This window comes from Leptinotarsa decemlineata, unplaced genomic scaffold (genome assembly GCF_025532065.1).
Source record: "Leptinotarsa decemlineata unplaced genomic scaffold, Ldec_3_MD MMD2_tig00001393_RagTag_RagTag, whole genome shotgun sequence".
Classification (NCBI taxonomy): Eukaryota; Metazoa; Arthropoda; class Insecta; order Coleoptera; family Chrysomelidae; genus Leptinotarsa; species Leptinotarsa decemlineata.
The window spans coordinates 9225327-9369505 of NW_027412562.1; the positions used below are offsets into that span (position 1 = coordinate 9225327).

A 144179-nucleotide genomic window follows, 5' to 3' on the forward strand; every position below is an offset into this window, starting at 1 on the left:
TGCAATCACTACAATTAGTGTGATGTCTGTCATCCATCTAAATGAAACACCTTCAAGGTTCATTCAATAACTATATTTTCCAATTTTAAAACACCAAATCACAGAGTCCTGTCCAAGGACGTCACAGATAACTTTTTATACAAGTATTATAGTCCAGGCACATTCCTACTGACATTACAATTAGCACTTAGTAAATTAGTGTCAGGTTGAAGACAATACCAAAGATGAATCATCTGCATAGGCAAAGTGATAACAACTTTTTAAAATGCAATCAGTCTGATTAATGTATAAAATAAACAACACGGGTCTCGAAACGGAACCTTGTGGGACATCCATATCAACATTCAGACATTCAGATTTTCTATTATATTTTGTATTATTAGAGTTTATTCGTATAGATACATATTGTTTCCTGTCCAATCCATTTTAGTGGGAGACCTCTTAAACTAACTAACGATTCTAATAGTTTTCCGTGGTTTACACAGACAAACGCTTAGTTTAAATCGCAGAAGATTACTGCTGGACATCCATCAGTAGCAATATGTTCGATTATTTGGTTGAAAAAGATAATATAGCGGTTAATGTTGATTTTCCGTCGTGGAATCCATGTTGTTTATCAGATAAAATCTTATGCTTCTCAATGAAACTCCAAAGACGGTCGAAAAAGGCATATTCAAATAATTTTGAAAATATAGATGGAATGGTTATCGGTCTGTAATTTTCTAATGATTTAAAATCATTTTTCTTGTGAATCGCTGTTCTTCAAGCAAGTGTTTTAGTGCATTGTTTTCCATAAGAATGATATTAAAATCAATTAATAATTAACTTAAAAGTATTATATGCTATGAAAATTGTATAAATTTGAATCTACCAAGAGACTAGATTTAACATTTACTGACCCTTAAGACAGACCAAATACAGGGTGTTTATTAAACATGCGACAAAAATTTGAGGGAGTATTTCTTGGACTATTCTAAGAATATTTTGTACTTTGATGATTTTTAATAGGGCGCTGTGTTTCGAAGATACGGAGCGAAAAACAATACAGTGGGAAGAGAATCGCACAGTCGGTTGCGCATGGCGGTGTCACGCCAGCAATCGGTTTTACGTGCGGCTTTACATGTTTCGCATCAAAATGGACATTTATCTGGGAAAATTTTCAAGTCGAGTGGTATTCGTGGTATTTTCCTGAAATATTTTAGCTGAGTTTATCGATATAATAATAATGAGTCGACTTTTATTGAAGATAAGTAACAAATAGTAAATAAATAAGTGATGAGACTGATAGCGAAGTCTATATTAACCATCAGAGGGGTTTACACCCCAAAAGAGATGTATTATAGTGAATCAATTAGTTAAATTATGGTTGACTGCATCATTATCAGAGAGATTTCATAGATATGAAAAGTTATAGGATTTGATGCATAAAATTGTTTTGTTAATTATGAGTGCATATTTATAAGAAGAAAAAGTAAATTTTATAATAAGTATTCTGTAAAATGGTTATAAGAGTTTGTCCTGTTGAGTTTTACTGTTAGAAAAGTAAGGTTTTTCGCATTTTGTATTTGAATTTATTAATATTATACATTTTGAACATATGGTAACATATTCTACATACGAATTGTATTAAAGACAAATGACCTTTTTGAAAAATTGCTGTTCTGTGCTGAGGTATGGTGAAGGTAGACATTCTTTAAATGGATTTGAGATCGAGGATAGAAACAACCTATAAGGCTTGGTGCATCAGAACGAAAGTACTGAAGTGAAGTATTCTATTCTCCATGTTGAGCCACTTTCATTCAATAAGTTTATGAGAGATGGTTTCATGTTTCCTTATCTCCAAAATGAGACTACAACGACTTTTTTTACCTTCTGAACTCGCATTTTGTCAACGAACCTTAAGCATAGACCGTAAATGAAGTCACAGTAATCGAAGTGGCTCAGGACAAGTGACTCACATATTGTACGTTTCAATTCGAAGTTGTGATTATGCCGATTACTCCAAACGAGTTTGAGTGATCAAAAGTTCTGCCTACCTGACTTTTGATGTACTGGGAGAAACACATCAGAATATATGGTGAGTCCCAAATTTCTAGGTGAGTCATTTACATGTAAGGGGTTATTATTTATGTGAATAAACATATTATTTTCATTACCAAAGAAAACTATTTTAGACTCATCCGAATTCAGCTCCAGACGTTGTTCTTCAGCTGCTTTTTTCACCTTTTTGAGTTCATCGTTAATGATTTTCATAGCTGCATCGGTAGCAAACTTATAATTCTCGAATCTCAAAATTCTTTGTCATTATTTTTTTTGGAATTGATATACCAACAGAGTTTTTCCATAGTATTGGAAAGTACGATCTTTCAATGCAACTATTGATGTGAGCTATATATTTGTCAATAAACTGGCTACAGAATAGTAACATTCTTAAGTTTATATTATCTCCTCCAGATAGAAGAAAAAATGTACATTTTCAAATCAAATCAATTTTATTACCTGACTAAGAAAATTCATTCATTAGTACAGTTATTAAAGATATTATATTCGAATATATGAAAAGAGTTCATAAATGAGAAAAGTCGTATTTTTCGACAATAGGATTGTTGAAACCTATTGTGTTTTGACATTAGACCGCAGAGCCACAGAATATATATGAAAATGGATGTTTGTTGGTTGGTTGGTAAATGATAAACTTCTACATCGCTCAACCGAACTTGACATGTATAAGTAATTTTTCATAGAGAAGGTTTTTAGGCTATCAATTTTTCTGTAATTCGCCACTAGATGGCGCTGCAGAACATTTTTTTTAAAACACTGTTCTATAACGCTGCGCACGCCTAAGTTCGTTGATTCTGCAGCGATACAGCAACATAGTACTAGTCTTGTATATAAATTGTTGCTATTCAAGGTGGAGTTTGAATTGAAGAATTGTTGTCTTGTTTTAGTGAGGTTATGTGAATCAGTGGAGTCTCTCAATTCGTTTTTATTTCGGTCTCTTGTATTGGTGAGATTTATTTGATTCACGTATTCATTTCAGTTGTATCATTGGGGGTAGGGCCAAGTCACTGTCATAAGCATAATATCAAATTGAACCTGTGAATTTCTGTAGAAGCATACACGCAAACTTTTAATACCCAGTCACAATAATAATTGAATACTTGATTCTATTGGTTCAATTTTATTGAGACAGTGACGTCGATTTAAATTGTGAGAATCATGCATAACTAGGCCCGAGACGTTCATTTTTGAGATACATGGTGTTGAAAATTTATTTTTAGTTTGGGTTTTTCACGATTAAATTTTAAAATAATGTCGATATTTGAATAAAAATTGGTATTTGGGGACTTTTTGAAATAATAAATTCAAATTTGGTTTCAGTTCGGCACTTAATTATAAGAGGCGCCACTTACAGGTATTGCTCTCTTTTAGGGAGTCACGACTTCGTTGTGCATGTATGCATCACATTTTCTTGAAAAAAAAACTATTCGTCTATTATTTTTACGTGAAAAAGATATGCTTGTCAAAAGTCGCTACCAGCAGCCGTTTTCGATATATTTAAATTCAAATTAATCGATGCATCCAATCGTCTTTTCATCGAAAATGACAGTATCAAGTAGTTTATTAAGTTTATTCCAATGTTTGTTTTTATGCTGTCATGTCAAAAATGATATCTTGATACATAATTGAATAGTTTTATTTATTATTAATGTGATTATTTGTTTTAAAATGGTAAACTTTACCAATGTAGAATATGCACAACTCCTACTTCAAAAACCTTTTCGAAAATTCACACTCGGTTAAAGGAAACAGGAAGTTTTGAGAAAGCTATTCATCTGTCAGGTGCTGACGTTAAACATTTCTCATGTTCTGGCATGGAAAATTTCAATTCATAATTTGTTATCTCCCTACTATATTCAAAGGGTTCAGGCACTACTCCCTCGTGACTCACCGTTATGTATCAACTTCTGACGTTGGTTCTCCAACGCCTTATTCAAAATTCTTTATTTGAAAATCAAATTCTGTTTACCGACGAAGCAAATTTCTCATGCAATAGTATACGCAATTCTCACAACAATCATTTGTGATCAGAGAAAAACCCCCATGCGATACAGGAATCACATTTCCAAGAACAATTCTCTCTCAACGTGTGGGCAGGAATCCTTGGAGATTATTCTATAGGCCCATTCTTCATTCCGGGAAGATTAAACGGAGAGAGATGTGCCACTCAGACCACGGAATGAAATGTGGTTTATGCATGATGGTGCCCCGGCACATTTTACCATACAAGTGCGAGAATTTTCAGATCAAACTTTCGGCAACCACTGGATAGGTCGGGAAGGGACTCAACCATAACCCCCTAGGTTACGAGACCTTAACACTTTGGATTTTTTCCAAGAGGGACATCTGAAATCTTCAATTTACCAGATACCAATCCAAAGAAGAAAAATTAAGGAATCGAATAATCAACTCTTGCAGATTGACTCAAGGTACTTCAGGAAGTTCCCAAAGAGTGCGCAAATCAATGAGAAGAAGATTGGATGCGTGCATACAGGCGGGAGGTAGTGTATTCATATTTAGTGTTTCGTTATTGTTGATTATAAATTAGCTTTTGAAGTGTTTTTAGGTTGAATAATTTTTTTTACCTTTAGACAAACACATGCATTAATTAATTTCAAATAAAATATCTCGTAAACAGCTACTTGTAGCAACTTTAGACAAGCAGACCTTTTTCACGAACAAATGTTAGAGAAATCGATTTTTCTTCTAGAATATGTGATACATACATGCACGATAAAGTTGCGACTTTCCAAAAGAGACCAAGACTTCCTACATTTAAATCTAATATTGAACTCTCACCTACAGAGTAGAGCAAAAAGAGCATATATGGCTTATGAGCAATGTCGGAAGACAGTGGAACGCACATAGGGTCATTCACCCCGTGTGGTCACCTGAATCTTCAACTTCTGAGAGTTGTTGTTCGTATGAGGGCGACAGCTGATTAACGTAAAAACAGATTTTAAACAGATCTACACTGCAATAATAAAACCTATGTTAACGTACAGAGCCATTACTGGTCTGACCCCTCTGAACCTGTACGTTAAGGAGGTTACGTTGATGGCCATGTTACGATTGCGCACGGCTGGTGTAAACTTCTGAGTAGAAATGGGTCAATTGAGGCTAAGTCTATGGCGAGAAACGTTTACTGCGCAACCTTTGCTGCAGGCAGCCAGAAATGAAATTGAACCCAGGTTTGTGTTTAATAAACCCTACAAAATACAAATAAAACAAAAAACAGAGTCAGATGCTAAAAGTGCAATACGCATATATACAGTCGGCTCAAAAACCAAAGAAGGCTCAGGATGTGGAATTTACTCCAGATCACTAAGCCTAAGGATTAAGTGGGAATAGAAAAAATATCAGCATAGTTCAAACAGAACTGGCTGGTATCTCAATCGCCACAAAAGAAATAACCAGGAAAGGAATGTCTGGCAAAAACATAACAATCTGTACTTATAGTAGACAAGTCCTATTAGCCTTTAACAAACAACGTGTTATCTCGGGGCTAGTACCTACTAGAGTGCCACCAAGATTTAGCCAAAGCCTCGGTAGATACCAACATTATCCTGAGGTGGGTTAAAGGGCACGACAAGGGTGACGGTAATTGCATTGCCGACTCTTTAGCCAAGGAAGCGGCTGAACTAAGAATTTCAGGAGCCAGTGGCACCTACGACCTGATGACTTCGACAATTGCGGAACTAGCCAAACGTCACACCCATGCTTAATCCCTAAAGTTATGGGACGGAATAAAAGGATCACTCTGCGCAACCCTGGGAAGCTGGCGCCGAAGAAATATCTGGCGATGTCTAGGAAAAACCTATGCTTAACAGTAGGATTTCTGACTAGCCACTGTCAACTAAAGAAACCCCTCCATATCATGGGGCTAGTGGACACACCTCTATGCAGGATGTGTGAACAGGAAGATGAAACTGTCAGGCATGACTTATGCGAGTGTTCGGAGTTACTGTCAATGAAAGAGTGTGTTCGGCGAGTCTTGGCCTACACCTGCCGATATAAAGAAGATGTCTCCTAGTGACCTGTCCACCTTCCTGGAAAAGACAGGATAGACGATGACCTAGGAGGATGTACAATGAATCACATGTGGCCTAAATGTTGTGGGCCTACACTCACCCTCCCTACTCTACAGATACAGATTGTCACATTGAAGTTTCCTAATACCAAAAAATTTTCAACACCCTGTATCTCAAAAATGAAGACCTTGCGGACCCATGCTTGTATTAACTTTTTGCCTTATAGATAACTGAGGACTCGTCCTGTAAAATATCGGACACGTATTACATTACACACTGTATGTTAATTTCATGGCTGTCAGTTTTATCGCTATTCGGAAGAAAGTTTCATTGGATGTTTATTTGCAAGACTTTTTTCTACAGATCATCACTTTTTGATTAAACCTTACAATAATTATATCAATAATTAACCCTCGTAATTATAATCTTGTGATTAAAAAGTTCATTTAATGAATATGAAATAATTTAATAAAGAATCATTTGAGAGACATTAAAATTATCATGACTGCTTTCAGTACAATGAAGAAAGCGAAATTTTTATTTCAGTGACTGGGTTATTTAAAATCATCGCTCTAATGAATGGTGCTATCGCTTGAGGTGAACCCTTCAAATGCCAACAACCTGGAATTTTCTTTCATCTATTATTTCCCTCAACACAACACTACATAATACCTTCGATATTAAAGTAGGCTCTAAAGAAGACGCAGAATATACAATATACTAATCATTACCACCTACATCAAGTTTCCTATTAAGTATAAGTTAGTCACTCTCCGATTTCCTTAGAGGTCACGCATTATGAAGTTTGAAAGAACACTATTGTAGGTAAATCGTCGTTTGTTAAAATGGTACTTGCGTTTGTAATCTGGCTGTACACGATATTCAAGGCAATGTTTTTCCGAATACCAGCGTTTTTTCATTTGACGAATCCAAATCATGGTAAGGTTAAACATTTTGACAGTCTAACATAAAATCTGGTAATTTCGGTACTTTAAATTCACCTTTGTTTTTTTACGGAACTAACACAAATTCGAAATGAGGTTTCATCAAAGCACTGAATGAGTTGGTTTTTTGGATTTATTCATGGAAATAGGTAAAGTTTGATTTTACGAAATAGTGACACCACCTCAATGTGACAAATTTTGACAGGAGGAAAAATGTTCCCAATTCACATCAACGAGCGAGACACTAAGAAAACATCGAATAGCGATTCTTCAAGAAGAAACTCAACAGAAAACAATGGAGACTATGCAAGTACAAAACATAGTAATGAGTCATTTTCGCCCAGATATCAAAGTGAGTTGTTTTTTCGATTCATTTTTCTAACTGAACCAAAGAGTTTGCCTGGATTGCATATGTAATACACATCTTCTCTCGATCAGTTTAGTGACAGACTCCACAAAAAATATCTATTGACATTAGTTAAGATTAGATTAATATTCGTCCAACTTAAATCACTCACTTGAATCTGCAATATCTTCAGAAATTAAATTATTTCTCAGTGTCAAAATGTAACAAAGTATTATTCGCTGTTATTTGAATAATGTCATACCGTATGTTCCTAATTTTTTTAATAAATCCATTGTGTTTCCGTGTGCTAAAATATTTCATTCAAATGATTCGTTTTTTGCCGCGGACTTTTACGAAAAACTTACAATAGTTTAGAATCATTCAATCAAAAACCCAGAATTTCACAATAAACATTCAGACAATTTCAGATTCCATGTCACCAATTCCAAGTCCTCCAGTTTCTCCAAATGCTAGAAGAGGATACAAATCGAAAAGAGAATCATTTTTCGATTATAAGTCTGAAGCTGCCAAAAAGGTAAGTCATTGTATAAAACTTTTTCTGTCAAATATTCATCTCATTGGATTTCTCTCCATCATAATATCATTCAGGGGTTTAACAAATGAGGAGTACACCAATGCCAATTTCTCGATTATGAATAATTGATGATATAAACCAGGGGTCTCCAAACTACGGCCCGCGGGCCAAATCCGGCCCGCCAGTGTCATCAATCCGGCCCGCGACAGCCAATGATTTACTGTCATCAATCTGGCCCACGACAGCCAATGATTACCTAATTGTTGTTACTATTGCTGTGATAAGTTGAAGAAGAAAACACCGAATGATAATTACTCGGTTTTATTTACTTGCAAGGTAAAACTTAACGACAGAAATGATGACAAAGAAAACTTAACTTAAGGATCTAAGTTCAAGCATATTAATAACTAACATATAATTGAAATGAATCACAGTAAAACAAAAACACTAATGGGATTTATGTAATTGTGATTTTCCACCGACAATACTTTGTAGTTGTGGATCAATTTTACTTGTACCAATTATCAAAAGAGATTTAAGATGCTCATCGGTTAATTGAGATCTGTAAACATTCTTTGCGTACCTACTTCATCTTGAAAAACGTTTTCTCACACAAGTAAGTAGTACCAAAAACAGAAAACAACCCACGGGCAAATTTATGCAAAGTATCAAGTTGTTCCAGTGGAAGACACTTATAAAATTCCAACAAAGATGAATTTTGATATTTGTTCTTAAGCATATCACTGCACCGTAAATCAATAGTTTCCATTTGGACTTCCGGAGCCAGGGTTTCAATGTCAGAATCAAAAGGATTTTGAAAAAGCTTAATTTCATTCGCAATGACATCAAAATCTGAAAAACGAGTATCAAAATTTATTTTCAAAGTTTCGATTGCAAAATTGACGGGAAATTCAGTCTCTGTAGTGTGGCTGAATATTTCACGTTTCAAAATGTGTGAAACATTTTTTACGTAATTGCGATTGAAATAGTATCATTTTCTGCTTGAAGGATTTGATATTGGTGTATAAATCAGGGAGAAGCTGATTTTCTCCTTGCAATCTCAAATTCAGTTCGTTCATATGATTTGTAAAATCGACATAGAAGGCTAACTTCCACATCCATCCATTCACTATTTTCTAAATCGGCAAAAGGGCGCTGCTTCTCATTAAAAAAAAATTTCATCTCTGCTCGAAGTTCAAAAAAGCGCTTAAGGACTTTTCCGCAGCTAAGCCAGCGTATGGCAGTATGATACGGTAAATCATTTTCTCCAATCTGTTGAATAAACTCGCGGAATTGTCGGTGATTCAGCCCAGTGGATCTGATGAAGTTAACAACTGATATGACTGGTTTTAGAACTTCAGACATATCCAAACATTTTCCGCACAAGGACTGTTGATGAATGATACAATGTAAGACTAATGGTTTTGAACCACCATCATTTTCTACAGCCTTTGACACCACTCCACACATATTTTTGCCTCTATCAGTTGTTATAGATTTCAAATTTCTCCATCGAAGGTTCTTTTTATTAATGGCATTTTCAACTCCCTTAAAAATATCTGCACCAGTTGTCGTGCCGTGAATACTATCAATATCAAGAAGTTCTTCATACACTTCATAGCTTTTATCTACTCCGCGAATAAAAATCAACACCTGAGCAATATCTGACACATCCGTTGACTCATCCATTGCTAGAGAAAACCACTCATGATGTCCATTTTTGTCAGACAGTTGAGATGATATATTTTCTGCGATGTCTTGCACCCTCCGAGCCACGGTGTTTGCTGACAAACTGACACTTAAATAAATTTACCTTTTCGGGGCATATTTCTTCGGCTACTGCAATCAAGCACTCTTTTATCATTTCTTCATTGGTGAGTGGTTTGCCACGTTTTCCGATTTCAAGAGCCACACGAAAGCTGGCGCGAATTGCAGACTCTTGTTCAGTATTCGCTTTGGTAAACAAAGATTGCTGCGGTTTGAGTCCGCGTTTCAAAGCTTCAAATTTCTCCTTCCGCAAACTTCCTGTATACTTGGAGTAACTTGGAAGATGTTTCGATTCATAGTGTCGTTTAATGTTATAGTCTTTGAGAACAGCTATGGTTTGTTTCATTACAAATTAAACATAGCGCCCTATTACTGGACTCAATCACAAAATACTGAAAGTTCCATTTTTCTTGAAACGTTCTGCGTTCACTGTCGATTTTTCGCTTCTTTTCCATACTAACAAATCACACATAAAAACAATAAGTCAAATCAAAATACTTTTATTGACGGGTGTTACTTTATTTCACAATAAACAGTTCCGCTTCCTTCGCCTTTCCTACGCAGTTGTGCCGCTAGCCTTTTTATATGCAATTATTACTGCCATCTCGAGGTGATCGGAATACACTAGCTAGAACCAGAACTTTCTCGAACCAGCGAGGTAATTCCAAATATTTAATTACGCCTACAAAACTGATCTTCAAGTGTCTCATGAAGCTACTACCTTACTCGATCAGTTGAAAGATTTCAGTCTCATAGTTTCACTAATTGTTTGGTATGAGATACTTTTTCAAATTAATGTCGTTAGTAAATCCTCACAATCAACAGACATAGGTCTCAGTAAACGCACAGGCATGTTAAAAAATTGAGGTGCTTTCTTAAAAGAATACAGAAACACAGGCTTTACAAGCGTCATGAAAAATTAGATATTGAACTTATATTTAGAACCACAACCAAATAGTTTATTGTATTCCATCTTTCAATACAAAAAGATTGGATTTTCATATGAGCAGAGATAGGTACTTCCAGGCAAAAAATGAGCTGTCAAATAATTTCAAAGAATGTTCACCTAATTCGTGCTTCATTACATAAAGCACAAATTAAGAATAATTTAGTCAGCCAACCAATCTCATTTAACGAACGAGAAGATGCTTCTTGTCCGTCCAGTACCGGACCTGCGAGAATTTTTTCTGTGAATAAATTTGCATAAATATATGTCGGATATAATTCAATGTGAAGGAACGTTGAGAGGAGTGATTGTTTCGAATTTATATCTTGTACTATTCCAAAAGTAAAAATATAGAAACATTAATGTGAAAACAAGAAAGTGTCATTCATTTCATTTTGTAGATTAGGTATACCGAAGGTCATCAATTTGTTTAATCTCCTGATTTTCAAATCATTAGATAATAATTCTGCTATTCCGGGCGGAGAGAAATCCAACTTGTCAAAAATCATAAAAGTCGGTGCTGTCATTTTTGAGTTAAGAATGATATAACAAACATGATTTTGCAACTTTGTTTCATATATTAGATTCAGTTTCTTAATACAGCTTATTATACTTATACTTCGATAACCTTCACGAGTACAGTTATTTCACTTCTTCACCATCACTTGCTAACCCTGTGGTACGATACTGAACTAAATGAATTTCGAAGTCGGTCTAAGGAATCGGTGTTAGGATTCACACGTTAAAAGGTAAAACCTCATTATTCCTTCGCTCGCACAAGTTTCGACATTTGAGAGTTGTCGACCGTAGGAGAGCGGCAGCTGGTTAACGGAGAAACAGATTTTTTTAACAGAATGTATACAATAATTAACTATTCACGAACAATTTTCCAAACGTTCAGTATCTATCACGTCGTCTCTTGGTCGCCCAACTCACTCGTTTCTGGATGTTTTGTCTGTTAATATCTTAACGCTGAAGTCCTCGGGTCTCGGATGGCGGACGTATTCTGTTGAACCATCATAAAAGTACCTTATTTGACCCTAAGTGAATTTTTAATTCATGTTCAATTGTTAAATCTCATATTACTGCATATATTGTTATCAGACAGTTTAATAAAGCACTTATTTTACTGCCTTTTCCATCAATTTGCATTGAATGTTAGATAATGTATCATCTCTAAATGTTGTGAACATTTTTCAGTAACTGAAGTTTTATTTTTTTTCCGTAAAGGTAGAACTGATAGCGAAAAATAGAGACGAGCGGCGACAGCGACAAGCAGACGAGAAAGCCATGAAGGAACAAATTTTACACCTGGAACAAAACAATCCTTATTGGGAGTTCGCCCAAATGATAGCCGAATGCAGAAAATCAATGGAATTCCGACCTCTGCGAGAAAGCGACCCAATCGTCGAAAACCAAATCACGGTGTGCGTAAGAAAAAGACCACTAAATGAAAAAGAAATCAACAGGAGAGAGGTCGACGTTATGTCCGTTCCGACGAAAAACCAACTAGTCGTGCACGAACCTAAGCAAAAAGTTGATTTGACGAAGTATGTTGAGAGCCAGCATTTTCGGTTCGACTACGTTTTTGACGAAACCTGCACTAATGACCTGGTGTATAAATTTACTGCCAAGCCTTTGGTGAAGACTATTTTCGAGGGCGGAATGGCGACATGTTTTGCTTATGGTCAAACTGGTTCTGGAAAAACTCATACCATGGGAGGTGAATTCAGAGGTAAGTCAATCAGGCATACTAAAAAGTTGGTCTCTTCAACCTCGATATCGCTTTATTCATTAACCATTGAAGTGAGGAATCTTGAACAAACGGTTGTTTGAATTATTTCAATATCTTTCATACTTTTAGCCAGAAAAGTAGTTTCATCAGTTCGGACTTCCATTGTCTAATATAAATTAAAAAGTGAAAGTACTCGAATGACCCATAAATAGTCATCTCTCGGAGGAATAAGTCCAGTCATCACCCGAAGACGATTGTGGATACTAACAATCGAAACGTCGTGAAGTAACTTGGCTTGGAATCTCTTTTATTTTTTGTTCAATTGTCCTATTTTTCACTTGTATTTTATTTCACCGTTATTTCATCACCGCTGGCAATCTTCCAACAAGAAAGAAAAATCCCTTTTTTGTAAGAGAGGTTGAAAAGTCTACAAAATACTGGTGCGAGTTCATTTTCACCCTCAAAGGGTTAATATAAATGTTATTTTCAGCCATTCTTTTTAATATTTATTTGTATTGGTTCTTTTAGAGATTTCAAATCGTTTTATATAATATTAGACAATGGAAGTCCGAACTGATGAAATTCATCATGAAGCATTGTCAATCACCTTCAAACAAAGAAAAGTAGTTCAAGAATTTGCCAAAGCATACTGCTTCAAATCCCATTCAAAATGTTAGTTTTCTTAGTGCAATTTTGGTCTCCTCCGCACTGCTTAGAATAATGATCGAACCAGAAAACTGTTCTTCCTCTTATGTCTAGCATATAGAAGTGAAACTACCCCAATGTAGTGAAATGAGAGAGTATCGTTGGAGTCCCACGTGACAACAGAGGCAGGCTATAAATTTTTGAGTTTGGAGTCTCTACATAACAGAATTATACTGCATGTAGCCTGTGAAGTATTCAATTTTCTACGTGCCCATGACCACGAAATAAAAATAAAGAAATTAAAGCATTTCTTCTTGAGGCAGCTGCCCAAGCAGCCCTTTCACTGAACGAGGTGACCAGAACCAAAACTGTGTCGCCGAGTTGGAACCTGTTCACGAATAGGTCCCTCGTCAAAGCCACTGTTGGGGCCACTTTACTTTTGCGACTTCATGGGGATGAGTAAATACATTAAATCAATTTTTTATTAATGAAAGGTGTTCTATCATTCATGATGTGATGATGAATTGGGTAATTTCAAGGATGAAATTGATATTCATTCAACTTCAAATCCCAAACCGTTCGTGCAGTCAAGTTCCTATTCCACTACTTAGTAAATTAAGAAATTAACTAGACAAACTTATTAAATTAGGTATCATTGAGGAAGTAGAAGAACACACAGCCTGGGTTTCACCTATAGTGGTGGTTCCGAAGGGTGACTAGGTGAGAATTTGTGGTGATTATACAAAACTCAACAAGAATGTTCTTCGTTCACATTTTACAATTATAAAAGTTGAAACTTCTCTTGCCCGATTACAAGGCTCCAAATTTTTTTCAAAACTCGATGCAAATTCTGGATTTTATCAAATTAGACTTTCAAAGAAATCTCAGCCTCTTACTACTTTCATAACTCCATTTGGGCGTTTTATGTTTCGCAGACTTCCGTTTGGAATTTCCTGCGCCCCTGAATATTTCAGTATGAAATTTTCGAAAATTCTCCATAACATTAACAATGTCATTATTCATATAGATGACATATTGATACATGCACCAACCATGGAACAACATGATGATATTCTGCGTGAAGTTCTTTCTCGTCTTGTAACTGCGGGCATAACTCTAAATGAATCCAAATGCATCATTGACGTACAGAAATTAAATTTTTTAGGACATGTTATTTCGAAAGAGGGTATTGCTATTGATCCATCACGAGTAGAAGGAATTTCAAATTTTCCTATTCCTACTAATTAAACAGAAGTGTCGCACTAGGAATGATCAATTTTGCAGCTCGTTTTATGCCAAATAAATCATCATCACTTGAACCTCTTACCATGTTGTTGAAATATGATGTTGTATTCTCATTATCATTAGATAAAAAAAAAGATAAAAAAGCAGGTCATTATTAGTGCAGATGCCTCCTCTTATGGATTGGGTACTGCACTGATGCAACTAAATGAGAAGAATGAAAGAGAATTAGTTGCCTATGGCTCTTGTACTCTCACATCCACTGAAAGCTGTTATGCGCAAATTGAACGAGAAGCTCTGGCGCTAACCTGGGCTTGTCAGAAGTTTAAAGAGTATCTGATCGGTTTAGATTTTGTGCTGGAAACAGATCATAAACCATTGATACAAATTTTGCAATCAAAAAACGTAGATGATCTAACACCTCGTCCACAAAGGTTTCATATCAGGTTAATGATATATCAATACTCAGTTTTATATACTCCAGGAAAAAACTTGGTTGTGGCTGACACACTGTCGAGGAACCCTCTGAAAACTTTACCTGAAACTGAAGAATTAGCTTCTGAAATAGAAGCACATGTTCAATTGATAGTGACAGTTAAAGACCATTTTCTCTCAAAAATTATACAAATTATACAGGGTGGCCAGAAAAACAAGATGTTTCTTTCGAATTACTCCCATATTTTCAGAACAGACATGATATAAGGTTCTAGAATAATTATACCTGTAAATTTACAGTTACAAGTTTTGAACTTCATTCATTCTGGACACCAGGGCATAGTCAAGTGTCGAGAACGTTCAAAAATATCTGTATGGTGGCTTGGTTTGTCTACTCAAATAGAAACACTTGTTAGAAATTGTCCCAGTTGTGTTGAGGAACGCACCAATATTAAGGAAACTTTCATGAAAGATACAATTCCAACTATAGACCTTGGCAGAGAATTGCAATAGATCTCTTCAAGTGCAAAGATATTGGTTTCTTATAATTACAGATTGTCACTCAAGATTTTTTGAGATTTTTCAGTTGTCGAGTATGACAGGAAAGATTATTATTTTAAAAGTGAAGGAAGTATTTTCAAGGTATGGCATACCAGAAACAGTAAGGACTGATAATGGTCCTCAGTTTCAAGGAGAATTTGGAAAGTTTTCACGTGACTATAATTTTAAACACATTACTAGTAGCCCTCACTATGCTCAGTCCAATGGTTGTGTGGATGCTGCAGTTAAAGTAGCAAAGAACTTGATTAAAAAGAATGATGACATTCATTTAGCCCTTATGTCTTACCGATCCACCCTTCTTGATTGTGTTTTCAGTTCAGCTGAATTATCGATGAATAGAAAAATAAGAAATCTTTTACCGGTCTTACCAAGTCTGCTAGAAAATGTTGTTGATCCAAGAGCAATTTTTAGAGAAAAAGAGATAATTAAGAAAGAGTATTATAATAATAGACATGAGACTAAGGATCTATCAGGTTTAGGAATTGGTGAAACTGTTTGGGTTACTGATTTAAAAACGTATGGCAAAATTATTGAAAAGTGTGAAGAACTTCGATATTATCTTATAGAAACACAATATGGTACCTATCGTCGTAATCGATGGTTTCTGATTCAAGCTCCTTATGCTAGTCAATTCAATACAAGAAAATTTAATGGAAATCCTGATGTACCCCAAGCAGCTACCAAATCTAATGATTCTTGTAGTATCGTAGAACCTGAGTTAGATGAAGGTGTAGATGCTCAACTCATGGATAAAACTGATTTAAGTTTAAGTGGATCTAGTGATAGTGGGAGAAATTGAATTATAGAATTAGAAGGTTCTAGTAATCCAGAATGTAGTAATAATGATAAAACGCTTAAGACTCCAGGGAGATTCAAACGAGTATGTAAGAAACCATCCTGGATTATGTATGCTAATTTAAGGATTAGTTGTTGTACAATTTATTATGTGAAAAAGAAGGATGTTCTATCATTCATGATGTGATACCTTTGGTGGGTTCAGAGACACGGCGAAGGGGAGCTGTCATAATAGGACCTTTGCCAACTTGGCACCTCGCTCTCTCTCTGGGCTCGACCGTCGCGTCGGTACAACTAGCTGATACAGTCTTGAAATAAATACTAACAGTTATTGTTGATACTAGTTACTAGTTATTAATGCCTAAAACCCCATCGATAACATAACAAAAGGCAAGTGTCTTCGATATAATTTGTAAAAATTTAAATTATGGATGTCAGATATTCTGGAAAAATTATGTTTATTTTATACAATGTTCACAGTACTAAAATGTGTAGTGCAGGTAAAGTTAAAATATTCAATCCCTTGAATAGATCTCTAGAACCCGGTCGTTTTTAAAGACAGAATGCTTTGTGATCTTTTTTGAACTGGAAAAAATTATCGTTTGTAAAAAACGACATACCATACTTTTTTGATAAGTGTGATATCTTAAGAAAAAATGTTTTCGTTGTGGAGTAACAAGGTATCTGTAGAGTAGGGAGGGAGAGTGTAGGCCCACAGCACTTAGGCCATATGTGACCTATTGTACATCTTCCCGAGGAGTTGTCCTCCTAGGTCATCGTCCATCCTGTCTTTTCCAGGAAGGTGGAGAGGTCACTAGGAGACATCTTCTTTATATCGGCAGGTGTAGGCCAAGACTCATCGAACACAAACTCTCTTATGGATGATAACTCCGGGCAGTCGCATAGGACATGCCTGACAGTTCCTGCATAGAGGTACGTCAGTATTATGGAGGTGTTTCCTTAGTTGACAGTGGCCAGTCAGAAGTCCTACTGTTAAGCTTATGTTTTTCCGGGTCATCGCCAGATATTTCTTCGGTGTCAGCTTCCCAGGGTCACCCAGGGTGTTTGGTGTTTGGCTAGTTCCGCAATTGTCGAAGTCATCAGGCCGTAGGTGTCACTGGGTTCGAGTAACGAGGTAATAATAATAGTAATAATCAGTCCTTGAGGGTGGTGAAAGAGGAGTACACGCGTGCTATCGGTATGAAATTCGGGTCAGAAAAATGTGCAACGGTCCATCTCAAAGGAAAACGATGCGGGGATTATGGAGAGGAAGTACAGCTCGTAGATTCTGCACCATCTGGATACCGTATACGTATACGTATACGTTCTGCACCATCTGGATACGTATATTTACTTCGGGGTGGCACACCGCCACTAGCAAGAGGTAACAGCAGTGAAAAACTCTCCCCGCGTCAGCAGAAACTAAAGCATATCTGGTTATCTGAACTGTCGGGAAGAACAAAATTGATGCTTCGAATATGCTTGCTGTTCCAGTCTCACTCTACTCGTTTGGAATAGTGAAGTGTACTCAGAAGGAGCTGTATCAATTCAAAATGCTGCGTCTCCATAGGAGTTTGCATCCCAAATAATACGTTCCATGGTTGTACATTCCCCGACAATAAGGAGACCGTGGACTCTTGAGTTTTTACTTTCTACATGACAGAATGGTATTGGATGAAGCCTGTAAAGTCATCAAAAGTTTCCTTCCCTTATCTACATGATCCGCGGCCATAGGAAAGCAGGAATTGGAACTTTTCTCGGTTTAATTTTCGACACTGAACGATATGATCACAACTCTGTCACCGAGTTCATCAAAAGGCCCATATAAAAATCGCGGAGATCCCTTTACTCCTGCGATAACACAAGGTTAAGCCAATGCGTGGGGTATTTTTCAACAAAATAGATAACCTCGCCTAATCACAGCACTGACCTTCGCTTTCCTCAGGTCGAGTGGGCTGAAGTCGAAAACTGAAGGGTTCATCATAACCTGCCAGAATGGTATCTGTAACAATTTAGTGAACTACAGTGGCGTACAATACGAGTTGCAGGGCCTGCCACAAGGCGCCTGAGGCCCTAATGCACTTGCTGTCAGCATATCCAGCATATGCGATCTCAGCCTACATCCATGAGCATTACGCGACCTTAAGGAGGCTTTATGACTACTTATGGTACTTTTACGGTATTTACGAGACCCGGTGTTACCCTACGCTCCAGGAGATATTGAATCCGTTGTGGGTGATAGGAAGTGCCCAGTTTATTGAAACTATTCATTCCCCATCGTCAAGCTCATGCAAGGTATTAGGCCAGAGGTAGTGCTTCTCGACAATAAGAAGAAGACGATATTCGAAGTGGAGTTTTCAGCTCCCGGTGAGACAAATATCGTCCGTGAAGTGAAGAAAAAACGAAAGAAATATCGAGCTCCTTTGAACTCTTCAGACTCTATCCAAACCACTCTGTCAAGATGGTCAATCTGATTATTGGAGTCATTGGTGGAATGATTCCCTTTCTACTCCCGAATTTCAAGATCATGCCAGCTTGCTCCACAAAGGCAGAAATTGTGGCAAGGCAAATGCAGGAGGCTGCCATTTTTGGCTCATTGTATCTAATCATGCATCTAATAATACTGGCGTGTCCTACCGACTGTGCGGGGCCAGAGCCCGACCAGCTTACACTTGGATAGAAAATAATAAAATTAATAATGAATGTTTTGGTTGTTGGAGTCCTTGGTTGAATGATATCATCACTACTCCCAGATCTCGAAGTCATGCCGGTTTGCCATACTAAAGCAGAAATCATGGCCGAATAAATGAAGAAGACTGATATTCTTGGTTCTTTACGTCTACTTAGGGCACTCGATTATGTGACCCAATGATCACTCACCTCACGGTTTGGTTATTTTTCATTTATCCTGAAGAACAAAAATGTTTTCATGAAAAGTATCATTGTTATGAAATTCATTTCAAGAAGTCGTACATTATTCAACCCGATAATTTATATATAAATCAACAATATATATCCATCCCAACACAGTTCCCTGTTGTTCTGAGAAATATTAATTGCTTTCAATTCGTTTTCCGTTCTGTAGAAACTACCTATTTCATGTTCATATTTTACATAATATGATATGGTTTTAAGGCAAAGCTATTACTAACAGTCAAAGAAAAATGATTTATCAACCCAAGGTGTAGTATTTTCCTATAATTTGAGATTGATATATCACTTTTATTCAGATATACTTCAAAAATTATTAAAATAATAAAAGTTTGCATGTGTGATGAAGTTTACTGAGAAATACAACATAGAGTGTTCCAAAAACTTCAATTGAGACTGCTTTTTCTATACATTATGTAAGAGTATGAATTATATCTATTATTTGCAATGAAGCAACACTAATTCACTATCAAGACTTGATTGAAAATGTATTCAGTATATTGATTATAACCATCTCGTGGTGAGCAGAATAGCTGGAACAGCTGATTTTGAATGAATTTTGTAGGTAAACAGCAGAATTTCAGAAGCGGGATTTACGGCTTAGTCGCACAAGACGTCTTCGACCAACTTAAACTGCCAAAGTATGCCAGAATGAACTACATAGTATCTGCCAGTTTTTTTGAAATATATGGAAAATTAGTTTTCGATTTGTTGGCGAAGAAACAGAGACTTAGAGTTTTGGAAGACGGGAAACAACAAGTTCAGGTGGTGGGTCTTACCGAAAAAGTTGTTACCAAGGTAAAATTCCTACTTCAACTTTATATTGTATTTTTGCTACACATAGTCATTTCATGCTGGTTGAAAATCATACCAATGATAGTTTTTTTCCGAACGTCAGCTGCTCCAGAGCTGCTAAAAAAGACAATGAATGAAAGTTGTTGAAAGAAAATGATGCTTCAAGTATTTTCATACCGTGCCAAAATTTATGGTATGGTTTATCTGATCATTCTCAATAAAAAAAGTATATGAATAAAAAAAAATATATCACATCTACGAAAAACACAAAAATTAGGTATTAGGTCATTTTATACGTTTGCAGGCTGTTTTCATTTCAAAAAAGGGGCTACGAGATCCACGAGTAACACCAAAAGTCGAAAATTCTAGAATCCTGCAGACCCTTGTTCGAATTATTCAGAATTTTGTCAGTCTTTAAGAATTTTGTTTCAGAAATTGTCAGTTTGATAAACAAACAAAAAATGATTATTTTTAATAAAAACGCCTTTGATTTTCGCAAAGCCGTTGACATTAATGTTATTTCTTTACAATATTATAAATGATGAAATCAAGTCACCAGAGATATTATCTTGGATACAATTTCATGTGCCTTCTCTTCGTACTCGTTCGTCTGCTATGTTCAATGTACCATTGGTATTACGTATGAGGAGTCCCTTTGTAGCCATGCTTCGACTAGCCAACGAAATCAATTCACTTTAATATGATCTACCCGATCATATTAAAATTATGAAGGATAACTGTAATTTCTGAAAGACTTATTATGTGATAGGCCCTATTATAATTCAGAAGACTTGATTTGACTTTTTTCATGAGTTTTAGAAAAATATTTTGACCAAGTAAGTTATATTGTATTTTAATATTTTCAACGCGACACGTAATGGCTTACTACGTTGCGTCAAGTTAATTTTTTCGTGATAACTTATAAACGATTCGTCCAAATTACTTAGCGTAAGAGACAGAGTTTATCTATATTAAATACTTGAATCGACAATTGTATCAATTTTCATAAGAATTTGACAGATATTTTAAAATATGCATTGTGAAAAAAGTATCCAATTCCATTGTATTTATGGCTTAGTATTTTGCATATAGTGGCTACTCCAATCGCGGACTTAGTAGCAGATATGTTATTCTGATATATAAGCTGAATTTATGTAAAGTTTCATCTAAATTCGTTCAGTCGTTTAAGCGTGAAAGAGTCACAAACATACATACATACAAACATCCTCACACACTTTTACATTTATATTAGTGTAGATATAAATTTCTGCATAATTCTGCCTTTTAGGTATATATAAACTATTTTGTTGTCATATTCCATACTTTATGTTACTGTTTGGACAACCATATTAGCCATTAGTAGTATAGTGTATATGAACTACATTTACAGCTTCGTCAATGAAACCTATTGTTGATTGGGCAATAAAGCATTATGAAAATAATGCAGCTGAATTGTATTTTCAAAATAAAGGATAGCATCAGTATGTGGAATAAGCCTCAGTTAGCGTAATAAACTTGCTTCACTCTAAGTGACTGTCAAAGTCACTTAGAGTGAAACAAGTCACTTTGGCAAAAGAACTGACAATCTGTATACCCTCAAATATTCAACTGACGACGAGTTTTGTTTGTATCGATGTTCATTAACACCCTAGCTATAACAATTTCGATTAGTATTATAAAGATGTTACAAATATAGTGTCACTTTCATCTCATTCGTTAAAATTAATTCTATTTTATTTCCCTTATGTCAACTCTAACCATCCACATCTACAAGTACATCTCTTTTTCATCACAATGTATTCAAATAGATTAATATACTGTAATGAATTAAAGAATTACTGTCTTAATTAAATTTATTTTTAACAATATTACACTATCACAACTAATTTATATACAACACTTAGCAACCAAAGCTCAATTTATCTTCACTGTTCGAATTTTTTGTTCAAACGCACGATTCGCTTTCTGAATACAGACTGTCGCTCTGAACTAGAAGCGGCCTTTTTATATCGGCAACGATCGCTCTAGATCTCTCTAGGGGCTTTAGCACTCATCTATACCTTTCGCGGTGGTTCGCGATGAGTCATCCGTTTGCTGGCTGAGACATCGATCAGGGCCGGCTTCAGATTCGTTACAATACTTAATGGAAAAAATGTTTATCTGTCTATGCAATATTTTCGTGTTAACATTTTGCATCCAATAACATTTGGATTCAAAATATAATACAAACACTTCAGTGTCTGGGTATTACATTAAAATGTTTGAGGGGATATGTATACCTATCAACTCCAAAATTTTGAGTAAACTTGAAACTCTTATGGTACTCTTATCAGTGACGGCTCGTGCATTGGAGAACACAGGAGGCTAAAGTCATAAAGACTATATACGCACAGAAAAGCCCACCGGAAGCGCGAAAATTTTTTGAGTTACCACACCTATTTAAAGCAAAATACGTAATATTTGCATAATTGCAAACAAAAACTGTGTATTGCCGAAAATTATACCTAAAAAAACTGACCATTAAAAAAACAAAAACAAGGAAAAAGAGTTGTCTTTGAGTTATTTAATATAAATGAACTCTTCTCAGTCAATAAATAATACTTTTCTCTTCTAATATAACAGTTTTGTTAAAAATTGCTACAAATATTTTATAAGCACAAGTACTCAATTATGCTTATAAAGACAGGTCTAAAAGTAAATTTTATTGTCCAGCAAGAACCAACGGGGAGGTGAGAGTCGTGTTTTGCCAGGAAAGGAAAGGAAGGATGGGGTAGGAAGGAAGGTTAAATCTGGTTTGTTTAAGTGAATTCACAAGATTATAAGATAAATACTTAAAATTATTTGTCAGCAACCAATCGACTATATCGTCAGATTTTTTAATTTCGTCCAACTTATCCATAATAAATGGAAAAAAAAACTTACCGAAAAGTGAAAACCTGAAAACACCTTGAAATTGAAAAAAAACACTTTAAAAACACATTAAAAATATTACCAAAAAGCACTGATATAATTCAATACTGCCTGTTTTATACACAAATAACCAATAATATCAAGAAACACTAAAACGATTTACTGAAATATTTTTCAGTCCCGGTCCGTCACGGCATCCCGTCCGAATAATTAAACAAAAAAAAACGCAGTTGTACAGTAACGAAGACCAACTGGAGGCTAGCCTCCTCTAACGCTATAATTTTTGCAACTAAAATTACAAATCGGGACTTATGTCGCTGGCTAGATCAGTCTCGCGGAGCTTGTGTTTTTTAAAGCGGTCGGAGGCTTCACTCCCTTGCAACGTATCAACGTATGGCATTTATTATTTCGGGTTGATGGTTTCTTCGTTATTTATTCGTGGGCGGTGCGTTTGAGGTTTGTTGATGCAGGATACAGTGTGGTACATACTACGTAGTGAGTGATAGTGTTTTTTCGGACATATTATGTATTTATATTAAAAATTAATGGTAAAGTAATGATACCCAAGCATTTTTAGAAAAAATTATCATAATTATTTGTCAATATCTTTTAATTTATTGCGATGAATAGCCTCAAATTTTATGGGGAGGCTAAGCCTCCCTTGCCTCCTCTGAGGAGCCGCCGCTGACTCTTATTCATTTTACAATGAACTAATACTAAAATATGGTATATTTTTATTATCAACAATAGTAGAGAATATCTAACCCTAATTATACATAGTTTTTGAAGTTAAAGTACCGATCGTTATTGCAGCATTACTGGATGAATGTTAACTGGTTACGATGATTTTATATCGTGAGCTTTTTCAGGTTGAGCACGTGTTAGACCTCATTCAAAAAGGGAGTGTGGAAAGAACTTCTGGGCAAACTTCAGCCAACTCTAATTCATCGCGATCTCACGCAGTTTTCCAAATCATTCTAAGAAGAAGCGGATTCAAACAAGCTGACGGAAAATTCTCTCTCATCGATTTAGCTGGAAATGAAAGAGGAGCAGATAACAGCAAATCAAATCGACAGACTAGGATAGAAGGTTACTTAACCTAACTTTTCTAGTTATGAAACACTGAAACACGTTTTTCACAGGTGCCGATATCAATAAAAGTCTACTAGCACTCAAAGAATGTATACGAGCCTTAGGAAGAAAAGGAGCCCATCTTCCATTCAGAGGGAGCAAGCTAACGCAAGTCCTGAGGGATTCATTCATAGGAGAAAAATCGAAAACATGTATGATTGCGCTGATATCACCGGGAAACTTTTCTGTTGATCACTCTTTGAATACTTTAAGATACGCAGACAGGGTAAGAAGAGTTTTGTATAGGCTACATGCATTATAGTTTATGTATAGTCAGCTGTATTATTTAATCTTCGTCTCAAAAATTATTACCATCGCCCGGTATCTCTAATCCAATGTTGAACAAAAAATATCTTCGACTTTTTTAATTTTCCAGCAGAGTTCATTTGGACCTTTGAACTTCACTTCAATGTTATTTTGTTCCGTCTCTCATCCTTACCAAAGTTCTTCTCCACATTGCTTCTTCAATCAATCCGCTGACAGTAATTATACTTAACTTTTCTTACCTGGAAATGAACTGATTCAATAACGGCGAATTATTTAGTTCAGTTTGATCGTTCACAAAATGTCATTTCTTACAAATATATTATAAATATCTCACTTTGGAATATCTACACCATCATACCATCAACGCTGGTATTCCTCGGTATCCATATATCGTCACCAATATGTTTTCGATTGCACATCAACTACCTTTGAATGAGGCTAAATATCAATTGTATTTAGTCGCTGGCAATATCTTTAACACAAAGACCAAAATGAACTTTGATAATCTACAACAATTTGAATCCAACATCAGTAGTCAATATTTTTTCTGCAGTACCTATTTGTACATGTACATATCAACTGAAACATTTTTTGAAGACTTGATCATTTCTTCCTGTCTCAGTCCCAATATCAATTTTTTCGGTTCATTTCAAGTTGGTTAAAGTTTCTTAGCACATGTCTTCATTAGTATCATTATTTCTGCTCCATAAGTTCGAATGGTGAGAAGGCTTCATTGTACGTCTTATGTTTCAGGTTCTTTGAAAGTTTGAATATATACCTCTGAAAAGCTTAAGGCGATTTTTCTAAATGATTCCATATCAAACTTATAATACGTGAAATATAGCAGTCTCGCGAAGCGCATTTTGCTTACCAAGATTTCGCTTATCAAGTTAGCATAATCTGCTATTGACATAATGGTTAAATCTTTCACGGTCAAGGTTTCCGGGTTTGGAGGCCGTGGATTTTTGCAATTTCTACCTGACGTTTCGCTGGCGCAAGTGGCTAGCTTCTCCTAAGATAATCTCCGATGATTGGATATTACAGCTGCGTAACGAGTATTTATGTTGACTCAGTTTGCTGTGATAATACATTTACCTGGATTAGGTGAATTGTCAATAATATTCGTCGACCATTTTCTACCTGCCGTCATATGCTGTTTGCTATTTTTTAAGTTCTTAGAATGGGATTCTATGGGATTCCCGTACCAGTCGGCTATGGTATCCCTGGGTAGGGGCAATGAGTTCCGTGTTTTCCAACAGAATCCTGTAGTTTTCCTCCACTGAGTGCGTGTTCTTCCACAGCCGACTTGTCCATTTGGCCTAGTCTGCAGTTTCATGCTCCTTCAGCCTGGTTCTCATGGATCTTTTGATGGTTCCGATGTATATACCTTCCCATAAACCCCTGCTGCTGATAGTGTGTCTCTTTTGTCTTTAGCCGACCTGAGGCTTTGTCGTATCTCCTTTTGATGGGTTTCAACACCGTTTTAATGTTGTGTTTCCCCAAGAGTTTCATAATTCTGTCTGTGACCCTAGGGATATATGGTACATACGCACGTGCAACTATCTGAGCCATCTTCCCCCTTCGAGTCATAGAACTCTTCAGTTTCATGGTTTTGTTGATCTCGGATATATTGTGTCTATTCGATCTCAAGGTCACTTGAAGTTGTACCAGTTTTTTCTCTTGATGCTCTTGTTCGCATATTCTTCGAGTCCGTTAAGTTAAAGTGAAGATGACTCCTTTTTTTTACTACGATGGTGGTTCGATAGTGGGTGCAGGTACCTATCCGTGTGCATGGATTTTCAGTACACTTTGTGAGTTATTCTTGCACCACTTGTTCGATTAGTACATCTGTTGAGCATTCAAGTGCTCTAGGAAAAGATTCAGAGCGTCCCTTCCATGTTTCCAGATGACAAAGGTGTCATCCACGTAACGTAGCCACAAGGTCAGTTTCGATTGCTTTCTCTTCAAAACGTTCCATGAAGTAATTGGCTATCACTGGGATACGTGGACTTCCTCTCGCCAAGCTATCTAGTTGTTCATAGAAGTTTCCCCTCCGTTGATTGTAACTACCCGTGAAATGTTTTCAAAGAGTCTGACTATATAACTCGGAAACAAGTAGGCTAGCCCCATCAGAAAGTCTTCCAGTGGGATATTGGTAAACAAGGACACAACATCGAAGCTGACTTCGTACTCTCGGACGAGCATAGAGCCTCAGTTCTCAGAATGGTTCTCTGTAAGGTTTTTGACAGTGAGGAAGATTTATTGATTTTGTTAACGTTCCTGAACCTTGGGGTTGCGTCCCGTTTAAGTTTGCGGTAGTTTGCAGGGCATAGTAGTTCCTCAGTTTTGCTGTTATATTCTTCCGTTTTCAGAATCACTGTGATATTTCTCTTGTCTGGTGGAAGAATTGTGAAACCCTCATCAGAGTTCAAGCTTTATGAGGCTGCAATCTTTTTGGGATATTGCAGTTTGGAGCAACATCCCAAAAAAATCCAAAAATCCACGGCCTTCAAACCCGGAAAATAGTCGCACTGTATCTCCGATTATGAGGCAAACTTTTACATCAAAGGTGTAAAAACAAGAACTCAGTTGTGAAAATCTTGAATAGCAAAATTCATCAAAGTAACCATGAGAAAAGTCCTGTATAACTGATCTGTGATGAGAGTATGTTTCACTTCTTTGGTGATCTAAGGATGTTATTGTGAAATGGCACAACAGGCAAACAGAGCCATTCACTTTGCTCTTTAACCAAGCATTGTAGAGAAGACAGAGATACTATGATCTCTTCACTCTTCCTAAGTTCTCATTTCCGCCCTTTATTATTTCGAATGAAAGCTTAGAAAAAACAGCAATAATTAATAATTTTGTGTTTTTAAAAAATCTCTCCTCTAGCTTTTTGCAAATTTTAGTTTTGTTTTGAGTGTGTAGCGATCTTTTGTCATGTTCTGCTTGTTTGGGTCCTCAAGCTCTGTTGTGATACCACTCGAAACCCATCATTGTACAAGTCAGTACGGTTCACCCTTGAAACTGGTGCGTGTTTTTCATGTTTCAAGTTGTACCGCCTCATTTTCTCAGACTGGAGCAATATACAATTGAATAACTTTACTCCCTTTTTTTAAGGTGAAAGAACTCATTGCCAACGACAGCTTAGATATAGAAGACGACTCTCCTTTAACCATTCCAGAAGAAGATATATCAGAAGAATACATTGATATTGACGATGAAAGTTTGCGTGCTGAAGAGAAAAGGCTGCAGCTCAGCTCTTTGGCGTGGGAGCTTCGAGAAAGTCAAAGGCATGTCATCCAAAGCTGTGTTAATTTCCACGACATGGCATGTGACTTGTATAACTCATCGGATGCAAATGGATTCGATAGGATCGCTTATGCCAGGCAGTGGCGAAATTTATTGAACGAAATCGTCGACATTCAAAAAGGAGCACTGATAAAGGCCAATGAGTTCTGCAGTGCTCTTAATAATCAGTGATAAGTTTTCCCTTTTTGTACATTGAGCTTTTTGGAGTGAATTAAAGTCACTATTTTTATAGTTGATTCATTATTATTTTCTTCATGTGTATGATCAATGGCTGTGTTAGGTACTTAATAATATTTGAACAAACAGTAATGTGGCGGATCTGCCACAACTGAAGACCATTATAGAACACATGCTTGAAATCGCACATTCCTTGCCTTGCGCGAATTTCAACTTCCGAACGTTTTCGTGTGCATAGGAACGTTAGCTTGTTCATTGAAAAAACCCCATTTTAGAATTCTTTTAACGTTTCATGCTCCACAAGATTGAGTCTCTGAATCTTCGAAATCAATTAGACAGCCCGAAATCTACTATATTATCACAGTTAAATCAAGTGATATTTGTGTAAGATAGAGAGGATTGGCCTACAAAGTTTTTCGTTGAAATCTACTCCTCTCGAAGTGAGAATAACTCCAATGTCTCCAAGGCATTGATTTAGTGGATAAATGGGGTGTATATAACTGTGAAGCACCATCAGGACAGATTCATTTTGGTTCAGTCATTGAGATGCTCAGCTATAAACTAGTATAAATAAGCTAATAAGGAATGAAAATTAATTATAATTATGTATTGATAAACTTTATATGGCGTGTTTTTGATCGGGACTACCGTTTGACCTTAAAGTTGTAGAAAATTTAATCCCCTACAATATTGATGAAGAATACAACTAGCGAAAACCCCATAGAAAACGAGATATTGGCAAAAAATGGAGATTTGTCGGAACAACACGGTAGGCTTCCGTTCGCTTATGCTGTTTTGCCGTTTTCGACAAGTATTGCCCATATTTGTGGTCAATAGCCGGAAATATGTGTCCGCTGTATGCCACCACACCTCTCCACACCATCACACAAATCTCCTTTTTGAATTTAATCACACACTCGATAACATATGATATGCTCAAGATTAGGTGAAAACACCTTACCCTTGCCTCTCATGTGAACCTACGACGTTGTAGGTACGAGTGGCAGATACCCGCGACGGAAAAACAACTAACCCAGCTAATACCACGCAGAAAGCTGAAGTAAAGCCATCAGGCATCTGTGCATTTTCCATTTTGAAGACTTCGTTGCAAGTAACTCCCTATATATGAAAAGCAGAAATTAATTTCATTTGGTCGGAACGACCACCGATAGATCGGTTCGGATGAGTACTAGCTCCTAGTCAATACCGGGAGCATTTCTTCAGACGCAGTATCCCGAACAAACAAATTAATTCCAACTAGTCATAAGCTCTATCTGCAGTTAATTTAAAAGGACGTACCACTGTGCTACCAGCAAGCAAAGCCCGGAAACAACTACATAAACGCATACTTCGGGGTGGGAGTCAGGTTCATATGAGAGGTAAGTGTTGAGCATGTCATATTATCTGGAAGATATATTCGAACATTTCGAATAATAAATAAATAGTTTCAGCTTTTTAGCATGTTTAGTTTTTTGATGAGAGTGATAAAAGTTAGAAGTATTTTGCGTCTTCTGCAATGTTCTGCTAGCTAAAAAATGGATAAAAGAATTTGCATCGAATATTGTGTAAAAAATGGAATTCAGTGTCCAAAAACACTTTAAAATGTTGACAGTGGCATACTGTGATTGTACTCTGAGTCAGAAAAATATTTTCAAATGGTACAAGCTTTTCACAAAAACTCGAAAAGATGTGAATGACGACGCTCGCCCTGGACGCCCCAGCACATCAACAACCGACGAAAATGTTGAGAGAATGAAATAAATTATTACTAGAGAATCTATTAGATAAGTTGCTGAGGATGCAATTTTTTCGTAAATTTTCGGCATGAATCGTATGGCAGCGAAGTTCATTCCAAAAATTGATGAATTTTGACCAAAAAAACATCGCATGAGCATCGTTCAGGATTTGTTGAGTGAGCTCAACGGCGATCCAGCTTTGCTTGAAAGGGTCATAAGTGGTAACGAATCATGGATAAATGATTGACATCGAAAACAAAGTCCAATCGTTCCAAAGGAAGAGCTGAGGAAAGACAAGACTAAAAAAAGCACGCAAGTTTGATCGAATGTCAAGGTTTTGCTCACCGTTTTCTTCGATTCCCGTGGCGTAGTGCATCAAGAGTTTTTGCCACATGGTCGTATTGCAGGAAGCAATACGAAGAAGAAGTCCGGTATTGTGGAAAAACAATTCATGGCTTTTGCATCACGATAATGCACCTGCTTACTCGTCATTGCTTGTTCATACATTTTTGGCCAATAAAAAACACCGTAATCATACTTCAGCCACCGTATTTATCAAATTTGCCCCCCTGTGCTAAGAGAGATCAAGAACATACCAAAAAGTGCATATCAGAACTGTTTCGAGGATTGGAAAAAACGCACAACAAATATTTTTTTGAAAAAACCTCATACAGCTACGGGACTGAGTCATGGCCGGTGGGAAAAATCATATCTGCGTAAAGTTGTAGTCGGTTTGTAACAGATAAAGTATTAGGAAAAAAAATAGAAACTTTTGTTTACAATTTTACGTAGTACGGATTAAGGGGAAAACAATAAATGGGTATTGAAATGCCATTTGGGTTCTTGTAGATATACAGTGCATTTCTTTAATGTCCCCCCCTCTTTTATTTTTTGAAAAGGTCAACTCAAAAAATTGAAATTTGGGATAATGAAATTAAAGCATGCATACTTTATTTTGAAGTAAAATTGACAGATGAAACTTTCAAGATGGCGACTGGGCGCCATCTGGGAAAAATAAATTAAATGGAAAGGGGGGTCTTGTGACACATCATTTTGAAGCTCCTGACAAATGCTTCACAACCCTAGAATATATTGTCAATATCTTCAACTACTACAAAATAGTAGAACATTTAATAATTTCCTGAAGACAAACACATTAATATCGATATTTCTAGACATATGGCACTTCCAACAACCCGATAAGGTTTGTTAAGTTAAAAACGATAAAAAATGTCAATACGACAATGAACATCATTGTTCACTGTTTTCGGTTTTACCAGTAGAAAGGTACCACGTCAACAATCTCTAAAATGATCAATTCTCGTCCATTGGAAAAAAAAATTGAATTTTTATTTACGGTGCGATGCATAACTTTCACGAGACCGAAAGGATTTTCAATGAACGTTTTCCAAATCGTCCTATCTGTAGAAAATATTTTAGGGAACTTGTATCCAAATTCACAACTAACGGTAGTGTACATAACTAAAAGCCCCCAGGTCATCCGTCCATTCCGGAAGAGCAGCAAGTACAAATACTTGGTGAGATGGTAGTAAATCCTGAACAGTCTACTTATTCCGTCGCGAATGTTTGTGAGGTGTCTCCTTCTACTGTGTTGGAGGCTTTTGAAGAGGAATATGTATCATCCATAAAAAATAAATGGTACACCAATCTGATCGAAAAACAGAATTCTGTGAAATCATGACGGAAACCATTGAAAGGCATCCTACCTATCTCCACAATATTTGTTTAAATCACGAATGTACATTTTTTTCAAACGGCAATGTTCACAGATAAAATTTCCGTTATTGAAGTGACACCAACCCTCACGTTTTCCGGGAAACACATACCCAATATCCAGAAAAAATTAACAATTGGGCAGGAATATTGGGAAACCATTTTGTAGTACCTCTATTTATTGGACCTGTATTTGAATATTCTGGAAACTACTGTTGACCTTCTCATCACTGAAATCTTCGAAGCGAATCCTAATGAATTCGATATGGATATTGTATTCCAACAAGATGGAGCACCACCACATTACTCCAGACAAGTAGGAAACTATTTCGATACTACTTTTCCCGGTCGTTGGATTGGCCGTCGAGGTCCTACAGAATGACCAGCCCGCTCGCCAGATTTGACACCTGCAGATAGCATGGTAGAAATTAGTGTATACCTATATTACACATTTTAAATTTATTCTCATTCCTCGATTTAGTAGTTTTTGTATTTGTTGCACTTTGTTCAAATTAAAAGAGAATAAAATAGATGCACAGTAGTCAAAATGGGGTTGGATTATTGATTTATATACAATAATTTTTGTATCTGTTGATACGTTATTGGCGATTCTTGAGAAAAAATATAATTTTTTTGCAATCTTTTCGAAGTGGTCATCGAATGATAAGCAATTATCAAGTTGAAATCCCAAATACTTCACTGATGTTACTATTTCTATACGTTCATCTTCAATTTTTATATTTATGTTGTTTGTATGTATTTGATTATATTTGATTTTAGTAGTAATTATCATTGCTTTTGTTTTTTTAACGTTAAGTTTCATTTTATTGGTTTTCAGATATTTTTCTACTTTCTCTAGAACGTCATTCATTCTACCAACAGTTTCTTCTAAATTTACTGCAGTACAGGCCAATGAGGTATAATCTGCAAATAAGTTGATGAACTCACAGTCTGTAAATAATTGAATATCATTCAGATAAAGAAAGAATAACAGGGGACCAAACACACTACCTTGTGGCACTCCTGTGTGATTTGTAATATATGATGAGAAATAATCGTTCACACGCTCCCTGTATGTATTGATTAAATTGAGGATTGCATGACCAGCTGTTTCAAATACTTGCTTTAACATTTTAGAATTCAAGATTTCATGGATACTACATTTATTATCTAATGACCCAATTATATCATTCGAATCTCTTAAGGTAATCAATCTGAAGGTGCTGAAGGGCAAATATAAATTATTATCCAAATTGAACCATGGTTCGGAATTCTCAATACCTTGGACTATATGTTGGATGCTGTTTACAAAGTATAGGTTGAAAGTTTCGGCCATGTCAGGTTCACCTTTTTTAGTACTTACTACCCCTTCATCTTCAAATTGGATTAGGTTAGGAAATGTATGATCATTACTATTAACAAGGGTTTTTAAGGTTTTCCACATCAAGTGAGAATTATTCTTCTATCTGTCTATTTTGTTATGATAATACTGAACTTTCTTTATTTTCAAAGAGTTAACCACATCGTTTCTCAATTTTTTTGAATTTTCCCATGTAATTATTTTTAAATTTTCATCTCCCACCGTAGTCACAAATATTTTATAGGTTTCATCCCGTTTCTTAATTTTGATAAAAACTTCATTGTCAAACCAAGGAATATTGTTTATGAACTTACTTATTTGTATGGGAGAAATACTATCAACAATATTTGAACATTTTTCGAGAAATTATTAATAAAGTACCTAAATTAACATCTATAGAGTTTAAAGACCAATTACAAGAAATGAGCTTATTCATAATTATACTCAAATTATTATCACTAAGATTTCTGTATTTTCTTATTGAGCTTTCTTTTTTAGATTGACTAAAGAGGAAAATGACAGAAATAATTGAGTGGTCAGTAATTTTTGGCGTTAAATGAACAGTTGAAATTATATTATCGTTATTAGTCAAAACCAAATCTAATAATGATTGTAAATCTAGTGTCTTTCTAGTAGGCTCAGTTAATCTTTGATTTATACCATAGGTTATGAAAATATTCTTGATTTTTTTGTATAGAAACTTTCTTATAATAAGTTTAAATTAAAGTCACCTACCAGAATAAAACGATTGTTAGATGACACAAGCTTTTCGCAAACATTCTCAAAATTTTCTAAAAAAGTTGCATGAGAACTAGAAGGTGAAAGATATAAACAACCATATTGAAGATTTGGAGTAAATTTTAACAATTTTACACCGGTAGTTCGATTCCAGTATGAACTTCTTAAAAATAGAAAATTCGAATTTTTTATTTATATACATGACAACGCCACCAGTATTTCTATTTTTTTAATCACAACGGATGCAAGTATAATTGTCCATTATAAGTTCCACATCTTCAATATCCTCAGTTGTTCTGGTTTCACTTAATAATATTACTTTTGGATCATAACAAACAATACTTTCTTGAATTTCATCTTTGGCTTTGTGCATTGAGGTATATGATATCACTGTTCAACTGTATATCAGGGTTATTTACTGGTTTTTTTCTTACATGACTGAAATTTTTGTTTCTCACAATTGTGGGCTTTCCATTCATATATTTAATGGTACTATTATTATCCCCTGCTGCAATCATTTCATCTAATTTAGATTTCACTTTACGGAAATACTCCCTTCGTTTTGGAGTTTGGTCATTAGATATTTTCACACTGGGTATTTTTATCAATTGTTTATTCTTCAATATATGTCTGGCATTATCTTGTGATTTGAAAATAATCTTGATGGGTCGATTTCTGTTGATTGTTGGTCTTCCCAATCTGAAATGTTTTATTTCTTCCTTATTGACGTTGAAGTCCTGCAGTATATTATTTATGGTTTCTCTTTCTTGTGCTGATCTTTCAGTGTGGAAGTTTTCCTGAGGTTCATTCACATTATAAATGATAATATTTGCTGCTTGTGATTTTCTGTCTATAATTTCTGATATTAAATCTTCACTTCCAAGCAAATTATATTCCATGTCAGAATGTGAGTTGGATACACTCATGCCATCAACTTTTTTTCGCAATTTTTCATTTTCCTCTTGAAGTATTCTATTTATCTCCATAATATCACTTAGCTGTTTTATGAGTTTAGGTATTTGCTTGATATTATTCCTACATTGATCACAGAAATATGTAATGCATCAACCTTATTTAAGGAAAATAGCTCTAAGTTCGGTACTTGTAAGTTCAGTACATGTTGAATGTACTACATCATTGCAGCAGTCACATACGACAATGTCTTCCCCTTCTAAATCCTTTTCACACTTATTACACAGTATTTTACACACAATTGAAAAAGCACGCCACTTGAAGGGTGTTATTTACCTACTTATCTTATTATCTAATCTAATCTTATTATCTTATCTGATTTTAGGCAATTTATGATTTAGTCCCAACTGAATCGATTTAAGATATTATTAAATTATCAAATTTTCCACTAACTCAGGCCTAAAAACTGATATTAATCTTCACACATTTATTAGCGGCACTTTCACTGTTGTTTTGATGTGAAATTCGAAATTTTTCATTAGTGAAAAACCACTAAAACTTTAGTTTTTGTCGGGACTCTGGCGATGCACTTCAGTGCAATACAACTAACAAACTGTCACAGTGTAAATTAATGGAAGTGTTCATACATCACACTTTTACGTTAAAGGGTAGTGCATTGTAACATCTTTCAATATCGTCAGCCGTTTTGAAAAAAAAAAAAATTTAAATTGATATAAACAAAATCTGTGCAATATTTTGATATTTCTTACATTTTTAGGGTTATTAATACAAAAATGTTTTCGTGAATATGCTATCTTCAATAGGTAGAATAAATGTAATGAATGTATGTCTCATGTGAATTTTAAGTCAACATTTTGCTTTGTTCAAGAGAACGTTGCCCAGTTGCAGAAAACAGAGTACTACTGCATTAAATAAAAAATTGGTGTTTCTTCTAAGGACTGTAACTCTTTTTGTAAATAAATTCAAAGAAGTTTATTGTAAAGTTTTATTAAAAAAATAAATGTGTACAAAACTCACAACCTAAAGACATTCTACATTTCCCATTCAAATAAAACACGCTCTTCTAAAAAATAGCTATAATCATTCATACAGTGCACTTACTTATATATACAAAGAATACTTCTAAATATAATGACCTGTTACTAACAAACATAAAGCTGATATTTCGTTTTTGACAAATGTAAACAAAAAACATGAAGTACCAGCAATTAAATAATTAGTACTAAAAATATTTTGGTGAACTGATGTTTCAAAGTGAGGTGGTCCAGAAAATATTTCTCAAAAATTCCAAATGCAACTATCTGTTCTCGTCCTTGAATATAGTCGAGAAACATTGAGGTTGGCTTTGAAAGACATTTTTTGTGCAGGAGTTAGTTAATGTTCCTCGATGCTTTCTGAAAACATTGATGAAAATTGTGATTGAAATTTTTCTGACTTCAAAAACGGTTTCATTTTCGAATACAAGTAATTCGGTCTTGATGAGAGTGAATGAGGTTGAAATAAAAAAATTACAAGATATATCATTAATGGTTAGGAATTTCCTCGAATTTCCCATAATGTCCTTTAAAATTATAAGGTTATTACACATGCCTGCAGAAGTTATTGTATAGTAAAATGTTTTTCTTTTCAAATTTATACTCCTACGGCACCTGAGGGGTTGCTTTTGCTGTGTATTCGATATGAACATGCTTGAGGAAACTATTTTATAGCAAAACATATATTGCATTTTTGTAAACTGTTCAGAAAAAACTCACAAGTATTACTTGAATATGTTACGAATTTTCATCAAGTATTCAGTAATAAATCTACAGAAATAACTGTTCCCCTAAAAATGCTTTTCAAGGAAAATTCAATACGAAATTTGTTCATAATTTGACCACTCAAGAAATAGAAAACTCGACAGATTTCCCGTTCGCAGAAACACTAATAGATGCATAGAGAAACAAAATATTGAAAGTCACCTCACCAAAAATGTTGTTTTGTAAAGTATACAAAAAAAAAACTGAAATGATACTTCTTGAATTCCTTCGACTAATATAAGATGCTTTGGTCAAAATTTGTTATATATTTTCAATTGGAAAAACATCAAAATAAAATAACAATTTTTGACCAGTTTCATTGGTACTTTGCGCATACCTATCTAAAATTTGAAGTATATTACAGAATTTACTTTTGCCGAACAAAAATGTTCCATTTCGAGATACGGAAAGCAAGCATAATTAACCCTTTTACATAATATATAGATTATAAAGAATGAGCATGAGCATTTCACCATGAAATAATATACAATACATAACTCAACACTATGCAGTATAAAATTTGTACTGCATACTGTTGTACTAACACATTCCTGGTATTTTTATTTTATATTAATTTTTGAAAGAAATTAAAACCTATAAAGAAACTAACCGATATTAATTTACATTGGAAGGTACATAAAGTCAATTTGTCATTTTACAAAAGCTTCTGGAGGCACGATCCCTTCTGAATTCAATTTTTGGAAAACTAAACTAGCTTTTTGGTAGTCCCATTGGGTTTCTTCCAGGCACCTAAAACAAGAATTTTCACTCTGTCAAATACTGAATCATTAAAATTATTAGCATATGAATAATCAAAATATTGTACATCTTCTTGTAATTTTCAATTTCCTTCAATTCAAAAACTTACTTCAACGACCACTCCAGATTCATTCCAGACTGTAGTGACATCTGTTTGACCATTTCCTGTTTCATTGCATCATCAGGAATGCTCGGAACTATCACCGGCACGCTGGGGCCAGGTGAAGATATTGATGCTGCTGGAGCGGGCTGAGGTGGAGTTATCACATTAATGGGAGTTTTGAAAGCTTCCTGAAATTAAAAATGTATGATATGACTAGATATGATATGACTGGATATACGAGGTCCAACTATTAAATAACGAGATTGGTTACGAAAAAGGGTTTTATTATAAAAAATATTCTACATTCGAATGCTCCCCTTCAATATACTCCCCTCCCCTCGTCACACACCTGTCTATACGTTTTTTCCATTAATCTAAGCAGTGCTGGAAGTCTTCTTTGGTGAGGGTCTTTAGGAGCCTGCCGTTTTTTGCTTTACCGCTTCTATGGACTCAAATCGGGTGCCTTTCAAAGCAGATTTTGTCTTCGGAAACAAAAAAAGCCGCACGGCGCCAAATCTAGCGAGTAGGGCGAGTTTTCAAGATCTGGAATGTGTTTATTGGCTAAATACTGCTTTACAGATAGCGCATTATGTGTGTTGTCCTGGTACAAAATCCACGAGTTGTTCTTCCACAACGCGGACCGATTGTTACCAACTCGTTCTCGCAGTGTTGCCAAAACTGACAAATAATAAGTCTGGTTGACAGTCTGACCACAGTATTTTGTATACAGTAATTTCATAAAGGCTGATTTGTTGTTTGAATTTTCCTACGCGCAGACCCACGCGTCGATGTCTTAGGTCTGCGCAAACGACGAGTTTAAGACAGGCATGCAATCAAAGCGTTTAAACACTGCTCAACATAACAAATATTCATATAAACTGCTCAAAAAAATACAGTCGATGAAAACCATGTTGGGCACCTAAGAAAATTGTACAAATGATAATTTTGCATTTGTGTAATATTCAAGTAATATTCTATTTAATAAATAGGACTCAATCCACTGGTATGAAAGTTCAGCTGCAGAAGCTGAACTATTATGGTTTTAGGGGACTTTCATACCAGTGGATTGAGTCCTATTTATTAAATAGAAATCAAATTGTCAAGTCTACAGAATCTTCCTCATTAGAAACAATTAGATCTGGCGTTCCACAAGGGTCTGTCCTAGGTCCAGTTCTTTTTCTATTATATATAAATGATTTGACAAGTATACATATATCCGGTAGATTCACTTTATTCGCCGATGATACTACCATCATCTGGCACAGTCCGTCTCTCCAGAATTTAAATAAAATAATCATTGAAGATATATCCAAAATTTCCAAATGGTGTGAGTGTAATATACTTTCTTTTAATATTAAAAAAACAAATCTAATTACTTTCAAATGTACGCTTAATGATATCAATATTGGAGTAAGTAGCATTGAAAGTAAGGGATATACTAAATACTTAGGACTATTTATTGATGGTAAGCTAAAATTTGATGAACATATTTCAGCATTAAGGAAAAACATATCATCTGGGTGTTTTGCTGTTAAATTGGTAGCCAAGGAATTAGACTTGCATTCGGCAAAATTGATTTATTATTCTTTAATCGAATCCCGCTTGCGCTACGGTATTGCATTCTGGGGAAGCTGCAGTAGTTATCTCTTTAATAGTATTCTGGTTTTACAGAAACGTGCTATACGATATATGTCCAAAGCTAATTATCGCGACTCTTGCAAACCTTTATTCAAACAATTCGGAATTCTAACAGTAATGGCTTTATACATTTTTGAAACTGTTACATTAATAAAGAAACATATTGACAGATTTGGGTCACCCCAAGTTCATTACACTACTAGACAAGACAATAATATTAAACTTCCGAGACCGACTTCCACTTTATTTAAAGATTCATTCATTTACAATGGATGCAAAATATTCAATCATTTACCTGATGAAATTAAAGACAAAATATTTTGGTTGTTAGACCGTATTACCACCTTGAGGAATATTTCAGTGACACGCTATCATAGTTGTACTATTCATACTCCAAAATTCTTAGTAATAGTTCATTTTTAAATATTCGTAAAGCGATATAGTGGTTTAGGTATATGATTCATAATATCACACATTGTTATCCAGATTGATATACATATATATATATATTTTCTCTCTTGTAAAAATTGACTCAGGCTTAGGACTTTATTGTGTTTTTAATGTATGTACTATGCATGTGTGTGTCTGTTGGTGTGTGTGTACACACACCTTGTACTGATTTTAATATTTTATATGTATTATTTTGCACTATTTTTAAGCTTTGTAACCATGATTTATCATGTATACAATAAAGCATATTCTCTCTCTCTCTCTCTAAGTAACCCAGATCATTTCGACAATGATGAACTATGTTTTAAGTAGATTTTAAAAATTCATGGGATCGGATGTGACAAAATATACTTTAATTTCAACAAGAAAAAAGACAAGATGAAGAACGAGTTTTGTTATTCATGAACCATGGTACTGTGCAAGAGCTCTCTAGGAGGAATAACGAGTCCCTGTGTGTATACAACCGTGATAGCATGGTCTGCACTGATGAGGAACACTTCAAAACGGTTCGCAGTTGGTTCCTTGTTCGAATCAGGCGAAGTCCCACTATTTGTCCTAGAGAGCTCTTGCAAAGTTGTTTCTTCAAAGTGAGAATCTTTGCAATTATGTCTGAGGCGACTTGGATTCCGAAAGGTTAACATTCGTAAGGTATTTTTGATAGTCAAATTTACATTATATAAGAAGTTGCTGACTAATAGGACATTTTTCATTTAGAATAACTGAATTTGATCTACGCAGCAACTTTTCGGGGTTGATTAGACATCTAGACTTGTATAGATTCAAATATCAACATTTGTCAATATATGTCGAGTTATTAGCTAAAGAAGTAGTTGTTTTCTGTCGGAAAACATATATAATGGTATAGTCAAAATGCATTTGGACTTGTCAGTGATTTTATTATCAATTTTTACTTGGATAAAAGCTGGAAGCAGCAAAACAACCTATTATCTTACAGTGTAAATAATTCATAACTTCCGACTCCGAAAACTCTCACATACATTTATAGTTAGTACATACATACAAAAAAATTATTTTTGTATGATTGAACACTACATACTTAATTACTTTTTTACGTCTTCAAGTCCTGAATAGTAACTACATAATTCAGAAAGAATAGGCTCTACAGATTCCTTAATCTTGAGTGATGAATTCGATTAGGAATATTTTTAATAATTGGTCCTTAATATAATCGAATCGGCAAACTCGTCCGCCATCTTGAATTCTCCAATCAATAAATGAATATGCTATATTTGGCCCCAAAAATCACTACAAAGAAATTTCGCATGGATTCGTATCATGGTTCATGAATAACAAAACACGTTCTTTATCTTGTCTTTTTTCTTGTTGAAATGAAAATATATTTTGTCACATTCGAATATGAACATCTGCCGATTCCATGAATTTTTAAAATCTACTTGAAACTTAGTTCATCATTGCCCAAATGATCTGGGTTACTTCAATATTACACAAATGCAAAATTATCATTTGTACAATTTTCTCAGGTGCCCAACATGGTTTTCATATACTGTTTTTTTTTTGAGCAGTTTATATGAATAGTGGTTATGTTGAGCAGTGTATACACGCTTTGGTTGAGATTGTAGTAGGTAGAAATGTCATTAGTGTCAAATACGTCATCATTATAAAAAATGAAACTCCTGGACACCGACATCAAAGAGACCGACGCTGAGTGAAACTACTGTATACAGAAATACTGTGGTCTGACCCTCTGGAACCCATTCAGTCACCAGATACGGTTAATGTCGAAAAAAACGATCAACATTGCCTTGAATTTTGATTTGGACATCTTTGCTTTTTTGATTCTGGGCGATTCAGGCGTCTCCCAATGCATCGATTGCCGTTTTGTTTCATCATCGTATTGAAAAATCCACGTTTCGTCGCAAGTAATAATGTTTTTCATCAGTCTAGGATCTTCTTCTAACCTTTCAAAGAAATCTGAGCAGACCTGTTGACACAAGAGCTTTTGGTCAGGAGTCAGGTTTTTTGGCACCAACTTCACACAGACTTTTGTTATGTGTAATTCCTCGCGCAAAATTTTTCTAACCGTTTCTTTAGTGGCTTTTACAGCTTCGGCAATCATCCGGATACTCGATCGACCTGGGCGCTGGTCATCTTCACTGCTCTCTCGGCCCTCACTGAAGCACATACACCACTCAACAACACGCACACGAGATAGAGAATTGTCCCCATAGGCCTCTTGCAACAATTTATAGCACTCAGTGGGAGTTTTTTTCAGATTAACGAAAAATTTGAGATTGATACGTTGCTCCTGTTTTATGTCACAAACGGTTTTCAGCAAGAGAAAAAAACATATTCGTTTCAAACCGCTACTGCACAAATACTATAATAGCGAAGAAAATGTGTTTTGGTACGTGAATAGAGAAGATTTCCAGATACCCAAATCACTACTCGTTCTTTCTTTATCCTTTAGGGCGCCCTCTAGGCACGCAATCTCGTTATTTAATAGCCGGACCTCGTATGTTAATTTTAATTAATTTCAGAAGGTTGCTGAAAATATTATCCCATTTTTCATATCGGAACTTATTTTTGAAGGAACTTGACAAGTGTGTCACCAAGTGTTACTGACCCGTGACACTTGGTGACACCGGTGGGATTAGAAATGGCATCTATATTTTTTTTATTGAGGTATTGTATGAAAACATCATTACCAAGATACTTTTTATTTATAGTTTTAGCAGAAATTCTTATACCTTCAATTCATGTTTTTTATCAGATTTTCTAGTTTCTATTAGAAAGCCAGAAATAAAAAACTATACTAATTGATTTTGAAACAATACTAAACTTTTTGTCCCTTCCGTCACGTTTCTTTGCAAGCCCTTTGAGAGAAAATAAACTACCCTATGATCAAACCATCTGGAATATCTTGTGCAAAAATTTCGGTTCCATTCAAGTTTGTACAAACGTACTCATTTATATTAGAAGAGTAATGAGAAATTCTAATGGGTTCTTTCACATGCATCATTAAATTCAATGAAACTTGAATAAAAAATAATACTTCAAACTTACCACACTTTGATCAGGTGTTGCGTTTGTAACGTAGAGTACTTCATTTGATATACAAAATCCTGTACCAGCCGGAACAATGACGAGAGTTCTGAAGAAATATCGAAGAGGAGGATTTTTCTGGGAACCTTTCAGTTCTTTGAACATCCCAGTCACTGTCAGGCATAACATCAAAGGCTGAAAAAATACATTAAAATGTTAGAACTGACAATATAGGATTTATTTATATAAAAAAACTACAAAAGGCAGTAAAAAACTTTTTTAAATAGATATAGCAAAATGCAATAAAAAACTTTTTTAAATAGATATACTTAAACTATCATATACATAACTATCAGATATAGCAAAATGCAATAAAAAACTTTTTTAAATAGATATACGTAAACTATCATTTTACAGACCGATTTGGATCTGGTATAAAAAAATTACAATATTGAAAAACCTTTTCATGTTTGACCCTGTTGGTAAGTACCATATACAATATAACCTAGAATCAGAATAAGATAATAATCCAGAGGTGAATCAAAACTAGTAATCTGATGATGCTGACTTGGTTAGTGAAACATTAAGATAAATAATACTGAAAAAACATGAATAGTTCTTGTTATGTAGGTGGTGGTGGAAATAAGGCTGTTGATATTTCGGATGGATACAGAGTTATTGATATTGAGAATGTCCAGAGATATTCACACACATATATATACATGGAGTACGACCAAGTTTACATTTTACATTTCACAGATACAATCACAGCAGCCGATTGATACTGACTGCCCCCAGCGTTTCCTACTCTGGAGATTGTTCTCCGGGCATGCGCCCTTGGCCCTATATCAGTGGCGTAGCAGCCACATACATTACAGTGTGATTGATGTGGCTGCTGTGTGATTGATATGTGTGATTGATGACTTGTTTATTTTGTGGTAATTCATGATCACTTTAATGAAGTGAATAATTACCACTAGTAAAGTTTTATACTTGATAATGGAGTATTTTATAATGTTGAAGACTTTTATAATTCGTGATATCTCATAATTGTAAGACTGACTATTGTATGTACAATTTATCTGGTTTGTTTCCGATTAACAACTTATTTGTAGATTACCTTCTTTTCTTTCTTGACTAGTCTGATAAGTGTTATGTATGTGCATGTATAATGCCTTGTATAACCTTTGATTGATGAATAAATTCTATTATTATATAATGGATAATGAAATTTACTAGTGGTAATTAGGTAAAAGTGTTTTTATTCATTTCATTAAAATAAATAGTTCTCTAAATATTCTCATACCATGATTTTGAAACTAATATTCATATACCATATATAAATAATCGTATATAGCTTTGACCCTGAGACAGAGAAATATCAATTTCCAAATTGGTAGGCTAGTTGTGAGAAGATCAAACAAAATGGTTTAGACTTTCACGGCTGAGGTTTTCAGTGTCATTGCTTTTCGAGTTTAAAAACCGTGGATTTTTGGAATTTCTTCCTGACGTTTCGCTGGCGCGAGTGGCTAGCTTCTTCAGTGGTTTAACCATCATGGCTTGTTGTCCGATGACTATATTTTAGGCTTCGTAAAGCGTATTTATGCTGTGTCAGGTAATCCGTTGTATTTGTACCTGCATTTGTACCTGTATTTGTACCTGCATTTGTACCTGTATTTGTACCTGCATTCGTACCTGCACTTGAACCTGGAACATTAACAATCTTGCTGCCTGTTGCCTATGCTGGGAGGCAATAGAGATCCACAAACACACGGATAATTTTAACAGAAAAGAAGAAGCGGTGAACCTCAGTCAAATATGGAACCCCCATTTTAAGGAATTCGAGATTAACAAACAGGACAACAGGCAGCAAGATTGTTAATGTTCCAGGTTCAAGTGCAGGTACGATTATAGGTACAAATGCAGGTACAGATACAACGGATTACCTGACAAGGCATAAATACGCTTTACGAAGCCTAAAAGGTAGTCATCGGACAGCAAGCCATGATGGTTAAACCTCTGAAGAAGCTAGCCACTCGCGCCAGCGAAACGTCAGGAAGAAATTCCAAAAATCCACGACTTTCAAACTCGAAAAGCAATGACCCTAGAGATCAAAAAAATTTCAATTTTACATACAAAACACGCACTTTTTCCAAATATCAGAACTACAATACTATTGTCGACGCGCCTTTCTCCAGCCAAGTTGGCGTCTTAAGGGATGAAGAAGATACGTTTTCATCACATCTTTAAAGAGGCCATAAATACTTTATGAAAATCGTATTAACAGTTGTTTAGAAAAAAGTTGTGGGTCACCGAATTCTTTTGGGAGTATCAATCATAACTTACTTATTGGTAAGCTCAAAGTATTAGGTATAGAAGAAAATATTATACATTGGATAGTAAGAGAGTTCAGTGTTAAATATAGTAACTCTATATCAAGGCAGATAAAGTACCATGAGGAGTGCTTCAGGGATCTCACATGGGCCCTCTGCTATTAAATCTATTTATTAATCATATGACCACTGTTTATGCCCATTGTTCATTTCTGATGTTTGCAGATGATCTGAAGATATTCCAAGACAGTTCACATTACATCAGATGCAATGCCTATGCCCAATTCATGCAATTTTACTATCGTTTTCATAGATTTGTGACTCGGTGCATTGTTTTGATGAAACAGCACTTCCTTTTTCTCCAAATGGTACCGTTTACTCGCGATTTAGGCCTTTAAACGCTCCAATAACGCTATTTATAGTCGCTGTTGATGGTTTCGTTTTCAAGATAGTAGATGAATATTATACCATGCGCATCCCAAAATACTGATACCATAACCTTACCAGCTGACTGTTGAATCTTTACACGCCTTGGAGTCAGTTCACCACGTGCAGTCCACACAGATGACAATCGTTTTGATTCTGGTGTGGAACGACATATAAATTCAGTTTTTTTTATGGTGGAAAAGCTTTAAACACTGCTCAGAATCATTGAATCGTTGCTGTTTTTGTTCGAAAGTGAGCTCTCATGGTACCCACTTTGAACAGAGCTTTTACATACCCAAACATTCATGCGTGATACGTCCAACATGTTATTGTTTGATAACTATAGAGCCTCAGCTATCTCGATCAACTTCACTTTGAGGTCAACCAAAATTATTTCGTAGACTTTTTTGATGTTTTCGTCGGTAACAACCTCTTTGGGGCGTCCACTGCGTGTATCGTCCTCAGTACTCATTTCACGTTATAACTTAGCAAACCACTTCCCGATGGTTGATTATCCTGGTGCAAAGTCCGAACAATGTTTATCGAGCCAAGTTTTGGTTTCAACAGAATTTATTTTTGCCAAAAAGCAATGCTTTATTAACACACAAAATACCTACTTATCCATTTTCTTCAAACTAACAAAAGTTTCTTCACTCAAAATGTTCTATCCCACAAACTAATAATCCGACGGCTTTGAAATTTGTACACATATCTTTTGAAGGTTGTGTTTAACTGAAAATCACTATTAATGCCATCTGTGTGTTAGCCTACAAACTTTTATGCCCACCTAATATGGGTCAAAATTTGTTTGCCTTAATTAAATTATTCACTTCAGGAATAAAAAGCATCTGGACTCATAGCAGTTTCTGAAGAGGTATTTATAAGAATTGTAAATAATAACTTATGATTTGAAAAGGCATGTTAGAGATTATAATTATAAGAACTCCAGTTTTCAGTATTATAAATAAATGATAGGAAAGTAAAGCCTTTTTATATAGAGAGAAAAAATTTTTCACAACTCACCGTAAATAATGTCAAATCCGCAGTGAAACTGTGCATATCATGTTTGGTATTAGGCATATCCTGTAGAAAGGAAACCACAGCCAACTGACCCTGCTTCAGCAACTTGAACCTTCTGTCAGAATCTTGCACCCTTAGTAAATTTCTGTTGTCCGTTTGATACCAATTCAACCAAGGCACATTTTTCTCTTTACCGTACCCATAAGGATACCCCATGGTAAACGAAAATGAGGCATGTTCATGGTAAGCTTGCAGCAGAGGTTGTCTGTTGTCCGAATCGTAGATTTGAAAATACTGCTGCAAGAATTGGCGCACAATTACATTACCATCCTCGTGGCACAGATACATCGGACAAGGTGCAGGTAAGTGGTGTTCCTCCACTATGTCAAAACTGATGGGGGGAGGGAGGTCTTGTCCGTCCTTTAACATAAAAAACTTATATGAACTAAATTTTAACAAGTGGAGGTGGCAGGTTCAGTTGAATAACTTACCAACAAAATACACAAATTTATTACTAATCAGTTTTCTAGTCAAATCAAATCAAAATATACTATACTGTCAGAAGATTTGCACCTTATTGACAGAGTCCAAGAAGTACAATGTGAATATAGAAAAAGTTCGAAAAAAGTATACATGTAGATATAAACAAAGTTCCAAAAATGTATTAATATGAATATAAAAAAAGTTCTAAAAATGTATGGATAAAATACCACCATGTATAAAGTGATAGCACAAAGAAAAAATTGTCAATTTATTGTTAAAAGGATTCGCTAAAATACTCCAAACTATAATAGGGTCTATCAATAAGTAGGTTCTTCACCGCATTTTTTAAATGAATATTGCTTAGATTTGCAGATCTTATTTCTAATGGTAAATGATTGAACAACTTACCACCAATATAGTATATGGAATCCTTGATTAAATTCGAAGTTGGGGTGGGAAGTCTAAAGGTATAATTGCTATTACAAGTAGCATAAGAAGTAGAAGCAAAGTTGAACTTCGATTTATGTTTATAAATAAGACAAACCATCTCTAAGATAAAAAGTGCGATGACTGTTAAAACAAGTTCCTGCATGATTCTCTAGGTTTTACTTTACAGAGACATCTTAGTGCCCTCGTCTGTATTATCAATACAGAAGAGAAACGGGATGAGTTGCATGCTCCCCAAAAAGGTATTCCATAATGTAATCGAGATTCAATAAGTGCATGGTAACTTTGTAATATGGAAACCCAACTCATTTAAAACCACTCTAACTGCATAACATTCGGTGGAGATCTTACTCTTGAGTTGTTTAAGGTGTTCATCAAATTTCAGCATATTATCAATGAATACACCGAGAAATTTTGTGTTTAATTTACTTTGTAATATGGCAGCTTCTATTGGAATTTCATCAATAAAGAAAACTGATCAAATATGTTTTGAACTATACAAAACAATGAACGTTGCAAATATATAGGTATATCAAGTTCCATAATTAGATAATCAAATGTAATGCTTTTCCTATATTTTTTAGGTGTGAAACAAACTGTTTCAAGAAACTGACGACAGTCTAAATAACAAAAAACGAATAAGTGAGATTGGACCGATGCCATTTAGCCTAACAACTGCATTCAATGATAAACATAACGAGGGACCCTGTATGCTTCTGCAGTGACAATCTGACAGTGGCATACGTCATTGACCTAGTTAATATGAAATATAAAGAATCTTTACTTCAGTTGCTGGAGACAGAAACTACACTAGGTTGGCATGTATGGTGATATGCTAAAGACTGGTGTAACTTTAATATTCTCTTGATGACATCTAAAAACCAAAGTTCTATCGTTCAATATTGGTAGTTTAAATGTGTTAAAATTACGGTTTGGTGTTGGGAAAAAACTCCAGTAATATTTAATATAATTGTTATTTTTCAGTTAATCTTTTTAATTTTTTACAGATTGTTTCAGGGATTTCAAATCAATTTATATTATATTAGACAATGGAATTCAGAACTAATAAAATGCACCACGAAATATTATCAACCACCTTCAAACAATGTTATCCGTATTTCCTACTGAAGAGCCGATAAGGCAAGTACCTTAAGGGGAAACATCCGATGTCTAGCAGTGAGGATGACAGTGTTCCATGTAAGTATAAATTTTAATTTTTTCATTAATTATATTGTGTAGGAATCCTGTGAATGATATCTGATTTGATTCCATACGAATGTTTGGAATACAAACAAAAAAAAAGTGTTTTTGTATAATTCAGCATCCATATAAAAGTATTTGTTTCGAAAGTATTTTTCTTTCATGTAATTCAATGTTTATATAAAAATAGCTGTTTCTTCCAGTTTGTGCCTAAAAGTTACTTCTATGCATGATCTGCACATCTTTGTATATAGTTAATTTTTGAAATTGATTGCTTCCTTCCCTTCTTTGAAAGATTTACACATTTTTTGTATCAAGATGGAGAAGTAGAAGGCCAAAAACTTTCTCAAAAATTAATCTCTCCTGAAAATATAATACCCTTTCAATTCAAACTATGAATACTCTGCAAGTGAAAGTTTGTATTGAAAAATGTAATCAAAAACCTTGGTTTTGCCTCAACCAAAGTAGATATTGCAGTTTATGTAATCTGTATTTATCTTGTAGAAAAGAGCTATCAATCTCTGTCAGATAAAATAACAGTAATGAAAATTCACCTGTCATTTCCATATTCATTATAAAAAGTGGGTCCCTCATTTATCAAAACAAGACCACATATGAAACTACAGTCAATTCAAATGTTACTTATCAAGACAATCAGTTGAAACTGCCAACTCCAAAAACAAACTTGGTACGAGATTCATTGATATATAATCTGGTTAAAATGTATAGCAAACTACTTGATCACATTAGGAGAGTTAGTTATACTTCAAATATCTGATTTACTTCAATTCAACTCTTAACTGTAAACTCAACTCAGTGTAAATCAAAAAGTTAGTGACATTGTCTACATACCTTTGTATTCGAATTTCTATGTATGACAGTGTTTTTTTTTGTATTAAAAGTAACAAATCAATCAAATCAGAGCTCTGAACCCTGAACAATGTGGTACTGTGAAGACAAAAGAGTACATTCATTACCTCACCACCTTTCATGCCTATAAAGTTCTAGATATAATAATAATTATATCAATTCACTCCTATTGAAATATAAATTTATGAACATACCAATACCTAAAGTGATAAATTGTTGATAAAAGTAGTCATCAATACTGTAGAGAAACTGGTCACAAAAAAACATAAGTTACGGAAATGAGATGGTAAGCTATTAAACAGGTGGATACCTGTCTTGTTTGGTTCTTATGTGTGGTTATTTTTGATTATGGTGTTATGATTATGTACATTTGACTGCTCTAAGTATTCATTAACATGCTTTCAATTTTGATATTTTCTGATATACAATGACTGCATATAATGTAATCATTTTTATGGTTAGAAATATTGTATTGCAGCTTGAATTCCACTTAGCTTTTATAATGCTCCTTAATGCTGCATTTTGAAGAATGGCATAAATTATAGTTGATGGTTAGATAGTAATACGTAGTTAGGGTGGCTTGGCCAACATCTCATGTTTCAAAAGCAAAAACTGTCTTTGCTAATTTTCCACATACAGCATTTACATGTTCTGACCAGCTCAAGTGAGCTGGTCAGAACATGTTATCCACACTCCAGAAAAAAGTGCCAGGGTTTGCTACTGTTGTTTGTACATTAATGTTCCAGAATACTGTGTTACTCTTGTTAAGGAACAGATCATTGCTTCTGAACTAAGGTTCAGCTTAATTCAGAACTCTTTCACATATCACTTCGGGATCTTCCTCATTGTGATTTCTTACACCAATTGTTGAATCAACATCAGATAGAACTGAAGTGGTGTTTTTATGGAATATGTTTGCGAACATATCATTAATGTAGATCAGGAAGAGCGACGGCCCAAAAACAGGTCCTCTTTCAATTGTTGAATCAACAGCAGATAAAACTGAGGTGGTGTTTTTATGAGTTATGTCTGCTAAGATATCATTAATGTACGACGGTGGTCTCAGAAGTACCTGGCCTGACCTAGAGATGGCGGCAGTTGTTTGAAAAATATCACTGTATTGGACCACCCTCGTAAATCAGGAAGAGCAACGACATAAAAACAGGTCAGTGTGGTACATCTCTTTGAATTAGTATCTGATGACTTTTCCGATTTTTATTTTCGACTATTTGTGTAAAACTATCAAGATATAATTTGTTTGAAAATGGTTGACAATGTGTTACTAAGATATGAGATAAATGGCACGAATAACTCATAATAACTCATTTTCTGTAAAAGTGTTTTGGTTGGATTCCGGGTTTTGCCGTGGTTTTCTTTAGTTACAATCACCAAACGTTTCCACTGCAACTGCGGCAGACATCTTCAGTGACGTAGTCGAAGTACTTGATGTATCAACTGAAACTTTGAGTACCACGGCAAAATCCAGAAACCAACCAAAACATTGACGCCTGCCGTGGAAACTTACATTCCTATATTACTTAAAAGTGTTTCATGATCACCACAGTTAAATTCAGCCGTTGAATCTAGAAATATTTTTGCTATATTTGGTTAAGGATTAAATGGTTTCTGATATGGAGTCCCCTTTCCTAAATCCAACAAACTGTTATGGGCTCAAAGCTTTGAATTGAGGAAAAAATTTAGTGAAGTTATTTTAAATTGTTACTTCCAGGTTTTTTGAGAACACGGGTAAGATATTTATTTAATGCAGGATAAGTTTTTCAATAATTGTAATAACTTTCACTCTTTTGAGTTTAGAAGAAAAATTACCCTAAGGAAAACAGTAATTTATGACTTTTATTGGTTCACTGATCCATTCAGTACATTTCTCAATGATAAATACACTCACGCCATCAATCTGATAACTTATTTTTTCATTATCTTTCACACAATCTTGATACAACACTGAGAGATGTTTTCCATTGTAAGCCTGATTGGCAGGTATCAAAGGTTTATTACACCTTGTTTTATTTTGTGCTGAATGTCAGGTGTGAAAAACACTGTCAATAAACCCAGAAAATACATTTGACAGTTATCTCTGGCTGTGAAAGTTTACATTCTTTGAATAACAAAATTATAAAATCGTTCAAAATTATGAGAATCATACAAATTAAATATTTACCATCTAGAAAAAAAACTTACCAGTTTCAAACACTTGGGGAACCTCTTCCGAACTTCGCTGTAGACAGAAAAGGGTGCAGGCCATGGAGGCCAACGTGTTATAAAGCGTTCATCCTGGGAACACTCGCACAGAACATAGATTATGTCAAGACAAATGTTCAAAATTATGGTAAATTCACTGTTCAATACAAAATTGCAAGTTTATTCCATTTCAAGAGAGGCATGAACCATTTGTTACATTTTTGTGTAGCCCTAGCACTTTTTTTTGAAAGACAAGTGCCAAATTTTCTTCATTGGACAGTCAATACTTAATCTGACCTTGCAAATCTGTTTTTGAAACGGAGAGAACTGATAATTTGAATAAAACAAATTTTAGGATAATTAGAAAAAAAATAAGAAAATGGGGATCCTACAATGAATTTGCAAGTAAGTAAAGAAAATAGAAATGTTTCATAAATATAACAATGTTCTTTTCTGAATTTCAATGAGTTTGGCAAACTCAAAAATTAAAGAATTTACAGTTAGGAATCACACGTTAAAAGGTAAGACCTCGTTAATCCTTAGCTCGCACAAGTTTCTACTTCTGAGGGTTGTCGTTCATAGAAGTGCGACAGCTGGTTAACGGAAAAACAGATTTTAAACAGATTTTCTACAAACTTCTTAGATTTGCAACTTCTTGCAACGAAGGGAAAGTTTATTCAAACTTGCTTTGATCTCAAAATATGTTTTGAAAAAACTTCAAAAGTTTTCCATTATGACTGCAAATGTAGAGGATCTGACAACGTTTATGACAATTTGGAACATGGAGATAAATATAAAATCAAAATAATTTCATATAAAAAAAGATTTGCAGGTAGATAACTCAGAATATCTGTTGGTAGCAGTCAAATTATTTGCTGACTGTTTTATAATAAGAAACGTGATTTGTTTTAGAAATGATGTAACGTGATGCACTTTAACTAAAAATGCACAAAAAAGAAGACGACTGTTTTTAAAAGGAAAAAAGTCCATTGTTCAATGGATTGCAATGGATTCAATGGATTTTCTTTGGAAATATCTGTCAATAACTGAATCTACTCTTAGCAGTTGTAAGGGCTGTGAAGGCACTTGTGGGAAAAGAAAAGTTCATACAGCGCTTTCAACTTAATATCAATTTTTATTATTTTTTTTTGTTTTTTAATGAACCCCAAATTCATAAATCAAGTACTCGATATTATAAATTGAAAATCTTGCACAGCAGAACCAGTGTGTTATAGAAAAAATTGATAAATTTACTGTGAAGATATGTACTATGGTGTTTCCCTTTGAAAAATATAAAACACTATTTTTGAAAAACTTGTCACCTTCCATTTTGTGCATTCCATGTTGCAGCTCAACGACTGTATATGCTGATTAGATTATATTGTCTACAAATTTTGTTTGAAAAAGTTTCCTGTTCTGTCATCATTACAAAAAACATTTTTGAGGTTTTTCAAAGGACTCACAGGGGGTTTCGGAAAAGGCATTATCCTTCAACACATCATTTATCTACAGATCGCATCATAGTCACATTTTTGTATATATTGTTGATTGAACATTTGCCAATCTTTGTGCAGTTTGCAGAACTTTTGTAATTTTTTCAATCTTTCAAAAAAACAAATAACCAATTTATTGAAAATCTGTTAAAATTTGATATGAATAATTTCAATTTCTGTTATGTATATGAGGTTGAAGAGTTAAAAATACACACAAACTGATATTTTCATCAAATGAATCCAGAATTTAAAAGTTTTGTAATAATTTTGCAGCTTATTTGTGAATGGTATCGTTGAGAAAATAAAATCGGAAAAATTGATGATGCTCTCCACAAAACAGGTTGTAAATGTATGTACCTATGTATGTTAACCTGTTTTGACCTTGTTTTTTTTAAAACAAAATAGAACAACATGAATATATCAGAAAAAATTCAAGTTCGGTAACTCTTACACCACAACTGCAAATTTAATGTATGGTGCAAAACATTAATATTAAAAGTATTATCAGTTTGATATTTTCAATGCAAAAATAGAATATTGAAAACATTTTTTGAATTCAAACAATGTTTTGCAAAATAATGTGTTAAGAAACAAATAATGAATTAGGAAGTGAAAATCGGTAGATAGAATGAGATGTTATTCGGTTATTTGTTCATTGATATCCGATCGTGTTAATAAGATAATAGTTCATATAGAAAAGAATCTCCTTTCCCAAATAATCGTTTGTGGAAAATTAACTAATAAACTTTAGGATATTTCTTCAACATATGTCAACAAAAATATAGCTATAATCTGTTTATAATAAGGGTACAAAAAAAAACAGGAGAGTTGGGGACTAACAAAAATGTAACAATTCTCATTCAGTTGTCAATAAGTTTTGAATATTTACAATAATGGTAACTCTAGGAGTCATAACTCTAAAAAGCTATGGAATGGTTGACCTGCTACTTTTTCCAGATACCATCTTCATTTTGATGTAACCAACAGATAAATCTGACTAGTAGACAATTCCACTGTATATAGTTACAAATTCTAAATAAAATACTGTCCCTGCACAATCTATGTTTAAATTGTAATATCAAAATTGTTGACAACAATTTAAAAATGTGTTCACATTGTTATTTTTACCACTAAAGTTGAAATTCAATCAATCTTAATGAAATATTTAAGTTCCACCATAAATGAGAATACATTTCATTGAACAAAAAAAGATAAATAATGCTTTACCATTTCCATTTTTGGACCGTAAAGAGATTCAATGATTTTATTATATAAAACTAATGAAGTACTATGTATATGAATTTTCAAAACGTAATAATCACTGAATTACAATTTTGTCAAAAAATGGAAAATCTTTTGTTGTATCGTGTGCACAGATTGAAAATTGAAAAAATATATACATTGAATAAATCTTGCTTCCACCTTCAATTCACAATTCCCATAAATCTAAATAATGAATCAAAATAAACAAGATGGGTTCAATAAAATTATTCTTGTCAAAAATCTCAAGAAAAAAATTGTAACATATTTCAGTGTACAGCTACAGCTTGATAATTTATTTTATTTCAGACAATTAAAAAAAGTGTATAGGATTCAGGTTTCTTTTTTTTTGAAGAATGGGATTCCATATTGATCATTTTATAAATTTTATATTAATTGATCGGAACCGACACAAACAAAAAGACATGAGTTAATTTATTTTCTGGTTAAGTTTATTCAGTACTCATTTTAATGTTTCGATCCCATGTATGAAGATAAAATATCTCTGATTAGTTATTAAATGAAGCAAGTGAATGTCCAATTCTGGATGACTGTTAAAAATGTAATTATCAATCCACCTATGTAGGAACAATTTTTTTGTTTAATTTTCTTTTTCTTTTTTTAGTTGTTTTCTTTTGTTTTCCCTTCTTTTAAGTTTTTTTTGTTTCTTTTTTCCATTTTAAAATCTCATCTATGTATTCAGAAATTGAAACATTAATTACTTCATTGAAATTCAACTTTGGTATTGTTTTGAGAGAGTCATATTTTCCACAGCAGAGCTCACCTATTCAGCAGTACATACTGTTGCATTTACCATTATGGTACATACAGTGCAGTTTAGCGTAGTTTTAGATGGTAAAGGGGAGCAACATATATGATACTCGTTGTATGAGCAAATTCTTGCATGCTTCACACCTGCAATCTGCTACTCTCAGTTGATGATGGAGCTGCTTTTAATCATAACATCTCACAAAACAATGCACCTTTGAATATTCTGGTCTGGCGAGAGTAGAAAAACAATTTCTAAACACAAAAGATGAATTACTTTCAGAATATAAGTTTTCATGTTCCCAAATAGGTCGCGATAGAATTCTGCATAATTTGTCCATATATCATTCAAAAACTTCATTCAATAAATATATCACTTCAATAAAATAGCTCACAACTAAATTTTTTTTTTTTTATACACCACAAAATGTAAAGGTGTTTCATGAAGAAATTTGGGATAATTAACAAATATTATAATTCAAAAAATCTGGTTGGTTTCTATGTCTGATCCGATCAATTAAAAATTTCTGTTAAAACACTGTAGAAGCCATGAAATCCATTTCTTCTGTGCAATATTTACATCAAATTTGAATCTACTCTTTTCAATCAAAAAGTTAAAAATGTCTGTCAGTTACATCAAATCTTTTCTGCAAATCTCATTGAAAAAATGTCTCGAAAATATTTCTTCAGTCTTATATATCAGGTAATTCCAAAAACATACCTTATATACGACGGCTGATCCCTAAATTTATCACAAAGAGGGTTTCCATCCAACACAAGCTCTACAATAGGCAATCCTTGAAGAGAATCCAACTCAGAAATTTCTCGCACCTGAAAGCATTATCGAAATGTTTAATAATTTGAAAGTAAGTTGTCACTTATACAGGGTATATCAACAATGTGTAGGTGGATGACAGCGGCTTCTCTACTCAAAATGTTTTCAATGGAAAGTAGTGTTTTTTAAATGGAACAATATAGAATAAAGAAAATAACCTTTGTCTAATTTTCACTACGTTTATTATTTGTTACGACCTACAAGAAACAAACTACACAATGAAGAAAACATTATATTCTTCACACGTGCCATAAAGGAAGGGAGATGAATTTGTTAGCAAACACTCAATCATCAACTAGAACTATGCAGCTCGCTCCCGTTTGAATTTGTGAATTTTGACATCTAGTTTAGGATCCATTCAACAGTTGGTTATCGTGATATATTATAGAAGATAATTAGTTATTGTAGTATTGGTATTGATCATTCAGGTAACATTTGTTATTTCAGGTACTTATTGCAGGTACCTGAACTTATCAGTGTTTATTTAAATACTTGTCTTTTTCTTGTATTGGTTACTTGAAAATGGTCCAACAAACCAAAACCGGTCGTAAGAAGTAATAAACTGATTAGAAATTAAACAAAAGTTTATTTTCATTATTCTATATTCAATATGAATTTCTACAAAATAAATAGGTTATCAATCGAACAAGTTGAATGAAACACCCTGTGTATTTTAACTTGATTAATATCTGTCAAGAGTTGTTAAATGGTTATTTGGGTTTATATCAATTGGTTCGGGAGTTTGGTGGGATTCATGTCAGAAAATGGACTCATTCAACGCCAAATATCTCCTACTCAATCGAATGGAATAAAATTCTTGAGAGTAGTGTTCATAATGTCATAAATAATGACACTTTACTTTCTGATAATTTTTGTAAAGTGACTATATGTCAAACAAAACATTAATAGTTACTCTGTTGTGTCCAATATACATGGTCACAATAATAGAAATAAATATAATTTGGTTATACCTCAAACACGGTTACAAAGAATGGACGATACTATTGATATTAAAATTTACAATGCTCTACCTCTCACAGTACGATCACTGAACTTTACTAAATTCAAAAAACATTTAAAGACATTACATACGGAAAAACCCCTATATGGTATTAATGACATTTTCCATTCATTCCCTGGACCATAGAGCAAAGATGCCTTGCACAATTTTATGTATGTACTGTATTATTATTTTTATTGCACAGTTAAGTATCTTCTGAAGATTTTATATTTTACTTTTTGAGCATATGTTAATATTATCGTATTTTGTGACATGTTCTAAAGCTGTAGCTTTGTTGTGAACCAAATAAAAATTTGAATTTGGATTTGGTCGAATGTGAATAGGTGTGAGCCACAATAAACCCCTGCGGATTGCGGCGGAGGGTCGAATAGACCCACTCACTTTAGACCTAACCTAACCTAACTTTCCTGACCAAGAAGAGAATAGAAATGTCTTTATCTTTGAAAGTTCTACACATGTATTGAAATGCAGTATTCTACCAGAGTAGTCATGATACAGATATAAAATGTTTAAGTAAAAATATTAAGTATACATGTACAGATTGAATATTAAATAAAATACATTTTTAAGAAATGCAGAGATTTCTAAACAGAGTAATAAGTATTAGGTGAATTAGAGTTCAGAATAAAAGCAAATAACCCTTTTTTTTAATAATAATAATAAGAAGAAGAAGAACTTTATTTCCAGATAGGCAAGCCTAATATAAACATAATTAATGTACTTTATCTAAATATAATACATAAAAATCAAAATAAATTAGTCTATTATAACCAAATAACAGAAAATCCCAAAAAAGAAAAAAAACTATATCGCATATATTTTATATAGGATACAAGTTTACATATTTACTTATATATTCATTCAAAACATAGTCTTAGTTATTATTATATTTTAAATATAAATTAGCTTTAATTCAGTTTTTTGTTATGAATGTTACCAAGTCCCTCTTGAATAGACGGAGAGAAGAAGAGTTTTTTATGTTATTTGGTAGTTGATTGAAACTGTCCAGACCTTTCAAAAATAACGAGTTCATACTGCTACGTGAATTTGTCCTTGGGATGTAAAAATTGGTGTTCGATCTAGTATCATGATGATGTACTTCACTATTTGTGATTAAAAGGTTTACTAAGTATGTTGGTTGCAATTTATTTATTATTTTAAATATAAATATCATAGTTTGATAATACAATCGTTGAGAGACATTAAGCCACCTTAAACTACAGAGCATATCAAGTATAGGTGTCATTCTATTGCAGAGTAATATTTTTCGCATTCCTCGATTTTTTAATTTTTGTAATTGATTTAATTTGTTCTGATTCAAGAGATAAAAGAGAGTCCCGCAAAAATCGTAATGAGGTTTTATTATGCAATTATAGCACATTATTTTGGCATACATTGATAATACAGATGCTACTCTAGAAAAAAAATACAGTTTCTTTGATATTTTGCTTATTATATAGTCAGCATGATCATTCAATGAAATTGTATCATCTACAATGAACCCTAGACACTTAATTTTACTCACTATTTCTACATCAGTTTCGTTAATTTTGATTTTGACTGTGTTTCTCCCAATTTTATTTTGTTTATACTTTGTTGTAATGACCATCGCCTTAGTTTTAGTGATATTAAGTTTCAGTTTATTTATTCCGAAGTACAACTCAATATTTTTCAATGAATTATTCATCTTTTCAATAGCGACTTGCAAGGTTTTATCATAGGTATATATTAATGTATCATCTGCAAATAAGTTAATCACATGATCACCATAAACGTAATTGATATCGTTTATATAAATCAGAAATAGTAAAGGTCCTAATACACTACCTTGTGGAACTCCAAAATAATTCACTAACTCTTGTGAGTAGCAACTATTAATTTTTGTTATTTGACTCCGCGAACTGAGGTAACTTTTCATCCACTTCAAAACTACATCACCAATACCATAATATTTGAGCTTTTGGATTAATATATCTCTGTCTATTGTTTCGAATGCCCTCTTTAAATCCAAGAATGTACAAACAACGTAATTATCTTTATCAATTTTTTCTTTCCAATTTGTTATTGTGAACTGTAAGGCAGCCTCACACGAATGTTTTTTTCTGAAACCTGACTGACAACCTAATAATAATACTTTATTTTCATAAAGACAATATGAAGTTGTACAAGATAATGTCAACACAATAAAATGAAGATATTAAAAGTTGATTATAAAAACTAAATGAGGCGATGAATATTACTGGAGTTTTATACCAACGTCACTTGGTGATTGAAACACATGTCGAGGTGTTAAAAATTACGGTTTGGTGTTGGGATAAAACTCCAGTAATATTCATCATTACGCCAAAGGTCCAAACAGTGCATCACAAGTAAGTGAGGCGATAGTAAAAGAAAAACAGACCTGATGATTATTAAAAAATTCTGCTGGTGTAAAATAACAATTTTCTAACAGATATGCTAGCCGTCACATATTCAAGAAGATTACTGTAAATTTTCGGACCAATGTATTATGATAAGTCACTTTTATTTTCGAATTGTCACATGGAACTGGTTTTTGATTCTCGTATCATGGTGAAGAATACTATTATTTAATGTAAAATTTGATTTATTTCAAAACACATTTATACACATTTCAAATATATAGACTGATTCTAGAATTGAAATATTATATTCTTAAAAATACTATCTACATGAATGTCTTTGGGAAATATTTGCCGTGCATCGGACACATATGTGCAACGAATACATTTTGTGCTGAAATTGACCCTCCCCAGAAACAAACACCGTATCTAATACTGGTGTCTACGTGAGCAAAGTAGATACTAAATAACTGAGCCCTAGTCAAATTTCTGCTACCGCAGTTGTCGGTTGATTGGTCAAACCACCAACACTGACAAAAAAACTTGGCAAGTTGACTTGGGTGCCACACCAATAGGTGGTTCCACTTATGTTTCGCTTGCGTTTACGCAGCTATTTTTATCAAGTACTTTCTTGGTTTTTTCTCATTTTGTCTTCAATTTAAATTCAATATATATATATATATATATATATATATATATATATATATATATATATATATATATATATATATATATATATATATATATATATATATATATATATATGTTGGTGCTTATTTTGTTATATAGCTTTTCATTACTCTCAACAACTTCTATTTGAAAACTTTTTTGCTATCTTAAATATGGAAACCGCTATCATACAGCCTGTATATAACTCCCAACTGTTGATTATTGAAGTATTTGATAAAAATATGAAACCAATAGGTTCAAATGGTTTTCTTAAATGAGAAATAACACTCACCTTATTGTTGCCAATATGTAGAATTTTCAAATTAGGAATTTTCTTAGATACCTTCTTGGCAAAGTTCAACAATTGTATCCTATTATCCTGTAGATTCAGTGCCTCCAGCTGTGGTATATTCTCGGCTATAATGTCAATCACTGCCAAAAGCACTATCGGCTTGAACAACGCACAGAAACAATCCTGCAAATCTGGGTCGGCATGAAATTTAGTCAAATCCAGTGCTTTTGTTACATCATTGTATCGCTTTGCCATAACCAACTTCATTTTTTCTTTTACAGACGGAGTCATATCCACATTAGGACAACCAGGATGGACTCTAATAATGAGATTGAATCCGTTCGGCATTTGAACTGTACGGCTGAGATTGAAGAGTTTCTCTGCAACTTTGAAGTCATCCACGTAAAACATTACAGTACTTCCATAGACTTGCCACTAAAATGCAAGAGAACTTGGTATTATTAGAAATTGACACGATTTATATTTATATTTCTCATTAAATTCTAAAATAAATATCATATTATACACTTACCGCAATTGGCCAGAAAGGCAAAGGAGCTAGTTTATCCACAAAGAGCTTGAGGAGAAAATTCTTTTCATATTTATCTCCATGTGGTAGCTGAAAGTAAATGGAATTTTATAAATAAAAATCACAATTTGATGCCATAATTACAAAAAAAGTTTAATTTTTGATTTTTCTTCACAGAAAATTTCCTGCATATGCAATTGGCAATACAACTAAAAGAGTCGACCTTCAATTTTGGAATGGATACACTTTCAGACCGGTTTCGGGCTCATTAGCCACTCATCAGTGCAAGATAGATCGGCCTAAAGTCAATGATATTCCATAATTGAAAATCGGAATTCTTTCAGAGTATTTAATTCCTCTTCCTAAGTTGAAGCGAACAACAAAATGTTACACCATCTAGTGGACGAGGTACTAACCAACTGCATATCTCTAATTTGACCGATTCCTCTGGATAAGGAAGAAATACTTTCTTATTAGTCAGTGGGCTATGCTTGAAAACTGGCAGTAAACAAATCTAAAGAAATGAACTTTAAACGTTCAAGCCAGGGGAGTAGTTGTTTTCTGATAGGCGTCAGTCCATTCAACCTACTGTGTAGGTATATCTGAGACTGGCTTGAACGTTTGAAGTTCATTTCTTTACATTTGTTTACTGCCAGTCTTCAAGCATAGCCCACTGACTAATAAGAAAAAATAATAAGTCAAATTATACGGTGAATAGAAATATACCTTACTACAATTGTTTATAATTTGTTAAAAAACTAATTGAATCAAATAGAAAACTAGATACAAAGGAGTCACCCTTACAAAATCAAAAAGGAAGAGCTCAAAAGTGGACATAGACTACAGTGTTAGAAATCACGTTAAAAGGTAAGACCTCGTTAGTGTTTAGCTCGCACAAGTTTCTCAACTTCTGAGAGTTGTCGTTCGTATAGGAGCGACAGCTGATAACAGAAAAACAGATTTTAAACAGATTCAAACAGACTTCCTGAGAAACCAATACTTCGTTGAATGGAAAAATCTACAAATTGAACATTGAGACTAAAAAAATATTTCCCAGCTGTTATTTCGTATCAAAATTTCGTGACAAAAAATACCCACTTTTTGTCAGGAAAATTAATCGAATCCTGAAATCTCGAAAGTTGTTGAAAACCTTAGACTGAGGAGCCATAACAGAAAAATGAGGAAGGAACAGACAGAAACGAATGTGAGGAATTGTTTCTTCACAAATATCTGGAAGGGCCTCCCATCCGTCTGCATGAAATCGGTCTCTATTGAACTGTTTAAAACCCTACTAGATTCATACCTGTATGCTCTGTGAGATCGCTGTGATCATTGATAGATTATATCAGACATTAAATTATCGTCAGAAAGACTGTTATATTCGTAATACTCTTTGTTATACCATTGACTATAACTTACCCGAAGCATCTTGGACAAATGAGAATTCAGGAGTGGTCATTAGTTGCCCAGAAAATTCTAAAGCAGCGACACTTTATGAAAGTTTTTGTTATTTGAATCTGTTTCAAGGTTATGAAATACCAAATAGTCTTGGTATAATGCTTGATTTTTCTTTTAGCTGTAATGACTCTATTAAGTGTATCCTCTGCTTCTAATCTACTCCATCACAACAGTATTCACCATACTACTTATTTTTTTGAGTTACCTGTTATCAATTTAAAGTCTGATATGAAATATGAAGAAAGGGTTTTTTATTTTTATAAAGCTGACTCTTTTGCTGTAAATAACTATTTTGCATCTGTTGTCTGGGAAAATTACCTTTATAGAACATCTGTTAACTTAGTGTTGGAACAATTTTATGATGTCTTATACTCAGCAATGGCTCTATTAAAGTTATCCATCCTGGTACAGTTATATATTATTACTCTTTATTAGCAAATAATGCTGTTCATAGTAGTCAGTCACTTATAAAATACAAAACAATAATATATATATATATATATATATATATATATATATATATATATATATATATATATATATATATATATATATATATATATATATATATATATATATAAAATTAGAGACAAGTCACATTTTAAAAACAAGAAACTAGAAAACAAGACGAATTATTGATGGCAATTTCTTGATATATATTCACTACATTTTCTTTTGAATGAAATTAATGAATCACAGCTTTTCATATGACTTGGCAAATTATTAAATGCAATCAGACCAAAACTATACAACGAGTCACAACCTATATGTTCTCTGTTGATATAAAAATTTCCTATTCTATTTCTAGTGGAGTGTGTATGAATACTACTTGTGTAGGTTAACTGATCACTCAGATAATTTGATAACATATTATGTTTAATTTTAAATATAAATATTAGCATATTCAGTGTTATCCTTTGTTTAGCAGACATAAGAAAGAGACAGTGTTTCCAACAAGTATTCCACAGATGTGTGTTTATTACAACTCAATATTGTCCTCACGGATCTGTTTTGAAGCTTCTGTAGTCTGTTTAGATTTTCATTGCTCACAAAATAGAGTAATGTACTGCAATAGTCAAAGTGGGGTGCTATTATTGATTTATAAATTGTTAATTTTGCATATTCACTTATTTTATTTTTCAATCTATATAAAAGATGAATTTTCGTGGCTATTTTCTTCTGAATATAACTGCAGTGCCCATTAAGGTTCAATTCTTGATCTAATACCACTCCCAGATATTTAAAAGTTGTTTCCCTTTCAATGATGAATATCACTATAAAGATTCAATGACAGCTGTTCATCTTGCACTTGTCTTAAACGATATCTGCTACCTATTAACATGCATTTTGTTTTATTCTGAGCTAAGACGTTGCATTTTTGAAAAAAAAAAGGTTCACAAGTTATTTAAATGAGTATTAGAATGGGTACTATGTTTTATAATGATGAAACTGGTGTAGATGGTTTTGAAACTGTTAATCTATTTGCTGATCATTTCTCATCGGTATATACTAATGCTGAGGCAGAATTTGTATTACCTGAGCAACAAGGTCGCGGTACACTCAATTTCGCTGGCTGCCAAATTACATAAACGGGCATTTTTAGTGAGGTGAGTGCACTACGGACTGGTTTCGGCTTTGGACCGGATGGTGTGCCTTCACTGTTATTGAAACAATGTGTGTGTACCCTAAACTTTCCACTTTTTTTATTATTCAATTCACCTCTCAGAAATGGTAAATTTCCCATGTTCTGGAAAAGCAGCTTCAGACCTATCGAAAAATCAGGTGGTAGGAGCAATGTTAAGAATTATAGGAGCATCAGTTTACCATCTGTTATTCCTAAAATATTTGTTTATCTCATAACAAACAGCTTTCTTGGCACTGTCTCAGTACTGTAACCGACCAGCAGCATGGTTTCTCCAGAGGCAAGTCTACAGTCACAAATTTGCGAACCTATCAGGACAGATTGGGTGCGTTTGAGAAACGATACCAGGTTCACTCAATTTATACAGATTCTTCAAAGGCGTTTGATAGAGTTGATCGTGTTGTATTCGCTTCGAATATTAGAATCCTTTGGTTTTGGGGGTAGTGTTTTGGATTGGATTGGCACCTTCCTTACAGGTAAAATTCAGTGAGTGAAAATTAATAATTACATATCATTTACAATTTAAGCCTGTTCTGGTGTTTCCCAGGGTAGTCACTGTGGACCGTTACTTTTTAATATCTTCATTGATGATCTTATTGCAAACATTACTGATTTAGAAGGATTGTTATTCGCTAATGATCTCAAGCTATACCGTATGATTAAATCATATTTTGATTGTCTGAACCTTCAAGATGATGTGAACCATTAAGTCAACTGGTGTAGAAATAGCTGCTTGGCACTTAATCTTTCATAATTACCCAACCCAAAGAGGTGCACACCTCAAGTCAAATGACCGGTTTTTCTAGCTGAATATCCTGAAATGGAATGTCCTTCAAATGAGAATATTTCCTCCAATCAGCCAATATAATTTCTTGTTCCGGAAGTGCAAATTTGTAATAGTTCGAAAACCATTCAAAGTGAGTATTTTGTCATCATCATTCTCGATATTTTCAAACTTAGTCAGATTGACATTTGCTGTATCGCATGATTTTCATTTGTCCATTGAAGGAAGAGTGATTCTGGTACACCAGAAAGTTCTAATTTTTCAGCTATCTCCTGGAGAAAGTTCTAATTTTTCAGCTATCTCCTGGTCTAAGTGTTACGGTGGATGCTTCATCACATAATGCTAAAACTGACAAGTGTCTATTCGGTCCATATAATTTGACTGGAATTATCCTTAATAAAATTTTGGTTCTCGTTATATTTCACGTCATCCTTTTTAGATGAAACAATTTGTCTCCAACTCAATTTCAGATATTCAGGAAGTTTAATGAGTAGTTCTTTGATTAACTGAGATTCTATAGTTTTCATAATGTTTACCATGGTATCTACTTCTGCTGAGAATAGTATTAACTTTTCCAAATTGTTATCTCTGATGAAAGGCACACATTTTATTTTCGTAATATTCCAGCAATCAAACACTTTGCTTCACCTTTGAGATGTCACTATAGTTTTAAAATAATGTCTTCATATGAATAACCGCAGTTGCTTATAAAATAGTACATTCTTAGGGAATTGTATCAAAATTTGGAAAGTTCATCAACTGTCTCTTCTGGAACTTTTCTGTTTCAACTCGATTACTTATATATAGAAATAGCTTGAGTAACATTTCTCAAGATATTAGTGATAGTTTTACCCAGTAGGTTCCAGAACAATAAGAGTGTCTATTGCATCTAATTCATCTCGAATTTATTTATCTATTTTACTACTTCCTCACATTTTAATATTTCACTCAGGTTTGTACGTGAACATTCAGAAAAGTTGGTTTTATCAATACTTTTTGACTCTACAGTTTGAAGCTCTTCTTGCATCAAAAACCTTTCAAATACAAAATTCATAACTCCAGATACTGGACTGTGAAGATATATATGAAGTGTAGCACTCCAATTATGTAGTAGGGAATTTAGGTTGAAAGAAATATAGATAATTACCGAGGTCCTCAACATGATGATCATAGAAAGAAGGTGTCATGTAACTAGATTTTACTACCAAAAGTGAGTCTGTAAAGTAGCTGTTTTTACTTTTTGAGTAACTGTATCTCTGAATGTGGATCATCTCTGAAAGTGAATTCATGGCTGGCACATACACCAACTCATACTTTTGATGTCTTTCACTGTAAGAAAGTTGTCACAGTATAAAAAAAATGAGAGTGTGTGGTGTATAGAATCCCCCATTCATTTACATTATGGCCATCTTAAAGTAAAAGTAGAATGTAAAGTAAACTTTTAGTTCATGAACCAGCCACATTATTCATGATGAGCTGGTAAAAATATGAATCTATGTCTCACTGAAAATTTTTCAAAATCAAGGGCAGTCAAGAAAAACAATTCGTTCCTCCTCATTTAGATAATATTTTCATACTTTGATTTCAGAAAAAAAGATCATGCTTAATCTCAACTTGAAACTAAAAATGAAATATCTTACCGAAACCCTATACCAATTGGTAGGCCCTTCTAACAACTTTCTTTTGACATTGCCCGTCGGCATAGGAGAACCTTTTCTTCCTTTCCTTCCCCCATTGTTGTAACGGTTTGTTTTGCTAGATCCAGCAGAAAATCCCATATCAATATCTTCATCTTGCAGATGTTCCCGTAGAGCTCCACTCCAGTCTCTACCTTTATTCTTCCCCCCATGCCTGTTATTTTGCTTGAAAGTGACTCTCCTGTCTCTATCAGCACGGGAGTAACGATCTGAATGCAAAACGAGAAATGAGAAAGAAGGAAATCCCTGAAACTCTGATGGAAACTTACCATCTTTTTGAACCCATGTGTCCTGTCTATTCCCGTGCTGTCTAGGCATTTTGTTTTAAATATTCTAAGCACCCAATATGCATAAATTAGAAAATTCACACTAAAACGCAGCTGAAACAATCGTATTTGAGTAAATTTAAACTACGATTCTTTAACAAATTTGGTGCTCATTGCAATTTATCTTACACCTATTATACGCTCTTCCTACGACTTACTTTTGATGAATGACAGTTGACAGCAGTGACACAGAATAGTAAACAATTCTGTGCCGTATTCTATAGTTAGTTTTCAGTGGTGACAAACACCTAATGCATCAATAAAGTACATCACAGAAATTTAAAACCAGAAAAAAATATATAAAACGTAATGGACGATTCCAGTATCCCTATTCAGTGTTGCCACCATATAGGTTATAGGCTATGTCGTTGGCAATCGGTGATCGAATGTTATTAATCCTCTTTTGATATGCCGTGTGAGCGTGGTCATAAACTTCAGTGGCGGCGCCACACAGAGGCTAAGGGGGCAGTATGCCCCCCTCGCCCTTTACAAAATGTTGTTCGTAGCGCCCTTTCGATTTTAAATATTTTACAAATATATTATTAGGTCCATAACACGGAAAACCAATAAACGTGGCAATATTCTCTTTCAATACCTCTCCCATATGGCTTGCTGCCTAATGCGAATGTGATCATTTTCTAAAAAATTGGAAATTGATTGTATCTCTGCGTGGCACTCGTGGCAATAGTAGCAATCTAATTTGTTATTGTTACTTTGACAAATAAACAGTTTGTCTATTTTATTGATTATAGAAAAAAATACACAATTTCCGGGGCGGATTATCGATAGTTACGCGAAAAGAAGAAATTAAAATATATTGCTTGCTACATCACATTCTCAAACAAAATTAAATTTTTGTAAAGCTTTCAATTCGTAAGTTCTAAATTTTCAGTTGAAGATCCAAAATCGTATTCATAACGGAGACTTATACATTCACAGAGAAATAAAAGAATAATTAATTTAAACTCAAAGTTGTGTACAGGAATCGGTATCAAATAAACCTGAGAGTACGGTCAGTACGGAGTCAACATTTCTTGATGTTCCATCTACATCAACCGATATAGTAAGAACAAAATCCAATTTTCATCAGGTTCTGCTGGACAAGGACAAGACGATTCTGATAAAATGTCTGCTGAGAATGGAATGGAAATATACAACATGTAAAACATCGTGACGTTGTATCTGACATGAGTGATGTAAATGCCAGGACCTGAATCTCTTCATGTTTTTTTTAGTTGTTGAAAACAATGTTCTGTTCTCTCTTCAATTGTTACGTCACTGTCAACTGTCAATTATTTTGACGTGTAGTATTAAAGTGGAATTTTGAGTTGTAATATAAAATTTTAAAATTAACACTTCTATCTGTGTTTAAAATATATTTACATTGTTAATATATAAGAAATTTAGTGTCTCTTACAATGTTGAGGCTTGGTAATTTGACGAAATCGCCATTACGAAGGTAGGTGAAAACTATCATCCTTTGCAATATTTATTTCACATTTTCATTGTATTTACTGCAAATAATAATTTCTCAGGATTTTTTCAAATTTATCCACTTCAGCTGCAAGGCAAAGCGAACCTCAAATTAAAAACGACATTGCCTTGCTGAACCCCGAGGAAGTTGAACACAGAAAGAAATTGCAGAATTACATAACTGTGGAAGGAACAGTAAGTTCAAATATTTTTAAAATTTATTTAAGCTGTACAAGAATATTATCTGCATGGTATTTATGAGTCTCCAACCCAATGAAATGAAAAAAATCTAAAATGAATCAAATATGGAGAGCAAATTATTAAATTTGCCCAGAAATGTTACTGCCTTTGAATAAAATTCATATGAATTGCACACAGTTGAAAAAACGCCAATTCAATATGTTTCAAAATTGAATAAGCTGGATTTATAGATTAAGTTACACAAAGCAAGGCCTACATTAATGTAATCATTAAGGCAAGTATTTTATTTTTACATTTATTCTGTACAAAACTTTCATGTTTTTCCAGTCAATTTATTGAAATCTTCTAAAAAGTTTGAAATCGGTTATTCTTTCCTTTGTTAGTATGCAACGGATTTTGATGTGGGGTTTTTTTGTGGGGTTTTTTAATAGAGAGAGTGAGTCAAGAGAAAGGTTTATATCTATATAAAATGCATAATGTAGTAGAGAAACCCTGCTGATTTTAGATTAGAGGTTTCTAATGTGATGTCGTAAATGAACACATTTTTCGCGCCTAAATTGAGAACGCTGGGTGAACTCTACGAGATAGATCAAAAAATGTACTACAGTATTGTATAACGTCTGCAAAAGGTCTACAAGCGATTTTGAGCAATGCAGCATCAATCTTTGTCCAATTAAGGACCTTAAATACATTATTCATTCAAAACAGGGAAATAGCGGTTGCGGCGGCTCGCTAGTTTTGTATAAATCCAAAGGTGGAGTGTCCATGGTTTATTGAATTTCACCTGTATAACTTTATTCATTAAACAAAGAAATTATATTTTTTCGCTTTTTAGTGCAGAATGCCCAAATTATAATGAGATATCTGATTCCAGTGGGAATATGAGCATTATAACCAATATTAATAATCAATATTAATATTTATAAAACTAATCAAACGAGATTTTAACACTTTTTCAAATATTTTCCCAAACAAAAAGAGAGCAATTGGGCGATAATTGGAAACATTTTTTGTTTCACCTCCTTTGTAAATTGGTTTAAAAATATATTTTTTCAGGTAATCAGGAAACCTTTTTCAATACAATTATTGATTATTATTGATAAAGGAAGACTAATTGAATCAACAATATCTTTCAGGTTTTTAGGTTTAATTTGATCTTCGCCAGGAAGCTATATTCATTTCAAAGATATAATGATTTCTTTTATGTCTTGTTTTGAAATAAGCTTCAAGAACAAGGGTTCACAAGAAGATGAAAATTTGTTCATTCTGGTTTTGAAATTTTTTGATAAAATTAAGCCAATATCTTTGACAAAGGAGTTGAATTTATTTTCATTGGTTACTATTAAACCATTTGAAGATTTTATCTCTTTGATACATTGATTACATTGTTTACCACCATTTATATTATCATTAATTACATTTCAATTTTTTTAGAATCAACTTCTGCTTATTTAAATTGTATATTTAAATTTACTTTCTTAATTTTTTTTCTTAAGAATTTTCAATTTCATCATTGTTTGGGTCTTTTTTGTAAATTTTTCATACATTTTCATATTTAATATTTTATCAGTTATCCAATTATTATTTTCTCTCACTGTCAATATTTTATTGAACCTGCATCTTTTTTTAATTTTTTTATACAATTGGTAAGGTCTAAAAATGTCCAATTATCAGCAAACGACTGCAGCTTTGTTGTTAAAATATGACGGAATCTGTCTTTATCTAAAATTTGTATTACTCTTTAAATCATCATTTTAGGCTTTTTTGTCATTATTTTTTCAGTTTTTATGTGTATAAGATATAAGATCACATACCGTGTGATGTGTTTCAATTTTACACATATTGATAATGAATAAATTGTTAAAATATTGCAAAAAATGTTGATTCAAAAAGCAGTTATTGAAAAACTAAGTAAATTGACCATAAAGTCAGTAACTGACACAAAATTGATTACTGTCAGAGATTGAAAATAGGTACTTTGCTTAACCATAAGGAAAATTCTACATAACCATCTCTTATATTACAAATACCTTTTATATACGGAGTTGCATTAATAAATGAATGCAAGTTAGTCTTGCACTTTCTGTTTTAATGGAAAGATTTGCGTTACCTTCACCCTTACTTAACCTATGAATTTAGCTTGACAATTTTTGCAATTCAGCGTCCTGTCTCAGAAGAGAGAGACATGTTTGATCTCAATTGATTAAACAAAATATCAATATCAGGGAACCCAAGATAAAATTCATTAAAGAAAACAACCAACTCTCATTTCTTGGTTTGCACATACTAGTCGGTATCCTATTTCTTCAGTCAACCATAGCATTCAATTTTAAAAACATATTGTCTTCGTCAAAAATGTCGTTGGAAATCTTTTACATAATAATACTTCAAAAAATTAAAAATAAACCAAATGACAACCACAACTAGTATAACCATTGTCATAAATATGTACATTTAACTTTTTTTTGGTATAAAAATGTTTTTTTTTCCAAAAATTAATCTCTTCTGAAATGAAGAATTGGTTTTAAATCTGAACACAAGAAAAATATAAAAAATTGAAATGTAGGAAAATCTAAATTACAGAACATAGTTTGACAAGACATATTCTGAACTGAGGAAAATAAAAACTGAAAGGAAAGGCTTGTATGGGGTCATTCAAGTATTACGTAAACAGAATTTCAGTCATTTTTAACCCCTCCCCATTGTATGCAAAAATAAGCATAACTCTTCCTCTATCTATATGCTTAAAAAAAACAAAAAAGTGAGCATAACTAAGTCTTTATGCTTATAAAAAAATTGAAGGCTTTTTTTCGGATTTTCTGACCGTGGTAATATTTGAATGACCCCTATAATGTTGAATGAAAATGAGAAACTGCTATATTGTTCAAACAGTTCTTATCAAACATGGTTCTCTCTTTTGAGAAAAGGAGCTGAACTGGGAAAATTTCAAAGCAAGTAAAATTTTCAACATCCAGTGTACCATGTAATAAAAACAAATACACGCTTTCAAAATATGTTCAATTAGTAACATGCAGTAACATTCATGGGTGAGTCTAGTAATTTGTCCTCCATTTTGGTTTCAGGGATTTGAAAACCCGACAATACCAGGAATAATTTACTACATTATTGCAGACCAACTTATCAACCATAACTGGCGTTCCTGAGGAACATGTCAAAGAGCGCAGAGTAAGAATATATGAACCAGCAAAGAATTGCATGCAAAGTGGTACTAATAATATTGGACACTGGGAAATTGATTTTGATACAAGAGAGAGATGGGAAAATCCTCTGATGGGATGGAGTTCCACGTGAGCATTTAGAAACTATTTTTTATGGCTTATGTTCTGATTGGTTTCTTATTTTTCTAGTGGAGATCCATTATCCAATATGCAAGTGGAGTTTTCAACAGCAGAAGATGCAATTGAATTTTGTGAGAAAAATGGTTGGAAATGGTTTGTTCAAAGGAGTAGTTTAGAGAAGAAGTTCAAACCTAAGAATTACGGTGTTAACTTTGCCTGGAATAAACGTACAAGAGTATCAACCAAATAAACAGTTCATCATATTTGTAAATGAAGATATGTTTGAAATTTTTTGGAAAATCCTAGAATACTATTAAAATTAAAAAATTTTCTTCAAAGAGATAGTACGAGGTGAAAAAATATTCACCGCTACAGAAAAAAATTATTGAAATTGTTTTTATCTCCCACCAAGTGCATCCTCTCGAGTAAACCACAGAAGAAGTTTTCATATGCGAGCAACCTCTTGAAGGTTCATTCAATTCTTAATTTCTATAGACTGCTCATCGGTAGAGTCGCCTATAAAACCTTATGCACGTAGGAAACATTAAATGGTTAGGAAACACAAATATAATGGCATTAAATAATGGACAAGTGAATAATCCCAAAAGGGGGCTATTGCAGAGCAAAATGCAGTTTATGGTTTTTAGTAAAGCTTTTTATAGTGAACGTCTTACAGAGAAATTACAGTGCATGACACGGCTGATGGTGAGCGATGGCGCAGGTATAGACTCTCCCAACTAAATTACGATAAGTCCCTTGCCAATCAGTGTCGTACCTATAATTAGTTTAATTAGGGTAACAAATGAAACATGACTTCTAAACTTTAATTAGCCACTATCTGAATACAAATTATCTTCACTGCTTCTTGTGCTATTGTCATTTAGATTTATAATCACTGCATTTACCTCTGTTTGAACTTCTGTGAATGTTTCATTTTCCCAATATATCTGCTCTATATCTACCACATATCGCCAATATTTTTGCCATTCCTCAGAAGTGATTTGATCAAACTCGTGCTCCTCCAGTTTTCTCATATCTTCCAACTTGGAAGTTACAAATCTTTTGGGACACGTTGTTTTTGACAGTAGCCCAAATGAGTTCAATGGGATTCAAATCCGGGTGGAAGTCGCAAAACGTTACGTCTGCGTTCAAGCAGAACCTCATTAAATTTGTATCTAATATGATGCTTTTTATTCATGTTAATCAACTCGTATAATTCGGGTTTGAGCATGTTAGGAGATGAACATAATGTTTTTTTTCTGTAGCCACCTCACCATGTCAGCCTTCCTAGAATTTGTGTTGAGGGCTGGATTAATTTGAATACTATGGTATGGAGCATTATCGGTCATGACTACCGAATTCACAGGTAAATTTGGGATTCACTTTTCTTGTAACCCTTTATCATAATTTTCAGAATTCATTCCTGATTGATAATCCCCTGATGTTGTGCCTGATTTAAATATAAGGGGATAGTTAGGTATAAAGCCAGTGTCACCTCCTGCATGGACAATGAGTCTTGGTCCCTTCGCAATATTTTTTAAATAACCGTATGAAGGTATGTTTCATCAAGAAACATAATTGGTCGCTGTTGGCTACGAAAATAATTGATTTTTTGTAAATACTCGGTCCTCCATGGTCTAATGTCCATTTTCTCTATTAAAATTCTTTTATTATTTTCAGTCCTCCATTTGAAATGTATTTTCTTTAAAATTCTACGAAGAGATGTTTCGGAAGCCACAATTACCAAAACGTCATTAATTTTGTGTTGAAACTTGTGATACACTGTTTGGAACCTTTGGTGTAGTAATGAATATTACTGGAGTTTTTTCCCAACACCAAACCATTATTTTAACACTTTGAACCGATGCTAACTCTGCCTTTTGGTAGGTCATTTTCTCTGGCGCTATTATTTGAGTTTGATTCAGTGGCGGCTCGTCAGAGGAGGCAAGGGAGGATTAGCCTCCCTATAAAATTTGAGGTTATTCATCGCATTCATATCATTACCATTAATTTTTAATATAAATACAGATTATGCCCGGAAAACACTATCACTCACTACAGTACGTACCACACTGTATCCTGCATCAACAAACCTCAAACGCACCGCCCACGAACGAATAACGAAGAAACCATCAACCCAAAATAATAAATGTCATACGTTGCAAGGGAGCCAAGCATTCGATCGCTTTAAAAAACACAAGCTCCGGGAGACCGATCCATCCAGCGACATATACGTCCCGATTTGTAATTTTAGTTGCAGAAATTATAGCCTTAGAGGAGGCTAGCCTCCAGTTGGTCTTCGTTAGTGTACGACTGCGTTTGTTTTTTATTCAATTATGCGGACGGGATGCCGTAACGGACCGGGACTGAAAAATATTTTGGTAAATCGTTTTAGTATTTCTTGATAATATTTGTTATTTGTGTATAAAACAGACAGTATTGTATTATAGCGGTGCTTTTTGGTAATATTTTTAATGTGTTTTTAAAATATTTTCTTTCAATTTTGAGATGTTTTCAGGTTTTCACTTTTCGGTAAGATTTTTTTCCATTTATTATAGATAAGATGGACGAAATTAAAAAATTGACGATATAGTCGATTGGTTGCTGACAAATAATTCCAAGTCTTTATCTTATGATAGTAAATTTTACATTATTAAAACTCTGGGAAGGCCTCAACCACATTTGATTTCAATTAAAGCGTCAGATAATCGACAAAATCGAAGATTTAATATTAGTTGATATGATAAATGCCATTGGTTAACCGGCTCCATTAAACGAGAAAAACTTTTTTGTTGGCCCCATGTTTTATTTTTGGTACAAACCGAATACCAAACGTGGTCTAAAATAGGATAGGTACTCCGATTTAAAAAATTTACCTCGTTCTGCAGAGACATTTTAAATCTAAGGAGCATATACTTTCGTCTTGTAAATTAAAATTGTTTAGCAAACAAAATATAGCAACAGCTTTAGATACTGCTCAAAAAGTGGCCATAATTTCTTTCAATTATCATGTTAGGGAAAATCGGTCGAATTTAAAAAGACTTATCGATATTACGATTTATTTGGGTTCCCTAGAATTAGCTTTCCGCGGACACGATGAAACCGAAGATTCGATTAATAGCGGTAATTACAAGGAACTTTTAATATTATGGGGCAAATATGATTCACAATTTGGCACTTTTTTAAACTGTAGCGTTTTTTCGGGCACCTCAAAAAAACCCATACAAAATGAGCTTATAGACAGTGTGGCATATATTATTAAGGAAAATATAAGCAAGGAGATTGAAAGTGTTTCTTTTTTTGCATGGGAAATTGATGAAACTACCGATATTACCTGTACATCACAACTTTCAATCGTTTTTAGATATGTCAAAGATGGTAATGTGGTAGAACGTTTTATGGGTTTTCAATGTTTTATCTGGGCGCACAGCTGACGATTTGTTTAATTTTTTAATTTGTACGTGTGACACCTATAATTTTAGGCAAAAGTTAATTGTGCAAACCTATGATGGAGCTGCGGTCATGGCCGGCCATTTAAATGGTTTACAAACTAAAATACAGTCCATAGCTCCTCATGCACTTTTTACGCATTGTCATGCCCATGCCCTGAATTTAGTATCAAGCAAAGTGTGCAACAACATAAAAGATTGCCGCGTATTTTTTAAGTTTGTCTGAATTTTCGGCATTCTTTTCAAAATCCACCAAAAGAAGCCAAGTTTTAAATGAAATATGTGGTAGCCGAATGCCAACTTTTGCTGCTGCGCGTTGGAATTCTACATCTAGAGCAGTAATTTCAGAGCATTCAAACAAAGACAAATTGATTGATGTCTTTGATTTTATCCTAAACACTGACGATTTTAAAACCGACGACCAAAGTCTTAGGGAGGCGAAAGGTTTCAAATATATTATAAATGATCACAAGTTTTGTTTCTTGTTAGAAATATTCAAATTAATTTAAACATACCGATGTTGTTCTTTCTATTCTTCAAAATAAATCAACAGATATTAATATTATTTACTCAAAACAACGGTTAAACAATTTAACAGAAATTTTTATGAATTTTAAATATAACGATACATTTTTGAATAATATTTTCGAATCAATTGATTTAACTCTCGAATCGCTGGCACCGAAAAAAAAAAAGAAAAATCAATTTAGACATACCCAATTTGAGACAAAATTATAAACACTTTTATAATGAAATATATTGGACATCTTTTTAATGCAAATCAAAGTTAGATTTGAAGATTTACTTAAATTAAACTATTTTGATTTGTTGTTGTTTGAAAAATTTTCGTTCTATACCAAAGATTTTCCCCAAAAACTTTATAACGACTTAATGGCTCAGTATGCATTTTTCGATGTTATTCAACTGAAAAATGAATTAATCGTAATCGTGCAAATCTCCTTCAGATTTATTAAATTTTATGTTTAAAAATGATTTGAGAGATTGCATGCCTGAGTTATATAAACTTATATATATATATATATATATATATATATATATATATATATATATATATATATATATATATATATATGATGTGTTGTTCAGGTTTGTGACCTACCTGAACAACATCCATCCCCGCATCCAGTTCACTACCGAAAGAGAGGAGAACAGGCAGCTACCTTTCCTAGACCTACTCATAACACGAAAACCAACTGGCAACTTGGGTTATACAGTTTACCGAAAACCCACACACACCAACCGCTACCTACAAGCAACATCACACCACCACCCTACCCAGCTACAATCCGTAGCCAACACGTTAATATCCCGCAGTTTCCGCCTAACAGAACCAACAAACAGGGCAACAGAATTGGGGGAGACAACAAAGGCTCTGCGACAAAATGGCTACGGACCAAAGATCATTCAAAAGGCCATCGACAGACAAAGAAGAACCAACAAAACATCCACTAGATCGACAGAAGACTCTCCACACGACAGACAATCTGTGACACTACCTTATATCAAAGGTGTGACCGACAAAATCGGGAGAATACTAAGACGTAAAAACATTCGGACAACCTACAAACCACACAAAACGATATCCAGTTGGCTGCCCAGACCGAAAGAGAGAATTTCCCTAGAAAACCAAGGAGTATATAGCATCACATGCGAGGACTGTGGACAACAATATATCGGTCAGACCAACAGACGTATATCTGCCAGAACCCAGGAGCACAAAAACTCGATAAGAAGTAAACAAACCTCCTCTGCCCTCTTTCAACACCATCTACAAACAGGTCACAAGATTAATTTTGAGTCCACAAAACAGATAGCACAGGTGCAAAACCCAAGAATATGACAAATCAGGGAAGCTATCGAAATCGAAAAGCAAGGCCTCATCAACAAAAGGGATGACTCACTAAACATCCCAAGGATTTGGAAAACAATAATTAAAAACAACCACCAAAGACAACCACAAATTGATAATGAACCATCGCAGGTAGGAGAACCGCCAGAAGCCATTAACAACCCTCAGGTAGAAAAACAGGTAGGAGAACTACCAAAAGCCATCAACAACCCTCAGGTAGAAAAACAGGTAACAAATCCATACAACTTACGCAAGCGAAACCATATAAAAACACCACAAGAAGAACCTGACATCAGTTACACCTCTCGAAGCGAAGCAGTAACTCGTCTTGATAATGCCATCTGAGATGATGGCGAAACGTCGACTATCGAATAGTACCCAACGGATGAACAGCCGGAAAAACAACACATCATATTCTACCATCCGTGAAAACCTACATTGTAATATATATATATATATATATATATATATATATATATATATATATGTTGGTGCTTATTTTGTTATATATATATATATATATATATATATATATATATATATAACAGTTCACATAACATCAGCGTCAGTTGAGAGAAATTTTTCACCATTACAAAAGAATTAATTAGTAGAAATTCGATGACTCAAAGTACATTAAGTAATATATCTCTTCTTTCAATTCAAAAATAGTATATAAAAGAAGTGACAGGCAACCCCCGATTTTATGAAGAAGTAATTGACTACTTTGTCAATTTTAAAAATAGAAGGATTTCTCTTATGTTTTATTTATTGCAGTTTGTAACTCAAACAAAGAATTTTATTTTTATGTTTTTATTTTGTAATTTGTTTTTTCGAGTTTTTGTTCGTCTTGGTTAAGAACGAATGTTATGTTTACTTTTAGTTTCTTTATTTTTTTCCTTCCTATCCAAAATTACAAAATACACCTTTCAAAATGCGGGACCCTCGCAGACTATATTGAACTTGAATGACCGCCGATTGAAAGTAGTTTGCATGTGCCTTGTGAATTCACTTAAACAAACTCACCCCCCATTGGGGGGTGAGTCTCACTCCCCATTGGGGGGTGAGTTTGTTTAAGGGAGTGAGACCTGTTTTTATAAGCATAATTAAGTACCTACTTGTGCTTATGAAATATTTGTAGCAATTTTTAACAAAACTGTTATATTAGAAGAGAAAAGTATTATATATTGACTGAGAAGAGTTCATTTATATTAAATAACTCAAACCCTTTATATTAAATAACTCAAACCCTTTCTCCTTGTTTTTGTTTTTTTTAATGGTCAGTTTTATACGTATAATTTTCGGCAACACACAATTTTTGTTTGCATTTATGTAAATATTACGTATTTTGCTTTAAATAGGTGCGGAACCCCAAAAAATTTTCGCGCCTCCGGCGGGCTTTTCTGTGTGTATATAATCATTATGACTTTAGCCTCCTCTGTTCTCCAATGCACGAGCCGTCACTGATATGTGCTTAGACAAAATACAACATATTTTCTACTATTTAACTATGAAAATCGAAAGTGTATTTTGAATACTGAAATCTGGGCAACTATATGGTCTAACTTTTAATGAGTTTATGAATTATCCTTTTTTATGATGTTATATGAAGGAATTGAATTCTTGTATCCTTTGTAGTTCATCGAATATTAGATACAAAAACAAATTAATCATGCCACAACATCGCACTGCATAGTTTCGGAGATCATTTACTTTCGGTGCTGTGAAACTCTACAATTCATTGCCTGAGCAGTTACATAGATTCAATATCAGGAAATTCAAATACAAATATAAAAATTATATCTATGATAGAATAAAATACGTTTTCTTTCAAGTATTTGTGAAGAGTGTTCCTGAAGCAGTTTAGATTTGACAATTTGTCCTTGTTCCTCACACCTTGATAAATATAACAGTTTTGCCTAATCGTTGATCTGGAGAAAGGTTGATGTACATTTTCACTCTTTCTAGTTGAATATTTGTGAATAGAACTATTTGAAAACATTGAAGCCTCTTGTTTTTTATATATACAGTAATTTGCATTATATTACAGTGAAGGCAATGTAAGAATTTGTAACTGAAAATAACTGTTTACATGAAGTCCTCGGATGAGCTCCAACCATGGACCTAATAATTTTTTTCTGCATGACAAATAGTTTATTAATGAGAGCTGAATTGCACCAAAACATCAGACCATATGTTAATAGGGACTCAACACTGTTCTTTGTAACTGTCTAATTATGAAGCACATAGTGCTTCATTTTCTCGCAAGAACATTGATGTGTTCCTACTATGTCATCTTATAGTACATAATAATTCCAAGAAATTTAGACTTCACTTGTTCAATACGTTTATTATTGATTCCTACCAGATAACTCACATCATTGTTTATATTTTGCGTTATAAATGCCACAAAAAAAGTTTCAGATACATTTACCATTATAAACACACCATTTATGAAATTCATTTGAGGTGATATTATAGGGGGGTGATAGCTGGTTAACGGAAAAACAAATTTTACCACAGACAGACAGATTATGGAGTGGTACTTGTCGGTCGAGTTTGAGTAACTTTGAGCTAGGCTTCTCCAATGAGTAGCAGAATCTCCTGTAACGTTTTTTTCTCTTTTCACTTTGCATTTTCAATAAAGCCGATTTATTAATACTATCATTATCAAACCTGTATTGTCTTGGAAAAATTAATGTTTGTAATCAGACAGAGCTCTTGTTTGAATGATAGCTTGTACTCAATATATTGAACAGATATAGCTATAAAAACGTGAGTCGTCGACAACTTCTTAGATTCTGAAATCGATTGTTGATGTATTACTATCGTTTCAATCATTTTATACTCGGCAAATAGTTATCACCACTAATATACAGTGATCATTTCATATTTCACAGAAGGTACATTTAATATCTTTAATTTAATCTAAAATTGGGAATTTCCTTGCCTAATGTTTTGAATACTGAAATATTCAAATTGCCAGATATTGGAATTGAAAAATAAATCTTTCTACATTTTCACCATAGAACATAAAAAGTTTCATTTTTCATGATCTCCTACCACGTAGTAACGGCTACATCCATCAATTTATCAAAAATGTATTCATTTATAAAAGCAATTCATTGAAAAGTTATGCTGCTTAAAGCAGCAACTATCTCATCTTGTTTTCATTAGTTGGTCGACTCGTATCTGATGAACAAATTGAGGTCGTGTGGGTATTCTTTTTTCTATTACAAGAATATTTAGTATATTATTTCAAATATATAAAAATAAAAAATGGAGATTGATAGGAGAAGAAAAAAACACTTTAAAATAACATTGTATTTCTAAAACTGCAGAACAACGTTTACTGTCTATTACCTTAAATCATATTTCAAATAACAAAGTTAAAATCAAATTATTGGTATTTCAATTGATTTTATTTCACACTCATTTAAAATGGAAATTGACAAACTTCTCCGAACAATTAAAAAAAATCTTGGGATGAAATACTGCCAAATCTTGAGTCAAAACGAAGCCAGAACCTAATTCTAAACAACGTAGGCAAAAATGGAAAGTGGAACAAAAGGGTAGTAACCACACTGACTTACTTTTGTCCTCGATAATCTTGTTAGTTTAAAATAATAAATATTCATAAAATCTGAAACTCAGAAGCTTTTCCTATCTATTTTGGCTCACCCTTTACATAAAACATACAAAGTGTATTTATTAATAATTTAAATATACAATTTTTCAAACAAGTGCTCACCCACGATTTTCGAGGAAGCACAGTTCAGAAACTTTGATATATACAATACAGCTGATATTGCAGCTCCTCCGTAGTGTTTTCTTCAAGGAATTGTGATAATATTCAATAATCGTGAACATTTATAAAACAAAACTGTCCAATTCGAAGCCAACACTGAAAATGCACAACCTAATTTAAAGAAAATGCATTCGTTGATATTGCATTATAAATAAATATTACAAGATAAATGGAAGAGTCATAATGAAATAAATACAACTGTTGAAATATAAAGACTTGATATCCACACTTATTCTGAACTGAAAATAAATATTAGAGAAGAATCAAACAGTTGGATTTTATAGGATAGGTCGAAGTAACCTCGGCAGTTGATTTTAGTCCTTGTTTTAAGTCAATCATTCACTAGGTTATCCCTCATTAATCTCTTCTCACAAATATTCTTCCACTGAAACAATATAAAGAGTTCAATTGATTAGCCAGTCCATTAAAAAAAGGTACACTTTAGGGCAAATATGTGAAATAGGACATTGTATTGCATTAAGTCAAAATGAGAAACCCCTATGGTTTTGTATAATGTGATGCAGATCTACATATCCTACGTGCCCAGGCTAAAAAAAACACTGCAAACCTGATAGAAAGTTCTCTTATCCAAATTTAGCAAGTTTTGAAAAAAATTTTTGGTTTTTCTGAGAGTTTGCGGATAATTGGGGATTCTCAAACCACTGATTCAATTATATTTACAAAAATAATTGAATGACTAAAAAGTTTTGTTTGGAAATGAATATATTCTGACAATAAAAATAACAAAAATCCAGTCAGACAATAAAATTGTGTGGGAACTGTCAATACAAATATACACAATACAAATTAAAAAAAAAGAGAAGAAAAAGAAAAGACAAACTCATAATCCAAAACTAATATGAATGTGAGTTATTCGAAGAATTCCTGTGAAGTGTAAATACATTTTTCCAATGAATAATTCTTCAATGTTTTTTTTTTTGAACACAGAGAAACTAGGGTTGAGGCACCGATAGTTGACCAGCACCCCGTAATTGACCAATTTCTTATTCATGCAGAGAAATAAGAAAACCACAGCGTTCTGATGGTTGCCATTAGTATTAATCATTTAATTGGTCCTTTTTCTTGTAGATGTCACCACTAAACGTAATTCGCTTATTTGATAAGTAGGCCACTGTCGTGTTATACATGTTTCCTCTTTGCCCTATAGTGAACACGTGATGTGACAATAAGCACGGTGAGTAGACCACTTTAACATATCTTGATACATCCGTTCACGTTGAACGTTTTATTGGAAACATATTTCATGTACTGGTTGCCAGATGAATTGAGTTGAACATTCTTGCTATATTCACTGTCGAAATGAGTATTTTTTCTATTCAAATTAATGTGGTCAATCACTGGTATGAAATATCGGATAAAGTGCCCGTAATTGACCACTTTGGCCAACTACTGGTTTTTCAAAGAAATCAAAGTTTTCACATCTCTGTCTGTTTCATAGCTTTAGGTATGTGTTAAAGGTGAGTTTTTATTCGAATGAATCAGATATTTCGAAGCGGATCCAGTAGTTGACCGCAATACAGTAGTGGTCAACTATTGATTTTTAGCTTTGGTCAATAACTGGAATTTCATTTTGATTTTATTTCTTTTGAAATATAGGTTGGGTAAAACAACTGTATTTTCTAGAATGAAATGGCTGAACCTAAGAAGAGATTTTTCAAATATACAGAAGCACAATTACAACAGGCTTTGAGCGACATTACCAATAATGTATGCAAAATTCGGCAAGCAGAGAGGCTGTATGGGGTTCCGCATGCCACTTTGATTAATAAGCTGAAAGGGAGGTCTTCCTTAACAAGACGAATGGGTCCTTCAACCATACTTACTAAAGATGAGGAAGAACTTCTGGTGAGGTGGCTGCTGGCGAGTGCTAAAAAAGGATTTCCCATCAACAAAACTGCTCTTTGCGAAACTGTAAAGGATATCATGAAAGACGATGAACGTATACACAAATTTCGTGATGGCATGCCTGGAAAAAAATGGTTTTCGGCATTTATGAAACGTCACCCTGAGGTTTGTCAGAGACATGCTGAATCAATAAATGGAGCACGAGCTTGTGTAACGGAAAAGTCGATTCGAGAGTGGCATGAGTCTATTAGAACCTATTTGAAAGAAGAAAATGCCGAGGATATTTTAAATGATCCCAGAAGAATTCTAAACTCCGATGAATCAGGGTTTGCAACAAATCCGAAAACAGGACTTGTATTAGGTCCTCGAGGGATGAAAAACTTTTATGAAGTGAAAACTGGATCTGAAAAGGAATGCATCACTGCTTTGTTCACAATTTCCGCTGACGGTCGAATATATCCACCAATGATTGTATATCCTTATGAAAGAATCCCAGCAGAAATTGTGAGAAACACTAATCCTGAGTGGGTAATTGGTAGGTTGTTCAAGAAAGATAGCCACAAGCTAGGTTACTTACTGTCATTGTTTTCAGGTCGATCAAAAAAAGGATGGATGACCAGTGAAACATTCTTCAGTTACGTGTGTAATACATTGTTACCGTTCTTACAGAACGAAGGTATAAAGTTACCTATATTATATATATTAGATGGACATAAATCCCATCTTACCTATAATTTGAGTAAGTTTTGCTCTGAAAATGGAATTTTTCTCTACGCACTTCTTCCAAATGCGACGCATATTTTACAGCCGGCAGATGTATCCTTATTTGCTCCGTTGAAAAGTAAATGGAAAAAAGTCGTTGCTGATTGGAAAAAAGCTAATAATAACAAAATCGTTAATAAAGCAACTTTTCCTCTATTATTAGAAACAACGGTACAGCAGATAGGAGCAGATACTGTTAAAAACGGATTCAGAAGGTGCGGTCTGTATCCTTTTGAAGTCGAGGCAGTAGATTTCAAAAAATGTATGCATGACACTTCGAGAACTGTGGGGGATCAAGAAGGGGTAGAGAGAATTAAGCCGACCAACTTTGATGTACCAAATTTTCTATATTTTGAATCACTCATTCCAACAAAAAGACGAGAAGAATTTAAAAAAGCAGAAATGGGGGAATGGGTTGGCGATGAGTCAGCTAAAGAATTATATGCTGTTTGGAGAAAACTGAAAAAAAGGTGCCGAGGAAAAAACAATGAAGAAAACAATAATGATATAGAATTAGAAAATTTTGAAACCAATGAAACTGTCGAAAAGGTTATTGAGGTTGAAAGTAAAATACAAGAAAATAACGATGAAACTGAATATCAAAAATTCAATGCTGACACAGAAGTGGAGGAATATAGAAATGATACGGGAATGAAAGAAAATGGAAGTGATCAAGAACCAAATCTGTGTGAAGTTTCGATTGAAAAAAATGCACCAGACAAAGAAAAACAAGTAATCGTTTTAAGTGATATACTTATAAAGAAACCTGTTACTCCAGTACCGCCATCACAGTCACAAAAAAGAAAAGTTAGTGTAGGCTTCCTAGATCATATTTTTTGGCCAGAGGAGTCACCTGAGAAGAAAGAATCCACAAGAAAAGAAAGGCTGCCTTATGCAACAACTTCATTGAAGTGGTTGCAGTACCATGAAGAGAAAGAAAATACCAAAATGGAAAAAGAGAGAGAAAAACAAGAGAGGGCTCTTTTGAGACAAAAGAAACAAGAGGAGAAATTGAAGAAACCCGAGATGGAGAATCCTCTCAAAAGAAAGGAAATAAAGAAAATAAAAAGAAAAGTCAATAAAGCAATAGATAGCTCGGAAAGTGAATATGAGGAATGGCAGGAGAGTGGATCAAGTCTAGATGATATCACAGAACATTTCAGCAGTGACAGTGAAGATGAACCACTAGCCTCCATAGTGAAGAAAGTGAAGAAAGATATTGCATTAGGTGACTTTTATCTGGTTGCTTTTCCAGGAAAGAAAACCTACCATAACTATGTTTGCTCCATTCAAAACATTTATGACACAGGTGAAGTTGAAGTACATGCTTTCACACCGGTAGAAGAAAGCAAGAATGTTTTCAAAATCATTGAAAACGATATAAGTGTTGTGAATGCCGAGCAACTTGTGAAGAGACTAGAATACCCAAGTGTTGTTAGAACCGGAAATCGAATCAAATATAAATTTCTCAAAGATGTCATTTAAACATTTTTGAAATTTTATGTTCAAAATTTTATTTGAGTGTTTGTTGAAACCAAATGTGTCTTTCTTCATGAAAATATTTCAATAATTCAATATAACAACGTGTTTTATTTCATTTCATCAAGTGGTCAACCACTGGGTCTAATCGCGGTCAAATACTGGTTCTAGCTGGTCAATTACTGGTGATTTATGACTTTTGTTATTCTTGATTTTTTTTGTACCAAAATCTCACGTTTTCTAGAATGAAGTATATCATATTAAGAAGCCTAAAACTTGGTCCTTCTTGTATGTATTTTTGATTTGCTTGAAAAGTTGACGGTTTGATAACTATAACCTATTTTATGAGAGAAAGCTCTTAACCGGTCAATTACTGGTGCACTCACCCTATGGGTTTTCCAGTTGAGGAACTCATCTAGAAATTTTCCTAAGAATCTTACATTGTGATCGGTATTTGTTAAATGGAATGAAAAATACAGTGCATTTCTTTAATATTACCCCCTCTTTTATTTTTTGAACAGGTCAACTCAAAAAATTGAAATTTGGGATAATGAAATTAATGCATGGACACTTTATTTTGAAGTAAAATTGAAAGATGAAACTTTCAAGATGGCGACTGGGCGCCATCTGGAAAAAAAATTAAATGGAAAGGGGGGTCTTGTGACACATCATTTTGAAGCTCCTGACGAATACTTCAGAACCCCAGAACATGAAGTCAATATCTTCACCTACTACAAAATGGCGGAACATTTAATAATTTCCTGAAGACAAACATTAATATCGATATTTCTAGAAATATTCATCTGTTTAAAAATCTGTTTAAAATCTGTTTTTCCGTTAACCAGCTGTCGCACCCCTACGAACGACAACCCTCAGAAGTCGAAACTTGTGCGAGCTAAGGATTAACGAGGTCTTACCTTTTAACGTGTGATTCCTAACACGGGTTGGACGGTAGCAAGTGAAGATCGATCGTTCAGACTAGGGCTTGAACCACCGACCAACACGGCAGTCAATTCGAGTGAGTTAACAAAGCACCCACGCCGAACCGCTTGGCTACCGACTGACCATATGGCATATGGCAATTCCAACAAGTCGATTAAGTTTGTTAAAAGTTATTTTTTGTTTATAAAAACGACAAAAAATGTCAGTATGACAGCCGTTATTGGAGTGACACCAACCTTCACGTTTTCCGGGAAACACCCAATATCCAGAAAAAATTAACGTTTGGGCAGGAATATTGGGAAACCACATTGTAGGACCTCTATTTATTAACCAAAATTCATCAGAACTGGAAACTACTGTTGACCCTCTCATCACTGAAATCGTCGAAGCGAATATTAATGAATTCGATATGGATATTGTATTCCAACAAGATGGAGCAACACCACATTACTCCAGACAAGTAAGAAACTATTTGGATACTACTTTTCCCGATCGTTGGATTGGCCGTCAAGGTCCTAAAGAATGGCCAGCCCGCTCGCCAGATTTGACACTTTTATGGGGCTATTTGAAGCAAAAGATGTACGAAACTGAACCTGCTTCAATATTGGATATACGTCAGAGAATAATAAATATTTGTAGAGATATTGATGTTACTGTGTTCGAAAATGTTCAGCGTGAAATATCGGATAGGCTGTTCATATGTCAAGAAGTTCAAGGCAACCATTTCGAGCATCTTTTGAACTGACCTCAAGCTTATTACCTCATATGATGTAGTTGAATGTTAATGTATTCAGGCAATTATAAAAAGTTCCGTGGGGTGCTTTGTAAAAAACTAGAGGCTTGTGTAATAAAAAGAATTGTAGTTTCTACTGTCACACATGCTCCAACATAAACAGGGTTTATGATCTTGTGATGCACTGTTTGGAACCTTTGGTGTAGTAATGAATATTACTGGATTTTTATCCCAACACCAAACCGTTATTTTAACACCTCGACACGTGTTTCGATCACCAAGTGATCATCTTCAAGTGGTGTTGAGATAAAACTCCAGTAATATTCAGTATTTGTGATGATTTCCATAGCCTTTCAATGATGAATTGCAAAGGAAACCAAAATGATAAACTTCATGGTTAAATCTTGGGGTGACTTCATCACACCATACAGAGAGTTGATGGAAGATGAAGTCAACAATCTGTCTATAGCGTTCAAATAATGAACATTTAAACAAAACTTTACCAAAGAAATAATTATGCTTACAGTAACCACGGATCTATCATGTTTGCAAACAAGATACAGAATCATGCTATGGGAATTTCAAGGAATCCTGACTAAAGTTCAATATTGTAGGGAGAAGCACATGAAACAATTTTATCATTTATTAATAGCCCATAATCTTTAACGTTACCATTTACAAAATACCACTTATGAGTCCAAATAAATCAACTTTATGCCTCCAACTGTCAACTACGAACTGCCTTATAAAGTACTGTTCAACAGTAAAGAGGACTGGATCCTCCGGGAGAAGGAAATATTGAGAGCATATAGTTGTTGGTTCACAAATGGATGAAAAACATCTTCCGGTTCTGGTGCAGGTGTTTTCAGTCACAGGACAGAGATATCAACCTGCCTAGAAACCTATGCGACTGTATTCCAAGCGGAAATTTACGCTATTGAATTGTGTGCGGTGAGATTGGAAGAATCCAACCTCATACACAAGTCAATAAAAATATTCTCGCATAGTCAAGCGGCGTTGAAAGCTCTTGGCTTCTACCAAGCAACATCTAAATTGGTAGCCAATTGCCAAAAACGACTCTCCTCGATAGGAACTCAACAGAATGTCTCTGGCCTGAATTCCTGGCCATACTGGCCTGGAAGGCAATGAGGCTGCCGACTCCCTTGCAAAGGAGGGTGCTGCAAGCAGTTTCATCAGACCAGAACCTGTCATTGGCATCGCTTTAGGCTTTGCCAAACAAACATTGAACACCTGGAAGGCAAGAAGATTTATGGACTTCTAAAAGAATCCTCCAGGATTGGCTCACTCCAAGGAGTTTATTCACCTTTCGAAGCTTGATACCAAACAGTTGTTGGACTACAGTAGGGACAAACTACGATGTCTAACAGGCCTCCTTACAGGTCACTGTCATTTGAATCATCACATGCAGAGACTCGGACTGTCGGAAGACAGTGTGTGTCGCCTCTATTTGGAAAATGATGAAACAGCAGAGCACATACTTTGTGCCTGCCCCGCTGGGCACCGAATCAGGTTTTTAGAGTTCGGCAGAGCCGTACTCTTACCATTTGACCTGAAAGACCACTCACCATACAAACTAATTGGCTTCGTTAAGAAGCTGGGATTATTTGGTCGAGTGTGAATATGTGTGAGCCACAATGATCCCTTTCGGGATGCAGTGGAGGGTAAAATAGACCCACTCACTTTGGACCTAACCTAACCTAATAACGCAAAATCTATGGTCTGAACGTGTGTGCAAGTTTTTTACAAATTTGTATATTTTATTGAAATAATCAATAAAAATATACCTATAAAATGGCCTTCGTTAACTATATGTGTATATTGACGAATTACATGAAATCAGAGTTCAAAAGCATTGAATTGGTGATTTAATACCATCTAGCGCTACTTCGATCTGCTGTAGATCTCATCAATGATACTCTGCTGAATAATGAATGCTATTTTTGGACTTAGCTTTCCTTTATTAAAGAATGTAAAAGGACAAAATTTGGTGATGGGCCATAATAGGAAGAAGGGTGTTTGTTTTTCTTTGTTGATTCTTTCACTTTCACTACAGTAAGGGTAAATTATTTTCGTAATTCATTTTCTTTAATAACTCATTCAAGAACCACTCATTTGTTTGAAGGTGGTTGACAATGTTTCGTGGTGTATTTCATCAGTTCGGACTTCCATTGTCTAATATAATATAAATTGATTTGATAACCCTGAAAAAATATTAAAAAGATTAACCGAAAATGACAATTTTATTGTACAAAAAAACTGAAATTACAAAGAAATAACATAAAATCAAACAACAACCAAAAAAATTAAAAATTGAAATATTAATAAAAGCAGAAAATTAAAAATTATTATTAACAAAAAAAATGAAAAATGAAGAAACTAAGATGCCATTGAAAGTTCGCATTGCTGAGCAAAAGAAACACACACAGCGAGGAGAAACCAGCAAATCCGGAACAGCAGAGCATGTTTGGACTCATCAACATAACATCAAGTGGGCTCAAGCTGAAATCATCCACAAAGAGGAACACTGGTTTAGGAGAAAATTCAAAGAAGCCTCGTATATGTTGTCCAACAACGCATTTAGTCAAGCTAGCGTAGAGATACGTAACATATGGAAACCTCTAATCAAGCGAAAAACGACCAACTCGCGCCAAACGGTCATCTCCCACTAAAACCAATGAAGCGGAAAGAGGGAAGAGAGAATAGGTGAAAACACTCGAATAGCCTATAAATAGTCGGATCTCAGAGGAATAAGTCCAGTTATCACCCGAAGACGATTGTGGATACTAACAAACGAAACGTCGTGACATAATTTTTTGTTAAAAATAATTTTTAATTTTCAGCTTTTATTAATATTTCAATTTTTTTTGGTTGTTGTTTGGTTTTATGTTATTTCTTTGTAATTTCAGTTATTTTTGTTCAATAAAATTGTCATTTTCGGTTAATATTTTTAATATTTCTTCAAGAATTTCAAATCAATTTATATTATATTAGACGATGGAAGTCCGAACTGATGAAACAAATCACTCATTTAGTATAACTAGTATAGACTACTTTTAAGAGTTATGTTATATGTATGTAGAAGAATTAGATTCATTAAAATCATTTAATCAATTCCTAGTATCTAATGTTATTTGCTACCTGATTAATACCTAATCTTTACGTGTTTTCTATCTGTAATTACATAAGAGTGCAAACAGTGACCTTCATCAACGTTCATAGGTCTCATTTCACATTTTTCGATTTCCAAACTCATGAAGGCATCTAAAAACTTGGCATGTACCAGTCTCAACAATTTCAAGCATTCCTCGCTTATTTTGTGACCATTCTCAGTGGCATGCCGAACAACACTGGACTTATCTGGTCTATGAAACCGAATATGTGGAATATGTTCTTCATAGTAAGTTTTTATAGTCCGCTAAGTTTAACCTGTTTTCTCAAAACAGTAGTCAACGATAATATGAAGACATTGTATCAAACGGGTTATCTCAAAATATAACTCAACTTATTATGAGACAGGGCCTTATTATCAACCAATAAAAACATTAGTTCTTCAGCAGAGGAACTTAAAAATATCAGTCTTCAAAAACTCCAGAAGTTCAGACATTTTTTACTCGAAACATAAATGCTATTATTCGTTAAACTGCAGGCTAAGTTAAAATTTATTACAAATGTTTTAATATAGGGACTTCCGAACTGTTGACAATATATAACGGCCATCTTGTTGAAGCTACATCTGTCAAATCAGTCGTCATTTATTCAGTCTGTTTTGGCAAATAACCAACAACATGTGCGCGGTTCGCCCATTTTACTGTCGCCATAATTGTCCTACCGAGAGGACTATTTGCAATGTGGTGCAAGATCTGCCGAAAACATCGCCGCTGTCTATGAGAGTGTGCAGGAGAAACCGAGGCAGTTGATTTCGCGTCGCTCACGAGAACTCGGCTTTTCGCGTCGTGACTTGGGCCTGCAGCTGTACAGAATTCAACTGTCCCATGAACTGAAGGTAAACGACCATAGACAACGACGTGTGTTTGCTGAATGGGCTCTGGAGCAGTTGGCAAGTGACTCTAATTTTCATCGAAATATCATCTTCAGCGATGAGGCCCATTTCTGGATAAATGGGTGCGTGAATAAACAAAATTATCGAATTTGGAACGATACCAATCCACATGAGATCCAAGAGCATCCAATGATTCCCAAAAGAATCACTGTTTGGTGTGGATTTTGGGCTGTTGGCGTCATAGGTCCATATTTCTTTGAAAACGACGTTGGCCAGGCCATCACTGTCAATGGCAAACACTATACGTCGATGATTACCAAATTATTTTGGACTGAATTGAATGATCTGGACACCAACAACATGTGGTTTCAACAGGATGGCGCTACGTGCCACACAGCTCATGCCACATTGAATATTCTGCACGAGCGATTTGAGGTTATGTTCATCTCACGTGAAGTTGATGTGAAGTGGCCACCGAGATTGTGTGATTTGATCCCGTAAGAATTTTCTTGTGAGCGTTTCTTGAGTCACAGATATATGTGATTAAGCCACAAACTACAGCGGTTCCCAAAGCCAATATAACCCATGCCATTGGTCAAATTCAGCCTGATTTATGCGCTAGAGTCATGGAAAATTGAACGTTTCAGATGTGCTCCACCAAGAGAAGCCATGGCGGACGTTTGAACGATGTTTTATTCCACACATAATGACAAACGAATAAAAAATTTCGATGATATCTCACACACACTTTGTTTAAATTTTTAACTTTATCTATTTTTCAACTATAAATACCTTTAAAATATTGTACTGTTCTTTGATAATAATTGCGTGATATGGAGTCCTCTATATCAGACAGATATATCTATGATTGAGAAAGTACAAAACAAATTTCTGAGATCATGTGCATTTAAGCTCGGATACCTGAGGTCCGACTATGAGTACTCAGACATTCTTCTTCTTCTGAATTAATCTACTTTGGAGCACCGCCGAGCTGAAATTGATCTAAGACTTTTTCATAACGTTATAAATAGTGATATAAACTGTCCATTTGTAACACAAATGATTAACTTCAATGTAAATTCAAGAAGAACCAGAGTGTTGGAGTTGTTACTAAACCAAAAGCTCCGTGGACGACTCAAAATGTTAAAATTTTAATGTCGCGAAGAAATACTGCTTTGAGTAAATATAAAAGAATAAGAACCTATCAAGACTGGGAAAGATATAAACTATTGCGCAACTCCACTCTCTCCTCGATAAGAAACGAAAAAAGAGCATATTTAAATAGTTTTTGTAGTCAATGATAGTAGGAGAGTTTGGAATACTTTGAGGTCTTTCAAAGTTGTGAGAGGTAAGAATAATACAATTCCTGAAGAATTATCTGATCCTGAAGTAATAAATAATTATTTTTCTCAAAGGTGGGGGAATGTCCCAATTCAACTTGTAATGAAGCAATTCAATTCTATGATAGTCATTCTTGTCAGGCGAAAAAACCTTAATTTGAATTCAAAATGGCTACCATTGAACAGATTCATGACATTTTATTTGAGATAAAAAGTACAGCATTCGGTATAGATGATATATCTATAATCATGTTGAGGTACTGCAGCCCTTTCATTGATTCATTTATAGTTCATCTCATTAATTACAGCATAGAAACAAATCAGTTTCCTGATTTATGGAAAATAGCAATAGGAAGCCCTCTGCCTAAAGTGGCGAACCCAACAAATCCAGCAGACCTTCATGTACTAAGTATTCTACCATGCCTGTCAAAAGTGATAGAAAAAGGTATGTCTTCCCAGATTTTAGAATATGCTCGAACCAATTCACTAATTCTCTTATGTTAAACTGGATTCTAGAAAAAAAATGAGTACATCTAATTCTCTCATTCAGATTCTAGATACAGTGATTGCTAATTGGATAAAAGAAACATTAGTATGTTAACACTTCTACATTTTTCTAACTCATTTGATACTATCAATCATAGTCTCTTATATGCTAAATTCAAATATTACCGTTTTTCTGATAATTCACTGCAATGATTAAGTCATATCTAACGAATTGAAAACAGAAGATAGTATCAAATGAAAGAAACTCTGACTACGTTGAAATTAAAGTGGGAGTACCACAAGAAAGTATTCTCGGTCCACTATTTTTCATTATCTACACCGCTTGCAATGTTCAGGCATATGCCGATAATACGCAGATACTAATTAGTTTTCCTAAAGAAAACCTGAATGATGCACAGAATTTGCTGAATGATGAGCTTGAACTTATATTCAAAAAAAGTGCCTCTCATAACTTGAAATTAAATTCGTCCAAGTCGAAAATATTAGTTTTCTCACCAAAAACTCAATACGATTTTATACATACAAATTTGGCAGTTGCTATCAATGATGTACCATTAATGGCCGTTGAATCGGCGAAAAGCTTGGGTTTAACGATCTCCATTTCAAATCTCATGTAAATAGCATTCTTAAAAAAACTTTCACTTCACTGAAAACTCTTTACAGCAACCGGTTTATTCTTAATGTAAATTTGCGCAAGACTCTGTGTGAAACCCTTGTCCTTTCACAGTTTACCTATTGTGATTTTTTGTATGGTCCTTGTCTTGATAATGAATTTAAATATAAGATTCAAAAGGTTCAGAATGTTTGCGTACGATTAATTTACGGATTATGTCGGTATGACCACGTATCTCAAAAATTAAGAGAGTTAGAATGGCCCAATATGGAAAATCGTAGACGACTTCATCTATCCATGTATGTTTATAAAATGATGAGAAATGAAAATGATATTAATCGAAGGAGATTACTTTCTAGATCTCATACACATTCTGTTAATGTAAGGGACAAGGGCTTACTCACGATGCCACATCATTAGACTGCTATTAAAAATTTTAATTCTATTCCTTTTCAGTACAGGGACTCAAATTTGAGAGCATTTGAAAAGTTTATAAAAGAATCCTTACTATCTGCACAGTGAATAATGTAGGTAAATGTTGGTCGAACTAACTTAGTAATGTCTGGTTTTTTAGTTAGTATTATTTTTAATTTTGTAATTTATAGGGTCATATGGTATTATCAACTCTAGATGAGCATCAGGGGGTTAGATGTCAGAGTAGCCGAAGGCTAAATCTCGCCTCATGATGTTCAAGCAAGAAAGAGATTTTCCTATATTATTTCTTCGAATTATGTAATAATTTTCAATCTCTACATAATAAAGACAACATTATTATTATTATTCTACTAGCTATGGCTTAAATGAAACAATCACTGGAATGCTTAGGTTAGCAAATAAGAATAGCAGCTATATTGATTTGTTTGACTCCCAACAATCGTAACGTCGTGAACTAACGTGGCTTGGAATCTCTCAACTTTGTATTTTTATTTTCTTTTTTCATTTCTTCATTTTTATTTAATTTTTTGTTCAATTGTTCTATTTTTACTTAATTCATTTCAGGTTTTTGCTTAATATAATTTTTATTTTCAGCTATTCCTTTTTCAATTCTTCTCTTTTAGGGATTTCTCTCATTTTCATTTTCTCTCTCAGGGATTTCAAATCATTTTATATATTAGACAATGGAAGTCCGAACTGTGAAATTCATCATGAAACATTGTCAATCGCCTTCAAACAAACACTATTTATGTGTTCATTGTATAATGGCAAGTTCGTAATTAAATAAATAAATAAATATGTCAACGTAACATTAGTTCATTTCAATTTTAACTTTTATCATTGAAAAAAAAATCAGATCTTACTTTTTCTTAGGGCGAATAGAATGAGAATTGACCTTTTGTAATTTTGACTTTTGCTGTGACCGTTGATGATCGTATCCCAATAAAAATATCAACATTATTGGTTTTCAACTTTATGGTCAATAAAAAAAAATCATTATCTCACCTAATAGTCTTTTTATCGGTCGACTTGTTCTCGGGTCGAGCCCTGTTGAGCACTTTCAAGAAATCGGAAGACTTTGCCCGCATCCTGCTATGAATGTACGCCTTGGAGCACTTGATGTGGTAGTGCAGATAGTGTCGGAACATGTGGATGAGGTTGATCGTGTTGTCGCGTGTACTTCTAGCGGTGTGTCTCGGAAAGAGAACGAACGTCACATAACCGACGTTGTTGTCTACTTTGGCGTCAGTGTTCTGCAGTTCGAGCGGCGGCTCTCGATGGCTGAACAGAACCGGCGGGGCGGTGTGAGACGCCCGAAGGCCCTCTTTGAGCTCTTGCATGAAAACTTTGCCGAGGACGACGTCGTCATCATCTCGGAATCTTGTTGAGAACACCACTGTCACTCGGTCCGCTTTCGCCTCTACGTACCTGAAAGAAATATATTCATAAACTTATCCATAATCACTATAGTTGAACTTTTTGATGTTATTATCAGTCTTACAGTAAATGACTTTCTTATTTTGAGTCCTGGTAAATATCTGGTTTGCCAACATCGGCATATTTAAAAAAAAATGTTTCTATTTAAGCACTTTCAGTGGAAAACTTCAAGAACAGTTTTTTTTTTTCAAATTGTATTTCTTTAAAAGATTATCAATACAAAAAAAAATTGATCAAAAACTGCCAAGACCCCGCACTTTATTGATAACAACTCAGGAAAATATTAAAGCCATAGTTAATAAAGCATCTGATGAAATAAAAAGAACCCAAAAGTGGTTCTCAGACAATGGTATCTTGTTAAATGAAAGAAAAACTGTGCTTTTACGTTTTAATCATTCAAGAACTACTCCAGATCATAGTTTACTAGTAACGTCAATTAATGGATCAATTCAACAACAAGAGGAGACACATTTTTTGGGTTTGAAGATAACAGAAAATCTCAAATGTAACAAGCATATTGATACGATTTGTAAAAAGATATCCTCGATATCTTATTGTATTCAACAACTACGCTGGAATGTAAATAGATTACTCTCATTAATGTTCTATCATGCATACTTTCACTGTAATATTTCCTATGGTATTATCGTTTGGGGAGCATCTAGTGATTGTTCCAGAATACTCAAAATTTAAAAAAGAACCATAAGGTATATAGCAGAAGTTACTAGAAGGACAAGTTGCAAACTCATCTCCCAAAATCTCAGAATATTAACTGAGATATTAAAATATGTAAAATCGCACACAACCAGTTTTCCTACTCTTAATGGCAATAAGAATTATAATACTAGAAATTCCTTACAGTTGGAAGTGCCAACACACAGATTAGTTGTATCTGAATCATGTCCCAGGCTTATGGCCTTTAAATTGTACAATAAACTTCCAAGTACAATAAAAAATCTAGCTCTAAAACAGTATAACTATCGAATCAAAAAGTTGTTCCTGGATAAATCCTATTATTCTCTCAAAGAATATATGGATGATAACTTATGACCGTGTACATTTGTAACATTTTAGGAAGATTTTTATAATGATGCTGTTACATAAATAACAGATCATTTTTAGTTTTGACTTTTATATTATAGTATGTACATATCCAACATTTTAGGCCGTTTTTAATAACGATGCTGTTTCATAAATACCAGATTTCACTAGTTCGGACTTCCATCCTAGTGAAATTCATCACGAAACATTGTCAATCACCTTCAAATAACAGATTATTTTGGGTTTTTTTGACTATTATATATTGTGCCTCCAAGTACACGGAATTTGTATTTTTAAGTTTGTATTTCAACACGTTTTGACATACTCAATGTCATCTCTAGATGATCCAACTGAATAAATATCATTATTAGGAATAATAAATAAAATATTATTATTAGGAAGAAATTCCAAAAATCCACGGCTTTCAAACTCGAAAAGAAATGACACTGAAAACCTCTGCCGTGAAAGTCTAAACCATTTTGTCAAAAACCTATACGGGGAGGAAATTTGGAGATTATACAACCAACTGGATAAAGGCAGGAAACGTAGAGGAAGAAATTCCAAAAATCCATGGCTTTCAAACTCGAAAAAAAATGACACTGAAAACCTCAGCCGTGAAAGTCTAAACCATTTTGTCATAATTATTATTATTATTGAACATGGCGTTCCATCGAATATTCAGAAATTTTAGCAAATTGCAACTACTCGACCTTCTGATCAAAAGTGTACATGGGCCCAACTCAATTGTATGACCAATTTTCAATATATAGGGAGTTGAAGTTGAGATATGCCCACTACTTTTTATAACAAATTTTGAAAACGGAACAAAAAAATTCTAATTAGATTCAAAAAATAACAATCAACACAATATTTAATATATAAAGGCTCATTATTCTCTATAAATTTTAGTAATTATTAATTATTATGGAACACAAAAAAAATAAAATTTTTACACATTATGCTGTATGCCTGCCTATACATCACTATTGAGAAATATTTTTTCGTATTTTCCAAATCATAATGCCTGAGCAATTCTTTTTTGTTTCAAACAAAACGTACGATTAAAAATCCTTTAAAGTGGTATCTCTAAATGACAAAAGATACATACTGAACTCAATTGAATTGAGTATCAGTTGTTTTTTACAGACACACAAACAATAATTATTTCCCATTTTTCTTGTTCTGTTTTAGTGGACCATCCTCTAACTGTAGGCAATCTTCATTTTTATAATATGCATAACGTGCAACAAAACATTATTGGCTTATCACTAAAATGTGCTCTTTCAATTTTCCAAAAACGGTTTGGAAAAATTGGGCCAAATTCAAGACGCTGTAGCTCCAAAACTGATCTGGAATTGAGTTCAGTCACTAGACACATCCAATTAGAAGATCGACAAAACATAAAGAACGAAACGCCATTTTTCATAACAGTAGTGAAATAATTCCTCGATGTACAGTGTAGAAAAACTTTTTTGTTCATATGTCACTAAAAAATAAATGAACATTACTGGAGTTTTTCCCAACAGCAAACCGTTATTTTAACATCTCGACACGATGATCAAGTGATCATCTTCAATAGGAAGATCAAAACAGTTTGATCTTCCTTCGATCACTTGGTGATCGAAACACGTGTCAAGGTGTTAAAGTAACGGTTTGGTGTTGGGAAAAAACTCCAGTAATATTCATTACTACACCAAAGGTTCCAAAAAGTGCATCACAAGTCATATGTCACTTTCTTTTTCTGATTGATTCGGCCGTTACTTGAAGATCCATAGTAATTTCAAAAACTACACCTCACGATTTGATCTCTACAAACTTTATTTGGAAAATATAATCACAACATGTTTCGCTAGCACAGTAGCTTTCTCAAGTGTATGAATACTTCAAATTGTTCTTACATTAATATTTATATACTACAGGTAACCATAATTGAGACTACCTCCAAAAAATTACCTGAACCTCTCTCTGAGGTACCTGTTGAATTATGATTACCTAAAGCATATTACCTCACATCTACATCAATAATAATTCTTACTGGGATTTTAAGAAAACAAGTTCAATAATGGTGATCTATTCAAATCTAGTTGGTCATTCATTAGAATGTTTGAATTTTTAAGTTTATTAATTTCCATTGCTTTCAAATGATTCAGTTTCAAACCTTTATTTTCTACGTGCAAAATTTCGAACTCTTTGTTAAATATATGATTTTCTTCTAGATGATTTGAATTTGTTTTCTTATTTAGATAGCTCATATGATGTTCTTGGATTCGATTCCTAAATGTTCTGCCAGTTTGACCAATATATACCTTAGGGCACGTTCCACACTTTAATTTATATACTCATGATTTCTCGAATTTGGATGTCTTTTCTATATGATTTTAACTAACTTTCCCAACGTATTACTTGTTCTATATGCAATTTTAATATCTCGTTTCCTCAAAAATGAAGCCACTTTTTCCGTTGGTTGTCCAAAACATGTCAAAGTTCTATAATTTTGATTATCTACCTTATCAATAGGAAAATCGTCCCAAATCGCTTTTGCTTAGATTTTCTTGGCAAGTATTTTGTTAATTAATTCTGCTTTAAATCCATTGTTAACCGCAATTTGCTCGATGATTTCAAGTTCTTTATTGAAATTATCTATTGAAAGAGGAACATTGACTAATCTGTGAATCATGCTATTATAAGCTGCTACTTTGTGTTGATAAGGATGGGTAGAATCATAATGTATAGTAATATCCGTATAGGACGGTTTGTGATAAATTTAAAAATCATGTTTGTCTGTTCCTTCTACTAACTGTTAAGTCCAAGAAATAATTGAGTTGTCTTCTATTTCAATAGTGAATTTAATGTTTTCATGAATTTTGTTAATATCCCTATGAAAAGTATCTAATTGCCTCTTAGTACCTGTAAAACATACCAAAACGTCATCCACATATCTATGCCAATACAAGAAATTCTTAATCAAAGGATGTTTAAAGATCGACTTCTCTAGATTATCCATGAATATTTCTGCAAGTAAGAGGTTAAATGGATTTCCCATAATAAAACCTTTTGAGGAGGAATAAATATTGTTGTTGAATTGAAAATAATTTTGTTTGAGACATAACGACAGAAGGTCAATTATTTTCCGTTTTATGACTGGGTTCACTCTATTTTTATCTACTAATTCTATTACTAAAGTACTAGTATCATCAGGAGGTATGCAAGGAAATAGATTCTGCACATCAAAGGATAGTAATTTTGCGTTGTCTGGTAGAGGTATGTTCTTTATTTTATCGATTATGACTTAATCATATACACTTGAGAAAGCTTCTGTTCTAGCGAAACATGTTGTGATTATATTTTTCAAATAAAGTTTGTGGAGATCAAATCGTGAGGTGTAGTTTTTGAAATTCATATGTCACTGTTGAGTCACTATATATCTATTGTTATCTGGCAATACAAAAATAAATGTGGTAGCACTTACATTTATCTAAGCAAATTTTGTTTTGTTGTATAGATAGATAACTAAATAAAAAATCAAAGCTTTACATACATAATCAATATTATCACAAGTAGAGTAGTTTTAAGACAAAAAAATATATATAAAATCAGGCATATATAAATAACATTCATATAGTTAGCATACTATCCTTTAAGAATTCCTGCAAGCTATAATAAGGTTTTTCTACGAGGTAGTTCTTCAAACGACATTTCGTTGTTGGAATTGGAAGATTTCTTAGATTGAGTGGAAATTTATTGTAAACGTTTATAACACTATATTTGACATTTCTCTGTATTTATGTATAGTTGCATTTCTCATTTCTACGATCATTCTTTGATCAAGTGTTGTATGAGTGATCCTTTTAACTGTTAATGAAAAGTTATGATTTATTTTCTGTTACAAATACTACTGCTTCATATATATAGATATTTATCAAAGTTAAAATTTTATAAAAGATTCTCTGCAGCTATCGTTTTTTTTTTCATCTTATAGATATAACTGATACATTTTTTTGTAGTATGAGTATCCTAGAGATATCAACAGTTTCCCCAGAATATAATTCCATATTTTATCCTAGATTGAATATAAGCATGGTATGCAGAGAGGGCAGCTTTGGTTGAGACATCTTCCGACAGTATTCTCTAAGCATAGCAATATTTTGCAATATTTTTTTTTAAGTAGTCTATGTGATTTTTCTATTATTATATTCAAAGGTATTAAACTCTGGCAAGGATCTATTTGTGAAATGAATTATTTGAGTTTTGTCAATATTAAGTAGTAGGTCAGTTGCTGTGAGGAAATTATTTAATACATCTAGCACATTTGTTGTCTTTGTCATGACCAACTGAGAGTTCTTTTCTTTTACGATGACCGATATATCATCAGCATATAATACATTATCTTCATTAACTACATTTGGTATATTTCATTTGTGTACAGTATATATAATAGAATAGAATATGTTTATTTCATCACATTAACTACAAAAGTACAATAGTGACAAGTCAAACTGACAAACAAGAATAACAATAATTGAACGATAGTTATTGTTATACACGCTGATTACATCTAAAACAATTATTATGGAAAAAATAATAATAAAAAACACATGTAACATACTAAAATATTAATGTCTCACAATTCAAATATTCGTCGATGGAGTAGAAACAGTGGCTAAATAGTGAGTGCTTAACTCTAGCCTTGAAACGGTTGTAACTCAGACCGGTAATGTCTGTTGGTATTTTATTGTATAAATATAAGTTGAGTGAATTTCGAGCTGACAGATCCAGTCTATAAAATAATGGACCTAGTATGGATCCCTGTGGCACACCTTTTTTATCGCAATTGACTTCTGATTTAATTGTCCTCGAGATGTCACTTTCAATCAAATGTTGGGTTCTATTTGTCAAATAGGATTTAATTAAGTTCAAAGATTTGCCTTTGATTCCATATTTATCAAGTTTATTGCATAAAATTTCATGGCTGACTATAAAACAAAAAATATGTTTTATAGTAGATATAGAAATTATGATACTAAGGATTTTATAGGCATTACCAGTATTCTATTCTAATAATAATAATTGTAGTTTATTGAACAAAATCATAATTTTGCTTAACTGGCTATCGTCCAAGGTCTTTCAGACCGTGTTACAAAATTGCTTTAAATTACATACTTATTTTATATTTCTAAAAAAACGCATATATGAATATGAGAATATAAAACAAATATTAACTGGTTGAGCTGTCTTATTTTCTCAAGAAGTGTTTCTGTTGGGTGGCGATATCGGATTCTTGCTTCGGGGTTTCTCATCACAGCATACTTTCTAATGATATCTAGACTGTAGTCTTTTTCAGCAAACTTCTGAGTAGGTAGCGGTAGTCTTTCCTCTGTTGGCGTAATACCTGAGTTGGTATAGCACAGTTGGTACAGCAGAGGGTTTGATGGGTTGTGTATGGAGTTATCATTCTATTCTATTAAACTAATAAACAAGTACCACAGACAAAATTTTATTCGTCAGTCATTATTATCATCATTATATTATTCGATATTTCCAATTCTCAACCTTCTGCTATGAGTAGTTTTTCGATAAAACAAATAAACATACTATACTCTATCCATTTAAGCAATGGAGTGCTACAAAACATTATCATGCATAGTGTCTGTGACCTCCCAGACAAGGATGCTTGTACAGAGTCGCACTAAAGAATGACAGAATTTTTTTATAATATGCGGCTGGGTATAGGAAAGTTTTTTAGGTGGAGTGTGGAGACACAAATTAACAGTTTCTTCAGCCGTATCAGTACCTAACATTTCAAAAATTTTAAACTTAAAAATACCGTATATGTACACACCACAGGCATTAAAATGTAACTGACCATCTACTGTTCAATGACCTTATCCTTTTTCCTGTGATATGAATATCTCACATTGTGGTTTTTGGTGGTTTTACATCCACAAGTATCTTTCACTGTCTTTGTCACAATATTTTCTGTTTCAAACATTAAGTCGTCTTAACATATTCTGTAATGCCATTGAAATATCCATAGAATATTTCTTGAGTGCAGAGTAAAGGTTATTTGGATTATTATCTTATGAAATAATTGTTGCTCCAGATAATTTATACGTACAATACAGTCTATTTTTTTAAGCAAAGTGGTGGGTGGTACTTGAAAAGTGGCCACCTATAAATGGATTATGGTTGATACTTGAAAAACTCTGGAAGTTTCACCTACTTGTAAAGACATTTAAGTATGTCTCTCAAAAAATAAAGATTATATATACAGAAAATAAACCACCATATAAAATATCACTGAGCAATTCAGCCACGTGGAACCGAAATAAATCCATTACATTATTCTTGCTTTATTAACAAATATACATACATACATATATATATATATATATATATATATATATATATATATATATACTATTTAATGTGTAGGTGGTATATGTGAAAAACATTGTCCATTTATTCTCAATATCCTTATTATTATTGATATGATATATACTCATACTTGTTTTTGTGAATTTTTTAACAATGAATAATTTAAACAACTTATAGTGTGTCCTAATAGCTTTCTTGCTACAGTTAGAATCGGCAGAATGAGATGCAGATTGAAGGAATTATCTAAATCTATATGTAGAGAAATAACAACAGGAATCTTCAAAGAAAATGAGAATGTTCCAGTTTTCACATAAGAATGGATAATATGGTTTACTAATGCTTCTAGCATACTAGCTGGGTAATGCAGATTAGTTATTGCAGTTATTTCATATTGGACTGTTTAATCTGCTGAAGATGCCAACTAGGTTAGTGAAATGCGTGTCGAAAAATGTGTTGCAGTTCTAATGTTTGGGAGCAGTTATTGTTTTGGATTTATTCTACACTGATCTAGTTCTACATTAATTATCGAAAATTATTCAATATATTCAATCATTAAATTTTATATCTATCTCAAATACTTACAGTGTTTCATCGTCTCTATATGGAATCACAGCCCTTTTCTGACCTTCATCTCCTTTCTCTTGAAAGTCAAAGTACTTCTCGAATACTGAAGCAAAACAATTCCTCTTCAACAATCCTAACTTTTTAACAAATGTTAACCAGTCCTGAGGAATGTTATCTAAATCTAATAAAACAGAAACATTGTAGCCAGGTTCAGGAGAAATTAAATATGAGCCATATTCCCGTTTGAGCAGCTCATCTGCACCATGTTCTTGTAATTGTTTGTAAAACTTCAATGAAATACTAGTCTGAAAAATGAAATGTTATTTGTGGAAAATCTTAATCATCTGAAAGTCATACTCTTATTTTTGATTTATCACCATTTAAATTTGAGATATGGTATAAAACACCATCAAAATCTGCCACAGTTATGTCAATGCTTTCGTTTTTTAACCTAAAAAAGAATTGATCATAACGAATTTCAATGAGTCATAAATACACTATACACTAACAGACTATATAAGAATGTTAATATCTACTTCTACTCCCAGTCTTATGTTTGAACAGGAAATTGTAATCATAATTTTATCTAAAACAGCCTAGCCCACAAAATTTACATGACATGAAAAATAAGTAAAAAAAAATACTTTTTGAAATTACTTACCCAGCCTGTGAATTTTTTATTTTAACAGTAAGCGTTTCCTCAACTACCCTGTTATTTATTTCCAGTAATATCATTTTAAATATTCAATAAAAGATTAATTTGAAATTAATAAAAATTCTAACTGGATCATACATGGGAGGTGCTGAATTTGTGTCAACCTTCGAATGTCAAGTGTCATAATGTGACAGTGTGACGTTTGGTATAGTACACATCCCTATCATCAAGTCGGCAAAGTAGTAATCATAACATCAACCGAACACTACTGAAAATCAAATAAATCGATTAGATATTTTTCATAAATGAAGACATCTAATATGTTCACGAGTAAAATCATGTCACATTATGAAAGCACACAAACTTAATAACCAGTTATTTCATTTATCTGAATTTTCTGGATTTTTTGAAGACTCTGCGTTTTCAATATTCACTGAACCATATCATTTACATTTAGTTGAGCATTAAAAGTTGGTTTTCATATTTGCAAAAACGAATATTATAAATAAATCAAAACAGCGAATAATTGAATATAACTGATTAGATTCTTATGGCAGCAATACGCATTTTCCTTGAGTATGACGTTCACATTATAGAATCTAGATGACGCTTACGTTGTGGTACTCGCGAATTATGTTTCAATTGAATACTAATGGATGTCACCTATAGTATTATCCAAGTCGGATTTTGTGGTGATATTTTTTAAAATAGACCGTATTTCACTCGAAAAAAGTGAGATATTTTATGTTATAATATTTGCTAAAGTTACCCATGACTGTTAAATACGTTACAAATACTCATCTACATTTGTTTATTCTAACGTTGAGCAGTAATGGTGTAGGTACTAAAACTAACAATGAAAAAGTGAAATTTTTGTAAATAGCACTGAAACGTACTTTTCATTAAATTTTTCAAATGTCATTTCAAAACTTTATCACCAAAGTGTACCAAAAAAATGCCAAAGATACTATGCGGTTAATTTTGTAATGTAATGATGAAAAAGTGAATGTTTCAAATCGTCCCACTTCATCTCATTAAAAGTAGTTATTGTCTGAAATAAAAAAACATATCTCAGAAAAAAAGAAATTCATATTATCTTTGAAATTTTTTTTACCTCAAAAGGTGCATTTTAATGAAAAATACCACTTCCTATTATGTTTATGAATTAAAATGTGACATTTAAAAACATGGTAAAAAGTACGTGAATTAGTGAAAAATTGTAGTACATAAATTTTTATATAAAAACTGAGCAAACATCGTCTTTTGTTTCTCATAACATCAAGTTGTTCGACAATTTTTTCATAGATGTCGTCATATTGCCGCCATAATGAATTTGGCGAAAACAGCGCCTCTTTAAAAGGACATGTGGTCACTTATGTTATATCATTGAAAAGAATATTTCATTTTCACATTATATCAAATAGAGTAAAAAATATACAGGGTTCTATTAAAAACCAAAATAATTTTCCAATTGATTTTCTATTTGAAATATCGGCTCCAAGGAACCATAGGTTTTTTCGAATTTCAAGTTCTTACTCCAGAAACAACTGAATGCGTAATGCATTTGTTGTTTCCTGGTATAAACTGAAAAAAAGCCATTTAATTTTTCATTTTTAATAAAAAAATTGAATGTACCTGCTATTCAGTTCTTATCAAAAATGAGAAATAAAACTTCTTATGTTTATATACTACTTGTTTGTCCTTATAGGACGAAACAGTAGTAACGTAAGTTACAAATACAAGTGGTATAAAAACATAGGAAATTTTATCTCTCATTTTTCATAATGATCTTCTCCTACCACGTAGTAACGACTACATCCATCAGTTTATATTTAACTCTTATTTGAGTTGTTCATAAGAGTTCTATTCTATTTAATTTTTTTTGCCTAGTGCCATTTTATGATACTCATAAACCGTAATTTTATTTGTAATAATATTTGAATTAACTTTAAACAAATAAAGTCAACCTGTGGATGAATCTAGTACTCACCGTTATCTTCTTTAGTTTAATATTCATATAGGTACATTCTAATTAAATCTAACATTTTAATTTCTAATATCTAATGGTTAACAACAATTTTTTCTGAAGGAAATAAAAAAAAATACAAGAATTGGTAATCAAATATTTTCAAAGGTCATTTACAAATCTTTCAAAAATTCGTATCACACGATAAGTTTAACCTTGAATCAAGACAATGTTTGATGACAGAATGTGGGAACTTTAAGCCCTATATTCATTACTAACGACAAATATTACCGCCAAAATGAAAGAAAATTCAAAGTCACAAAAAATTAATCTAATATATGAAAGCAAGTTGGGCGATGTAGCAAATGTTTTTGCTATTGACAAAAATCGAAATGAGTTTATCCCCAGACATATTAAATTAAATCAAATTTAATTTAATGAACTCTAATACAAGTATTTAAAAAACAATGTTTGTAGATTCCGTGTGATTTTTCTCAATGATGTTGATATTGACATCATCTCGTTACTATTTTTGCTATCAGCTTTTGATTTTGCTTTATCGAAAAGTAATATTTTGAGAGTTAATATACTTATATACTCTGTTAAGATTGAATAGGAAGTTCTTATTAATTTCATAGCAAACATTTTTGAGCCATGTTGGTAACTAAACATATCTTGTTTCACAGGTTTTGATTTTTTGCTGATATTACACAATAATGGTCATGATCATGATTATGATTATCAACAAATTTTTTGATAATGCAAAAAGCTCTAGATTTATAGATGTACCAGTTTCCGTTTTCAGTTACGAACACATAGCTCTATTTTTGTGAATGATATCTGATTTGACTCCATAACGAATGTTTGGAATACAAACTGAGTATAGAGAAAAGTGTTTTTTGTATAATTCAACGAAAATTTGTTTCGAAAGAATTTTTTTTTCGTGTAATTCAATGTTTATATGAAAGTGGCTGTTTCAGGAGGGCTTTTTCTTCCAGTTTGTGTCTGAAAGTTACTTCTTTGCATGATCTACACATCTATGTATAAAGTTACTTTTTTAAAAATTGATTGCTTTTTTTCTTTTTTTTTGGAAAATTCCCTCTTTTTTGTATCAAGATGGAATAATAGAAAACCAAAAACTTTCTTTTCCAAAAATTAGTCACTCCTAAAAATATAACCCTTTCAATTTAAACATAGGTCAACTTTCGAAAAATTATTTGTTTTTCTTCAGAGATTCTGATGTTGGAGAATCAATTTTATTCAACATGTTTTTACAAATAAGTAGAAAACATTGCACAATTAACTCACTATTAGGTAGAATAACCCTATGTACATAATTTGGGGTGCAGCTATACAGTGTCATCCCCAAATTATGCACCATATGGGAAACTTCTTTATTAGTTTTTCGACAAAAAGTTATTCTTGATAAAAGTTTATGCATTTCCTAAAACTAAACATGCACCAACAAAATACAGGAAAACACACGTAATATACGAGGAGCCTTTAATATTTGATTTTGAGACAAGAGTCAAGTACTCTCATTTTGAAAAATATCGGAAAAGGTTATTTAAAAAAGTTGTTCAGCATTGAAAAATACATCTAGATTTGAAGTCATGGCCATCTAAGTGAAGTTTTATTTTTTTACCCATTTTTTTTTGAATGGGCACTACAAAAAGAATATGCTAAAACGATAAATAGATATCATCCTGTATAAGACGATTTATTTTAAAAGCCTGTAATATTACGAATTACATAACTATGGTGTTGACCACGGTCATTTTTTCCAAGAGTAAAATTATTTCAAAGTTTTTGGTGCGAAGTATTTTTATTTTTTTGTTAACACCAAAAATTAGTTAAAATTATACAGTACTGTAACAAGAACTCAATATTCAATAATATCAAATTACAAAACATCAAAATAAAATAGGTATTTCGGATTAAACTCGTTGATTTTCTGGAGATTTTTTGTCCAAAATAATTCTACAAAATAAATGAGTTTGTTCCAAAATACTTATTTTATTTTGATGTTTTGTGATTTTATATTATTGAATATTAAGTTCTTGTTACAAAACTGTATAATTTTGAGTAATTTTTGGTGTTAACAAAAAATAAAAATAACTTTGCACTAAAAACTTCGAAAATTATTTTACTCTTCAAAAAAATTGACGGTGGTTAACACCATAGTTGTATAATTTGTAATATTGCAGGCTTTTAAAATAAAACATCATATACAGAATGCTGTCTATTTATCGTTTTTGCAAATTTTTTTTTTCGTAGTCTCCATTTCAAAAAAATGGGTACAAAAAATAAAACATCACTTAGATGGCAATGACTTCAAATCTAAATGTATGTTCCAATGCTGAACAACTTCTTCAAATAATATTTCCCGAGATTTTTCAAAATAAGAGTACTTTACTCCTGATGTCTCAAAATCAAATATTTGAAGGCTCCTCGTATATTACGTGTATTTTACTGTATTTTGTTGGTGCATGTTCAGTTTTAGGGGATGCACAAACTTTTATCTGGAATAACTTCTTGTCGAAAAACCCTTAATATAGAAGTTTCCCATATGGTGCATACTTTGGGGATGACACTGTATATGAAAAATAGTTTATTTGCATAAAATAGTAACTTTTTAACACGCTTTTTTTGAACTCAGCTTCTCAATTCAAATTGAATAACGCTAAATTAATTTCAAGAAAAATAGAAGTCCACTAAAAGTCAAGAAACCCTCTAGGAAAAAATATATATTTGAGCAATAAAGGACACAATTTCACAAATAGGGGCTGTGATTAATTTTATAAGTGCGTTTTGACGCTTAAAAAACGGTCCGAACATAGATCTTCGATGAACATGAAAGATACTTGTGATGGATGCACTGTTTGGAAATTTTGGTGTAGTAATAAATATTACTTGAGTTTTTTACCAACACCTAACAGTTTTTTTAACACCTTTAAGAGGTAACAGACGACACAATCTTATTTATACATAAATAGAGACTGAGGCATAGAAACCAACAAATGCCATTAGGGTCTTAATTCATACTTGGAATTATTTTTAAAGTTATTCTTTGTCAGTTGAGAATAACAGAATTAATTGTTTGTATTAGATGTAAGGTTGGTATTGGATTGAATATAAATAAATATATAAATCACACAAAACTCAAATATCTTTGACTGATCTGATAACTGATTTTCTTTTAATTGTTCAATGCAAAATAATAATTGTGAATTCCAACTCATTTTAATATATATATATATATAAGGTATATGAATCAGTTTTATTTTTGGCATCTATGCCCTATGTCATTATAATTTTTTGAGACCTTCATTGTTGTTATTCTGATCTGGTTTTCATTCGAATTTTTTTCAATTAGATACACTTTCGTTTTGTTTTTTCATTTTGTTCATACCCAATAATATTAATAGTACTAACATATTGAAAATGATCTTTAAATGCACAGGAAATTGGAATTACCCTTAACTTTCATAAAGTCAGTTTGAAATTATTAATATCAATTTCAATATATCATTTCCATTATTATTATTTGTTAATAACCTGAAAAAGAACAAGAAAGAATACACGAATTAGTAATAAAATAGTTTTATTCTCATCAATAAATCTTTTAAATCTTTGTATCACAGAGAGCTTACAGTCAGTTCAATTTCGAAACAAATGGAGACAGTATCTGATAAAAAACATGGAGAACTAAGCCCTATTCATTATTAACGACAAATATCACAGTCAGAAAAATTAAAACAAAAATTAAAGCTACAAGAAACTAATCTAAGATTAAAGCAGGTTGAGCAATTTGAAAAATTGGAAGACAAATTTCATTCATTCAAAAAAGTATCGGTTACCACGGTCTCCATACTGATTCGGTGTGTACGTCTACGGAGTAGTTGATAGGGCTCGGAGAACTCCTCGAAGAAGACGACGGAGAAGGTGGCATATGGTACTGGATACCTTCATCGTAAACAGGAGAGGCTGGTGGAGTGTACGCACTAGGTACTGACAAAGGCGACACTCGGTCCATACCTTTCAAACTGTGTCCAAGGTGTGTCATCAGCTTGGTGCCCAGATGGACATCTACTCCAGGAGTTGACGCTAAACACTTGGAAACTTCCTTGGCGCACGTGGTGAATCCTGCACGGAATCGGTCAGCTTCCACTACTGGATTGACAGACAGGCGTTGTTGACGTTTCAACTTCTGAAGATGGGACACTGTCAGCTCGAGGATGTCGGCCTTTTCCAGCTTGGAGACGTTGTCCCCGTCCGTGGCCAGGGCGGACACCATCAAATCCTTGAGCTCGTCGAGGCAGCGGTTAATTCGGGCTCTTCTTTTTCGCTCCAACATCGGTTTCATGACTTTGCGGTACTGCAAAGTACGCGAGATAGGTTGAGATTCTTGCACAGCGGCGTAAGACATCGTAAAGTTTGGTTAAAGGCACTCGGTTAACTAGCGCGAAGCTACTTGCGTGAGAGTCGGACTCTGAATGATGAACCGGAGGGCGCTCGGCGGTTTTATAAGGGTGGGGGCCAGGTGCAGGGCTACGCTGATACCGTGGGAACAGGGCTGGAGCTTGACTCGAGTCTATTTAGAATAGGAAAGGACGGTCGAGCGATTACGCACCATATGTTCAGTAATTTATTCGAAGCAATTTGGTGTTTGTATGGGAACGTGGTAAGAAGGCTGTGGGAACGTGACTGACGCGCGTTTGGCGCGAGATTGGCACGCATTCTTTTAGTGAATGAAAAAAATTTGAGGGATTGGGGATGGAAAATGTTGAAGAAATGAAAAAGTCACGTTTACTATGAAATCAAAATGTTCAGATGAAAAGTCGTGAAGAAAATTAAATTCAATGGCAGTTAACTTTTTGAGAGAATATCTAGAAGTTTCCTTGAAACGTTTTACGTATTGTTGTACTTATATAAGCTTTGAATTTGTGTGAAAACTATGACGGCGTCGAAGAATCTCTAATAATTTTTCATAATATCGATTTACAATAACGGAAAAAACTTGGAATTTGATAATGTCCATTTTCTATCAAATGATATCTACTTTGAAGTTGAACTTTCAGGAAACTGTGTTGAGTAGATATAATTACTGATAGCAAGATAAAAGTGTTGGGTTAGGTACTTCATAATTAAAACTCCAAATTCAAAGTCGAAATAGGTATCCCAGTTAAATGTCAAAACCATAGTCTCCTTATCAAATAATAGAATTATTAAATGCATTATTTGGTATGAATGTTTTGTAGGAATCGAATAGATGCCTGTCTTCGGACAGCACGTGCGGCTCTTTGAAGGATAATTTGTGGCTCTCGATAAATGTACCCAACTTTCCTGTTCATATTTGTGCTATTATATTAAAAAAAATTTACTGTTCCGTATGTGATTCAAAATGTCTTTTAAATTACTGACAACAAATATGAAAGACTAAGTGAAAATGTTGAAGAATTAGACGATGATGAGTGGTTACAAGACTTAATTTTTTGACTGATGTCATGGAACATTTGCAAACACTGAATGCACAATTGCAGGGGAAAGATGAAATAATATCTGACCTCTCACAGTGTAGGTATTTTTAGTTTATAAACTAAATTACAACTTTTTCAAAAGTATATTGAAAATAAAACATTTTGTCATTTTCCTCGAATTAAAAAAATTGTTCTAATATTAAACAAGAAAAATTAGTAAATATTCGTTTTGAGGGCACCCGGCGATTTTGAAAAAAATTCTGAGTGTACGTACTTATGTATTTTGATGCGTATTTTGATCCCAAAGAAAAAAGTGGCGCTCTCCCTTATTTACAAAGTTACGGCCCTTCAAAATTCAGAAAAGGGCAACTTTTCAGCATTCTTTTTCACAAGATAAACTATTTAAACACACAAGCATTTATTCACTAGGTCACCTTTATACCTTATTTCTCCTTAATTGAGACTTTTCAATTCAACAATCAACATTTTTCTTATAAAAAACTAAATTTGAAAACGAATGCTTCTTCTGGTGACTGGTGACACTCTTCTATTTCTAGGTTAGTTACTAGTGACATTTCACAAAAAAGTGGTTGGTATTTGCCGCCGCCTACTATTTCAAATTCGTAGATTTGGATTTTTAGTTTGACGTGAGTGATTAGAGAAACACAAAAAATAAAGGCAAAAAACATTTGAATCAGTTTAGGAATACTGACAGCATCAGTCGTACCAACTATGCCATTAACCTTAAAAACATAAAATACGGAGATATATAACCAAAAAACAGCTCCGTACATTTTTTAATATTTTTATTGGAAAAATGTTGATTGTTGAAGGGAAAAGTGTCAAGAAAGGAGGAAAAAAGGAGGTAATAGGTGACTTAGTGAATCAATTATTGTGTTTTTAAATAGTTATCTTGTGAAAAAGAAGGCTGAAAAGTTGTCCTTTTCTAAACTTTGAAGGGCAGTAACTTTGTAAATGTGTGTAAATGAGTGTACTCAATATTTTGTGTATAACCAAACTTAATTCGTTACCTTTTTGTTATTTTTCTAGTTTTTCATTAACCTGTTTTTGGTAAATTTTAGTAGAGTTCATTGGATACATAGTAAATAAGCATAACTTTAATGAGAAGAAAATTACATTCCCATTCCCATTCCCCAATATTTTCATAAACTATTAAAATTCATAAATGACAAAAGTAGTAGTTTTCAACACTGGAGGATGTGATTTTCCTTCCAGTTACCTGGAAAATTCACCCTTCATGTTACTAAATTTGAAACCCACGATATAAACGGTATGAATTTGAACTTTATTCGATTATTAAATAAACATTTGATGTATATTTTGTGAAAAATTAATATGCATCTGTCCATTTATCTCTACAAACTGCTTTATTTAAAAAAAATCGCCATTACGAAAGGAAATTTCTACAACCTCAAATATATATTTTATTCGTTATTTCATAATCTATTTTCAATAAAAAACTTGATCGCACATAATTTCTACGATTGACACATTTCAATTGCATAGCTTACCTTATTTGTTTGTTTTTATTTTTCAATAATCGTTAGAACAATATTGCAAATTCCTTTTTTTTGCGGACGATTTCATCAGTTGAGGATTGGTGATATCAACTCGTGCATGGTATGCGTGGGTTCGGATAGTATTTTATGCACTAGTTGAGCATTTCATTTTTGCTGGTGAAGCTTTTGATGGAATTTTTTTTGTTGGTTATATCCTAATATGTTCCTACTTCTGAAGAAATTATCTTGTTGGACTCTTGAAAGTATTATTGTTGTATTAAATTCTAGTCTAAATTGTCTAATTAAGTAATTGACTAGAATTGGACGATACTTGATGAAAATTCATATTAAAACTAATCAATACAAACACGCAACACGTGTTTCGCTATACAATATCTTTCTCAAGCATAAACTAAAACTAATATCTTAAAACTAGTTTTAGTTTATGCTTCAGAAATCTATTGTGTAGAACACTTGTCGCGTTTTTTTTAAAACCCTTTATAGTGAAAATCATACAATAAACCGTATTAATTAGTTGTAATTATGTCAGTTGTAGTTCATGTCATTGACATATTATATTAACTTATAATCTTCTTGTCTGAAGACATCTATTAATATAATTTTACAAAAGCTTTTTCAAAAGGCAAATCTATCGAATCCATATTTTAAATGATGTCCTAAAAGTAATAGCCCAACTTATCTTCGTAAATTAATTCTATTGTATGTTGACCATTGACTTGACCGATGGAGGTCAATGTTACCTGTTTCTTTACGGACATGGAAAATGTCTTGAATAGGTTCCGTTGACAAAGGATTTTTAGAGAAATAATGGTTGAGAATCCAATGCAGGATGAATTTGAGATTGGGGTTCATGTAAATAAACTTGACTTCGAAATAGAAAAATCCAAGAAGTGACTGAAATTTGATTCTTTATAATAGCAATTGTCTATATTTATTCATTTCGAAGATATAAACAACTTATGTAACTTGAAGACGATTTTCGACTATTTGAAATCTGTAGAAGACAATAAAAATAATGAATAATTTTTGGAGTAATACCCAAATCATCAATTATTGATGATCATATTTATGATAATATAAATAGTTCTATTGAAAATATACAATATGCATGATGAATAGAATGAATGACAAAAAATATGAAAAACAATTGTGCAAAAAATGAACTTTTTACGAGTAGGTATACATTGAGAGTGGTATGAAATTATCTATAAATAAAATCATGAAATTTTTTTTAGTGACAGAGTTACGACACAAGGTTGGTTCTTTTATGAGGCTTAACGATGGATCTTTGATTTATTCTGTTCTTCACAGTATACGTGGTATATCTACGAAATATACGTTTCAATTTCTTTCGTTGTATTAGAATATAAATTCTATGAATATGTGAGATTGGAAAGATAAAGTCATAAAAGCTGTTTGTGAGTGAACAAAATAAAACTTACTTTTAACACAAATATCATACAAAGTTTTTTGTACAACTGTCCTGTTTTTATAATAAAATAGATAAATTTATCATTTCTATAAAAACACATCTTGACAAATCTTGTCAGTTGACTATTATCATGTTATCGCATTTGCTGTGAAGTGGCCGTGTCAGGTGACACCGAATCACCTGGTTACCAACAAACAGTATATTGTTTGAAGCTCAGGCGTTTTATTTAAGGCCACATTTAAAGTTCTTGCTGGTGTTTGATGTATATAATATATTCGTAACAGAATTCTATTGTATTTATCTAATGTTCATAACAAAACTTCTTTGAAAATTAAATATATGTTTTGTTTATTGTTATTTGGTCGAAAAAAATCGTGTTAAAAATACGTTTAACACTAGTATTGAAAATATTTTTAACACGCTACTTTGTAAACATCATATTTTAATACTTTTGATAATCATTAAAAATGTCACTTTTAATGACAGTTGTACAGAAAAGTTCTTATACATTTTTTTTGGTTTACCAAAATGATGTGGTCATTGAAAACTATCTTTGAAAAATTATATTTGCTTTTAATTATTGTCCGGTTTTGGCGGATGATGTATAAAATTAGATTTAGGTTTTTCTTCCCTATTTCTTAACTATCGTAGTTATGGAAAAGTATATTGATTTTTGTTATGAAACTTATTAAGATGCATACGTTTTTGATACAAATTTTCAGTTGTTCAGACGAAAAATGAAGACAATTAGGGTCTTTCTGTTTAATTTTGTAAAAGACATTAAATTTTTATTATTTGTCTAAGGCAATTGTGAAAGTTTACACTATATGTAACTTCCTATATAACTTCAGTAACTTTTAATATTCGTGTTTTTTGGCTGAACCCCCAAAAAATAATTTTTGTTAGTTTGTTATTAATAAAGATAGACTAGCAATGATTATTTATTCGACATATACGTTTGATATTTAATTAAAATGTATTTATGGATATGAGAATATCTCTATTTACCTAATAATTTTGCTGCGTTATTTTCATTTCAATTTGGATTTTTTGAAGCTATCAACTGCATTTCAGTCATGTAGTATTTTAGTTTTTGTGACCAACAGTAGAAAATACTACTTCATATAGTGATCACGTAGTAATATCGACTGAAGGCAGAGTTTATATTTCAGATTGTATAAACAAATAATACGAAAACAATAATTTATTCAGTAACACACTTCATAACGATGGGAAAGGCACGCTTTTCCCAACGAGAACATCTGTTCTTGTCTGTGTAAGTGTAAATTTATGAGAGGGGTATCGCACCCCTCATCATTTATTACGGGTCAAGCAGGCCATTAATAGAACAATGACTAGTTGAGTTGATGAAAACCAAAGTGGAAATGTGGGTGTTTCGATTTCAATAATAGCCAACACAGTCAAGCTTATAATTTTATTTGATCATTGTAGCAAGTAAAAGAGAAAAGGTGGCGGTATATATCTATAATGATGGTGGCGTATGAATTATCATTTATTTCTGGTTAAGATTTTGATTCAAAAATGATATTGATAATTGAATTTTAATTGTTTCTGTAAGAGATTAATTGTTTCTGTGAGAGGTCGATGCAAATAATGATGTAAAGTGTCACAAATTGCCGGTGATTTTTATGGATGTCGAAATTATTACTTTTATAGATATTTCCAACAATTATTTTTTATATTTACGGATACTTATGCTGAAAAACAGATACTCCTTTCCTGGCTGACGTATTATACAGTGCATTTCTTTAATGCCCCCCTTTTATTTTTTGAACGGGTCAACCCAATAAATTGAAATTTGGGATAATGAAATTAATGCATAAATACGTTATTTTGAAGTGAAATTGACTGTTTGGAACCTTTGGTGTAGTAATGAATATTACTAGAGTTTTTTTTCCAACACGAAATCGTTATTTTTAACACCTTTTTTAACATCTTTTGTTAAAAATAACGATTTGATGTTGGGAAAAACTCCAGTAATATTGAAATTGACAGATGAAACTTTCAAGATGGCGACTGGACACCATTTAGGGAAAAAAAATAAATGAAAAGGAGGGGTCTTGTGACACATTTTTTTGAAGTTCCTGACAAATGTTTCGCAACCCTAGAATGTAATCTCAATATTTTTCCGCCATTTTGTAGTAGGTGAAGATATTGACTTCATATTCTAGGGTTGTGAAGTACACGCCAGGAGCTTCAAAATGATGTGTCACAAGACCGCCCTTTCCATTCAATTTTTTTTCCCAGATGGCGCCCAGTTGCCATCTTGGAAGTTTCATCTGTCAATTTCATGCAATAATGTCATTATCTCAATTTTCAATTTTTTGAGCTGACCTGTTCAAAAAATGAAAGGGGGGACATTAAAGAAATGCACTGTATATTATTATTTGTTTCGAAAGATTGAATATCCAAGATCAAATATAATATCCTGGTTATCTGTCGATTGTGGATTTGGTTATCCATTAAAATCACAAAGGATTGAAATTGAAGGTAACTCACAGAATTACCTATCAGCTGAAATTATTGTCTTGATAAATTCTTCTCAATGCAAAAATAAGTATTCTGAGTCAGTTGAGTCAGCATTGCAAATGAAACTGAAAACCATTATTCACAAGGCAATACGAATGCAAATAAAAAATTATTATAAGAAGTCTGTAATTGAATTCTAATCAAAATGATTCATATGTTTCTACCAATAATATAGGTACTCTCATGAATTGAAAATCCCTTTCCGCTTGGTACCTTAGGATTCTATTTCTTTTTGATTATAACTTCTTATAACAGCCCATTTTTCTACTATCAAAATTATTATTTCATAGACATTTCAAATACTTATTTTTCATATTTTCCTATCTTTCTGCTGTATAACAGATAGGTACTATTATTCGTGTTGAGATTGATAATCCAAGATCAAATATGTAGCCAGATGCACATAATATCCCGACTATTTATCGATTAACAATATCATTTGATTAGCAATTAAAATTACCTACCATCTGATGTTATTAACTCTCCACTGCGAGAATCTGTATTCTGGAACCGGAGGTTGATACAAAAGTTGAGTCAGCATTGAAATTGACACTGAAAATCAAATCTGTTTCATTCTTTCTTATTTTCAGTTAAAAAGCAATATATGCCAATGCAAATCAAAGATTATTTTACGAAGTCTGTAATTGAATTCGAATCAAAATAATTCATGTTTCTACCAATTATAATACTCTTATGAATTGTACCTAAGAGTATTGTAATCAGAATGAGTTTTTTGTAGTATGAAGATAAACCTTCAAAGATGTGTGAATTCGGAAGATTGCATTTAAAAAACCTATTGTCATCACAGGTCTTTCAGGAAAAGGTATTCGAGTTTTCCTCCAAATTTCATTATTTTCTATCCAAAGTATTATAGCAATATTAAAAACTTTCATAATTTCAAATAATAAAAGTATAACTCGTAAATTCTAAAAACCCCAGAATCATTTAATTTCTGACTAAAATCTAAGGCGACAATTCATAATGTTAATGATATACAATTGAGTTTTGGCGATATGAGCTGTCAGTTCCTTATGACAGGACTTTTATTCCGAAAGTAGAGCTAGAATAGAAATTATAAAAATTGGCGAAGGCAGTGATGTTATTTTTAATATTTCAGTTATTAAATTTTGTATATCTCATAACTTGAAAACAAATATGATTGATTGACAAAAATCCTGGCTTTTATGAAAAACGTTACTGGAGTAGTTATATGAAGAGCTTCGAGGAACTCCTTTCATTATAATTTTTCATCTTCTTTGCGAGAATGAGAAATATAGACTATTAAAATGTGCAATTAGTACCTATCATAATGATGATTTAAATGTTCATCTATTACAATCGCAGAAAACTGAAAGGCCCTTCTGTCAAAATTTTCAACAATATAGAAAGAATCAGTTGATTTTTGTTGAATTTGTCTCCAAACGCTATTGACATAGGTACTAAACTTGGCTTGAGATAAACAAAAGGTAAATTTTTTGTGAAACATTCATGTTTTTTGGTGTCATTTTACGAAAAAAAATATACTCATTATGATTTTGAAATATGCTCACATAGAATACAGTAGTATTTTCATATATAAATGAAGAAATATTTTCTTATTGTTCAAATATTTAGGTATGTAGGTAGATAGGTAGGTAGGTAGGTCTAAAGTGAGTGGGTCTATTCGTGTGCCTACACTCACTAGTGTAGGTACACTATTTTGAAAAAAGAAAAATAAAACTTTCTATCTTTTCTACCACTTATATTTGTAACTGACGTTACTGCAGTTTCGTCCTAAAAGGACATTTTCAAACGAATACAATAAACTACAATTCGATAAAATACAATACCCTATTTTCTTCATTGATTCAATTTTCTGCGGAACTAGATATTATTTCCCAAAACTTTCTTTCTCTATGCTACTGAAGAGAATTCCACATTTATATGCTTGAGCTTCTAGAAGGGTGATGAATTACCAGGGAAACATTAATACGAACACATGTACTTTGAAAAGTAATTGCATAAAATCAACAGAGCTACATATCCAGAAGCTGTTCTATAAATCCGGTGTCTTTGCTGCTTTATAACCAATTGACGTTTTCAAATATTAGAAATCCTACAGAAAACGTAAGAAGCTTTCTATCAAATGAATCTTTTATTTTTAACTTGAACTATAAAATTGTTTTTGATATGCCTGACTTGCTGAAATTTCGTATCTTCTCTCTTATTACAACTTTGTGTTTGTTATCTATCTCAATCACCTTTTTTTATTTGATCAAATAAAACATGGACTGAAGTTGATTGAAAGTAACTTGAAAATTAGAGCCCAAGCTCAACGCAATAATGATTCAACACCAGACAGCACTGTTTCGACCTGCCATAGGTCTCGTTAAAGGTGCTAGGCTGAATCACAAATGCGTTGATTTGAATATATTCATTTGATATGGTAACAGTAAGCCTTAATTCAACACCTCTCAAAATATAATAGTTTCCTTGGACAATGAGATCATTCACATCTGAAAAATGGCTGGTACCACAATAACCACAATAATGATTTATATGAGTGGTCGGTGAAGTTCGATTCCCGATCTTCTCCAGATCTTCCATTATTTTCAAAGCATTTTTTTTCTCTCTCATGCTTGATACACATTATTACATATACTGTACACAAATGAAATACCAAATCTAGTTAATGAAGATATTGTATTATAAGCTGATGATATATCGTAGAAGAAAAGAACTCTCAGTTGGTCATGACAAAGACAACAAATGTGCTAGACGTATTAAACAATTTTTCGCAGCAAATTTAATATTGTCAAAACTCAAATATTTCATTTCGCAAATAGATCCTTGCCAGAGTTGCCTTTGAATATAATAGGTAATCAAAATATAAACATATGCAATCAGGTAAACTTTTTGGGACTGTTGATAGATAGGAGACTGGACTGGAAAAATCACATAGACTACTTATCAAAAAATATTGAAAAATATTGCTATGCATTTAGATTACTGTCGGAACATGTCTCAACCGAGAGCTGCCCTCTCTGCATACCATGCTTATATTCAATCTAGGATAAAATATGGAATTATATTCTGGGGAAACTCTGTTGATATCTCTAGGATACTCATACTACAAAAAAAATGTATCAGGTATATCTATGAGATAAAAAAGAAACGATAGCTGCAGAGAAGCTTTTATTAGGAGCAAAATTTTAACTTTGATAAATCTCTATATATATGAAGAAGTAGTATTTGTAACAGAAAATAAATCAGAACTTTTCATTAACTGTAAAAAGGATCACGTATACAACACCACAACAAAGAATGATCTTAGAAATGAGAAATGCAACTATACATACATACAGAGAAATGTCGAAATAGCGTTATAAATATTTACAATATATTTCCACTCTCTCTAATAAATTTTTCAAGTTCAATAACGAAATGTCGTTTGAAGAACTGCCTCGTAGAAAAACCTCATTATAGCTTGCAAGAATTCTTAAATGAAAGTTTGCTAACTATATGAATGTTATTTATATATACTCGACTTTATATATTTTTTTGTCCTAAAACTACTTCTGTTTAAAAAAAACCTGTTTAAAATCTGTTTTCGTTAATCAGCTGTTGCCCCCATACGAACGACAACTCTCAGAAGTTGAGAAACTTGTGAGAGTTACATAATCAATATTATCACTTGTGTGATAATATTGATTATGTATGTGAAACTTTGATTTGTTATTCAGTTTTTATTCATTACTGACATGTTCCACACTCCTTGGAGTTTATATATGTACATTATATGTAACCGGAGCAAATAAAGATCCATCTATCTATCTATCTATCTATAATATCATATAATCCCATTGTTCGACCAGACTGCTTCTTTTCCAAATTGGGTCTAAGCCTTTACCATCAGTTCAAAGCGCTGCAGAAAATTAAATTTAGATTCGTCATATTATTGAATTTTATTATAATTGGACGGGCTTTTGAAGCTTCATCCCTGATAACGCCGACTCTATAATAATTTTAGAATCTAGTAACATTTGCAGCCTGCTTATCTTTGAATATCTTTGAATTTCACTAATTTTTTACCCGAGTTCTCGTTTTTGGTGTCTCTTTGTTATTTGTTATTGATAAAGTTCAATTAGCGATGGTTATTAATTCCACATATACATCTAATATTTAATTAAAATGTATCTATGAATATGAAAATATTTTAATTTACCCAATCCCTACTTCTGCAGCTTCATTTTCATTCAAATTTGTTTTTTTTTAAGCTAATAACTGCGTTTTAGTGATAGTATTACATCACTGAAACGCATAGTATTACACATAGTAATATCGATTGAAGGCAGGGTTTCTATTTCAAATTGTAAGTAAATAATAGAAAAACATTAATTTATTCAGTAGCGGACTTCATAATGATGGGAAAGGCACGCTTTTCCCAACGATAACATCTGTTCTGGTGTGTGTAATTTTATGAGAGGGGTGTCTTACCCCTCATCATTTATTACGGCTCAAGCATGTCATTAATAGAATAATGCAACTAGTAATAATTGTACTCAGTTTATCTTTGAGTAATTTCACTACTTTTTCACTCGAGTTCTCGTTTTTTGTGTCTACGATTCCAAATATCTCCAACTCATACAGTTGTGGAATTTTGTTCTAACTCGGAGAGTTGGAATTTTTTGCTTGCGTTCGGTATGTTCATTCTCAACACATGCTAATACCCGCATAATTGATTCCACATCTCCATCGGGTTTCGCTATCGTTTGTACTTCACTGGTTATTTTTTTACCTTATTTAATTTCCAGAAGTTCAGTATTTTATGAGCATGACTAATTCATTAATACCTTATCGTCCAAGAATCCCTTTGCCACTTCATTTGCAAAGCATTTCATTTTATCTATTTCTTATCTCGTAATTATTGTAAAAGAAATAGAAATAGATTCGCATATTATGCGTGAAATTTGAAGAATGGAAACACATATACAACTGTTTCCTGCTGATGAATCACAGTTCAATATTTTACAGAGAAATTCGCACTAGAACAGTTTGAATTTGAAAATTTACGCCAGCGGCTAATTCACATCTATACATAGAAAAACGGTACATTTCATTTATATTATATTTTTGAAATTTGTAAATATATTCAATTTCTGATATTTGTTGATATTCTGAAAAGTTTTTTTATATTTTATGGAGAATATATGTTCTTTTTTAAACTATTTGTAATGCCATAGTTCCAAGATAATGTCATTCTAACACACCGTGCTCAACGCTTCCAATGAAATGTTTTACCCCTTTTCAATAGATTAATTTCACGCCAAAGGTCCTAATCCTACTTATCACGAAATGTTTCAATCATTGGAGAATGCAACTTATATTACTTAGTTCTTTCAGAGACGACAGATGGCTCTGTGAGTACGAATTTGAGTATAATTTCAAATATTCCGTTACGTGAATATACAAACTCCTCCACATTTTAATATATCCTTTGAAATGAATAAAGCAAAATATATAATTTGTATTGATATCACGTTGTAGCTAGTTAAGCTAGTTTACCGCAAAAAAATAAACATTTTTAAGCTTCTTCACCTAGTTTGAAAATAATTGTTGTGGTTAATTCTGACTGAAAATGAATATTTGTAAAAAGCATTTGGGGAGATTGAATTATTCTCAAATGCATTGAATACATTCAGAATTAACATGTATTTTTTAATAAACAGTGGAGTATAGGGGTATATTTTTAGAAGGGATCAATTTTTAGGAAAGAAAACGTAGGAATTTCTACTTCTCCGTCTGATGTCTGATTCAATTCTACAAAGAATGTTCAGAGTATGAGCTGGATTGGAAAAGGCGTTTTTTATATAGTTCAGGGTTCATATAAAAGTAGTTGTTTCAAAAGTATTTTTTCTTTCGTGTTATTCAATATTTATATGAGAGTAGTTAGTTGTTTCAAAAGGAGTTTTTTCCCAGTTTGTGTCTGAAAGTAACTTCTATCCAGGATTTTAAAATTGATTTCTTTCTTCCTTTGGAAGTTTCCTACATTTTTTTGTATAAAGATGAGGAAGTAGAAAGCCAAAAGTTTTATTTCCCAAAAATGTAGTATACATATACACTTTTGAAATAATTAGAATAATGAAAGTATTTTCATGAGCAAGTGGATGAAAAAAAACCTAACAAGTGTTCTAAGTTTTCTCCGTAATAATTTTGGAAACATACATTTTCGAAAGAAAATTGACTCCGTATATATACACATGAATGGATTGATCAGACATATATGAAATAATCACACAATTAAAAAAACACATTTGAATGTAGATAATGACATTTTTGAATTTTTATTGTTCCACGATCGATCTTATTCGTCCATATTGATCACATTGACATCATTACACCCCGATACTGTTGGACCTTGAAGAATAATCAACAATAATCGCTGAGACGTTGGTTTTTAAACAATCAGAGCAGTGTTTTCTCTGTCTAATTGTTCATGAAAATATCATCTAAAATACTTCTGGATGTGTGGAATTGTAGGTAACCAACATAACATTTCAAATTGAATATACAAACCAGTTTTTGGGAAAATTCCTCTTTGGTTTTTTGTCCTCCATTAAATGATACATACTAATAAAACCCTTTACTGATATTTCTTATATACTTATTAAATATTTTTTAGTGTGCTCTATGTGTTTTGCAATTTATGGAGTTTTACCACCTAAAATGAAAAATTAAATCAAATACTAGAAAAATTCATTAGCTTGGTTGACTATCATATTTAATTTATTTATATTAGATTTTTTTTTATTTTGACAAGAATGTCCACAAATAATATTCAGACAAGATTTATGGCTTGTAAAGAGTTTGTATTGATATTTTCAATTGTTTTCTTAATTTTTGGCTGTTTTTTTCTATGCTCGTATATATACCTAAATGAAGTTAAAAGTTAATCTCTCCTAAAGACAGTTGCTTTTAAAAAAATCTTATAACAAGACATACATGTGTAACCTGCACAAAAAATGGTAGCTGTAAATAAGATACATCTTTTTTAGATGAATGTGCGTGAAAAAATAATTTCCCGCCTTTTGAATATTGTTTGTATATTTATGACTGGTGATAACGATTGTTTAGTTGGATATAAACATTTCATGGAATTGAATATTTGTTATCGTTAGAAGAAATTTGTTGTGCTGTAACTGGAGTTAATGATTTGTTTTTCCAATTCCAAAACTTATCGTAATTTTTATCTTTTTACAGTTCACTTCTAAAAAGTTGTTTCATGTTTGTGTGAGACACTACTCAAAATGTTCATTCATTTGTTTGAATTAGAGTAATCTAAATGTTTCACCTGAAAATAAATAGAAAAGAAAACAAAATATATAATAGTAACAATTCATATTTATTCAAATGTATTTTCAGTATCAAATACAGAAATGGTATCACAGTATCGCTTGCAATACACACATAAAAAACTATAAAGGCTTCGTAACATTTTTGATTTAGATCATTTAAATTGCCTCTTAAAATCACAGGTACCGATAAATAATATCACATAAAAAGTAAATCTATTTCAAACCTAACGTTAAATTTAAAGCTTCAAGATTAAAAACTAATATTTCTCTATACTATACCTAAGTTAAAGCGATTGAGCAACAATTTGTAACGAAAGACACATTGTGAGATTTGAATTTTTAGGAAAAAAATCACCAGGGCCTCCAGACCTCTTCTTTCTGCGCGACTTTCAGTAGTCCCGCCGTGGAACAATCCATGGGTTGGTTGGGCGACGGCGAACACCTGGAGGAATTCGACGACGCCGGCGTCAAAGGCATCGTGTAGGGGTGCTCCAGGTTAGGAGACACGGGGGGCGTGTACGGGGAAGACACTTGGATCACTAGCGGCGACACTTTGTCCATTTCGTTCAGCCTGTGGCCTAGGTGGGTCATCAGTTTGGTTCCCAGTTGGATGTCGACTCCAGGAGTTCCCGCCAGGCACCTGGACACCTCGTTGGCACAGTGGGTGTACCCAGCCCTGAAGCGGTCAGCGTCGATGACGGGGTTGGTGGACAATCTCTGTTGCCTTCGAAGTTTGTGGAGGTGACGCACTGTTAATTCCAGAATGTCGGCTTTTTCTAATTTCGACACATTTTCTCCTTCACTCTGTAGGGCTGTGACCATAAGTTCTTTGAGTTCGTCGAGGCAGCGGTTTATTCTAGCCCTCCTTTTCCTCTCCAGCATCGGTTTCATGACCTTTCGGTACTGATAAGTTCTTGAGATAGGTTGCGGTTCTTCGACGGTGGAAGACAACATTTCGTACGACATTTCCGACGACACTCGTAACACTGGTGTGCGCGTAGTGAACGTATCGAGAGTTAAACTCTGAATGACTGTGGAAATGGTAGGGGATGGGCTTTTATAACGGACCCAGGTGTGGAGCCGAGCGAGTTAACAGGCCCATGTTGGATCTTGGATCGTGGGAATCTCAGAGGCTATGGTGTTCCCACACTTTAGCCACCTGTGATCGGACGAGCGCGTGCAGCTGCTTTGGTTCTGTCTCCCTCTAAGGACGGCTTTTTCTTCTCTGCCGATATTTCGACATGGGCGTAGGTTGGGATTTCTGTGGATTACGAGCTAGCCGATTAATCGTGGGCTTGAGCGTGGAATTTCCTGATTTGTGGGTTTGTTTTGTTTGAGTGGTATCGGCACGTCGAATTATTATCGAAAGTTGGGTTTTGTGCGATATTAAATTGTTATGAAATGAAATAAAAAATTCAATCCGTTACACTTATTCAGGCATGACTGGATTTTCAAACTTTTCGCTCATGCAGACCGAGGTTTTTATTTCAAAAGTCGTTCACGGATTGGTTATATTTTGGGCTTCTATATAAATTACTTTGAGTGCAGGATTAGATTGAAATGCTTAATTTCAATATAATTGAATGTACAACAATTAAACTTCCATTCGTATATTGAATCTTGAACTTTCAGCACTTCAAAACAAATCATCAAGATATCAAATAAATGTTTATATATACTTAGAAGAGTTTATGCATATAGAAGACATTGAATGTGATAATGTTTTCTCCTTGGTTTTTCGTTTTTTTTGTTTCATATGTATATATATGAATGATTGATTCATTTTGTACTCTTACTTATATTGTTTCTTATAATTATTATTTAACCTTTTAATTCCTCGCCTTCTTCTTCTATTTCCTTCTTTCATTCAATATCTGCTCTTGTTTTATGCCGTGTTATGTAATCTTTTCGTTATTTATCCTTTTGTTTTTGATATGTTTCCCTTCAATAATTCATTACCACTCCTTGCTAGGATATAGTATTGCTGATTTTGTAATGATTTTGTAAACTTATTTCCATTTACTTATGTAATATATGTTATTTACATTATTATTATTATACAATTTTGGTATTCAATTTTTAGTAAAAACTTATTGATTTATTTGCCTCATTTTTCAATTCTGTAGCTATCTTTCTCTAATATTGATAACAACAGTTACGTAATATTCTTGTTGAATTTTTTCATTACTACTATTTGTAGTTAAATGAATGTCCTGGATGTATTAACCGTATCAATGTTCCCACTTCTTACACAGGAATAAATAACAGTTATTTATTATCTATCTAAATAGGCCAGTTTTATTTGCGTCAACTTTTCATTTTAGGTACCTCAAATATAGAACAAAACATGAAACGTATGGTTGTTCAAATAATTGTGGTGCAACTGATTTTAGTTAAATGTCAGTATGAATGTGAACAAATATAGTTCATAACAAGTATAGAGCGGAGAACATCGTTAAGTTGAATTTTCGACAATTGAATGTGTTATGGGACGTGGGACTTCTCTTAGCAGTACAGTCAAAAATACAGAGTGTTCAAATTACTGTGAGAATGGTTTGAATTTTGCATGTTAATTTTACCAAAAATACAATCGTTTTTGGTTAAAAAAATTCGAACTCAGATAGTAACTTATCCACTCTTCTCGTGGATATTTCCTTTTATTGATTTTCAAGAACATACCTTATCGTGAAAATTGGTACCTTTATGATTTTCGTGCCGTGTTTGCCCTTTCCTACGCCTATGACGGATCTATGGAGACCTGTTAAATGGAATTGTGCCCTTCCTTTGGCATAACTACACTATCTCCATCCTTCTTCGAGCTCGTGCTGGTAACGTGCCCGAGAATTTTTGTGATTTTGTCGTCCTTCCTGCCGCAGGATAATGAATTTAGTCTTTGTTTACCGCTATTTAGGGTGGCGGAGGTGCCGTTAAGTAGCCCCTTTTGACTTTGTATACACCCTTTAGGTCATTTGTGCATCGTTGTTGTTCGAACGGTGAACAGATATGATAGGGAGGAACAGTTTGTTTTTATCGGTTTACGTTTTGCCGGTTTTGATTCGTCCGTAAAAAAGGTTTTGATGACTTGAATCTTAAATATTTAGCAGTGTTTTTCACATTGTGCCTGCATTTTTATTAATTCAATATACAGTGCGGACGTAAGTAGGTAGTCCTCCTCTCTTAACTATTGAACGGGGCAAGATATCAAAGTTGGACAAAATCTGTATGACAAGGAATCATTTTTAGTGATTTTTGATATCACTTGTCGCCGAGAGGGGGTTACAAAACTTTTTTTTAATGTAAAGGAGAGTCTTATGACATTTTAAATGAAAGGTATTTCAATTCTCTTTATAATGGCCTTCACTATTTTTAATTTAGATAACCGATTACGGAGTTATTGATGTTGGAACTTGGGACTAGGAACTCCGCCACTCGGATCGGATTTTTTAAAATAGATTGGAAAGAGAAATATATTATTAACATCATTTACATTTGAAGAGCATAAAACCAAAACAGTTTAATTCAACCTAGTCTTTATTTATCTTATACCAACATGTAAAAATCATTTGAGCAAATCTTCAGAATGTTTTCTCAGAACCTCCTAACTGTAAAACAATCTATTTTCGAATTCATGAGACTGATGAGAACTATGGTGGGTCGAAACGGCGCTGTCTGGTGTTGAATCATGAAAGTTCATTTAGTCCATTGAGTCCCTTGTTAGCTGAAATTCTCATGGACCACCTACTGAATAAAATCTACACCAATCGGCTTATTAACAATTAAATCACACTGGTACAAATATGTAGATGTTTTACTGGTACTGGTACTGATACACTTCGACTAAATTCACAATTGAGTGATTAATTCAATAAATTTTCAAGACTTGACCATCACTAGAATTAATAATAAACATGATTTTGCAATTTTCCATCTTGCACGGACATCATTATACACAAATCATCTATACATCCATATCAATGTGAAGTAGGAGTATTCAATAGTAGGATTCACAGGCTAGTGAATATTCCACTTTCTGAAAGCATTTTTCAAACAGAACTGATTTTCATAAAACATATTGCTGTCAGTAACGGTTACGAGATGGATATTATTGACTCAACTATTTCTAGAAAATTGCAGAAACAAACTCTGAACCAGGTTTTAAAGAATGATAGTGAAAATTATGTAACTCTAACTTACTTTGGTGATCCTACTAATAGATGATATTGCTCGTTTTTTGACAGGTATAGAATTGGACGTAGCCTACAGAACAAATAATAATTTGAGTAAATTCATCAAAAATAGAAAAGATAAAATCCAGTGACGGATAGATCGGAAATATACAAATTGACTTGAGGCTCTTGTTCAAAAATTTATGTCGGAGAAACCAGAATAAATTTTTTCAAAAGAATAAAAGAACATATGAGCAGTTTTTTTGAGTGGACAATTATATATTTCCGAATTATCTTTTGACAGAGGGGCACGAGTTCAATCATGATTATGACGAATCACATTTGGAAGAGAAAGAAACAAAATTCAACCTTTTGGAATGTTTCGAAATCAAGAGATGTAAAAAGAAATGTGAGCCGTCACGGGACGCCTGGCAAGTGTGAAACATCAATAATATAATTTTGTGACATCTGTGATGATTGTTGGGTACTGAAATATTTATAAAAAATATCTAATTGAAATATACTTCTTTTGCAGTGGCGTACGAAAATTATACTATGATTTATGTATGTATGATTTAAATAGAAGATGAAAAAACATATAGAATCACAACCTGACAACAATATTTTCCTTTCAATGCAATAATATTTCTGAGAATTTAGTGTCTACTATTGGAATTTCAGTATAGTTGTTGCATTCTTGAATTATAAATATAAATAATGAATCTTTCAATATAAATTCCACGATCATTCGGAAATTAATTGAATAATTAATTTCTTTACGTTCCAAATTTGGGTAAACAGTATTGTGATGCCAGAAGATGCTATTGTCTAGCGAAACACGTGTCGCTATTTTGTAAGCTTTCAAGTGGAAATCCCACATTAAAGTGTGTTCTTTGAATACGTTATCATGAATGTGTTGTGTTTGGGCTCTGGTTTTCTGCTTGTTGCCTAGCAGTGAGAGCTGCAGTGTATGACATAGGACAAATTTTGTCCGTGCGTCGATGTCGAAGTTTATATTTGATATTTAGGGATTTGGTTCTATGTGTATCCGATAGATGGCGTATTCGTTAGGGGAGATGTCATTCATAGCCTTTCTTCACGGATCTATTCTGTCTGGTGTTACGTTGTGTTTTGCCTCTAGTTTTCAGTGTAAAAAAGGTGTTGAAAGATTTGAAATCTATGGGAAACAGCAAATGAAATGAAAATGAATAAAACGTAAAAATTATTGACTAGATGAAAATTATCAGATCGATGCATTTCAGGTCACAATAATTTGTTTGTTTTACAAATTAGCGTTCTTACATTTTTTGAATTTTTATACTCATTGCTCATTCATATTCACTATTATTTTTCTGTTTTCAACTCTATAATCCGGAAATTTCGTTTTGGTAACTTTTAATATTTTCAATAGTTTCGAAATTTTATTAATTTTCACCTTGTTTGTTCTTCCATAGATTCGAAATCTTTCAACTAATTTTTCAAACAGTCGAAGTCCGAATTTTATTTTCTCACTTAAGATATTTTTGTACCCAAAAGAAATGAATTTATAAGGCTGTCGATGATTAAAGTGATGATTATTCCTGAAGATAAATCGTTTTCAAAAATATTCATTAATTATTAATCATTCCAAAATGACCAAATTAATATTCATTTATTGGTATAGAAATAGTCAATAGGTTAAAAAAACCGGGCACAATTGGAGCCTCAAAACTGGAGTCCAACCAGTTTGGCTTGCTGACTTGGAATTAAAAGACTTACCTAACAAGCCGAAAAAAAATAATAGTTTTCGTTCTGAGAACTCTTGTATAACAATATACTTGATTTTATTAAGTCGATGATTGAAAATTCTGAAGAAATGTTGCCATAAGGTAAATAAACGTTGAAGAGTTGTATAATTTCCTCCTCGAAGTTGGAATGCAAGATTATCTTGTGTGAGGAATCATACATAATTGTCTGTGCCCGATGTAATTCAATGTTCGTAGTAGTATCATCCAAGAAAGCAGTTGTTTCAAGCTCGGATTTCTAGAACAGTGAAGGAAGTAGTTAGTTGGTTCACTTCTAAGAATATTTTTTCGAACATTTACTGATCAGTTATGAATTCCTTAGTGATGAAGTATTGAGTTGATCTAAAATCACAATTAACCACAAGATTGAATTATGAATGGAGCTGTAAAGACAGCATGTTCCAATAAGACAATATTTTTTTTTTCAAGATTTTTTTTGTCAACCACTCAATACTTACTACTGGTTTTTTGAGTATATAACATTCCACAATATGAAAAATAAATAAAACTAAATCAATAATAAATCTGCTGAAGTGTGATAAAGGGTAAACTGAAAATTTAATGATTACCTAATATAAATCACTGAAGAGTCCAATTAGTCAAAATCAATTGAAAAAAATTAAATATTTATATTTGACTTCCTTTAGTAGTCGAAGTTTCGTAAAACAGTTGTTTTCCTTTTTCAAAACCTGAAATTCACTTTGAAACTTCCGCCTTGAATTGTGAATAAGTATCTCTAATTCTTTTGACATTAAATCAACCCTAAGAAATACTTATATGAAAAAATATCAACGCGAATGTGAACCGTTCATATATATTCAGTATAGATAATTTAGTATATTTGCTAATCATTTTTCAATAGAATGAATTCAGAAAAAAATTATATCATGCACAATATGAATTTTTTCTCATTGCCATGCTACAATCGATATTTTTTTAAAAATCAAAATATCTGGTCCGGTGATGTGAACTATACCATCTGAAGCTAATGAACAATCTCTCCCTGAATCTATTTCGAAATCTCTTTCATGTCTTCCTTTGATCGAAAATCTGTTATAAAATACCAGTGGCTCACCCCAGCTCCGCACGGGTGCAATGCTGATACTAAACATAATTTCCCCCACCGGAAATTCAAGGGCATGAAGGAACAGTGATAGAAAGATAATTTTGTTTTATGTACGCACCTTTTTTCCCCGCGGCTAGCGCCCCAGTTGGAATATTCAAAAATCCTTTCTTATTGCACATCTACAATAAAAAACGAACCTACATATGAAATTTCAGCCTCCAAAAATATAGCGGTATGGAGAAACACTGATGAAGTGATAACTTTATTTTATGAACGCGACTTTTTCTCCCGGGGCTAGCGCCCCAGTTGAAATATTTAGAAATCCTTCCTTATTGCACATCTACAACATAAAATATTCCTTTTTCCCTGCAGCTATGCCCCAGTTTAAATATTTTCAAATACTTCTTTAAGCACATCTATAACATAAAATGAACCTACATACAAAATTTCAGCCTTCGAAAATACGGAGAAACAGTGACGAAAATGTAATTTTCATATGTAAACGCGCCGATTTTAACCCCAGTGGAGCGCTTCAGTTGGAATGTTAGAAAATCCTTTTTTATTGCACATCTACAATATAAAACGAACATATTTACAAAATTACAGCCTCCGAAAATATATCGGTTTGGAGAAACAGAGATGAAAATGTAATTTCCACATGTAAACGCGTCGATTTTAACCCCACTGTGGCGCTTTAGTTGGAATATTTGCAAATCCTTTCTTATTGCACATCTACAACATAAAACGAACCTACTTACAAAATTTCAGCCTCCGAAATTATAGCGGTACAGAGAAACAGTGATGAAAATTTAATTTTCACATGTAAACACGCCGATTTTAACCACAGTGGAGCGCCTTAGTTGGAATATTTGAAAATTCTTTTTTATTGCACATCTATAACATAAAAATAATCTACTTACAAAATTTCAGCCTCCGAAAATATAGCGGTACGGAAAAACAGTGATGAAAATGTAATTTTCATATGTAAACGCGCCGATTTCATCCCCAGTGGAGAGATTCAGTTTGAATATTTGAAAATCCTTTCTTATTGCACATCTACAACATAAAACGAACCTACATACAAAATTTCAACCTCCGAAAATATAGCGATACCGAGAAACAGTGATGAAAATGTAAATTTCATATGTAAACGCGCCGATTTTAACCCCAGTGGAGCGCTTTAGTTGAAATATTTGAAAATACTTTCTTATTGCATATCTACAACATATAAAGAACCTACATACAAAATTTCAGCCTCCGAAAATGTAAAGAAACAGTGATGAAAGGGTTACTTTATTTTATGAACGCCCCTTTTTCCCCGCGGCTGCCTCCCAAGTTGGAATATTAAAAAATCTTCTTTTATTGCACATCTACAATATAAAACGAACCTACTTAGAAAATTTCTACCTCTGAAAATATAGCTGTACAGAGAAACAATGATGAAAAGGTGACTTTCACATGTAAACGCGCCCCTTTTACACCCACGGGGGATACCCCCAGTTGGAAATCCTTTCTTAGTGCGCATCTAAGACCTAAGAAGCACCCATATACCAAATTTCAACTTCCTAGGAATTACCAGTATGGAGAAACAGAGATGAACGAGTAAGTGACTTTCGGCCTCATAAGTATAGATAGAAGATATCAAAATTATATGGTACGTACGATTCGTCAACCATTTATCTCTAATGAGAATATGCGTATCTATTATTTGCAGTTATATATCACTCATTATCTTTCAATTATTTTCCACCTGCACAAAATGAAGAATTAGTGTTCCTATTTCCTACTTATAGTTGTCAACACTTGCTGAATTTATTCAAGACAAAATTATTTTCTCGATTGTACTTCCTGATGTCGTTCGTAGATTTCAAAGGCAAGCTAGATTTGCCAAAAGGTATTCGACAACAAATAGATATCATAGTTATGAAGAAATGTGTACCTAATCATTGAATTGTGGTTAGTATTGGGTCGTCAAAAATTGGTTTTTCAGATTTTTTATGCAACTTCATATAATAATTCAAATAATTCCAAGTAAAAATCTGTTGGATAGTATTCTTTTGAATGTAAAACTTTTGTTTCTCTGTATTCAAATGTATGTTTATAAATAAATGAAAATTAAGAAGATAGTTCGTACTGGAGCCTTTGGCTCAAAATGAATCTATCGAAAACACTTTCCCAACACCAGAACAAAATTACGGTCTCTCGACGCGCGTTTCGCTAACCAAGTTAGCGTCATCATTATGACTGTCATAATGATGTTTAGTGAACATGATAAGGGTTTCAAATGAAACATGTGTCGCGGTGTTTCGCTATACCATAGCGTACCAAGCGTTAATAAAGCTTTAGAAGGCTATTATATGACGAAACACGTATATAGTAAAACACGTGTGGCGGTTTTTGTAAAACCCTTTGTAGTGAAAATCATACAACAAACTGTATAAACCCTTAAATCCATAATTTTTTAGTTTCGGTAAAAAAAAATTTTGTTATAAAATGATCAAAGAAACAAGGTGAAAATAACGAAAAAAATTCTATTTCCATATTTTTTTGATATTTTCAACATTTGTCGTTGTTGCAGAAACGCAACATTGTGCACTAATTTATAAAATTTTTTCATATCGTAGGCCAAAAAAACCCAATACAAAGGAATAATGCCGCTACGAATTAGTCCACGTGGACTGAAGAATTGGCGGTTCGTAATAGATAATTTTTACTAACCGAGTTTTATGATTGGCTGAGGAGTATAAAATTAAATTTGAAGTCATGTTACGGCGATGGTGAATAGAATGTGAGGATGGTTAGAAGAGTCAACACGACTTTTCTAACCAATTCCTGAACTGAACATTGATAACACGTCAATGTTGATCGCGATTTGAGTGTTGAAATTCGATATTGGTGAAGTTATAATTACTTGAAATTCCTCTTATTTGTTTAAAATGTGGCCTCCTTGTATAAGTACTAATAATAATAACGGGTGTGATAAGAACGCAGACTTTTTCCTGTGTAGGGATTCCAATAGCGATGGTGAACAATGCGAAAAAGAGATACCAATGAATAAGATTCGGATGCATTTCAATATTGAAACACAGAGAGTATGTTTCAATGTATATACGAATCTACATATCAAGTTTGGTTTCGAGGGAAAAAAACTAATACGAGCAGTATCAGATTTGACCGAAGTTCCTTTCTCAACTGTACGTAAAATAGTCAAACACAAACCTTATGAACGCAAGACGCGATTTGATGCGGGATTACCAAAATCTTTAGATGTTCATCTAATAAATCATTAAAAAAAACAATATACGACTGTTACAAAAGCAATGAGATTCCTACAATTGAAATCATAAGGAAAAAATTGAATACCTACTTCTGGCCATAACGTGAGCTGCTGTGACAAAACTCTTCAGAATTGGATAAAGAAACTAGGATTTAGATTTGAAATAATTAACAAACGTCAAGCAGTTATGGAAAGCAGAAGAATAGTGGAATTGTGTAACAAATACTCAGAACAAATAACTAAATATAGACAAGAACAACGGCAAATTTTCTATTTGGACGAAACTTGGTATGACACTCACGACACAGTTACAAAAGGATCAGTCCACCCTTCGAAAATGTGTGCGACTAACATGCCTGCAAATAAAGGATCGCGACTAATCATTGTACATTGTGGAGGAAACTTTGAAGTTATGTGGAAAGAAACTTGAGGACTGCGATGTTGACTATCATACAAACATGGAAGCTAATATTTTTGAGGAATGGTTTGAAAACACGTTGATCCCAAATTTGGATGCGAATAGTATAATAGTTCTTGATAACGCTTTCTATCGCGACAGCTCATCAAAGTACCGAATAAAAATTAGAGGAAAAATGAAATACAAAGTTTTTTAATGGATAACAATTTGTATTTTGAAGATAACTATACCAAAAACCAACTACTTGAAGTTTTACAGACAAAAACATTTGAAGAATCGTATGCCCTTGAGAGTATTGCTGAAAAGTATGGACACACCATATTGAGGCTTCCCCCATATTTTTGTGTTTTCAATCCCATCGAGTTGATTTGGGGAAAATTGAAACAAAGCATATGGCGTAAAAATAATTTTCCAAAATTTGTGATAGAGCTAGTCAAAGAAGAAGTATCTAATATTACCGAAGAAGACTGGCAGAAAAGGATCAAACCGAAGAAGACTGGCAGAAAAGGATCAAAAAAGTAATTATAGTTGAAAAAGACTATATGAAGATTGGACACTTTCCATATCAATGGTGGAAATGAATTCATTATTGATTTAAATGACGACAGTGATAGTGAAATGGAGAATATGGAAGAGGAATTATCAGAAGCTTTCGAAGTGAAGTTATAATATTTTTATATATGTATATATATATATATATATATATATATATATATATATATATATATATATATATATATATATATATATATATATATATATATATATATATATATATATAGATATATATACATATCAAATCCAATGTGAATCGCTACTTTCGCACAGGCACAGGCGCTCTCAGATCGTCTTAAGGATTTTCCTGTAGTGCTTGTATTTTGTTCTTAAAAAAACTATATTTGTGTTTGTAGGTTGAACACTCACACAAATGTTACCAAATAAACTAAATTATTGTGATTTAAATGAGTATGTTATAAAAGAATACTCCAAAGTTATATCTGTGTTTATATACATTCACGCTAAAATTTAAACTGAATTCTTATGTTCTTTCCTCCTGCGAACCGATCTATGACATTATCCATGCTACATCAATGTCTCGGTGGACATGCAGAAAAGCAAACTCGGTAAGTCTGTCGTTTTCCATCTTCGACCTCAACCATGTTTCAATCTTATCAGCGTTGAGAAACTACTCCCTGAAGTTGCCACAGAAATCGGAAGAATTGATAATAATTTCATAAATGAATTCATTGTAGGGTTAGCACTTTTGTGGCGGGTTGGCTGGCTTTGTTCATCTTTCACTGCCTGAACCACTGTGCATGCTGTTTTCGGCGAGTGCATTGGCTTGGGATGTGGGGGTTGAGCAAACCCTCTGGATACGGGAATGACAGAATCACTTGTGGTTCTGTTATTCTCTAACTGAATGGCATCCCAACGATGGCTTAATTCTAAGGTGTGTGTATCCGTGCCGGGAGGATGAATGACACTGAGCCTATCAGCTGTCTCTACAGAACCTTCGAGATACAGGGCGCCCTCTCGTCGTAGCATCGCCTTGTTAAGGTAATGCAGGGCTCTGCTGTGATAGACCTTATTTCCCTAGCTACTCGTGGGACTTTTATGGACAGAGTAAACTTAAAAATTCTTTCCGACGCTGAATCTATAGCGGAGATGGATGTCGAGCTTACGACTCCAACTGACCTTCTTGTAAACTTAGATCAGGAGCGAGTCTACAGAGGAGATGGATGTCGAGTTTATGACTCCAACTGACCTCCCTGTAAATTTAGTTCAGGAGCGAGTCTACAAAGGAGATGGATGTCGAGATTACGACTCCAACGGACCTTCCTGTAAATTTAGTTCAGGAGCGAGTCTACAGAGGAGATGGATGTTGACTTTACGACTCCAACGGACCTCCCTGTAAATTTAGTTCAGGAGCGAGTCTACAGAGGAGATGGATGTCGAGATTACGACTCCAACTGACCTTGTAAATTTAGTTCAGGAGCGAGTCTACAAAGGAGATGGATGTCGAGATTACGACTCCAATGGACATCCCTGTAAGCATAGAAGCATACTGATCACAAATACGCTCGATTGTATCATTTAAAGCTCTAACATCAGCTACTTTATCAGGGTTGACTGAAACTAATGTAAAGAGGTTGAAGCAGTCCACTGATTCTAACTTAAACCTTATTTCTAAATTCATGATAACATGATCCAAAACCGGCATGTAGATGGATCGTTTCCAGTAATTTGAAGAGTCAGCTGAACTGGCAGCAAAATTTGGCCGATTAATTTGTTTTCCAACTAAACGCGAAAGACGGTCTGCTACGCCTATCTCTTCAATTGACTGCTTTGTCTTTCCAAAGACTAGTGTGAAAACCTGATCACACTTTGCTCTTTTTTCTTTCAGCCTGTCTTTTGCCTGCTTTACTTTTTGATGAGTATGGTTGATGTCTAAAACTTCCTCTTGGATATATTTGTTAAGACTAACTATACTGCTTAGCACATCACTGAAACCGTCAATATATGTGACAAACTCACAAGTAGCAGTTGAATTTAGTAGACAGAGCTTTGCTGGAAGTAGAACTATCTTTCCAATTTGAAATAATTTGTAGGGCTTCTGTGATTTTGGGAAAATCTTCAAACCCCAAAATGGCCAACAAAGTTCAAAGGAATTTTCGATTTTGTTCAGTTTGTTTTGAAAAATATGATTTTGTTTGATTGATATGCTAAAATGAAATAAGTAAAAAACATTTAATTTTAAACGGTTTTATTGAAAAACAAAATGATGATGTAGATAATGTACTAAAAACTAAAAAATAATTCGTAAGGTCCTAGGTAGTAGTCATCACACCTCTCTCCTCAGCAATCTACGATATTGATCAGATAGAAAAATAAATATGTAAATACTATGCCAAACGATTTTATTATTTTTTTATCTGATCAATACCGAAGATTGCTGAGGAGAGTGGTGTGATGACCGCTACCTAGGACCTTTCAAATTAATTTTTAAATTTTAGTACATTACCTACATCATCATTATCTTTTTTTTAATAAAGGCGTTCGATATAATAATTTTTTTACTTATTTTATTTTCAAGTTTTTAGTTTCTAATTTTGTTACTCACTTCTTCTCATTCTTTTTAGTTCATTTAGTGCCTCAGTATTACAAGGTAATATGTTATTCGCTATTTTATAGCTGCTGCCATCTTGAATTTTCATCTTTTACAAAGTGTACTACTATTTTACTAGTCAACCCTTGTCATTTGGTACCCATATTGTATGTAATCCACCATTTTTCAGCTGCGGCCATCTTGAATTTGCATTTTTTTAAAAGTGCACTACTATTTTACTACAGTCAAGCCCTGTCATTTGATACCCATACTGAGGTAGTTGTGAAACAATCTGTAATCCGCCATTTTGTACCTACGGCCTTCTTGAATTTACAATGATATATAATTCATTGAATTATTTTGTCATCATAACTAATTGTGTTTACCGAATTTCAGATTAATCTGTCAACAGGAAGGGGGTCAAACTTCAATTACTAAATATGACCTAAACAAACAAACAGGGAAAGCTAAAAAAACCGTTTTAAAAAAGTAGACACTTCTTTCATGGTTAGTACTGGAGTTTCATACCAACACCAAACCGTTATTTTAGTTTATTCTTCCTATTGAAGATGATCACTTGGTGATTGAAACACGTGTCGAGGTGTCAAAATAACGGTTTGCTGTTGGGATAAAACTCCAGTAAGATCAGTTTAACCTTTCTCTTGAAGATGATTACTTGGTGATCGAAACACGTGTCGAGGTTTGGTGTTGGGATAAAACTCCAATAAGATTAGTTCAATCTTTCTCTTGAAGATGATCGCTTGGTGATCGAAATACGTGTCGAGGTTTGGTGTTGAGATAAAACTTTAGTAAGATTAGTTTAATCTTTCTCTTGAAGATGATCACTTGGTGATCGAAACACGTGACGAGGTGTTATAATAACGGTTTGGCGTTGGGATGAAACTCCAGTAATATTCATTACTCCACCAAAGGTTTCAAACAGTGCATCACAAGTACTTCTTTCATGGTACCAAGTGTATTCCTTACAGCTTGTACTTTGCTACATTTCGACAAAGTGGAATTTAGCGAATGGTTTTGGCATAAAGACAGGTAACTATTACCGGCCTTCTTCTTTATCTGTGCTGCAGCCCTTTGAATGCATGACACATTGACTGACGGATTTAACGTTCTTCCATAAAGTCTAGAACTGTTTGTTCGAGGATCTCGCCAGAGATAATTGGTTCAACAAATGCAGAGTTTGTAGGATTATAGTTATTTTTATGAGGGTTAAAGAAACCCACAAAATCTTTCCTTACGATTGCCACAGAACCAGCTTCATAGTGTACATAACGATTAGAAATACATAACTGGGAGGTGAGAGAAATATCAGAGGTCTCGTCAAAGAGAACGGAGAGGTACTTTGCTTTCTCTACTCTTGTTCTTATTGCATCGATGACTTCATCTCCGTAACATTTCATTATCTCATTGGTGGTAGTTTTGCTAATATATGTGGCATTAGCTTCAGCAGAGTTCAGATAATCCTTGAGCTGATTATCACCACTTTCTTCTAGAAACCTTAGGGAGAACCTGCAGTTGCCGTCATTTTCTACAGGGTCTTCACTGAGGTCAACCACATTTCCATCGTCTCTGTGACCTCTAAATGGTATGTTGTGGCGACCAAGCAATAATACAGTTTTGATAACAACACAGGAAGGAGCATAGGAATAGCAGGTAATGACCTATCCTCTACAATGGCTGCTCAGTAAACTCTTCCATTCGAGCAAACGGTGAGTAGAGGAGGAATATTTTGTTGGCGTTAAAAATCGGGTAAGATCATAACCGGCCTGTTTCTTCATAGACCATTGGTAATTTAAATGTAACGATTAGTGACTGAAAATATTATTTTAAAATTATAGTAAAGGTTCTTTCATTCAAATAAGTTAAGAGGATTTTTGCAGGAATCTGGTTATCGGTTGCGGTTTGGTAATGGACAAGAGTCTAGTAGTGGCTCAGGCTCCATGATTGAATATGTCCTGCGTCCAAGGGGGGTGTCCCCTGGCTGGATCTCTCAATGCATCAGACCTATTTTGATATATAAATTGAAATGAATCTATTCGTGACTGGAATATAAAAATCCACAGAAAAGTAACTGAAGTGAAATGTGGTCTTGTCATCCTTCAAATGCTGCTTTACAGTATGTGGATATTTTCTATTTATAGTCCCAAAGTCGTTAAAATAAAACAATTCGTGACTCATTTCAGTCTAATTGGTGCTTAAGAACCGAGTCCTGCCAATAAGATTGCTACCTGTCGATATGGTCTCGAGAACCTAATTATTTTGCAATAATTTGAGAAGATGACGTTATTGGAATATGGGGGGTCCGATTTCCTACCTGATTTTTGCTTCACCTGCTCCTATCCGGATGAGTATGCTTAACTCGGTTAGATCAATAATCATCCATAATGAAGAAAGCTATTTTGGTTAATTTCTGTCGGGGAAAAATAATGCACAATCATTGCATTTTTTTTTTCGGTTCCCTATCCCTAATTCTTATAAGTCTATGGAACGCCGTTTTACTTTTTATTGTCACAAATATTCATTCCTCAATTTATTCAACTAACAATTTATTTGTTTGAATTTAATTGACTCATGCATTTGTTCGACACATTAAAAACGATTGTTAGCAAAAGTTGTTCTATTTTAAATGACACTTGATTTAAAATGTTACATGAATAAAATTGTTATTTGAATAAAAAAGAGTAATGAAATAACTTGAAGCTTTTATTGATTCCGAAGAAAAAGATTGTTTCACAGTATTGGAAAATGGAACGCCAATTTATTATATATTATGCTGAAAAATAATCTATATACATATAGTTCAACTCAGCAATAAACCAACATTTTAATTCAACAATCAATGGAATGTATTATTCGAGTAAATTCAACAAACGTTTCAATTCCGCATATAATTTTGACCTTTCAATAAAATGTTAGTTATTTATATGACTGTTGAATTACAATGAAACTTTAAATTCACTTTCTAAAAGTAAGTTTGGGAATAAAATTTCAATGAATATATTTGAATGACTGTCAAAGTTTTTCCATGAAACATTGTTGGTAATAAAAATAGACTTTCGTTTGTCTGAAAATATAGCAAATTAACTTTCCATACTAAATATTTTTCAATGAATAATAAAGATTGTTATATTTCAATTTTATTGAAAGTGTTCAATATTTGCAACATTCACTTTAATGCATTCAATTTAAAATTTGGTTACAACTTTTGTGCAAAATAGCAAGTATCATTTCATTTCATCAGTCTTTTTAAAAAGCTAATTTCTGACAAAAAATTAAATTTTTTGATGATTTAAAAAGTTTCTTGTATTTGAAAGATACATTTAAAACGCTGGTTGATAATTTTAATTCGGCGCTGGTATCGAGCGGATTTATCAAGAACTTCAATTGTTACATATGGCAACATGCTAGTTCATTTATAGTACGACAACACGCCGTTCAACCGTGGCGCCGAATAAAAATTATCAACAATCAATTTAATTCATGTATCACTGAAATTCAACAAACAAAATAATTCAGATCATTTCAAAGGAATATTAATAAAAAGTAAAACGGCGTGGCACGCCGTTTTACTTTCTATTGGTATTTTGTGAAAATGAATTGTTTTGACTGTTGCATTTAGGAGATACATGAATTAAATTGATTGTTGATAATTTTTATTCGTCTCTGCGGTCTAACGGATCATTACCGTACTAAGACCAACGCCATACATATATACAGTTGAGTAGTTCCATAAAAATACGCCCGACGACAGCGCCGAATAAAAATTATCAACAATCAATTTAATTCATGTATCACTGAAATTCGACAAACAAAATTATTCAGCTCATTTCAAATGAATATTAATAAAAAGCAAAACGGCGTGCCACGCCGTTTTACTTTTTATTATTATTCCTTTGGAAAGAATTGAATTAATTTGTTTGTTGCATTTCAGTGATACATGAATTAAATTGTTTGTTGATAATTTTTATTCAGCGCTGACGTCGGGCGTATTTTTGCGGAACTACATAACTGCATATAATATGTATGTCATTGGTCATAGTACGGTAATAATCCGTTCGACAGCAGCGCCGAATAAAAATTATCAACAAACAATTTAATTCATGTATCACTGAAATTCAACAAACAAAATAATTCAGATCATTTCAAAGGAATATTAAAAAAAGTAAAACGGCGTGGCACGCCGTTTTACTTTCTATTGGTATTTTGTAAAAATGAATTGTTTTGATTGTTGCTTTTAGGTGATACATGAATTAAATTGATTGTTGATAATTTTTATTCGGCGGTGCGGTCGGACGGAATATTGTGTTACTATCACTAAACTATCATGTTGCCAGATTTAAAAATTCAGTTTCTACAAGAATCCGTTCGACGCTAGCGCCGAATTAAAATTATCAACAATCGTTTTAATTCATGTAACTATAATTATCAACAAACCATTTTATTCATGTTTCACAGAAATTGTAGTAAATTATTCGATAGTTACAAAAAAAGTATATATGACAAACATTTACTTCCAAAAATTTCAAACAATGAATCTATATTATAACTGTTCGCAACTTTTCATCAAACAAATTAATTCATGTAACATTTTAAATCAAGTGTCATTTAAAATAGAACAAATTTTGGGAACAATCGTTTTTAATGTATCGAACAAATGCAAGAATCAATTAAATTCAAACAAATACATTGTTAGTTGAATAAATTGAGGAATGAATATTTGTGACAATAAAAAGTAAAACGGCGTTCCATATATGTCTGACGTATCAATCTGAAAGTATTACGATAAAATAAACCTCGAGTGACTAATAATGATGATATATTTGCGAAGCCAAAGGACTGCACGTAGCTGAAACTGATGTCAACGTGTTTCAAATTCGAAAATAAATTGCATCTCCACCATTGCCATTTTTTTCCTGCTACATAACGGCGTTTTCAGATTTGCTATCCGACGTTTCGTCTTCCAGACACCATCATAACTTTATTTTTTCTTATGGGCGCTAATACATTGAATTCTTTCTGTTTTGAATACAACCAGATTTTACCTTTTTAATGATGTATCATGAATTATCATTCTTTTTCGAAAAATTGGAGATATTGAAAAAATGAATTATTATTATGATAGGCTTTGACTTTGGTGTTTGTGAATTTGAATTTCAATTTGTTACACTCAATAACATTTGGTTATTGTACAAGTCATTGAATTTCTGGCAAAAAACGGCTTTCACGAATGAAGAAAAAAGAGATATGATACAAATTCATCACATACACCATAGAAACAGTGTTAGGACATTGGGAATGTATTTAAACTTGTATCCCGACAGACGACAACAACATCGAAATATGTTCAAGTTGAAGGATCGAAATCTCATCGAGTTTGGTTCATTTGCAAAGCAGAGGAAAAAATACGGAGACAGAATGGACCAGGAAACTGAAGAATATTTGATAAATGAGGTATGTATGAGGTAAGTTAGACATTGCGTCCTTTTCAATAAAAATTAATAATTTGTAGATAAGCATGAACCCGGGGAAATCTACACGTCAAATTTCCTTCGAAATGAATATTTTTCATACAGGTGCTTGGAGACATCTCAAAAAAGCGGTTTAGAATGTTACCAAATACACATATCTCAAAACTTGCATCCAGGTGATCCCGAACGGCTATTAGAATCACTATTATAAGAAAACAAGTATAGCTGAGGCACCAGTCAATCTAATAATAACACTGATGATCTTCAAACATGACTGCTCAACCTCTGATGGAAGCACCAAACTCTCACGAAGCTACGAAATATATGAACACTTCAATCTAGCAGACCATTATTATAATCTTCATGCAGTCATTGTTTACTGTAGTTCTTGCGTTGCATCTGGTCATTATTACGCATTGGCCAAAGACGAAACGGACTGGTTTGAGTTTGACGATAGTCGTGTCACGAAGTGTTCTGGTGATGCATTGAATTTATTGGAGCCTCTGGGAACACTCTACATTTTATTCTATGAAAGAGACTACATTGGTAGATCATGATCTTCAGGTAATATGGTGCTGCAGGTTTTTCCGGGTTTTCCTGCAACTGAAAAAGCAAATGCGCCACTAGAATCAATGAAGTCGCCCCGGAGCGCCAATTAATTTTTGTTGTTGTTTCATAATTTCATGATATGTATTACTTTCTTCTTTACTGATTAAAGGTATTTTAGAAAATGGCAATAAAAGATATGTACAGATGAAAAAAAAAATCCTGAACAAGATGAAACTGTTTGCTACCGTATCAGTAGGCAGTTGAAAGTTTTGTGGGGAATGATTCCGAGCAATGTCTAATTATTAATAAAAAAAGGAATGTTGTAGCTGATTTGAATTTCGAATAGTAATGAACCATTTAGATTAGTCACAAAATCAAAAAACTTTGAAGTCTTCATGAATATAGAATTATGATCGGAAAACTCATCAACAGACATTCAAACGTGATTATCCTTCACTCAAAACAATTCATGGTAATGATCATTTTTCATTTTAATTTTGCGGATATTTTTATATTCGTAATTTTTTTATACTGTGCAAGAACATATTGGAACAAAATTGAAATAGTTCAAAACTATACTGTCAATACTTTCGTCTTTCGTTTGTGTGAGCAGGCGTCAAGGAATGTCTCAAAAGATCTTCGTGAGTTTGCTTGGCTCAGTTGAACTATTAGAAGAGTGATAAATCCTATGAATCTCTTTCACAGAATAGCCGCCTTGAATATTTAAAATAACCGTCAAATTGTAATTTAAAACAAAAGATTTATTCAACTTGAATTTTAGGAATGAGATTTTATACATTATATCATTTCTTAGAGGTGACTATTTAGACGATCATTTAGTTAACGTAAATTTCCCATTTCCATAATCATGTTTGTTCTTTAGACACTGAAATTTTATCCATTCTTGTTAAAATACCAAATTATCCAATTAGTTTTTTTTAAACTTTTTGTCTTGTTATTTCAGAGAGTGGAAGAACAAATCTTATGATGTTTCACCACAAGAATTTAACTTGCTCCTTTCTCCCAATTTTAAATTTATGTTATACAGTTAGCTGCAAATTGGTCCTCCTACTATTGCTATCTTCCTAATTATAAGAGGCAGATAGTGTTGGAAATATGCCATATTGTAGAGAATTTCAATTCCAATTGAAAGGTTTCGCAAAACCAACAAATAATTTGACAACTTCCACAAACATTTTCATTTC

At 33.3% G+C, this 144179-nt stretch overlaps 7 protein-coding genes across 10 annotated transcripts; 3 read left to right on the plus strand and 4 right to left on the minus strand.

The window, feature by feature from the left end:
* The first annotated feature begins 6865 nt into the window (after positions 1 to 6865).
* On the plus strand, positions 6866 to 27620 carry LOC111504184 (kinesin-like protein Klp10A). Of its 3 annotated transcripts, none has more exons than XM_023158685.2 (8): positions 6866 to 7031; positions 7242 to 7388; positions 7811 to 7917; positions 11861 to 12365; positions 19540 to 19772; positions 23549 to 23768; positions 23822 to 24036; positions 27198 to 27620. In XM_023158685.2, the coding sequence occupies exons 1-8, from the start codon at positions 6938 to 6940 to the stop codon at positions 27558 to 27560; spliced, it is 1884 nt and encodes a 627-aa protein (XP_023014453.2). In that variant the 5' UTR covers positions 6866 to 6937; the 3' UTR covers positions 27561 to 27620. The 3 variants fall into 3 exon arrangements, with proteins under 3 accessions (XP_023014453.2, XP_074032059.1, XP_074032060.1); XM_074175958.1 differs by lacking the exon at positions 6866 to 7031 and adding an exon at positions 7038 to 7185; XM_074175959.1 differs by lacking the exons at positions 6866 to 7031; positions 7242 to 7388 and adding an exon at positions 7621 to 7645.
* A 7418-nt stretch (positions 27621 to 35038) lies between these two features.
* LOC111504183 (nuclear RNA export factor 1) lies at positions 35039 to 66125 on the minus strand. Its single transcript, XM_074175960.1, has 10 exons — positions 65896 to 66125; positions 65570 to 65835; positions 60049 to 60135; positions 59517 to 59951; positions 55061 to 55170; positions 50819 to 50855; positions 45623 to 46039; positions 41862 to 42035; positions 36735 to 36916; positions 35039 to 36616 (listed from the first exon to the last, which is right to left on the minus strand). Exons 1-10 carry the CDS (start codon positions 65942 to 65944, stop codon positions 36517 to 36519), a joined length of 1857 nt encoding a protein of 618 aa, XP_074032061.1. The 5' UTR covers positions 65945 to 66125; the 3' UTR covers positions 35039 to 36516.
* A 1105-nt stretch (positions 66126 to 67230) lies between these two features.
* ND-18 (NADH:ubiquinone oxidoreductase subunit 18) lies at positions 67231 to 71310 on the plus strand. Its single transcript, XM_074175961.1, has 4 exons — positions 67231 to 67411; positions 67488 to 67620; positions 70759 to 70934; positions 70995 to 71310. Exons 1-4 carry the CDS (start codon positions 67371 to 67373, stop codon positions 71173 to 71175), a joined length of 531 nt encoding a protein of 176 aa, XP_074032062.1. The 5' UTR covers positions 67231 to 67370; the 3' UTR covers positions 71176 to 71310.
* An 8240-nt stretch (positions 71311 to 79550) lies between these two features.
* Positions 79551 to 103000, minus strand: Arpc2 (Actin-related protein 2/3 complex, subunit 2). The gene is made up of 5 exons (XM_023158681.2): positions 102826 to 103000; positions 102522 to 102615; positions 102183 to 102469; positions 93753 to 94175; positions 79551 to 80434 (listed from the first exon to the last, which is right to left on the minus strand). Exons 1-5 carry the CDS (start codon positions 102897 to 102899, stop codon positions 80407 to 80409), a joined length of 906 nt encoding a protein of 301 aa, XP_023014449.1. The 5' UTR covers positions 102900 to 103000; the 3' UTR covers positions 79551 to 80406.
* Positions 81004 to 84552, plus strand: LOC141482520 (uncharacterized). 2 transcript variants are annotated; one of them, XM_074175963.1, is made up of 2 exons: positions 81004 to 82450; positions 82508 to 84552. In XM_074175963.1, the coding sequence occupies exons 1-2, from the start codon at positions 81700 to 81702 to the stop codon at positions 84160 to 84162; spliced, it is 2406 nt and encodes an 801-aa protein (XP_074032064.1). In that variant the 5' UTR covers positions 81004 to 81699; the 3' UTR covers positions 84163 to 84552. The 2 variants fall into 2 exon arrangements, with proteins under 2 accessions (XP_074032064.1, XP_074032063.1); XM_074175962.1 differs by having other exon boundaries at positions 81004 to 81244; positions 81694 to 84552.
* Positions 103001 to 108378: 5378 nt separating the features above from the next.
* On the minus strand, positions 108379 to 109348 carry LOC111504179 (enhancer of split mbeta protein). The gene has a single exon (XM_023158679.2). The coding sequence runs from the start codon at positions 109212 to 109214 to the stop codon at positions 108642 to 108644; it is 573 nt and encodes a 190-aa protein (XP_023014447.1). The 5' UTR covers positions 109215 to 109348; the 3' UTR covers positions 108379 to 108641.
* A 13802-nt stretch (positions 109349 to 123150) lies between these two features.
* Positions 123151 to 124277, minus strand: LOC111504180 (enhancer of split mbeta protein). The gene has a single exon (XM_023158680.2). The coding sequence runs from the start codon at positions 124086 to 124088 to the stop codon at positions 123474 to 123476; it is 615 nt and encodes a 204-aa protein (XP_023014448.1). The 5' UTR covers positions 124089 to 124277; the 3' UTR covers positions 123151 to 123473.
* Between the last annotated feature and the right edge of the window lie 19902 nt (positions 124278 to 144179).

Excerpts from the sequence above, each read along its gene's own strand:
- LOC111504184 (XM_023158685.2), top strand. The coding sequence starts at position 6,938 with ATGGTACTTGCGTTTGTAATCTGGCTGTACACGATATTCAAGGCAATG. Across the intron at positions 7,032-7,241 it reads TTTGACGAATCCAAATCATG|GAGGAAAAATGTTCCCAATT; the intron begins GTAAGGTTAAAC and ends AAATTTTGACAG. Across the intron at positions 7,389-7,810 it reads ATTTTCGCCCAGATATCAAA|ATTCCATGTCACCAATTCCA; the intron begins GTGAGTTGTTTT and ends AGACAATTTCAG.
- LOC111504183 (XM_074175960.1), bottom strand. The coding sequence starts at position 65,944 with ATGCCTAGACAGCACGGGAATAGACAGGACACATGGGTTCAAAAAGAT. Across the intron at positions 55,171-59,516 it reads TACATATTGGCAACAATAAG|GTGCGAGAAATTTCTGAGTT; the intron begins GTGAGTGTTATT and ends TAATGCTTTCAG. Across the intron at positions 36,617-36,734 it reads AATCTGGAGTGGTCGTTGAA|GTGCCTGGAAGAAACCCAAT; the intron begins GTAAGTTTTTGA and ends TTCTTGTTTTAG.
- ND-18 (XM_074175961.1), top strand. The coding sequence starts at position 67,371 with ATGTTGAGGCTTGGTAATTTGACGAAATCGCCATTACGAAG. Across the intron at positions 67,621-70,758 it reads ACATAACTGTGGAAGGAACA|ACCAACTTATCAACCATAAC; the intron begins GTAAGTTCAAAT and ends ACATTATTGCAG. Across the intron at positions 70,935-70,994 it reads CTGATGGGATGGAGTTCCAC|TGGAGATCCATTATCCAATA; the intron begins GTGAGCATTTAG and ends TTATTTTTCTAG.
- LOC141482520 (XM_074175962.1), top strand. The coding sequence starts at position 81,700 with ATGGCTGAACCTAAGAAGAGATTTTTCAAATATACAGAAGCACAATTA.
- Arpc2 (XM_023158681.2), bottom strand. The coding sequence starts at position 102,899 with ATGATATTACTGGAAATAAATAACAGGGTAGTTGAGGAAACGCTTACT. Across the intron at positions 102,470-102,521 it reads GTGATAAATCAAAAATAAGA|ACTAGTATTTCATTGAAGTT; the intron begins GTATGACTTTCA and ends TTCATTTTTCAG. Across the intron at positions 94,176-102,182 it reads TATAGAGACGATGAAACACT|GTACGTAGAGGCGAAAGCGG; the intron begins GTAAGTATTTGA and ends TATTTCTTTCAG.
- LOC111504179 (XM_023158679.2), bottom strand. The coding sequence starts at position 109,214 with ATGTCTTACGCCGCTGTGCAAGAATCTCAACCTATCTCGCGTACTTTG.
- LOC111504180 (XM_023158680.2), bottom strand. The coding sequence starts at position 124,088 with ATGTCGTACGAAATGTTGTCTTCCACCGTCGAAGAACCGCAACCTATC.